The sequence below is a fragment of the Bufo gargarizans genome, chromosome 3 (genome assembly GCF_014858855.1).
Source record: "Bufo gargarizans isolate SCDJY-AF-19 chromosome 3, ASM1485885v1, whole genome shotgun sequence".
Taxonomy (NCBI): domain Eukaryota; kingdom Metazoa; phylum Chordata; class Amphibia; order Anura; family Bufonidae; genus Bufo; species Bufo gargarizans.
The window spans coordinates 163,857,854-164,002,032 of NC_058082.1; the positions used below are offsets into that span (position 1 = coordinate 163,857,854).

The 144,179-nt window shown below is 44.6% G+C and overlaps 1 protein-coding gene across 5 annotated transcripts; it reads left to right on the plus strand.

Moving 5' to 3' along the window:
• Positions 1-9,417: 9,417 nt before the first annotated feature.
• Positions 9,418-93,097, plus strand: NCKAP5L (NCK associated protein 5 like). Of its 5 annotated transcripts, none has more exons than XM_044287129.1 (13): positions 9,418-9,518; positions 64,167-64,228; positions 65,335-65,436; positions 67,143-67,211; positions 70,993-71,031; positions 71,821-71,940; positions 74,333-74,428; positions 74,826-77,329; positions 83,336-83,501; positions 83,580-83,646; positions 84,215-84,517; positions 86,651-86,766; positions 91,858-93,097. In XM_044287129.1, exons 3-13 carry the CDS (start codon positions 65,338-65,340, stop codon positions 92,077-92,079), a joined length of 3,801 nt encoding a protein of 1,266 aa, XP_044143064.1. In that variant the 5' UTR covers positions 9,418-9,518; positions 64,167-64,228; positions 65,335-65,337; the 3' UTR covers positions 92,080-93,097. The 5 variants fall into 5 exon arrangements, with proteins under 5 accessions (XP_044143064.1, XP_044143068.1, XP_044143067.1 ...); XM_044287133.1 differs by having other exon boundaries at positions 84,347-84,517; XM_044287132.1 differs by having other exon boundaries at positions 74,348-74,428.
• The last annotated feature ends 51,082 nt before the right edge of the window (positions 93,098-144,179 follow it).

The following is a 144,179-nucleotide window of genomic DNA, read 5'->3' on the forward strand; positions in this document are numbered from 1 at the left end:
CTCATCCCGCAAAAATCATACCCTACCCAAGATAATCGCCCAAAAACTGAAAAAGCTATGGCTCTTAGACTATGAAAACATTTTTTTTGTTTCAAAAATGAAATCATTATGTAAAACTTACATAAATAAAAAAAAGTGTACATTAGGTATCGCCGCGTCCCTATCGACCGGCTCTATAAAAATATCACATGACCTAACCCCTCAGATGAACACCGTAAAAAAACAAAAATGAAAACGGTGTAAAAAAAGCCATTTTTTGTCATCTTACATCACAAAAAGTGTAATAGCAAGCGATCAAAAAGTCATATGCACCCCAAAATAGTGTCAATCAAACCGTCATTTCATCCCGCAAAAAATGAGACTCTACCTAAGACAATCGCCAAAAAACTGAAAAAACTATGGCTCTCAGACTATGGAGACACTAAAACATGATATTTTTTGTTTCAAAAATTAAATCATTGTGTAAAAGTATACATATAATGTATCACCGCGTCCGTGACAACCTGCTCTATAAAAATACCACATGATCTAGCCTTTCAGATGAATGTTGTAAATAACAAAAAAAAGTGCCAAAACAGCTATTTCTTGTTACCTTGCCTCACAAAAACTGTAATATAGAGCAACCAAAAATCATGAGTACCCTAAACTAGTACCAACAAAACTTCCACCCTATCCCTCAGTTTCTAAAATGGGGTCACTTTTTTGGAGTTTCTACTCTAGGGGTGCATCAGGGGGGCTTCAAATGGGACATGGTGTAAAAAAAACTGTCTAGCAAAATCTGCCTTCCAAAAACCGCATGGCATTCCTTTACTTCAGCTCCCTGCCGTGTGCCCGTACAGCAGTTTACGACCACATATGGTGTGTTTCTCTAAACTACAGAATCAGGGCCATAAATAATGAGTTTTGTTTGCCTTTTAACCCTTGCTTTGTAATTGGGAAAAAAATATTAAAATGGAAAATCTGCCAAAAAAGTGAAATTTTGAAATTGTATCTCTATTTCCCATTAATTTTTGTGGAACACCTAAAGGGTTAACGACGTTTGTAAAATCTGCTTTGAATACCTTAAGGGGTGTAGTTTCTTAGATGGGGTCACTTTTATGGAGTTTCTACTCTAGGGGTGCATCAGGGGGGCTTCAAATGGGACATGGTGTAAAAAAAAAACTGTCTAGCAAAATCTGCCTTCCAAAACCGTATGGCATTCCTTTCCTTCTGCGCCCTGCCGTGTGCCTGTACAGCAGTTAACGACCACATATGGGGTGTTTCTGTAAACTACAGAATCAGGGCCATAAATATTGAGTTTTGTTTGTCTGTTAACCCTTGCTTTGTAACTAGAAAGAAAACATTAAAATGGAAAATCTGCCAAAAAAGTGAAATTTTGAAATTGTATCTCTATTTTCCATGAATTCTTATGGAACACTTAAAGGGTTAACGACATCTGTAAAATTTTTGAATACCTTGAGAGGTGTAGTTTCTAGAATGGGGTCATTTTTGGGTGGTTTCTATTATGTAAGCCTCACAAAGTGACTTCAGACCTGAACTGGTCCTTAAAAAGTTGTTTTTTAAAAATTTTGGAGAAATTTCAAGATTTACTTCTAAACTTCTAAGCCTTGTAACGTCCCCCCCAAAAAAATGTCATTCCCAAAATGATCCTAACATGAAGTAAACATATGGGGAATGTAAAGTAATAACTATTTTTGCAGGTATTAACCACTTCAGCCCCGCTAGGTGAAACCCCCTTCATGACCAGAGCACTTTTTACACTTCGGCACTACACTACTTTCACCGTTTATCGCTCGGTCATGCAACTTACCATACAAATGAATTTTACCTCCTTTTCTTCTCACTAATAGAGATTTCATTTGGTGGTATTTCATTGCTGCTGGCATTTTTACTTTTTTTGTTATTAATCAAAATGTAACGATTTTTTTGCAAAAAAATGACATTTTTCACTTTCAGCTGTAAAATTTTGCAAAAAAAACGACATCCATATATAAATTTTTCGCCAAATTTATTGTTCTACATGTCTTTGATAAAAAAAAATGTTTGGGAAAAAAAAAATGGTTTGGGTAAAAGTTATAGCATTTACAAACTATGGTACAAAAATGTGAATTTCCGCTTTTTGAAACAGCTCTGACTTTCTGAGCACCTGTCATGTTTCCTGAGGTTCTACAATGCCCAGACAGTAGAAAACCCCACAAATGACCCCATTTCGGAAAGTAGACACCCTAAGGTATTCGCTGATGGGCATAGTGAGTTCATAGAACTTTTTATTTTTCTCACAAGTTAGCGGAAAATTATGATGATTAATTTTTTTTATTTTTTCTTACAAAGTCTCATATTCCACTAACTTGCGACAAAAAATAAAAAATTCTAGGAACTCGCCATGCCCCTCACGGAATACCTTGGGGTGTCTTCTTTCCAAAATGGGGTCACTTGTGGCGTAGTTATACTGCCCTGGCAATTTAGGGGACCATATGTGTGAGAAGTACTTTGCAATCAAAATCTGTAAAAAATGACCGGTGAAATCCGAAAGGTGCACTTTGGAATATGTGCCCCTTTGCCCACCTTGGCATCAAATAAGTGTCACACATCTGGTATCGCCGTACTCAGGAGAAGTTGGGGAATGTGTTTTGGGGTGTCATTTTACATATACCCATGCTGGGTGAGAGAAATATCTTGGCAAAAGACAACTTTTCCCATTTTTTTATACAAAGTTGGCATTTGACCAAGATATTTTTCTCACCCAGCATGGGTATATGTAAAATGACACCCCGAAACACATTCCCCAACTTCTCCTGAGTACGGCGATACCAGATGTGTGACACTTTTTTGCAGCCTAGATGCGCAAAGGTGCCCAAATTCCTTTTAGGAGGGCATTTTTAGACATTTGGATCCCAGACTTCTTCTCACGCTTTAGGGCCCCTAAAAAGCCAGGGCAGTATAAATACCCCACATGTGACCCCACTTTGGAAAGAAGACACCCCAAGGTATCCAATGAGGGGCCTGGCAAGTTCATAGAATTTTTTTTTTTTTGCATAAGTTAGCGGAAATTGATTATTATTTTTTTTTCTCACAAAGTCTCACTTTCCGCTAACTTAGGACAAAAATTTAAATCTTTCGTGGACTCAATATGCCCCTCAGCAAATACCTTGGGGTGTCTTCTTTCCAAAATGGGGTCAGTTGTGGGGTGTTTGTACTGCCCTGGCATTTGAGGGTCTCCGCAATCATTACATGTATGGCCAGCATTAGGAGTTTCTGCTATTCTCCTTATATTGAGCATACAGGTAATGAGATTTTTTTTTCCGTTCAGCCTCTGGGCTGAAAGAAAAAAATGAACGGCACAGATTTCTTCATTCGCATCGATCAATGTGGATGAAAAAATCTCTGCCAAAAAAAAAAAATGGAGGGGAAAGGCGTCTGCCAGGACATAGGAGCTCCGCCCTACATCCATACCCACTTAGCTCGTATGCCCTGGCAAACCAGATTTCTCCATTCACATCAATCGATGTGGATGAATAAATCATTGCCGGGATTTTTTTTTTATATATATATATATACAAAGTGCTTGCCAAAGCATAGGAACGCCGCCTCCTCCTCAGCTCGTATGCCTCGGCAAACGTATCTGTCACTGCAGAGGAGAAAATCCCGTCTTGCAGCGCCGCATACACCGACTTGCGTGTAATCTGACAGCAGCGCAATGCTTCTGTCAGAATGCACATCGGTGCTGCAGCTAGTAGATCGGTTGGTCCACCTGGAAGGTAAAAAAAGAAAAAAAAAAAAAAAAAAAAAAAGGCCGCAACGCAATAATTTTATTAACTTTGCAACAGAACATATAAACTTTAACTTTTTTAACTGAACATTAACGTGTTTGCTTACTGGTGTGTTTTTTTTTTTTTTTGTTTTTTTACCTTTATAGAACAAACCTCTCCTTCCCCATGGGTCAATGTGCAAAGCGCAAATCGCCCAAAGATGTGGCGAAGTGCGTTATGCACTTTGTCCCATGTGAAAGGAGACGTTTGCAGCAGCAGTGAGTGAATGGGCCCTAATAGCCCTGTGTGCCTGTCCTGGTGAGATGATCCCTATGCTAATAGTGTACCTGTGAGTGGTACTTCCGGAAACACTCTCCAAAGCATAGGGCAGGGTGGTCCGGACAGTCAGGACAGAAATAGCGGGTGTCACGCCTTATTCCACTCCTGCTACAGACACGACATCTTTTTCGGGGTGACTGTTGGGTTGAGGTACCAGGAACGACATTGGGGAAATGTCGCTCGTGTAGACGGCTAACTACACTGGTGGTTGGGGCCACGGAACCTCCTGGATACAGGAGGTTCTCGATGATCTCTTCCTGAAATTTGAGGAAGGATCCAGTTCTCCCAGCCTTACTGTAGAGAACAAAACTATTGTACAGAGCCAATTGAATTAAATATACAGACACCTTCTTATACCAGCGTCTGGTGCGTCGGGAAACTAAATACGGAGACAACATCTGGTCATTGAAGTCGACCCCTCCCATGTGGAGGTTATAGTCGTGGACTGAGAGGGGCTTTTCAATGACACGGGTTGCTCGCTCAATTTGTATTGTCGTGTCTGCGTGAATGGAGGAGAGCATGTAAACGTCACGCTTGTCTCTCCATTTCACCGCGAGCAGTTCTTCGTTACACAGTGCGGCCCTCTGCCCCCTTGCAAGACGGGTGGTAACGAGCCGTTGGGGGAAGCCCGCGCGACTAGTTCGCGCGGTACCACAGGCGCCAATCCGTTCTAGAAACAAATGCCTAAAGAGGGCCACACTTGTGTAAAAATTGTCCACATAAAGATGGTACCCCTTGCCGAATAAGGGTGACACCAAGTCCCAAACTGTCTTCCCACTGCTCCCCAGGTAGTCAGGGCAACCGACCGGCTCCAGGGTCTGATCTTTTCCCTCATAGACCCGAAATTTGTGGGTATAGCCTGTGGCCCTTTCACAGAGCTTATACAATTTGACCCCATACCGGGCGCGCTTGCTTGGGATGTATTGTTTGAAGCCAAGGCGCCCGGTAAAATGTATCAGGGACTCGTCTATGCAGATGTTTTGCTCTGGGGTATAAATATCTGCAAATTTCTGGTTGAAATGGTCTATGAGGGGCCGAATTTTGTGGAGCCGGTCAAAAGCAGGGTGGCCCCTGGGACGGGAGGCGGTGTTGTCACTAAAGTGCAGGAACCGCAGGATGGCCTCAAAACGTGCCCTGGACATGGCAGCAGAGAACATGGGCATGTGATGAATCGGGTTCGTGGACCAATATGACCGCAATTCATGCTTTTTTGTCAGGCCCATGTTGAGGAGGAGGCCCAGAAAAGTTTTAAGTTCGGAAACTTGGACTGGTTTCCACCGGAAAGGCTGGGCATAAAAGCTTCCCGGGTTAGCGGTGATAAATTGTGTGGCATACCTGTTTGTTTCGGCCACAACTATGTCTAAAAGCTCCGCAGTCAAGAACAGCTCAAAAAATCCCAGGGCCGAACCGATCTGAGCTGTCTCAACCCGAACGCCAGACTGGGCAGTGAAAGGGAAAACTACAGGTGCGGCTGAAGTTGGGGACTGCCAATCAGTGTTTGCCAGCACCTCTGGGATTCTAGGGGCTCTACGGGCACGTCTTTGCGGTGGCTGCGACGGGGTCACTACTGCACGTGCCACCGTACCAGCTTCAACTGCCCTTCTGGTGCTCGCTACTTCACCAGGTTGTACGGCAGTGCTGGTACTAGGTCCAGGGAGGGCTGGGCTGCTGGTGTATGCCTCACCACGTAATCCGACAGCACCAGCCCCACTCTGCTGCTCTTGAAGCGGATCCTGCGCAACCTGTGGTGTAGCAACACGGGGCCGGGTACGCCTGGTGCTATCAGGGACCTCAGCCTCCTCGTCCGAACTTTGGGTCAGAGAGCCACTGCTTTCTACAGGTTCGTATTCTGACCCGCTGGATTCATCAGATGAGGGTTCCCACTCCTCATCCGACTGGGTCAGAAGCCTGTAGGCCTCTTCAGAGGAATACCCCCTGTTAGACATGTGGGCAACTAAATTTAGGGGTATTCCCTGAGACTACCCAAGAAAAAAAAAGCAAGCCTGTCTTACAAAGGGGAGGCTAGCGAAGTACCGGAGGCCGCTGCGGTTGATAAAAAATATCAAAACTGATTTTTTTATCGCCGCAGTGCGTGTAAAGTGAATGTGCAGTGATCAAAAAAAAATTTATTTTTGTCACTGCGGTGGGGCGGGTGTGGGCGAACGCACGTGTGGGCGACCGATCAGGCCTGATCGGGCAAACACTGCGTTTTGGGTGGAGGGCGAACTAAAGTGACACTAATACAATTATAGATCTGACCGTGATCAGTTTTGATCACTTCCAGATACTATAAAAGTACAAATGCTGATTAGCGATACGCTAATCAGCGAATAACGGACTGCGGTGCGGTGGGCTGGGCGCTAACTGATCGCTAACTACCTAACCAAGGGACCTAAACTATACCTAAAACCTAACGGTCAATAACAGTGAAAAAAAAAAGTGACAGTTTGCACTGATCACTTTTTCTTTTCACTTGTGATTGACAGGGGTGATCAAAGGGGTGATCAAAGGGTTAATTGGGGTTCAGGGGGGTGATCAGGGGCTATAGTGTAGTGTTTGGTGTACTCACTGTGAAGCCTGCTCCTCTGCTGGATCCAACCGACGAAAAGAACCAGCAGAGGAGCAGACAGCCATATAACAGATCATATTTACTAATATGATCTGCTATCTGGCACTTTGATTGGATTTTTTAAAAATCAGCAACCTGCCAGCCACGATCATTGGCTGGCAGGTTGCTCACGAAATACTGCTGTGCGAAATGCCGGCGCGAACTGCGCATGCGCGCGCGCATATTCGCGTCATCTCGCGTCTCGCGAGATGACGCGTATATGCGTGACTGTGCGCAGCGCTGCCACCTCCGGAACGCACATGTGCGTTAGGCGGTCCGGAGGTGGTTAATATGTATTATGGAAGTAGAGAAATTGAAACTTGGAAATTTGCAAATTTGTCCAAATTTTTGGCAAATTTGGTATTTTTTTATAAATAAAAATTTATTTTCTTTACTTCATTTTACCAGTGTCATGAAGTACAATATGTGACGAAAAAACTATCTCAGAATGGCCTGGATAAGTCAAAGCGTTTTAAAGTTATCACCACATAAAGTGACACTGGTCAGATTTGCAAAAAAATGGCCTGGTCCTGAAGGTGAAAATGAGCCCGGTCCTTAAAGGGGTTGTCCGGGTTCAGAGCTGAACCCGGACATACCTTTATTTTCACTCCGGCAGCATCCCTGAGCCTAGCATCGGAGCATCTCACGCTAAATCGCGCAGGGCACGGGCTCTTTTGTTTTCAATAACACACTGCCGGGTGGTAACTTCCGCCCGGCAGTGTGTTCGGTGACGTCACCGGCTCTGAGGGGCGGGCTTTAGCTCTGCCCTAGCCGTTTTACCGTCACCGGGGTTCCTGTCAGCCCCATGGAGAGCCCGGTACGTCACCGGAACTACTAAAAATGCCTTTTCCCTGCACGGTTTAGCACAGGGCAAAGGAGAGCATCGGAGCATGAACTGCTCCGATGCTCATGTCAGGGGGGCTGCCTGGGTGAAAATGGAGGGATGTCCGGGTTCAGCTCTGAACCCGGACAACCCCTTTAACGGGTTAAAGGGGTTTTCTGAGATATTAATACTGATGGGTCATCAGTATCTGAATGGTGGGCGTCTGACACCCAGGACTCCCACCGATCAGCTGTTTGAGAAGTCACTGGTGCTCACAGTAGCATTGCGGCTTTCTCTCAGCTTTTCCTAGGCCAGCGACTACACGTTCGTCGGTCATGTGGCCTAGGTGCTGCTCAGCCCCATAGAAGTGAATGGGGCTGAGAACGATAACAAGCAGAGCCGCTATACAATGGGCGGCACTGTGCTTGGTGAGCTGTGAGTAGGCTATGGCACTCACAGGAGCTCCGATGCCTTCTCAAACAGCTGATCGGATGTCGGACCCTCACCGAACAGATACTGATGACCTATCCTGAGGATTGGTCATCAGTATTAAAGGGGTTGTCCGGGTTCAGAGCTGAACCCAGACATACCCATATTTTCACCCCGGCAGCCCCCCTGATGTTAGCATCGGAGTATTTCATGCTCCAATGCGCTCCCTTGCCTTGAGCTGGATTGCGCAGGACAAGGACTCTTTTGTTGACAATAACACACTGCCGGGCAGAAGCTTCTGCCCGGCAGTGTGTTTGCTGACGTCACCGGCTCTGATGGGTGGGCTTTAGCGCTGCCCTAGCTGTTTTACAGGCTAGGGCAGCGCTAAAGCCTGCCCTTCAATACCGGTGACGTCACCGGGCTCACTGCTGGGAGGAAGCCTCCGCCTAGCAGCCATAAAAGGAGCCCGGTTAGTCATCGGAACTCCTGAAAATGCCTTTTCCTGCGCGATTCAGCACGGGGCAAAGGAGAGCATGAACTGCTCCAATGCTCTTGTCAGGGGGCTGCCTGGGTGAAAATGGGGATATGCTCTGAACCCGAACAACCCCTTTTAAAGTCTTGGAAAATCCTTTTAAGTGAGTGTTTATGAGCTGTCAGGGAACTAGAGATAAGGGCTACTGATGTATTTCACGGAGAAAGAAACTAGAAGCTGTAAAACACAAAGGCCGTGATTCATCAAGCCGGGTGTGTGGAACGCTGGGCCCTCCGCTGACGGACGAGGACCCCTTTTAAAACTCCCTCTGTTCCAGCGGCTGCAGCTCCCGAAAGTTCCCACCAGATATGAAGTGACAGGGACCCATTCTTGATCACAAGACTACTGCCGTCACTCACTGGCCTCTGTGGTCACATGTACAAGAACATGTCAGACTGTGATGGACCTGTCGTATGAGGCTGCTGTAGAAGACAGTATTAGAGAACACTGATGAGACACGTGGACCCCGGCGGACCCCATTATGGTGAATGGGATCGGTTGGACCCTGGCGGTGTCTGGCATATGTCAGATATGGCAATTCCGGTATTTTGTTCCTATCTGCGCCAAAACAGAATACAAGTGCAGATTTAGAGGTAGTAGCTAAGTGCCCCCCAGGCTATGATCACCCACTGGGCTGCCTATTAGAAGCCCCCTGTGGACATGGTGTGCACCCCCAGGTACATGTAACATGCTGAGAGCTGGAGGACTGGTTGGGGTGAGATGGGGGTATGTATAAAGCACTGGTGCTATACCCCCAGTCTGCACACACCTCCCCCATTATCACTCCGCGGAAGTTACCTGTGCGGTGACAATACATGTGTGTCCCCGCGCCAGAACTTTGTGTGTGGGAGCGCCCCCTCCCCCCGCCAGGATGGGAAACATCTGGGGAGCGCGGGCCGGGGCCGCCTCTCATTGGCTGCACACAAGGGGCCGGGGCCAGAGCTTTAAACCCGTGACGTCACGGGCCGCGGCTGCTCCGAGCTTCGGGGACCTGGAGGGGATTCCAAACTGCAGCGAGAGCGGGCGGCGGGGACGGAGGTGAGAGGTGTGCGGGGCCGAGCGGCGGGAGAGGCCGCCCGGCGGGTTACGGGAGGCGGGTGAGAGCTGCGGTAAGGGGGGTCACAGACACAATGCCAGACGCGGGCAGAGGATGTGGAGGGGGAGGGGTTATCGGGAGATGGACACTGCGTCCTGCCCATTGTGTACTGACCGCTATAGGCTCCCTGCGCAGGTAACTAGGCCGGTATATATCCGCGCCCGGTCCTGCACGGAACATGGCCGGCCTGCTAGTCCGTGATCCTGCACAGCTGAGCTCAGGAGCCGCGGACCATCTGGTGTGCACAGCGCATGATAGCTGCGGCTTCTCCCCACCGGGATATAGTGATGGATCAATAGCTCTCTCTATATCTATCTCCATCTAATCTCTCTCTCTCTCTCTCTCTCTCTCTCTATAATCTCTCTTTTTTTTTTCTCTCTCTCTCTCTCTACATATCTATATCTCTTTCTCTCTCGCTCTCTATATATCTATATCTATCTCTCGCTCTCTTTCTCTCGCTCTCTTTCTCTCGCTCTCTTTCTCTCGCTCTCTTTCTCTCGCTCTCTTTCTCTCGCTCTCTTTCTCTCGCTCTCTTTCTCTCGCTCTCTTTCTCTCTCTCTCTCTCTCTCTCTCTCTCTCTCTCTCTCTCTCTCTCTATCTCTCTCTCTCTCTCTCTCTCTCTCTATATCTCTCTCTCTATATCTCTCTCTCTCTCTCTATATATCTCTCTCTCTCTCTCTCTCTCTACATATCTCTCTCTCTCTCTCTACATATCTCTCTCTCTCTACATATCTCTCTCTCTCTACATATCTCTCTCTCTCTACATATCTCTCTCTCTCTCTCTCTCTCTACATATCTCTCTCTCTCTACATATCTCTCTCTCTCTACATATCTCTCCTCTCTCTCTCTCTACATATCTCTCTCTCTCTCTCTCTACATATCTCTCTCTCTCTCTCCATATCTCTCTCTCTCTCTCTCTACATATCTCTCTCTCTCTCTCTTTCTCTCTCTCTCTCTCTCTCTCTCTACATATCTCTCTCTCTCTCTCTCTACATATCTCTCTCTCTCTCTCTCTCTCTCTCTCTCTCTCTCTCTCTGTAGCGGTTGTAACCCATCTTTTCTGGGTGACAGACCTGCTTTATTACGTGCACCACCTTCATTACTGGTCGTTAATGCTGTTTAGGGAGGACATTTGGTACCAACCCTTCTGAGCAGCGATCACCCGGGGCTTGCGCCAGTCCTCTCTCTGTATTCTGTAATATGTAGGCATCTTTTCCATTCAGAACACTAGGTGTCTGACCACCTCTACAGTAACTGTAATAGCAGCCAGGTTGGTGGTCACAACTGGTGTAAGATGAGCACAAGCATGGGCGGCCTTGGGGTCTACGGCCCCGGAAGAGGGCACCTCCTGGTCCTGAGGGGCCTGGGCAGTGTTTGGGTGCTGGGGACTGACGGCGCTGTGCTGCGGTATACTGCGCGGTGTCATATGATGTAGGAATTCTCCAGCTATTTGTGTAATCTGCATCTCCTCCACCGCCGGAGGTCAGCCTTTTGGCTACCGAGCCCTTGTGACAGATGTAGGGAAGTTGCACAATAAATGGTTTAAGTTTCACAAGAATGAAAGTTCCCCCTAAAGCAGATGTTGTCGCTGTAACAGGGCCGCCTTGTTGGCCGGTGGAGCCGGAGAACAGCTGGGGGATCATGTAAAGCTCCTTTACTCTCCGACCCGCCTGGAATTTCATTTGGCCAAATGGAAACAGTACATTCTCTGCATGTTTTGTGGAATGGAATTGACCCACGTATTGGAGGAATTTGCCAACTTGCAGCACGGATGTTATTAAAGGGGTTCTCCGGGATTTATATATTGATGACCTGTCCTCAGGAGAAGTCCTCCATATGGGGTTGGTGGGGGTCTGACTCCTGCATCTTCCCCGCTGATTGAAGAGGCCGCTGCAGCCTCTTCCTAGGCCAGTGACATCACCTTCATCCAGGGGCGTAGCTATAGGGGGTGCAGAGGTAGCAGTCGCTACTGGGCCCAGGAGCCTGAGGGGCCCAAAGACCCTTGTGCCACATAAGACACTGGCATTATAGAAAGTGCATACTGGTCAATTTACACCTCTGGCTGGAGGGAAGGGGTTAGGTCAAGAATTTGGCATGAGGGGGTGCCCTCAATGTTTGCCTCAGGCAGCAGGAAGGTTACGTGCTCTCCTGCAGGTCCAGCTAAAGAGTAACCCTTAATAGTAAATAATCTTTATTAATTCATAGAACGCACTAATAAGTCCTATCAGGTCCATGTACAAGAAGTCCACCCATATCTTGAGAAGAGGAGGTGAAGTGACCCTGGTAATGATACTACATCTAGGCCCTGTGCCCAGGGGCGACTCCTGATGGTGGAGACCCCCCGTCCTCGAACCTCACTAACAACTCCTAGTACACCCTATGGTAGGCGGGCCGGCAAGGGCCGTATGGGTGGACTCGGTTGGGCATGGACCGGACAGGATTACCCTAAATGCACAGTGTATACTACCCTATCGGTAGGGATACCAAAAGGTACACGATGCAAATGACTACGGAACAAAACACAACAAAAAAAAAAAAAAATTGACACCTAAGAGGATACCTAGTGAAGGCACAGACGTGTCTGTGCTTAAAACCTCAACGCGTTTCACCCACTGTGTGGGATCATCAGGGGGCGCATTGATAATAATAAATAATATCGTAAATCATGGATGTCTAACAGAGGGAGGACCATGTTTGGACCACCATGATATATCTGTAGGACAAACCCAGGTGTCAAATGACGGTCAGGGGAGGATGCCCACTGACGGTCATAATAATAAAATGATTGGACCAGATGACCTTACTGGGAGGGATGAAACTGAAGGGAGGGAAGAATCACGCATCGACCATGACGATGTTTGAGACACGCTAATTTAAATTTCATGGAAACATCAAGGAAGTTGTGTCTAGAGGCCGTGTATGTTATATATGGATGTGCCCTTTTAGACAAACAGCGTCCGCCTTATTCATACAACACAGCCAAGAGATGTACCACGATGAGCAAACAGCTGAACAACTTGCGACAGATCAGACTATCCATGAGAATAAAAAGACCATTCTTCCTTCTTACGTGCTCTCCTGCCCCTTTCCAACAAGCACTGAGGGACGGGGGCCCAAGCTGAACTCTTGCACCAGGGCCCATGAGCTTTTAGCTACGCCCCTGCCTTCATCAGTCACATGACCTAGGAGCTGCTCAGCCCCATTCAAGTGAATGAGCTTGGGCTGCAGTGCCAAGCACAACCACTATGCAACGTACGGCGCTGTGCTTGGTAAGCTGCCGCAGTGATGCCAGGAGTCGGATCCCCTCCAATCTCATACTGATGACCTATTCTGAGAATAGATAAATCCTGGAAAATCCTTTTAAAGGGGACCTGTCACCATAAAATGCAGTGCAGTGAGCAGGCAGCATGTTCTAGAGCAGTGTTTCCCAACCAGTGTGCCTCCAGCTGTTGCAAAACTACAACTCCCAGCATGCCCGGACAGCATTAGGAGTCTGGTGGGTGGAGTGTGCCTGTCGGGATAGCTGTCGCTCACTGATAGGAGTCCGGTGGGTGGAGTGTTTTCTTTTTTTTATTTCAATTGACCCTTCTGTTCTCCTGCTTTGACGTGCAATGCGTAAATCTGCAGTAAAGGTACAGGGAGGAGGAGCGTTGCCTTCTCCCTCACTTTCCAATGAGCACTGTGTGTGAGCACTTCTGCATTGCTGTGAAGAGGTTTGGACAGGATCACAGCAAGGGAGAAGGTGACGCCCCCGAGGAATCTTTACTGCAGGTTTACATATTGGGCGCCAAAATGGAGTGGGTGCTGTAGCGAGAGGGCCAGTTACAAAAAACAAAAGGTGCACTGGTATCCGGAGAACAACAGGAATAACTAAAGGTATTAATTTAAAGAAAAAAATCCCAGGTTTTCTTTATATGAATAAATCATACGTTGCCCATAAAACAGTCTGCCCTATAGGCGGCCATACATGTTCACTTGGCCGACGGCTATCTCTTCCAACTCTACCATACACACATACGTTGGGTTTGGGGACAGTGTACGGTATGTGTATTCAGTAGGGAGAGCAGGAAAATGTTCACTTTGCCTGATCCTTCTCTCACCTGACTTCAATTGTTGGGGGCGATTCGTGAGCTTCCCATACCCATTAGGCCACATGCACACGACGTATGTATTTTCCGGTCCTCAAAATACATGATTTTTTTTATTAATTTTTTTTGAGGACCAGTTGATGTCAATGGGTCCATGGTTGGCATTTTGTGGCCAAGAAATAGGACATGCTCTGTCTTCTGCGTAATGGACAAACAGATGTGGAAAGCACGCTGATCATCCTTGTGCTTTCCACATCCATATGTCTGTTCCGTAAAAAGACAGAACATGTCCTATATTTGGCCACAAAATCCCAATCGTGGATCCATTGAAAAATAAAAATAAAAAATTGATGCAACACAGAAATCGCACAGACTTCATCCGTGTTTTGCAGAACCTGCTGTTCTCAGTGGTTTGGCTGACAATGCACTAATGTCATGTTGCTGACAGATCAGCAGGTTCCCTTTAAATGTATATACCGGGACCTGAGGAATCAATGAGCCCTAAATAAATGGTGTTTAGTATGCCGAGCAGTGTATTGAAATGCATTGGACTAAATAAGTTATGCGTTCTTTGCACAGGCGGAAATGTAAAGTCTAGGTCACATCTTGCAGCTTTTGTGCAGTTATTGTATTCAAAGAAATATAGTAATATTTGTAAATAAAATAGTACATTTAGTAAAAAATGCTGCCCCAGGAAGCAGGAGCCCTCTTCCTCCATGCCTCACCAGCGCCTTAAGGGTTCGTGCACACCACCGTATGTATTTTGCGGTTTACAAAACGCTGATCTGCAACAAAAAAAAAAAATGGACGACGTTCGTGTTACGTCTTTTTTTTTTTTTGCAGTTCCATTGTAACAATGCCTGTACGTGTCGAAGAATAGGATATGTTCTATTATTTTTGCTGAACTGACTTGCAGACATACAGATATGGAATGCACGCAGAATTTCCGTTTTTTGCGGCTGACTTTTCCGGTTTCCTGGAAAGGTGCAATGATCCCTGAACACGATGGCAGTAATATCCAATTGCAGGAACAGGTCCAGCAGCATCAGCTGTGCCTCCGACAGACCTCCTAAATTACAGCTCTGTGTAGACAATGGGGTCAACAGGGCAGTAGCGTCATTTTGTTACAGTATAGCGTAATGCAGCGTTTACCTAGATGTTCAGCTTCTGGACATCCCCTTTAATTTACCATACATTTACCTGCGGGAAAACAATGGGTGTAAAGCCATTGAATCGGCTCTCAAATCGGCGTCCTTTTTCTGGGACAAAAGCCATAATCCTTTCAGGGCTAATTGTCGTGTGACTTTGTCAGGTGTTTTAGCAGGGAAAAAATAGTTTTCTTTTGACCTCATGTACTGACCTTTTCATATCCTATGTGTCAGTCTTTTAATGCTGGAGACATGCTATGTGAGCTTCTGCCCCGTGCCAGTGTGGTATGCAGGCTAGCGGAGCGGGCACAGGGTGGGAGCTTAAAGAGGACCTTTCATCAGTTTAGCCCTGGTCTAATTATGGTCTTATCTTATAGGACGGCGCCCACTGATGCCATGGCATATTTTTTTTCCCCCCCAAAGACCTACCCGTTCGTCCGCTGTTGGCCCTGTTGATTTCGGCGTCTTATATTATAATGAGCCGACTCAGTTATACTAGGCGGAGACTCGCAGTTTCGCTGTGGGCGGCTCTCTTATCCCTGGCTGTGAGTGCATCCAATCAGAGCGCACCGCTCTTAGCCAGGGAGGAGCTCTCTAAGGCGCCAAAATCAACGGGGTCGACAGCTGACAAATGGGGGGGGGGGGTCTATGGAAAAAAAAAGTGCTGTGGCATCAGTGGGGGCTGCTCTATAGGTAAGACCATAATTAGACTAGGGCTAAACCGAGGAAAGGTCCTCTTTAAGGCTATTTTCACATTTGCGTTGTTGTTTTCCGGTATTGAGATCTAGCAGAGGATCTCAATACAGGAAAAAAAACAATATAAGTCAATGGTGACGGATTCGTTTTTTAGGAGCCTAAAAAAAATGTCTCCGTCACCCATAGACTTTCAATGTATTTAGTGACCTATTCGTTTATTCCATTATGATTTTGCGCAACCGCATCCTAATGTGCAGAATCAAAACAGATCCGTTTAATTCCGGGATTGAGATCTGGCAGAGGGAAAGTAGCCGTACATATCTCATCGCTGAAGTGCCTGCGCGGCTAAGGCTTAAAATACCATCCATTTCACCAGGGAGTTGACCAGACACATCTATGCCAGGCTTGAGCAGCTCTGGCCTATACAGTGCTCAGTATGGCCTTGGGAATACGTACCCCAGTGCACAGCAGGGTGCGCAAAATGTGATCGACAAAGGAACTAAAACAAAGATAAAAATAATTTCCCTCGCATTAGAATAGATTTTAATAACGTATTGAAGGTTTAGTTACATTTTGATCTTTAAAATGTGCCACAATAATGAGGGTTAGAAGAACAAGCCTTGGGTCTGAGGCCAACAATGCGAACTCCTAGCGATATTTTTCTGCGCTTGGACCAGGCTTCAGTACATCCACACCTACAATGAAAACATTAACTCTGGTGTTACCAATGACTTGCAGACGTGTTACCTCCTTCTCTACAGCCCAATTTTAACATCCACAGACATCTTTTTCTTTTTTCCATCCGAGATGTTTCTTGGGAGTATTCCCCAATGTATAGCGCTGACGGAAGGCTGCACTGTACACCCCGTGTGCAGTATCTCTGTAAATAGATTACCATAGGTACCGCAGGTTCTATGGTGATCTTCGTTTAGTTGAGTAGAACCCTTGAGGTCTTCTGCGTTATAATACTAGTGCTAAAGTACAGCCAATAAGGCCTCATTCACATGGCAGAACTCTGATCTAGATCTTGCATCCATATTTATATTAAAGGGGTTGTTCAGCTATATACAGGTCCTTCTAAAAAAATTAGCATATTGTGATAAAGTTCATTATTTTCTGTAATGTACTGATAAACATTAGACTTTCATATATTTTAGATTCATTACACACCAACTGAAGTAGTTCAAGCCTTTTATTGTTTTAATATTGATGATTTTGGCATACAGCTCATGAAAACCCAAATTTCCTATCAAAAAAAATTAGCATATTTCATCCGACCAATAAAAGAAAAGTGTTTTTAATACAAAAAAAGTCAACCTTCAAATAATTATGTTCAGTTATGCACTCAATACTTGGTCGGGAATCCTTCTGCTTCAATGCGGCGTGGCATGGAGGCAATCAGCCTGTGGCACTGCTGAGGTGTTATGGAGGCCCAGGATGCTTCGATAGCGGCCTTAAGCTCATCCAGAGTGTTGGGTCTTGGGTCTCTCAACTTTCTCTTCCCAATATCCCACAGATTCTCTATGGGGTTCAGGTCAGGAGAGTTGGCAGGCCAATTGAGAACAGTAATACCATGGTCAGTAAACCATTTACCAGTGGTTTTGGCACTGTGAGCAGGTGCCAGGTCGTGCTGAAAAATGAAATCTTCATCTCCATAAAGCTTTAAAGCAGATGGAAGCATGAAGTGCTCCAAAATCTCCTGATAGCTAGCTGCATTGACCCTGCCCTTGATAAAACACAGTGGACCAACACCAGCAGCTGACATGGCACCCCAGACCATCGCTGACTGTGGGTACTTGACACTGGACTTCAGGCATTTTGGCATTTCCCTCTCCCCAGTCTTCCTCCAGACTCTGGCACCTTGATTTCCGAATGACATGCAACAGTCCAGTGCTGCTTCTCTGTAGCCCAGGCGCTTCTGCCGCTGTTTCTGGTTCAAAAGTGGCTTGACCTGGGGAATGCGGCACCTGTAGCCCATTTCCTGCACACGCCTGTACACAGTGGCTCTGGATGTTTCTACTCCAGACTCAGTCCACTGCTTCCGCAGGTCCCCCAAGGTCTGGAATCGGTCCTTCTCCACAATCTTCCTCAGGGTCCGGTCACCTCTTCTCGTTGTGCAGCGTTTTCTGCCACACTTTTTCCTTCCCACAGACTTCCCACTGAGGTGCCTTGATACAGCACTCTGGGAACAGCCTATTCCTTCAGAAATTTCTTTCTGTGTCTTACCCTCTTGCTTGAGGGTGTCAATGATGGCCTTCTGGACAGCAGTCAGGTCGGCAGTCTTACCCATGATTGCGGTTTTGAGTAATGAACCAGGCTGGGAGTTTTTAAAAGCCTTAGGAATCTTTTGCAGGTGTTTAGAGTTAATTAGTTGATTCAGATGATTAGGTTAATAGCTCGTTTAGAGAAACTTTTCATGATATGCTAATTTTTTTAGATAGGAATTTGGGGTTTTCATGAGCTGTATGCCAAAATCATCAATATTAAAACAATAAAAGGCTTGAACTACTTCAGTTGGTGTGTAATGAATCTAAAATATAAAAGTCTAATGTTTATCAGTACATTACAGAAAATAATGAACTTTATCACAATATGCTAATTTTTTTAGAAGGACCTGTGTATATATATATATATTAATGACCTGTCATCAATATCTGATCAGCGGGGGTCTGACATCCGGCACCGCCACCGATCGGCTGTTTGAAGAGGAGGCAGTGCTCCATGCGAGCGCCGCTTCCTGGTCGTTACACTAGGCGTCGACACCTTTGGAGCGGCGGCGTAGTGTAGATAAAAGTACTCGCCACTAACAATATGATTTGATTGAGGACAGTTACAAGTACTCGCTCCATTCAAGTGACTGAAGCGAGTACTTGTCATTACACTGCACCGCCGAGACTTCTGAGACGACTGGCAGTGTAATGGAGCACCACCTCCTCTTCAAACAGCTGATCGCCAGGGGTGCGGGGTGTCAGACCCCCGCCGATCTGATATTGATGACCTATCCTGACGATAGATATATATGTATGTAGCAGGACAACCCCTTTAACTATAATGGGGTCCGAAGGAGATCCGGCCGCAATCAAGCAAAAATGCAGAGAATTGACCGAACAGAAACCGCTGCACGCTGTGGTTTGTGTCTGGCCGATTCCCGGCATTCTGTGCCAGAACTGGTGGCCGGATCGCAATGCAGCGGATGAGAAAGTAGCCTAACCCAGATCCAGAAATGCAGACTACAGGAGAGAAAGTATAGTTGAAAGATTTTTTATTTTTTTTTACACCCCCCTCTTAAAAAGCAATGAAAAAGCCCTCTTGCTGCTGGAGTACTGGAGTATAGTTTGTAACAAATGAGCATCAGATTTTGCTGTAGATTGTCCCTGGTTTTCACCCTACGCATTGCAAAGGGTGATATCTGCTATGGAAACCCACAGCATAAATTTACATGCTGTGGATTTAAAATCTGCTTGGAAGTCAGTTTCTGTGCAGATTGCACACAGATTTTATTTTTAACACAAGAGTGGATGACATTTGTTTAAAGGGGTCGGCCCATCTCGCTAGGATAGGACATCAGTGTCCAATGGGTCCAGGTCCCACCTCTGGAACCCGCTCCTATCTTCAGAAAGGAGAGCACACTGTGCATGCGCTGTATGTTGTCCATTCACTGCTATGGGAGTTACAAAAATAGGCAGGCGAGCGAGCGAGCTTGGCTCTTCTCCGAAGGCCCATTGCTGTGGATGAAGAGCTCGTGGTGGCATGTGCGCCCAACTCTCCATTCACCGCTATGAGACTGCCAGGAACAGCGCTTGGCTATTTTCGGAACTTCCCCAGCGGTGAATGGAGGACGGCTGTTCTTGCACGTCATGCTCGCCTTCACTCTGAGGCACCTGTTCTGGAGTTTAAGGCCCTATTATAACCAGCGACAATTGTACGAACGTTCGGAATCAAGCGACAATCGTTATGTCTAATAGTTTTAAACGATCATAGCGTTGTTTGATTCTCGATGATTGTGCTCTTTCAGCATGGTAAAAAAAATTGTGCTCATCGCGCGCATATCTGTACTTCTAATCTGTACTGCTGTCTGGTGATTAAAGAACGTGTTTTTTATTTACTTATTTTGGGAGTGCTGTGTAATTTTTCCTTTTTGTCTTTTTGGTTGGTGAATTGCCTCTTCAGCCGCTGGCACACCGCACTTATTTGACCGCTGTGCTGCTCATACCATTTTTTACGTTTCTTCTGTACTTCTAATAAGTTGATTGACGCTCGGGAGGTGCGGTTTCAAACTTTTGTGTGTAGCACACCTGCATGAGCAATCATCTGACTGCGCAATAGACCTAGAAAGTAAACTATTAATGAGTACACAGCGATTTTATTACGGTTGCATCGAACGACAATTGCGATGTCTATTAAGACTACGACTTGCAAACAATTGGATCCTCTGTCAGCGCAACAAAATCTTGAGGTGTAATACAGGCTTTAGAGTGGGACCCACAGCTATCTGACATTGGTGGCATATCCTAGTAATATGCCATTTGAGATGCGAATACCCCTTTCGCAATCTTGGCTGCAACACCTGGCACACAACCAGGGTGGAAAATCTACTGCATTTTACAGAAGAAAAGTGGTTGAGATTTAGGCTATTTTCACACTGGCGTCTTGGCTTTCCGTTTGTGAGATCCGTTCATGGCTCTTACAAGCGGTCCATTTTTTTTTTAACCCCTCCAGCCCTATTGTACTATGCATTCTGTATTCAGAATGCTATTATTTTCCCTTATAACCATGTTATAAGGGGAAATAATACAGGGATGGTTCTAGATTTGTTAGAAAGAGGTTGTCATATGCTAGACTATGTAAGATTTAAATTTTTTTTGTTACAGCCACTTCATAACCCAAAACTTTACCAACAAAACCACATTGATTCTGCTTAAAGGGAAGTGGTGACCAGGTTTTCCTCCGTTAAACCACCATTATTGCATTGTTCTGCATGCTTCTTGGTACACAGGCATTACATGCCAAATAGTCATCTGGGGCAGTCATAGGCAAACTGCGGCTCTCCAGCTGTTGCAGAACTACAACTCCCAGCATGCAAAGACTGCCTACAGCTTTCAGCCTACAACAGGGCATGGTGGGAGTTGTAGTTTTGCAACAGCTGGAGAGCCGCAGTTTGCCCATCACTGATCTGGGGGATGTAATTCCTGTCATTAGTAATGCAGTTTGGGCTGTAATCACACCGATCATTTCTTGCCCATAGATCGCCCACAGTCATTAGAAGCCATGCTGAAATCTGAGTTCGGGCTCCTGGACCTGCGCAACCAATCATGGTGTCCCTGCCCCGACTATCTGTGTGCTGCATTTGCAGTGCACTGATGAAACCCGGGCGAGCACACGATGATTCACTGCACACACCCAAAAACCCAAGCTCGGCAGAATTCAGCATGTCTTCTAGGATGCCCTATGGCAGGGGTCAGTGACCTCCAGCAACTCCCAGCATTCTCCATTTACTGCTGTGGGAGTTCTAAGAACATCTTGGCAAGTTTCTATGTTGGGAGTTGTAGTTTCACACCTGGAGTGCTGGAGGTTGACGAGCCCTTCTTCTATGGGATGTCAGTCAGGGCACAATAGGCATGATTACAGGAACGGAAGGCATGATGCTAAAGCTATTGACGGGCAGAACAATGCGGCTGTGGTTTCGGGGAGGAACACCTAATCACAGATTCCCTTTAAATCCTCACTGGGGGTAAGACAAGAATTAATGTTCTATACTTCAAAGTGCTGGCCCCGTATTAGCTACAGACGTATACAGCAGAGAGCGGTGGCACTTTCATCAGTTCTAACATGTCTGAAGTCGTCGGAGTGGCTCCTACACAATGCGGAGGAGACAGATTATTTTTGCACTGAAATATTATCTGGATCTGCCTTGTGCTATTATTAACCTTGGGAAGTCGAGCGATGATGGATGTTTTGTGGACTTTTCTGATCTGTATACAGATATACTACCCCGATTTTTGGGAAATAACATCTTTATGCGTCACTCCAGACCTCTGCTGATTGCAACTGGTGGATAATGTTTATGGACTCCTTTAGAAAAATCTGTTTTTTGGAAAGCTCAAACTGGCTCCATCAATGCAAATCCAACCACAGACCTCTGCACGGAGTTCGTGCGTTCTCCTACGCGTTATGATTTCCTACATAGCATAAAGAAAAAAGTGGTGTGCGCCACCAATGTATGCCACAATTACTTACTACATGGGAAAACTGGGTAAAACCAACATGGCAGGGGACTTGGGCCTCCTGCACGCAACCATATTTTATTAATTTTTTTTCAGTTTCTGTTCCTTTTTTTGCATTCAGTTTGCGGTCCGTATGCGGAACTATTCATTTCAATGGGTCCGCAAAAACAACGGAAGGTACTCCGTATGCATTCCGCTTCCGTTCAAAGATAGAACATGTCCTATTATTGCCCGCAATTTACGTTCCGTGGCTCCATTCAAGTCAATGGTTCCGCGAAAAAACGGAATGCATCCGTACGTCTTTCGTATCTGTTCCGCAAAAACGGAACGATCTATAAAGAAATGTATGCCCAGCCCAATTTTTTTGGTACTGACTGTTTAAACATTATTGTATGCTTCCGTTTACCATCCGCAAAAGATGGATCACAAACTGAAACGAAACGGAAACACTGCTGAAACAAAAAAAACTGATCCGTTTAAAGCGGACCGCAAAACCATACGGTCGTGTGCAGGAGGCATTTGGAATATAAACTGATATTAGGCTGCATTCACATCTGTTTTCGAGATCTGGCAGCCTGATCTAGTGCAAATGTCGGCTAGACAAAAAAACGTTGCATGCAATGTTTTTTTTTTTTTTTTTCGAAACCCAGAATTTATGCTGGAAATCAGCTGGATCACCACTGGGACCCTGTTGCAGTCAGCGGGCATCTGGCGATGAAGTTCAGTATCCGGCAGGCTTCTCTCTGCCGGATCTCCAGACGGAGATGTGAACTAGGCCTTAGACTAAGGGCTTATGCACAAGACCTTGATCACCCCTGGTCTGTGTGTCTGCCAGATCTCCTAGCCTAGGGATGCTCAACTTGCGGCCCTCCAGCTGTTGCAAAACTACAATTCCCAGCATGCTTGGACAGCCTACAGCTATCAACCTACAGCAGGGCATGGTGGGAGTTTAGTTTTAAAACAGCTGGAGGGCCGCAGGTTGAGCATCCCTGTCCTAGCCCGACCACGGCTCTCCTGAACTGACTGTATCATGGTGTTTTATGATCGGTTTAGTTGACATCTGACCACAGTTCTCTTGTACTAAACTGTGAGTACAACACTGATGCAGTCAGTTCAGGGAGCTGCGGTCGGTCCAGGAGATCCGGCAGACACACAGACTGTGATCGGCCCGGGAAATGGTCATGTGCGTGAGCCCTTCGCTGTAGGAACCAGCATCAGGCAACTGCTGCCAAGGCAAACAAAATCATGGGGTACCATCAAAAGGTCATCAATAGCTGATAGACCTATTTCTACTGCTTTGAAATCTGCAGACGGAAACCTGTAGATGACATACATTTTGACAGTCAGTCTAAAGATGCACCAAAATAGTCACAGCAGCTCGGGCTGGATGAGAAGTCTGGTGCATGGCTAGATACGTGTGTCTCAGTTTCCATCTATTGGTTTATTGACTTCTAAAGCTAGATTCACCTATTGTTGTTCCATTTTACATCAAGGTCTAGGCTGACATTAGTAACTATGGGCCTTTTGTGTGCGGTTTCTTGGGCACTAGTGTACAAAAAACAAAATACATGGTATATAGAGCTTCAGCAACTAAACAAAAAAATAATAATGCATGGGCACTGGCCGTGTGCACGCTGTTTATGGATGCGGACCCATTGACTTGAATGGGTCCGCGATCTGCAACACACGGCCAAAGATAGAACGTTCTATCTTTTTTGCGGATGGGAAGCCCACAGAAGCGCTTTGTAGTGCTTCCGATCCGGGCCTCCGCTCTGCAAAAGATAGGTGAAGTCCCATATTTGGTCATATGTTGTGGATTGTGGATCCATTCAAGTCAATGCCCGGACTGGTCATTTACGGTCCGTAATACGGGCACTGAGCGCTTATGCTTGTGGGCATGAGTACTAACAAGGGGTGTCCTTTACAGCTGGAGCAAATAAGTTTTTTTTCTACACTAAAGATGCATTTACATGCACCAACTGAGCAGGCAATCATCAGAAAGCGGCCTTCCTGATAATTGCCGCCTTGTCACTGGAGGAAAGAGCAGGATTTACAGGATTTACATGCAGCAATCGCCTCTACTGTATGGGGACAAGCGATGGATACAGCCATCTCTCATCCTCATACAGAGTCATTGTTTCCGGGCAGCAGATTGCTGTGTACACTGCACAACCTGATGCCCGGAGATGATGATTTAGGGGTCCACATGAAATCTCATTTCACAGGATGAACGAGCATTTGTGCTAACTTTCGTTCTTGGTAATCGGCCAAATAATCGTGTTCTTTAGGCCTCATGCACACAAACGTGGTGTGTTTTTTGCGGTCCGCAAAACACGGATGGCGTCTGTGTGTTCCGCAATTTGCCAGCCATTGATATAACTGCCCATTCTTAACCGCAAAACGGACAAGAATAGGACAGGTTATAATTTTTTTTATTTTTTTTTTTGGCGGACCACGGAATGGAGCAACGGATGCGGACAGCACATGGAGTACTGTCCGCATCTTTTGCGGTCCCGTTGAAGTGAATGGGTCTGCATCCAAAACTGCGGCTCGGATGCGGACCATAACAACGGCCGTGTGCGTGAGGCCTTACTGTAAGAGCAGTGAGTCTATGGCCCTCTGCCAGAGTAAGTTGTAATGGTGAACTCCCTAAAAGAGTTCCAGAGGGGCCTGGATGCCTTTGAGGATAATATTACAAGTTATATGTACTTGGTTTCTGGAGGAGGATGTTGATCCTGCAGTTTATTATCATATTTGCAGTTGGGAAGGATTATTTTTTTCCTAAGATGACCTCATTTTTGCATTCCTATGGATCAACATTGCAGAATGTTAGGGTGAACTAGATGTACAATTGTCTTTACAACCTGAAACGCTCATAACAGTCAGCAGGTCAATTATTGGGAAAGAACATATGTACGACCGCCTGTTCCTAATATTTAGCCCCTGTAAATGACATACGAGCTGATCCAATCGGTTATGTGGCACAAAAAAAAAATCGGGGTCTCCAGGCAACTCGTTATCCTATGTAAATGGGGAGGTGCTGCCGACAAACAGTGAAACTGTATGTGAACAATCGTAGTAACGATCGTTCATCCCTCTACAGCAGCCAAGATTGCTGCATGTAAATGGGCAATGATCATAATGAATGTTCATTCCTGATAATTGCCCCCTTTATTGACCCATGTTAAAGGGCCCTTTCTATGTGACTTTCCGAATTCCTTATACACAGGATACGTTGTTACTATTGTGTGTTGTCGCTGCGGCGCAGTAGTGTGACCTCCATACAAAACTATTTTCACATAAAGCAAATGAGCTTCTTTTAAGTTTCCGGCGTAAACTAACAAATGCATTTTCTTAAAATAAACAACCGCCATAGACGTCTTCCGTGGAGGGTTTAACTACAGCGTGGTTTGGAAAAACAATGGCATTGTGTGATTGCAGGCTATCATTTGATCTTCCTGCGCCGAGTTTGTATACTCTGTGGGGTGTCTTTTGTGAATGGATATTCTTACAATGGAAAAGCTTTCAGACATATTCTGTAATGGTAAAACAGATGTCTGCTTGATTCCAGAGATTAGTGAGCGACTATAGAAAACAAACAATGGCCCCTCTAGTGGAAATATCACCCTATAGACAACAGCAGTCACGTAAACGTGACTGCTGTTGGATCATAGTCCTGTCCACCCAACAGGTCATTACATCGACCAGTCCAGACAGCAATCACAGGGATCCCCAGACGGCTGCTGTAGCAGAGTAGAGTGGTCACTACAGGGACAAGGGCTTTAGCAATGGTCAGCAACCTTTGGCGCAAACTACAACTTTGAGTATGCTTGGAGTTGTAGTTTCACAACAGCTGAAGGCCCATGGGTTGCTCACCCCCAAAGGTCCTTTTTTGGCCATATTCACACAGCCCGTGTGTCGACTGGATTTCCTGGACCAACCGTGGCTCCTGACTGCATCATAGTGATTTATGAAAGTCGGTTGTACTGCACTTCCATGACGATGCAGTCAGTTCTGGTCAGGGGAGCTGTGGTTGGTTAGGGTAATGCGGCGGATGCACGGGCCGTCCTTTCCGGACCGAGCATGGTTGTGTGAATCTGATCTTACACTGACCAATGTTGCAGGCAATCATTGGGAACAAACCAAACGTTCCCAATAATTGCCCAATCTGATGAAGTGCTTTGGATTTGAAAATCTGCACTGCAGCAATTCTCTGCTGTGTGGGGATAGAGGATAATTGTTTCTGGGCAGCAGATCCCTCTATACACAGGCCAATCTGCCACCCAAAAGTGATAAATAATAATAATAAAATGTATTTATATAGCGCCACCATATTCCGCAGCGCTTTACAAATTCATAGGGTTCATGTACAAAACAAAAATAACTGGCTAACATGCACCTGAAACACTAGGAGTCAGGGCCCTGCTCGCAAGAGCTTACAATCTATGAGGAATTGGGGGTGACATATAAGGTAGTTGATTGTGATAAGTAGGATTTGAGCCATTATTGAACTGATTGGCCGGCACCACTCCTATCTGCTTTGGGTTTGGGACTACTAGAGGATCCAGTTTAGGCCAGAGGAGTTGGTGGGGGAAAGGTTTAGTCTGGGAAAAGTCATTTTAGGTAGCTTGATAAGCCTGCCTGAAAAGATGTGTTTTTTAAAGAGGACCTTTCACCGATTATGACACTGTGAACTAAGAATACAGACATGGAGAGCGGCGCCCGGGGATCTCACTGCACTTACTATTATCCCTGGGCGCCACTCCGTTCTCCCGCTATTCCCGGGAGTTATAGTAGGCGGAGATTTCAGTCACTAAGTTATGGTAGGCGGAGTCTGCCCTTGTTCTGCTGTAGCGCTGGCCAATCACAGCGCAGAGCTCACAGCCTGGGAGGTTATTTTCTCCCAGGCTGTGAGCTCTGCAATGCGATTTACAGAAGAACAAGGGCAGACTCCGCCTACCATAACTTAGTGACTGAAATCTCCGCCTACTATAAATCCCGGGAATAGCGGGAGAACGGAGCGGCGCCCAGGGATAACAGTAAGTGCAGTGAGATCCCCGGGCGCCGCTCTCCATGTCTGTATTCTTAGTTCACAATGTCAGGATCGGTGAAAGGTCCTCTTTAAGAGTATTCCAGAGAGTAGGTGCAGCTTGAGAAAAGTCTTGAAGACTGGAGTGAGAGGTACGAATTGATGGTTTCTGGTGCTGGTTGAAAGCTGCCTATTCATCGGATGATCTCTGGCACCTTTACATGTGATAATTGGTCCAATGATTATTCCATAAAACGACCCTAAGACTATCTGTACACATTGCACACAAACATGGTTTTCCGTGCAGATCTCAACACTTTGCTTTTTCTTCTGTGCAGAAATTGACCTACTGTGTGGATTATGAAATCTGCAGCATGTCAGTTGTTTGTGTTATTATTATTATTAATTTTTTATTTTTTTGGGGTGGGGATTTCACCCTTTGACAATTCTCAAGTAAAACATGCAGATTGTGGTGCGGAAATTCATTGGGAGTTTCTGTTGGGTAACCTACACAAGTTGAAGATTTTAAAATCTGCACGTGTTGGTTGCGGATTTTCTGTTGGTAACAACCACATTGAAGTCTATGGGGAAAACCACTCCTATATAGGGTGCAGAATTGCACAAATAATTGACATGCTGTGGATTTGCAAATCTGCACGGCAGCTGAATTTCCGCATGGAAGAAAAAATCTAAATGAAGATGAGATTTGTCAAATCTCATTCACTTTGCTGGTACAGCATTGCGGATCGCAAAATGCATACGGTCATGTGCATGAGCCCTTATGCTGTGTTTTTTCCGCACAAAAATCCACGCTGAAAAGCTGCGCGTAATCCACATTGTGCGCAGGCACAGTCTACGGTAACCTCCAGCTCGTGGTGACGAGGCAGAGTAGTTTTGGCACAAGGTGCCCGGTCGCTTACAGGCTCTCATCTCTGCGGGAATTGATGGAATACGTAGTTGTGCATGGAGTTAATTAGTTACCATAGTGATTAAACTTGAGGAAAAGCAGATTTATGGAAGGAGGTTTTAATGTTCACATTCACACATGGACTGTCTCGTCCCTGGCGTATTATGCAAAAAATTTAGCAAGTTGGCGAATTCATATGTAGAATTTAATGATTACATGGAAAGTCTGACAGGTTCAAGTTAACACTCTACAGTGTGCCGGGTGTGTGTATATCTATGTGCATCCATCCACAATGTCCACCTCTGTGTTCTGTCCAAGTCTGGTTTTCCACCCGGACCTTTTGATCTTTGCTCACCCATTGAAGTCAATGGATCCATGAAAAAATTAAATAAAATGGACAGCTCATGAATGCCATCCACACACGGTCCATTTTTCATGGATGGTTGGAAACGCCCAAAGTGAAAATGTGTATCATTTTTATTTTATTTATTTTTTGCCCGTGAACAGAGTACAGAAGGGAAAAACAGACAAGAATGCGTTCGGTGACCATACTGCTTCCACGCGTATTGATGGAAAATAGTTTCTAGCAAGTCTTACAGTGCTTGTCTGAATGTAGCCTTGCGCTTTCCTGATCCTGCATAGTAGTGATTCATGAACAATCCATTGGTTGTAGTAAAATATGGTGGAAGCGTACGGGTTACATCATCTTGACCTCCATAAACCTTCACACAGTACTTCTAATTAAAGAGCAGGAGGATATGGCCTACGTTGCTCCCCTAACTAACCACTTCCTCTGGGAAGCTGAAGTCACGTCCTCTGCATGTGTTCTCAAACGCTCTAACATCATGTTTGGCAGCCATGAATCATAGGACAACATTTTTCTTCTTTTGATGGATCCAGACCTTTAGAAGTACCAGAAAAGGGTGAGTTTAGTCAGTCAGCCCGGTCACATTGCTAATGCCCTTGGGTGCATGGATCTTTGGAATGTGACTGCTGGAGACTCCACAATGTCTTCCCTTGCTTGGTGTTCCCTCTGTATTCGGGATAATGAACAGATAAGGTCTCGTCTTGTATTTTTACCTGGATGATGTTTTATTTTGTTGCTATGTCCAATTATTTCATTTGTCAGTTGATTGCCATTCTCCCTTTGATCATGGAGGCTTGCTTTAGGTGGGGTTTTCACGGGGTGCCTGCAGCCTCAACCACCCATGGCTGACAATAGGCGCATAGATTTGAAGCTAATACCTCTATTAGGCTACTTTCACACTCACGTTTTGGGCGGATCCGTCATGGAACTGCAAAAACGGATCCGTTACAATAATGCAACCGCATGCATCAGTGGAGAGAAGAGGCCTTCGCTTCTTCACCCCCACACCTTTTATCCCTTGTAAAGAAGGTTTCTTTCTTTGTTTGCCAATGTTGAGGTGTCTGGGCATAGGAGGGGGGCACAGCAGTGACAGACGTTACCAACACACAGACCATGCAAATGCTTGGGGCTTTATTGACCCTAGGGGCGGATATGCAATCTGTGCGGCCAGTTCATCTGCAATGGGGGCCCAGGGGGAGAGGGGATGCGTCTGAGGTCAAGAGTATAAGTACCCAGGCTGCACTGCTAATAGCCCAACGGTGGTGGAGCTTAGTGGGGCTACATTCACGGAACTTGGCAGTGTGATGGGGGTTGTCCCCAAAAATAACTTTGCTCTGGGTTCCAGAAATGTCAAATCCGCCTCTTGGAGCACAGCACCAGGTCACATCACCCACAGGGAGGACAACCACCCTTTTTAGGGTCATTGTTAGCTGCCTTTGCCAACTCTTTAAGGTTCTACATATTAAAGCTTTAATAAGCAATGTGAACACGTTGTGTAAACCTATGCTGGACTTTCATCTAGCTTATCCATCCATGCCGCAGACAACTGTACTGCTCGCTTGGCCTTGAAGGCATTCATGCGTAATATGGCACGGGCACAAAGATTGGAAATGGTTTGCGGCATGTGACTATCCTAGAACAGGGCATGCTATGAGAGAGCGCGGTCAGTCTGTGTCCAGTATCCTTTATGCGCTGTAAGTTGGTATGAGGATGAAGCTATGATAATCAATGGGAGTTGACAGGTCTGCTAATGTGGTATTTGGCACTCTCCAGGCCTTCCTGGCAGCGCTGGAGCCAAGTAACATAAGGCTGGACTCTTCTCCAATTAGGACTACAGTGTGACTCATTTGGGGTCTTGTGGTGGCGTTTCTCTTCCATCTGCATCTACATTGTTAGTGATTTGTCACAGTTCAGCCAACCTTGGTAAAGAGCACCCGTCACCTTTCCTGACATGTCTGTAACTACTTTGCATTCCTCATGAAAAATCAGGTCTGGAGCATCTGTTCATATAACTCTCAGTTCTGCCATTGTATTATTCCAACGAGAAATGTATGGATAAGAGGCCAACTTGGGCGTTACCATTCCCTTTGTCAGAGAGGTTTGTCCCTACACAGTCTGCCACTGCAGCAGCGATTGGCCAGTGTCAGGGACCCACCACCAACTGGTAACCCCCCAGTAGGTTATTTATTCTTTAACTTCTATTAAGAATGGTTTAACGTTGTCACAATAGATGCTCGAGAATTGTCATTTCATGTGGATTCATTGGTGTATCTTCAGTAGAGGCAAAGTATGCAACTGCTACAGGACCCAACAGGGTGGGTGGCCCAACGCTAAATTCTTCTTCTCCAGACAAGAAAACACTGCATTTTAATGCAGACACCACGAGGAGGCTATTTCAGCTTCCACCCCAGTAAAGGGCAACTGTAAATATTCCAATGCACTGAGCTCCCCCTAGTGGTGCCTGCAGGCAGCCAGCTTTGTAATAGAAGGGAGCCGGAGATTCATCAATGCATTTGGCCAGTTGTTTGGTGTACATACATTGAGAAATATGTTCATGAAGCACCTGTTCCATTTTTTTCCACTTAAAAATCTGATGAAGTGGGTGAGGTTGAAGGTAACATTTTTATAACTTTTTTTTAAATTAAAATTTATTTTAAAAGAAAGAAAAAAAAATAACATAAATCCATCAAATCTGGGACTTTGTGTTGCCTGGTAGAGATTGCTGCATGTGCAAGTTTTGCTATGGGGCCCTATGACCTCTGTGTACGCCCCTATGTCGAATGCAATAATTTACTAAGAGACATGTCGGTAGTGGTGACATGTTCTGTATATACTTGCTGCAGGCCTCATGGCGAATTGATAAGATGGGACAAAATCCTCTTCAGCCTGGGAAACGACCAGTTATATAGGTATCATTTATTCTAGCCCTTTCTTCCTACTTGGACTTGCTACGTCAAATGCACTAATAATCTGTATATTTCTGAATAATGGTCATCGTTGACAATAGGCTACAAGTCTGGAATTAGTAGTTGACTCAGTATCTGTGGTTTGAGCAGTAGCAGAAATACCAGACGCGTGATTTTTTTATTTTTCGTTTTAACTTCCCCCAAAAATGCAATTTACCGAAACCATGAAAACTCCTTACCATCGTGTTTGTCACAGGCACTGTGGTTTTGCTGTACTTCAGCTTTGTCGGCAGAGAATTGCTGGACGTGTGATTACATTTATGAACTTTTGGCATGACAGTACATCACATGTTAGAAAAGGGCCCTTTCTGCGCTGTGTTGCTGTTCATATGGCATATGTGGGTGTGGAGGAGCCAAGTTTACAGGGGAGATGCGCCTCAGGGGTCCACGCAGTCTGGTGAGTGTGCTGATATGTGGTCAGTATAGGGGAATAGCTGGAAAGTGTTTGCATTAAGTAAATCTAGAGGGATGAGCTCATTTATAAAGGCGCCAAGGGAACGGCCGATATTAGAATGATGCAATTCATTTTTTGTTATATTACGGATTTATTTTATTTTTATTTTTTAACGGTGACATGCACACTGATTAAAGGGGAAATCCAGTCAAAATGATGCAACATAGATGCATATGAGAAGACACATCATTTTAAGGCGCCATTCACACAACCCTATTTTTTGGTCCGCATCCAATCAGAATTTTTGGTGGTCCGCATCCGTATGTCTACCTGAAAAGAAAAATGCAGACAGGAATAGGCATTTTTAACATGGGGCGGCGTGTGCGGAACGGGAAATTGCGGAATGCGCACGGCTGGTATTTGTTTTCTGGACCCACAATTAGAGGGACAGCAAAACGGATGCAGTTGTTTGCATGGGGCCTTATACAGCCTAACCTGAATTAAAGTGGTTTTCCCATTAAGACAACTTATCCCCTAGCTACAGGATAGGGAATAAGGGGGAGATTTATCCTCTTCAGCCTGGGAAACGACGCTACTCGCTACAAATTGTCGCATGTGGTGTTTGTGCTGCCTTTCCTTTTTCCCTTTTCTCTGGCAAATAAAGACAATTCTACGGCAGCTTCGTGCCTATGCACAAATTAATACAGATGTAGCAGAGTTAGCACTCAAACGCTTAACTCAAATTTCTTAACTCATCGCGCTATCTTGAAACAAAAGCTGTTGAAAAGCAATTGAAGGTGTTTGCTTAACGCATTTAGTTTAGATAACACGTCTCATAAAGCATGTGTGCTAACTCTACTACATCTGTACATTTGTCGCTTGTGCTTTATTACGTTTCTTCCTCCTTGGTTAGAATAGTATATTTACATCCAAGGATTTGGGACGTCGTGGCCATGTATGATGACACAGCATCCTTCTTGTGTATCCCTTCGACATGTAAAAAAAAAAAGGTACTTTCTATTTCTAGTAAAAAAAAAAAAAAAAAAAAGTACATTTTATCAGGACAAAAGTTTACAGTAAAACATCAAACTCTTTAACAAAGTATCTTGTTACAGGAAGCAATTTGCCAGGAAACGCACATGTTGAAGTTGTACGGATCTTTCCTACCCGAAACGAGCACTGGACACAATACAGCATGTTGATGGGCTGTAACATTGTTCAGCACGGCGCAACATGCATGGGGACAAATGATCGTTAATATGACCATTCAGACCCATTAAGTCTGGATTTGTCTGCAGCGCCAACCTCATAGGCAATGTCCACCGATAATCAGATTCTCGTTTGTTGTAGCAATTAATAACTATAACATGGGCGGTCTGTCGGACCCTTGCCGATCGGCTGTTTCAGTGTAGCTCTGGTGCCGGAACTACAAAGCTCTGTCCATCGTGCAGTGGACCGCTAAAGTTAATGGGGCAGGTCTGCAGTAACCGCTCTATCCACTACACAATGGACAGAACTGTGCATTTTCAGCACTGAAACAGCTGATCGGTGGACTTAAGACCCCCGCTTATCAGATATTGATGGCCTGTTCTGAGGATAGGCCATCAATAACAAAATTGTGGGCAAACCCTTTAAGCACCGTATGCATGTAACCAAATGGTGAGCGTGCACAGTGACCAAATCTAGGTCTATCCTAGGAAACTATTAGCTACTAATTGCGCACATCACATGTACATTTTGTGCCATGTAATTACACATGATACTGTGACATGGCAGTATGCAGTATATGATATAAAAAAAGGTATTTTAACCCTACAGTACCTGTATTGTGACATTGCTTGACCGCTCATTTCTAATAGCTCTATAAAAAGCAGCTTCTACATCGAGTGTCAATCTCGGTCATGGCGCGGCCTATGATAGCAGGGAATCCTAGAGACGTAATCGCTGCAATTCTCTGTATAACCACTCTGCAAGCAAACTGCATGTTCAACAATTGCACTAAAGGAGTTTCTTCACTCTAATAATACATTTGGAAAACCACAGGCATTCTGTTTGGTTTAGTTCCCCCCCTAAATTATTTTATATACTCCATTCAATTCAGTGAGTAAAATATCACAGACAGTATCTGTTTTGTGTCCGTGGTGCATCCGTTTTTCCCTAAAGACTGATGTAGTGTACGGGAGAGTAATACCCCGTCACTACAGAAGGGTCACTTGGGTGTTGTCGTTCCCCCTTTAAGGGGAGGTTGGTAAAAACATCTTGTAATGTCATGCTATGTATTTTCCTGTTACTGTGAAACGTGCTTATGCAGGCCGGCTAGGGTGTCATTCCAGCTCTGAGTCACTAGAGGGAGCTAGGGAGCCCTAGGTTATATAAGGCCCAGTCAGGAAGTAACAGCAGTGTGTTCAGACAGTGGGAGCAGAGGTCAGAAATGATCCTGTGTCTGAGGGAAAGCCAGGTTATGGGCCTGTGAGAGCATAGCAGGCCTGAAGCCTGTCGGCTAGGAGAGGGTAGTAAAGGCCCTGTAACCGGGTTCCGGATCCAAGGAAAAGGTTCCCCTCCTGAGTCATCATCCGTTTAGCTGAAGCAGCATAAACAAGCCACCACCCAAGACACAGAATACCACAGAAGCCGATCAGATAAAGCAAGAGGTACTCAAGATAACAGAGGAGGTACTAGATAAGGACAGCTTCAAGGGTACGCCAGATAAAGGGCATTAGACCTTGGAGAGAAAGTCACATATGAGTCAGGACCCAGTCAGGAATAGTGAGCAATCCGCCTGTACTGCATCTCCTGCAATCAACACTCTGTATTATACATTGCTAGGACCGGCCATTCTGTGATGTCAAGAACCACCTGTATTCTTCTAAAACCAACCGTCTTTTATGGAACTGTGCTGTACCAGTGTCCGTGTATTATCCTGACTGATATTCAGTAAAAGTTCCAGTTTTTGTTGGCTATCCTATGCTTGCTTCATTCTTCTACAATACCATACACGGCGTGTCACCGTTTAATTGACACTGGCGTCACGAACTGTTAAATACCTGCCTGTTCCAGTATTTGCCCCAATTGAAGACGACAGTGGATCCCAGGTTAGTGGTCAATCTGCACTACAAAGCCCAGCATACACTACTGACCCCCTGGGACACTGCACTGATGGGCTATGTTCCGGAAATTAATTTTCAGCTGGGCAAAATCTGTGCATTATGGATGACGGAGGGTAAAAACACGGACCAAATACTGATCCGTCGCGGATGAAACATGGACGCTTTGAAAATGACACGGAAATGTGGACAAGGCCTTAGAATGACATAAGCAGGTAACTGCTGCAAAGTGATCTGTAGAGACCAAGAAGTGGCGCCAATTATTAGGCTTAGTGACCAGCGTGAAAACTGCAGGATTTTTGGAAAATAAAAATTATTTAAAAAATGTATGACATAAAAATTTGATTTAAACAATAGGTCCTTTTCTGATAACTCCTTCGCTTTAAACAAAAACCATAAAATCCTGCGGTTTTCGCACTGGCCACTAGGCCTAATAATGGGGGCCACTTCTCGTTCTGTACAGATCACTTTACTGTCATTCTAATCCTGCCTGTAGTGATATCACCTCTGTGTATAGATAAGACAGGATCCACCATTCACAATAGGTGATTGTCAGAGCTTATCTATTCTTTCCTTGTACTTGTTCAGGTCACAGAGCATGCCTAGAAAACTCTACCATAGAAGTCAGTAGGGACCCCTCCTGACCATTGTGTCTATGGACCATGGGGCTGCCGTAAAGTATTTTCTAAATTTTAACAGCTCAGGCAAGATGGCCGCCCTCATAATCGTGTTCATAAAAAAACTGTAATCAGAAAATAAAAACAGATTAGAGAAAAAGGATATGTGTCACTATCTGGTTTTAACTGGCAGATAAAGGCATTATCTTGTGCAGACAAAAGTCCAGATACTCTGGAGAATTCTTGGAGAGCAGCTCTGTCTGAAAGACCCAACATGTCTGTTAGTTACATGGGAACTGTGTAATACTGCATTTCTGCTGCGGTGGCGCTGCACAGGAATCTAGCGCTTTCTAGTCAAAGCCTCTTACAGGGGGTCCCAGCACTGGGACATCCTGTGATCGAATTATCAGTGGACCCTTTCACAAGAAGGAATTGACCAAATGGCTACTTCAACCTTAGACATTAATGGCATATCCACAGAATGTCATACGTGTTTCTGTACCGTAACTCCCATAGAAGTGAATGGAGAGAGCTGGACCCATTCATTCTCAACCTGGATGTGATGGCCACCTCACCACGTGGGTCACAGAACCCCTGTTCTCCACATGGGCCTATTGAAATATGTCTGTAGGTGTAAGTACCAAGCAATGCTGCCGGGAAGGGATACAGAAAGTATTTCAGATTTCTTTAGAAAATATACGTATACAACATTGATCTTTTTGGAGGTTTTCAATTTTCCTTTAAGGCCTCATGCACACGGCCGTTGCCAGCCATGACCTGTATTGCGGTGTGGAACGGAGGCACAGTACCCCACGGAAGCACTACGGAATGCTTACACGGTGTTTCTGTCCGTGCCTCCGCACCGCAATTTTTTTTTACTTGTTCTGTTTCTTTTTACGTGCGGACGGATCACGGACCCATTCAAGTTGAATGGGTCTGGATCCATCGTGGCTGCCGTGGAATTGCGGTCCCTAATGCACGGAACGGCCGTGTACGTGAGGCCTAAGACAGCCATCTGATATTGAAATTGGTAAACATTAGAGTGTTTAGTCTAGATAAGGTTAGTACAGGAACCCAGACGTACCATAACCAAGTCACTACTGTACTGGACCCTCTAACAGGAGATTTACAAAGCTCATGTCCATTACATGTCAGCAATACAAGGATGTTAATCAAACCCAACATAAATAAAGTCGTCACACAGTGAAAAACTGTCTACTAGGCTCCTGCCATTAACTGCCTCGTAAACATCAAAGACGTCTCATCCTTTCATCCTTTGAAGTTAAAATTCTCCATGAAATTGTGTTGAAACGTTTTTTTTTTTTTTTGTCTTCATATGGGTGGATGGAAGTACTGCGGGTCACTGCTCATTGAATCTGTGCATTGTGCTATTATATATTGGAGCAATGAGTATTTGCTTATACACCCCTATGTGTTCGGTGTCTTAAATAATTATTCCTACAGTCATGGTGCTTTGAGCAACTGTATCTTTTATGTGCCATTAAAAATTACTTGTTGGCAGCACATTGCCCCATGTAGGCATGCACTTCCACCAATTGTAAACTGTACGGGGACAAAATTGTATTAACGATGGCTTGTCCTGGTACTAATGATACCTGGCACAAGCTATATCCACGATTGGCTTGCACTAACCGGCAAAAAATTGCCCGTGCATTCAAACAGCTGTGTCTTTTGTGGCATGTCTGCAGGGCCCTGGAGGCCCTAAAAGTAGGATGTGTCCTATCTTTGGCCACAACCAGCGGATCGCGGACCCGTTGAAGTCAATGGGTCCACGAAGCCTGGTGCACACGGCTGGTATCCGTTTTGTGGATCCACAGTTTGCGGTCTACAAAATGGATACTGCCATGTGAATGCACCCTAAGGGTCGTGCCCATTTGTTTATTTATTTTGCTGGTGTTTTTAGTTTTGATGTGCTTCTTAGGCAAAAAGCACCAGGTTCAGTTGTTGCATGGCAGTCTGAGAAATATTGAAATCAGGACAGTATGTATTTGTTTTTTGCAGTAGCGTTTTTTCACTATGGCATTTATTTATTTATTTTTGAATCGCAGCATGCTCTGGGTCTGGCACTCCTCATTGCCTGGCCTTTTTTTTGCCATGTGCTTTGTATTTTTTTTTTAAATGTGTGTAGGTGTTTTTTAACATTTTTTTTTTTTTTTTGCAGTGTTTTTTTGGGTTTAAAAAAAAAAAAATCTTTCCTCCAAAAAATGCTAGGCTAGCAGGTATACCAGAATCTGCACCTGTGTGCTGTCCGCATCTGCACGTCTGTTCTGCGGCCCCCCCAAAAATAATTCTAACATGTCCTATTGTCCGTTTTGCGGACAGGGATAGGACATTTTTACATAAAAAAAAAAAAAATGGTGCCTAGCACCTGGTCAAGATCCGTGTTTTGCAGATCTGCGATTTTTGGACTGCAAAAACAGACAGTAGTTGCAGGAGGCTTAACCTGCAGTTTATGCTCCAGTTGTGGAAATTGACAGCGACTGAACATTTTATAAACGAGTTCTGTTACCATTTTACATTGGGTAGCCGTGTCGTGATTATTCTTAGGGGCTCATGCACAGTAACGTGCGCCGGCCGGGCCCATGCTGTGAACCGAAAATTGCGGTCTGCAATGCACGGGCACCGACCGTAGAGCCTCCGTATGAATGGGGTCCGCACCGCAAAAAAGTAGTGCATGCACTACTTATTTGCGTTGCGGAGGCATGGACAGAAAACCCAAGGAAGCTCTCTAGTGCTTCTGTGGGCTTCCGATCCATGCTTATGTTCCGCACCGCTCCGTATCTCCCGTATTGTGGACCAGTTCAAGTGAATCCATGATACAGTGCTCACACGGCCAGTGCCCGTATATTGCGGACCCGCTGTTTGTGGGCTGCAATACGAGCATGACCGGGCAGTGGCCATGTGCATGAGTGCTTACTGTGTCCCAAATGTCAGATACCTCCACTATACAACTGTTAGGCCTCTTACACACGGCCGTTGTGCTCCCGTGGCCGTATTGCTATGCACACGGGGCGGCGGCCGTGTGCATTCCGCATTACGGATGCGGACCCATTCACTTGAATGGGTCCGCAAATCTGGAGATGCGGTGTGGAACGGAACACCACAGAAGCACCACGGAGTGCTTTCGTTCCGCAAGAAAATAGAACTTGCTCTATCTCTTTGCGGAACGAACGAATCACATACCCATTCAAGTTGAATGGGTCTGGATCCATTCCGGCCGCCGCACAGACATTGCCCGTGCGTTCGTTGTGGTTCCAATGCACGGAACGGAACCGCAATGGCTGTGTGCAAGAGGCCTTATAATTAAATTCCTTATTTATATATGAATTTTAAAAAAAAGTAACCAGCTAAAAATTGGTTTCCAGATCTTGGATGTGGGGGATGGGACATATGTCTAATTTCGAACATAAAGGAAGGAGACGATCTAATCTGATGCAGTTAGCTAGGAGCGATATTTCTTAATTGTAGAAATGAAATCAATGAAAGAAGTGAAATTATCTATGTCGGGCTCGCTCTGTTCTGAAAGGAACATTCGTCTCTGTTAATATTCATCTAAAAATACCCTGCGCCATGAGGGGACGGCCGTATAAACCATGGCAGTCGGTCTTTGATCTGGTGCATGGCTTGTCACTTCTAGCCCAAGGCAGTGGATTAGGAGCCCGTGCCTGTATACTGTGACATTCCTAATTGAGGAGGAATTTGCTGGTGCTCCCGTTTCCTTAGTAGACTGCCCCTCACTTCATGTCTGATTACAGCTACTGATGGGGTGGTCTTTCCTGGCCCACTTCCTGTTTCTTTAAGGGGGGGGGGGGGGGGGTGCTGTGGAGATCAGACGTTGTTCTGTCCCCCTGGCTTCCTATGTGCCATCTGTCAGGTTTTTCAGATATACTATTAACCCTAAGAAAATGGGGGATTCTTTGTGTCGTGAAGAATCCATATGGTATACATGCTGGGTCTTGTGGCACATGGGCACGAAGCAAGCCATGTATTATTTTTATTGCTTGCCCTCATTTACATGCGTGCTGCCTTGTACGTTTGGTTTTGGAAGCGGACCGCATTTTTTTTTGTTCATGTTTTTTAATTACACAAGGGGCAGAGCATCAGAGAATCAGTCACAACTTGTGCCTTAAAAAGCCCTTTCGCACATAAGTAAACAATAGTCACGTGGCTTGGAGAGTTCCATACAACACGTTTTACATTGGGGACCTTGAGCTTCAGTTCAAGATGACCACAAACAAGCTGGAGTCCTCTCCTGCATAACGTAAACCGGACGGATCCGCTATGCGGGCCATAGACTTCTATTATGACGTAATGAATAACGGAATGCCTCTATCTAAAGGCATTCCGTTATGCGTTCAGTCATAGAATTGTGTTATGGTTCGTGGTAACGGAATCCATAACACAGTTTAGTAAATACCACAACAAGAGCCCGCACGCAAACTTCAAAATCTGAAATTCGCTCATCCCTAACAGCAACCATTGGGGAAGGGCTTGGAGGCCCTATAGATATTAGACGGTTTGCCGAACACAAAGACCTTGTTGGGTTTGGCTGATGTACATCTAAGACCTCATGCACACAACTTCATTTTTAACCCATGTGCTATCCTATATTTCTATGGGGACATGTACAGATCCATATTTTGGGCGGATCCATGTGGCCGCTCTGCAGATTACAGAACATTAGCACTGGTGTCCTGGGTTCCAATCTGACCAGGGACAACAGCTGCATAGAGTTTGGATATTCTCAGTGTTCGCATGGGTTTCCTCCTACACTCCAAAAATATACAAATGTGGAAATTGGCTTCCTATGAAACTGACCCTAGTGTTCTTCATGTGTTTGAGTCGAATGCCTGTACAGCAGCCACTGACTTCCCGGGGGGTCGTCCCAGACACACAACTATCCCTGAGCTTTGAGTCCCTGTGAGAAACGTGGATTACAAATGTATGTCGTTGTCCTATTAATGGGAGTGAGAAAAATGCAGAGTGCACACGCAAGGTGTCCGAAGTTTGCAGAGCGAAATGCGGTCGCTTGCATCAGGCCGAATGTGTATGGGCAGCTTTACGCCTCTAAAGCGTTTAGCTTTCCGTTCTTCTGATCCGTCAGAAGAGAGGAAAAAAAAAAAAAAAGGATCCAGTAAAAAAAATTGATCCTGTTGCATCAGTTGTCATCCATTTGAGCCATAAAACAACTAAATAATTGATTTTTTTATTTTCTAACGTTCAGAATGATGAAGAAATGGTGCACACATCAACTAGAATGTGAACAAAGAACTAATGCGCGCTGAAAAGTTTAATCCGTACAGATTGTGTATTTATAGGGGCTGCGAGCAGTTTCTTAAAAAGGCGCCCTATGCTGCTAAAAATAGCTTTTGTTGGCACTGGCCCTGGTCTCCTACCCCCTCCTGTCTGTGCCTCACCCTGGCTATGGGAAGTCCCTATTAATTGTAAATGCCTGAGTGAAGAGAACAATACCGTCAATGAAGGCACGCAATGCAGCTGAGCCGTGCTGCTGCCCTGCAGTCCATTGCAGGTTTCAGATCTAGATAGCACATGGAGTTGCATATTCATATATTTAACTGCTGGGATGTGCACAGTAACCTTCTTTTATTTTTTTTTATTTTTTTTTATTGGATTTGTAGACGCAGGAAATACAAAGTGACATTTGTTGAGTTATTCGATAAAATTAGCATATAGAATGGCCATTAAACTGTAGTGGGGGGGGGGTGGTCTCAAACTGGAGCTTCACATAGAAAAAGTTTCCAGCTGATGGGCCATGTTCATTTCAAATATGATACAATTCAGAGTTATTAATAGCATATAGAACCACATACCTATTACATCCAGTGATGTCTCCTCCTCTGATGTAAATGTTCTCTTTCCTTATCTTCTCCATTTGGATCGGACCACCTTGATGGCTACTTTCAGCCGTGTTTTATGTCTGCAGAGTTTGGCACACCGACCTCTTGGTTTCCCAACTTTTCCATCAACTCGTATGTTACCGCGACTAGTGTTGAGTGAACTTGTGTTTTAAGTTCGGCGTCTAAAGTTAGGGTTATCGAAGAATCGCGTTATGGATTCTAAATTCCGTTATGGTCCGTTTTAGCGGAAACCATAACTCTATTCTTCGATAACCCGAACCTGAACTTTAGACGCCGAACTTAAAACACAAGTTCGCTCAACACTAACCAAGACTCCAAAATCTCTAAAAATCCAGCAGAACTGCGATCCTTGGTCACTCGAAACATGTGTCATACCCGAGATCACCACGTAGCCCCAGTGTAAGCGAGCTTTGATGACTTGTATCATGGATCAGTGCTCATTTAGGGCTGTAATAACTCCAAAGATCATCACAACAGAATTTGTGGATATACACATGATACCCGTCGGTCAAACCCTCATTTGGCTAACTGCTATCTCTCCCAATCCTCCCATCCATATGCAGGCTCATCTCGTCTAAGCATGCAAATATAGTGATTGGGAGAGGGGAGCAATCTGCTGCCAAACTTCACTGGCAGCAACCTATTTCCCCACTGGCAAAAGCATTGGGCCGCTGAAATTCAACTTGCTCCATCCTTGTCTCTCCCAACATCTGCCATCGGGGGAGAGTCAGAAGGCCACATACACATTAGACAGTCGGCAGGTTGGACCTATGTACATCTAAAAACTCATGTGCACGACTGATCAGCCCTGGAAACAGTCTGTATGTCTGCCGGATCTCTCAGGCTGACCGCGGCTCCCCTGACCTGAACTGACTGTATTTCGGTTCAGATCTGATTTGCGGAGTTCTTGTACTGAACTCATAGTTTGATACAAAAGATCCACCATCAGATATGAACTGACACTATCCTAAATTACTATGTTAGTTTCCTTGGCCGATCACCGTCGTGTGAGCCCTAATGTGTATGGCCACAGTGGGTTGGAGTGGTGCTGCATGGTGCCACCATATCTTCTACTAGAAACAAGTGCAGCCTTCACCTTGATAGAATTTGGGCTTTGGCTACATTGTTGCAAAGATGTCACAGATTTCAAAGCAACTTTATTACTTTTGAGAGGCGATTTAATGAATTTCCTCCAAAATGAAAGGCTGCAGTGTGATCTGCCTGTAGGAATAACCGTGTCATGATGATATCGCGGCTTATTACAGAGGTGCTCACTCCACAGGGACAGTGATTTTCAGCTTAATTTGTCCCATGTGATTGGCCAAAAACATTGTAATCTGCATAATTGGTATTCTTGAAAGATCAGCAAATTGGCATATTTATACTGCAAATTAATTTTCCACGGGGCTGTAGGTAAATCTTATCTAGTACTTGTTCTTCCTGTAGTGTTTAGCTAATGATTGCAAAGTAATTGCTTTATGTAAAACAGCCCATGCTTGTGTGACAGTGATATTGGGAAAAGTTGAGAACAATTACACGAATATAAAAAAATAAAAAAAATTGTTTTAATAGTTTAAGCTGTCAATTGAAAACTTTTATTTAGGGATGGACCATAAAGACATAAAACGATGCATTGCCAATACCAGCGGAACAGATGCTAGCTGTCATTTTTCCAGTCCAAAAAATGTTTCTATTGGCTAAAGTTAAATGGCTTCTCTGGGGTTTCACATAGTCTTTCTTTCAGCTAACCCGTGGAAGTAAGAGTTTCAGCAGTAATTACCATTCTGTCACGCTGCTGATTCCACACTCTCGGCTGTGATCATAGGACCACCCAACTTTCTGTGGGCTCTTCCTCTGAGATCCTGACTGTATGTGTTCCTGTTCAGAAGACACTGGAGCACATTCGGACAGGACCTCGGCAGAAGATCCTGCAGTCATGTGATCACAGCCAACATCGCAGAATCGGCAGTGCGATGGAATGGTAATTACTACTGAAACTCTTCCTTCCACAGGTTAGCTAAAAGAGAATTTAGGTAAAACCCTGGAGAACCCCCTTAATGTCCGTCTAGGGTTTTATTTCACAGGACGATACAGTAGGGCCTTATAGAAGTCTAAAAAGGCCCATTACAGCTCTGTACAGTGGAGGTTGTTTGGAGCCTTAACACAATCGTGTACGAAATTTTACCTTTTATCAGTATTCCCCTTTAATTTGAGTTTCAGTAGCTTATCGGAGACCACCAACGTTCAGTGTGTGATAACCATATGCACTATGATCTAAGGAGGAAGTATATTATCCAGGTCAAATAATGCTTAAATGAAGGTTGTAAAATTAACCCGTCACATTTTAGCCTGCAGTCACCACTGCTGCTACGCTGTAACACAAAGGATGTCTTCTTCATTGAGCGGATGTAGGCAGACAATGGTATCCCTATTTTGCTTTTAACTTCCGTTTAATGGAAAAATAAAAGGACCACATACATGCATCCTGCACTTCACATTCTGGTTTCACTGAGCTATTGCTCAATGGTTTGTTCATGATTGGTATCTCATGCTTCCTCTTCTACTACAGATATATAGATAGGACTTTTGTGTTAGACAATCATTGCATATGCTGAAAAAGTTAAATTGGTAACTGGTCTAATTTTGTCTCTTTAAAAAAAGTAGACAGTTGACCGTTATTACAGATTGGAATACATAAGTGTATGTACAAACAGCATTTTTAGGGTATGGCCACACAGTCTAGTTTCCTGATGCAGTCTTGCATCATAAAAGGAGAGAAAGTGTAAAGGACAGATACGACTTCTCATTTTTATGTAATTTTTTTTAATTTTAAAGGTATTTCAAGGATATATACTATGGAGTTACATCACTCTAAAATGAATAAATGTAAGCATTTCTTTACATAATGGAAAATAATATAAATATATCCATCTTAAAATAAAGTCATTAATACAAGAACAAATAAAATATGACAAACCTGGAAAGGATAGGGGAGGAAAGAAGGGGGGAAGGAAAGGAAAGGTGAATGGAAGAACGGGTAAAGGAAAAATAAAGGTTACCAGTCAAGATAACAATTTAGAAAACAGTTTAGAAATGGGTCTATGTACAGACCTCTTGGTATGACTATATAAGCTATAACAAATACTTAATTAAACATCAATCACATAAAAACATATTTGCTTTTTCTGGTGTCAAATATGAGAACATTTGGGAAAAATGGACTACATATCTGTGTGTGACGACTTCTCATTTTTATTTTTAATCCACTCCTAGTTTTCACTTCCAAAACTGCATCAGTAGACATGACCATGTAGCCGTACCATCAGATACACCTAAGGTTAGACTTGTCCACGTCAGAGAACCAGAGGATTCTCCCATGGGCCCAGAAGGTCCAGGAAAAAAATGAAAACATTTGGTGCTAACTTTGGGCCCGTCACTTGCCACTAGGTTGTATTTTTTGGATTTTTAAACTTTATTAAACTTTATTGATTTATATATGGGTTGGGTCCCAAAAATAGTTTCCTCTGGTGGACCCAAGGAACTCCAGTCCGACCCTGTGTACATCCAATTACAGTATATTCCTGAAGATATTTTACGAAGGCAGGATGCCATTCTGATGCCAGATGGAGCATTAGAACCATAAAGATAAACTTATCGAAAATGTAAAGAAAAGTGGAAATTTAACAAATTTTACATCTATTGAGTAACAGGAGAACATTTGTAACACTAGTATACAAAACTGTTTTTCAGCCTCCTTCAACATGATTTAAAGATTCACCAGACTGTAGCCTTTTTGCCACGTCTTAGTGGTACAGTTTTTTGGCCTGTTCTTTCTGGAGTCAGAGGGGAATTTATCAATGTGCCAAAATAATTACGATGTTTGCTCCTCTGGTGCATTTTGCCCTACAGCGGACTAGATAAAGATTGGTGTATGAAACTCCAGTCCTGATTAATTTCCCACATAGTTCTTTATTTTTGCTATATAAATGAAAACGGATTAGGTAGTACTCATGATTTTTGTCAATTCCCTGGGCACCATTTTCACCTATAGAGTATAATATACACACATACAATGGGCACCTCCCCCTAGGGCCCTCTATATCGCGTCCCAGGTGTAGGAAATGCAGAGTGGTATGTTGCGGCCTAAAATGTCTGTGTGTCACGGTGCTCCTACCTGTATACAGTTGGACCCCAGGCTTTGGTTCTGAAGCAATAAATAGGGAGGAATAATTTAGGGATTTGGAATAATAACTTGAGTCCAGACCTTGAGATGAAGTTCAATGGCAGCTTTACCTGAATAAACGTTTCTCCAAAACAGTGAATAAAAACTTAGCGGCTTCACCCAGATCCCAGAAAAGAGGACTGGTGCACACCCCACGGCACCCCCCAATGCCGTAGTAATGAAAGGAAATAGTTAATGAAAAAGGCGGGGGGCACTCAATAACTTGCAAAACATGGACCTCAATATATAGGTCAGTGGCATAAAACCCTTTTAATTTCAATAATAAGTGAATAATATATAAAATGCAATAATAAAACTATAGAACAAATAAGAACAATTGAATGCGTGCAGACAATCCCCTATATAGAGGTATGAGTACTGCTCAGTATAGTCCCAATTGTGTAAACGTGCCCGTATTGTAGGGGTATAGTCCTCCTGTAAATCTTTTTTTAGACATTTTAAGGAATATCACAATTGTGATATATATATATCACAATTGTGATATTCCTTAAAATGTCTAAAAAAAGATTTACAGGAGGACTATACCCCTACAATACGGGCACGTTTACACAATTGGGACTATACTGAGCAGTACTCATACCTCTATATAGGGGATTGTCTGCACGCATTCAATTGTTCTTATTTGTTCTATAGTTTTATTATTGCATTTTATATATTATTCACTTATTATTGAAATTAAAAGGGTTTTATGCCACTGACCTATATATTGAGGTCCATGTTTTGCAAGTTATTGAGTGCCCCCCGCCTTTTTCATTAACTATTTCCTTTCATTACTACGGCATTGGGGGGTGCCGTGGGGTGTGCACCAGTCCTCTTTTCTGGGATCTGGGTGAAGCCGCTAAGTTTTTATTCACTGTTTTGGAGAAACGTTTATTCAGGTAAAGCTGCCATTGAACTTCATCTCAAGGTCTGGACTCAAGTTATTATTCCAAATCCCTAAATTGGGACTATACTGTGCAGTACTCATAATACCTCTATATAGGGCATGCAATTGTTTTTTGTTTTGTTGCATTTTATATGTTCTTCTTTTATTGAGAATAAAGGGGTTTTATGCCATTGACATATACACTCACCTAAAGAATTATTAGGAACACCATGCTAATACGGTGTTGGTCCCCCTTTTGCCTTCAGAACTGCCTTAATTCTACGTGGCATTGATTCAACAAGGTGCTGATAGCATTCTTTAGACATGTTGGCCCATATTGATAGGATAGCATCTTGCAGTTGATTGATTTGAGGGATGCACATCCAGGGCACGAAGCTCCCGTTCCACCACATCCCAAATATGCTCTATTGGGTTGAGATCTGGTGACTGTGGGGGCCATTTTAGTACAGTGAACTCATTGTCATGTTCAAGAAACCAATTTGAAATGATTCGAGCTTTGTGACATGGTGCATTATTCTGCTGGAAGTAGCCATCAGAGGATGGGTACATGGTGGTCATGAGGGATGGACATGGTCAGAAACAATGCTCAGGTAGCCCTTGGCATTTAAACGATGGCCAATTGGCACTAAGGGGCCTAAAGTGTGCCCAGAAAAAATCCCCCACACCATTACACCACCACCACCAGCCTGCACAGTGGTAACAAGGCATGATGGATATATGTTCTCATTCGGACTCTACCATTTGAATGTCTCAACAGAAATCGAGACTCATCAGACCAGGCAACATTTTTCCAGTTTTTAACAGTCCAATTTTGGTGAGCTCGTGCAAATTGTAGCCTATTTTTCCTGAGTGGGGTCTTCTGCTGTTGTAGCCCATCCGCCTCAAGGTTGTGCATGTTGTGGCTTCACAAATGCTTTGCTGCATACCTCGCTTGTAACGAGTGGTTATTTCAGTCAACGTTGCTCTTTTATCAGCTTGAATCAGTCGGCCCATTCTCCTCTGACCTCTAGCATCAACAAGGCATTTTCGCCCTCAGGACTGCCACATACTGGATGTTTTTCCCTTTTCACACCATTCTTTGTAAACCCTAGAAATGGTTGTGCGTGAAAATCCCAGTAACTGAGCAGATTGTGAAATACTCAGACCGGCCCGTCTGGCACCAACAACCATGCCACGCTCAAAATTGCTTAAATCACCTTTCTTTCCCATTCTGACATTCAGTTTGGAGTTCAGGAGATTGTCTTGACCAGGACCACAACCCTACATGCATTGAAGCAACTGCCAGGTGTTTGGTTGACTAGATAATCGCATTAATGAGAAATAGAACAGGTGTTCCTAATAATTCTTTAGCTGAGTGTGTGTGTGTGTGTGTGTGTGTATATATATATATATATATATATATATATATATATATATATATATATATATATATATATATGTGTGTGTCCATGTATTGCTAGTTATTGAGTGCCCCCTGCCTTTTTCATTTAAAGTGTAACTGCCATTTAACTACCAAAAATGAAATTCCTAACATATGTGATGCTGAAGGGAAGATATTTATGAAGCTGCATTTTTCAGCTAATTCTACCTTTCTGATATCTGTATTCAGCCCTTTGCAACCTTATTTCTCTGTGCCTCTATTTCATCACTTCCTGTGATTATATTTGCCCTTCCTTGAGGCCATCCTGTATTTCCCTCACTTCCCATAAGCCCTTGCTCTCCTCACATGAACTAGCAGGACCAATCAGAATGCAGATAACTTCCCACAGTACCCAGAGCAGTGTGTATCCTCATATACAGCTAACCAGAGATGAGCCCTGCAATTACATTAAATCAGCATTTCTTTTAACCTCTTAATAGCCAGCTGTCTGACAGCTGGTAGTTCGGTTGGCTTTGCCGAACTCTCTGCATAAGCGCTGTCAGTCACAGCGAAGGGGCAGGGAAGGGGGCGTGGTTGCTGTGACTTAAAGCAAGGAGGCTGCCGCCTCCTTGACTTCAAGCATGTGTGGAGAAGCGCGCTGGGCAGGGGATAAAACAAAGTTTTCAGTACTTTTGCTGCATCTGCCTTTAGGAAGAAAGGCATCATCAGAAACACACTGCTGGCTACACGCATGTACTGCTGGTGGCTTGGGATGGCTTTGGGAGGTGACAGGTTCCCTTTAACTATTTTGTTTCTCCAAAACAGTTTACAGGCTTCATCTTGGTTCCAGCAGGCTTTAGCACGTCCAACAGACGTGCCCCTGCACTCTCTCTTCCCCTAGCTGGGGGGTAAGCTAGACTGAAGCTAACTGGTCCCCACCCTTCTTGCAGGAAGTAGGGCTTGCCCACTTCCATTCTATCTAAATTTAGCTCTGCCGTGTTTGCTGCCACCTGCTGGTGAACCAGGCACATTACATAAACAGTTACATAACATTACAAATGCATAGTGTGGAGGACCTGGAATAAATGCATACGATGACATTCAGGTTAGCCTATTAGAGATAGTAGCAGGGTGCAGGAGTGGTAACGCCACTCTGGGGTGTTACATATACTACAAATCCAATCTGTATAGAGCATGCACTTTGGTCAGGCCCTATGATCAGTAGAACTTCGGGTAGGCCGCTATATTCACAAGCATTGATTAATTTGTTTTCTACCTTCTGACCAATCCACTTTGAGTAAGAACCTGTAAAGACATTACCTCAGCCATGCCTGTTAGATAGTAGTTGTCTATGCCTCAACTTGCAAAGAGATTTGTTAGACCAGATTTGTTGGAAGCTGCTCATTTTTGCCTGTTTTCCCAATTTTTCACAATCGGACGACTACCACTTGAAAATTTAACATGAACATGTTGTTAAACGTTCAAAATGGCTCTGTGGCCAAAAATATACCTGTTTGTCAGGATCAGTCAAATATGGTCAATTTTTTTTTTTTTTTTTTTTACATTTTGTGTAAACCCATTGTGGGTTTTTTTTTTTCTGGTTTAATGTGGTTTTCACAATGTGATTTCCCACCAATCGACCACATTCTGGCCTATGCTTTATCACAAGCCATTATTGGTTCAAAATTATTGAAATAACAGACAGCAGAGTCTGTGTGTAGGTAAACAATGTAAGTTACAACCCTACTAACCCTAACAGTTGCGTAGTGTGGGTTGCCAGCACCCGGGGCAAGCCAAGTATTGCGCCCCCAAACCTGTGGCCACACCTCTTTTTACAGATAATGTAGTAGATATCACCTGCAGTCCTATGTAACACCACAGATGACACAGTGATAACTGAGTACAGATAATGTATTAGATGGGTCATGGGTGTGAGCCCCCAGAATTCAGAACAAGCACAGTGTGACCTGAAGTCTGGCCCAGGCTGCTACAGTGTGGGCAAAATTCTATATCCACCCTCCCATCACTACAGAACATACAGGGTAATACAGCGCCCCATACCTCTTACATCCAGAGATGTCTTCTTTGATGTAGATGTTCTCTTTCCTCATCTTCTCCTTTCAGACCTTCAGACCAGACCATCATTTTTCAGCTATTTCTTGTCTCTGCAGATTGACAAAGAAAATATTAGTTTACTACTTTTCCATCATCCTCCCATCTTCTGGACAAATCACCCTACCACCCCAATACTGTGCCACTGTGCTCCCCAATATTATACTGCAGAAACAGAAAACCCCCCTGAAAATACTAGTGTTACACAGATAATGCCCCCTTCAATAATGATTGGCACACACTGCCCTAGAATAACTGCGCCCAGCAAACGCTAATAATGTAAACATAACGTCCCCCAAAATTAATTGTGGTAAGCTGTTACTGTGCCAAGGTGCCCCCACAGTAATAGTGCTCCCAAAAGTCCCACCAATAGTAATAATTCTCTGCTAGACCACAAATGGTAGTAATAGTGCTCCTACAGTGCCCCCAACATGTCCCCACTGTGCCCCAGAAGTAATAATGCTCCCATAATGCCCATACTAGTAATCATGTTCCCCATAGACTCCCAGTAGTGATAAAGCCCACCATAATGCCCCCCCCCCAGTAGTAATAATTCTCCTTATAATGTGTCAGTACAAAAAATGCTTCCTTATAATGTGTGCTAGTGCAAAAAAATACCCCCTTTTAATGCCTCAGTTGAGCTAATGTCCCCATAGTGCCCCCATAATGTGCCAGTATAAAATATCCCTATATAGTTCCCCCAGTAAATTCCCCATAGTGCTCCTCTTCCTCCTAGTGCCCCCCATAATGTACCAGTATAAAATGCCCCATATATAGTGCCCCAGTAAGATGCCCTCAGTGTTCCCATAATTTGCAAGTATAAAATACCCCTTCCTAGTGCCCCCCATAAATGACCCCATAGTACTCCTCTCCCCCCTTCCCCATAAAACCCACCATAATGTGTCCCAGTATAAAATGCCCCTATACAGAGCCCCCCCATCTAAAATACCCTTTCTTTGTGGCCTCAATAGATGCCCCCATAGTGCAACCCAATAATGTGCCAGTAAGAAGTGCCCCCATAGCGCTCCTTTCCGTATTGTACCATTAAAAAAATAAAATAAACACTTAACTTCATCAGGCTGGCAGCAATGCGATGCAGGCACTAGAGCCGTACAGCGCATCAGAGGAAAGGAGAAGGGAGATGCCTCTCCCCTGCCCCGCCGCAGCACATCTATCTGTATCGCTGTCCTGAGGACGGCAATACAGATAACTATGGAGATGAGCGCTTCCACAATGGAAGCGCTCATCTCCCTGTGCCCTGCTGCCGCCCCCCACTTCGCCCTTCACCTCGCGGCCCCCTGCAGTTTTGCGCCCGGGGCAATGTCTCCCCCCACGCTACGCCACTGAACCCTAAGGCTAGTTGCAAACTAGTGTCAGAGATCTGGCAGGCTGTTCTGGCAGGGAACAGACTGCTGGGCCGCTGCGCACACCGCCATTGCTGGAGGTTTGTAAGGCTCCATCTGGCCCCATTCACCATATTGGGAGAGATCCAGCTACATTCCAGCAGATATTCCAAGAATCGCGCAACTAGCCTAAATCTTTCGCTACATCATTTTGCCCCTGCCCACCCTGGAGCATACCAGTCTTTTTTGGGATGATGCTTATGACCAATAAAACACATTTCCATTTGGTGGAACCCTTCATTTAAGCCGTATTGGTAAAATGTAAAATGTTATGCATGGCTACCTAATAGAGGACCCTTCACCTCTCCTGATATGACTAACTGCTTGCATTCCTTGTGTAATAATTCTGGAACATATATTTTGACTGTTATACTATTACTTTATTGTTACTGCTAGAAATTACGAATGAGTTGCTAATGGTTTGCAATGAAGGTCCAGTTGGGTGTTAACAGTTGAGGGTTTGGACACGATGGTCTGACACTGGCAGAACAGATTGGATAGTGTCGGACTGTGCAGGAACACCCCCCCCCCCCAACTGGTAACACCCAGCTGGACCTTTATTGCAAACTGTTAGTAATTCATTAGCAACTCTAGCAGCAATAATACGGAATGATACACTATAGTCATAAGAATAGATGCTCCAGAATGGTTATTACATGGGAATGGAAGCAGTTACTAAAACAGACCTGTTGGGAGAGGTGACGGGTCCTCTTTAAGAGTGAATAGAAGGAGCAGTGAAGTAACCTAGTGATGATTGTCTCTGATGTAGAAGGTCGGTGGAGTATAATTGGTTCATAATCTAGGTCTTGTGTCTCTTGTTCTTAGACATGAGGTGGTCTTGCCAGTTATAATCCGGGTAAGTATTTGCAGCTCTGTGTGAGCGGAAATAATAATGCCTAACTGTTCACGTGTGTTTGCCTAATATGAGATCTAACTGTGAAGCACATGGATGCCAAGCTAAGGTGCAGAGGGATTGGTAGTCTCCAGATGTACAGCTGAGACCCCACATGTCCATATGTAATAATGAATCCTTCAGGCTCTGTTGGAGGTAAAGTAAGAGGAGGGGTACCTTGCCTTACATAACCCAGGCACAGCTGCTGCCCGAGTGTACAGTCACTCGTATGAGCCATGCCGCAGGGGGATATACAGGAGCTGAAGGCTCTGCCCTTCATATAAAGTGTGAAATGGACATCGCTTTGACCTCTGTGGTGGTAAAGTCTACAGAGTTGTGACAGTGAAAGGTAGGTTACGTTTGGAGACTACATAATATTTGCCATGGTGCCTGGACTTCTGCTGATGTCTTATTAAACATGACAGCCGTTTTCTACCATTAACCCTGTCATTGCTGAGACACTCCTTGGTGTATGAAATGGCCGTACAGTTTTTTTTTTTTTTTTTTTCCACATCTTTAGTGGCAAGAGACGATTTGTAAATAATAATATAAGGGAGTGACTGGTTCATTGTGCTCCATAGCTGTAATGGGTGTGATGATGTCCCTAGGCTGTAATTTGAGTGCCTGCTCTAGGTCTCGGATCCTACGGTGTATAATGAGAGATGGAACAAACACCTTTTATGGACTTAATTACATCTGTCTGTATTAATTACTTGCTGTCAGCAAAGAAAAGAGAATTGATATGAAAATGATTGCCTTTCTGCTTTCAGGTGATACTCCTAAACATGGAGATTGAATTGACATAATCTCACTTTATAGTTCAGCTGAGAACTATACATCATTTGAGACTTGGATGTAATGTCTTCAATCAGCTGTGATAGTAAAGGGGTAGTCCATTCCTGGCCCATACTCAATATAGGCCATCAATATCTGATCATCCGAGGTCCAACGCCACACACCCCTACTGATCGCCCGTTTCAGAATAGCTTCCGAAATCTGTACCAGAACTACACAGCTCCATCCATTGTGTGGTGGATGGAGCTGATTACTGCAGCACTGCTTCCATTGAAGTGAATGGGAGCAGTGCTCCAGTTACAAGCTCCATCCACTGTACAGTGAACAGAGCTGTGCAGTTTGGGTGCCAGAGCTTCTCTGAAACGGCTGATCGTTGAGGGGTGTCCGACCCTGGCTGATCAGATAATTTTTGATTTAATTTAAAATGTATTTTTAAAGGAATATGAAAATGTTTGGGTGGTAGAGATCAGTCTGGAAATGCTGAAATTTCTTCCCCTCCCAAATTATTGATTGTATAAAGATCTCACACCTCCTGAATTTAATGGAAATCTGCTGCCAGTTTTATGCTGCCCCATCTGATTGCACACCGGGGGAGATTTATCAAAACTGGCTTAGTTGCCCATAGCAACCAATCAGATTCCACCTTTCATTTGCTACAGGCAACTAAGCCAGTTTTCCCCCTATAGTCTTCGTGCAGAAGTTCACTTTAATCCCTGCTTGACCCTGACAGTAAGTGGTCAGTTTCCCTGCAGCACCCACCGCAGGGGAAATTAATCATTACACATTGCTGATTCAAATCAGTTGGTTGTCTGTGTAAAAGCTCATTCAAACAGCCGTATGCTGTTTGCAAAAACACTGATCCGTTTTTTTGCGGCCGATTCAGCATGTCCGCAAAAAAGATTGCATTCAGTTTTTTTTGCCTACCCATAGACTTCAATGGGGCCATGTCCTGATTTTCACTGACAAGTATGGCCTCTTGCACATGACCGTATGTATTTTGCGGTCTGCAAAAACGGATCCGCAAAAAATACGGATGACATCCATATGCATTCCGTATTTAAATCTGTAGTACATTCTGTATCTTGCGGAACGAAACAGCTGGCCCTTCCTTCATAGAACAGTACTATCATTGTCCGTAATGTGGACAATAATGGGACATGTTCTATTTTTTTGCAGAAATATGGAAACGGAATGCACACGGAGTAACTTCCGTTTTTATTGTGGACCCATTGAAGTGAATGGTTCCGCATACAGTCCGCAAAAAAAAACTGAACGGACACGGAAAGAAAATACGTTCGTGTGCAAGAGGTCTATAGGACACGTTTCATTTGTTTTGCTGAGCCATAGAATGGAAGGAAAGGGGCCCATAGAAGTGAATACGGCAGCATCTAATCCGCAAAAAAACGGATCCACATTTTTGCAGACAACATACGGCTGTCTGAATGAGCACTAATGCAGGACAGGATAGGTCCTCCAGAGTTGTTAAGAAACGCTCTTTGTAGTTATTCTTGACTTTCGACAATAGATGAAGGTCCTAGACAGAAGACCACTCTCTATCTTCTCAGAATTAACTAATAGGGTGTATGAAAATACATCATCCACCCCCCCCCCCCCAATAAAAAAACAAATATATCAGTTTACATGGGGTATGCTGCCTTGCTGATTGGGTCTTCCTACGTACTTTCGTTCTCGATCATCGGGCTGTGTAAGAGGTCTCTAAGAGTGGACATTCGGCGCCAGTATCTGTTGGCCAAAGGATCTTTCGGACAATAGCTGTTTCTGCCAGCCCAGGCCAATCATGCATATATTCTCAATGGAAGGGCCATACCTCTCCTGAAAAAGAAAGGATCAAGCATGTAAACTTCAACGTGCCCAATCCTGATAGGACTTTCGGAAGTCCAGAAAAATGTCTACTCCCCATCAGAACTACATCTTGGGCTTCAGAACCTCTAGAAATCTTTGCATAGATAGCTCATCACGTCTTGCTTGTTTATGTGGAATAATGTGTAACAACTGTCATCTCTGTTCAACGCTTCGCTCTTGAGAATGGTGAAATGGTTAATGTTTGCTAGTAGAGAGAGGGTAATGGTACCTGGGGGTATTTCTTCTAGTTGGGTGATGAGCAATCGTTGTACACAACCGTTCCTCTTTAGGCGCATATAATCATGTAACAGATAATATTAGAGATTTGGAGGATTATGTTGGAGAACCATGTTAAATGTCTGACCTTGACCAGAGAAACTGTTACTGATGTGGTGTGTCCCCCCCCCCCCCTTCTTTGTTGTGCGACAGAAGGGAAAGCACTTGGTATTATGAGGGTAGGATAAGGATTCTCCCTCAGGGGAGCTTAGGCTGCAGTGCATGTGTGTATGTGACGTGGGCCTCTCTTTACATCATAAAGAGCGAGGGACAGGCTCTACAGGCCGGGATGAGCACACGCTGATACTGGCAGGGATTCAGCCTTGGCCCCCTCCTCCAGTCACCACATCCCTCAGCCCCCTCCCTTCTTCCCTGCTGCGCCTGTGCTAGCTAACAATGCAGCACAATAACCAAGGCAGCCGGCTCTCTAAGAGCTTCCATGAAGTGAGAGCAAAGAAGGCAACCGAGCAGGGGTGAGTTGGCAGTGGCCTTTCTACCCATTTCTTTCCCTATTTAAATTTCTGGATTTAGATGACCTTCACGTTTACATCCCTGCATGCCCCGCAGCTGCATAGACCCCTCTGCCGGAAAGTCTGTTTATACGAATGGTTCCCCTGCCAACTTCTATACGTCTTGCTATACGTTAACGATGGTCCTAAAGCCCGGTATTGTAATGCATCATCAATGAGGCTTTCTAACGCGTAATAAACTTTCTTCGGCGTATGGTGTCACGGCCTTGTTGTCTCACCATGTCAGGCGGTGTAGTACATATGTTGTATGTCGTATGCACAGTCTGAAGACCCCTGTAACCCTGTGCTCCTTGTTATGTTGCCTGTGGCCTGACAACGGTGACTTAGTGGCCGGCTCGGATCTAGTTAGACCTTACTTGCTCAATATTGCTGATGTAAGAAAAGGGAGGAAGAGATCATCTGTGGTCTGAAAATATTGTACTCCTCGATGTTCAGAACCATGTTTTCTTCATTGCCGTAAATATGCCACGTTCAAAAATGTAACCAGTGCTACAATGTATCAGCCATAGTTTGGTGCAAAATGGTGCCAAAGCTCATTAAAGAATTTTAGATGTTGATTATGTCCATTTTAGAAAATAACTGCAAACATCAGTGTTTCTTTACAGTTGTCTCACATGTTATCTATCATATATGGCTGTGCCATCCAGGAGACATACATCATCAAGTCTTCCTTGTTACCAAGTTTTGTTATTGGCACTACCCTTTCATTTTAGGTATAGCCTACATGTTTTTCCTTCATTTTCTGGCTTGCTCACAAGGTCGCTTCATTTGCGTCCTTCGCTGATGCCCTGGCTTCTTTGTGAAGAACACATTCCTGTTTTATTGGCGCACTCTGCTTTTTTTTACTTTTTACTTGGTTCCATTCTCAAATGCAGAGCCTGCAAAATAAATTTGATTCTTTCCTTTTTAATTCTTAAGCCGGTGGCTTTTGGTATACGCAGAGTTAAATTTCTTCATCGTTTCGCCTTCCTTTGCCATTTTGGCCTTGCTGCTCTGACCGTTTTAAAGTTTGCCTGACCAGTCGCAGCTGCAGTGTGTTATGGTCTGAGATGTGGCCGGCTCATCTGTTGCAGTGCTTTGCAATTCGGTGATTTAATGGTTAAGTGCCTAAGCAATACAGTGATTATGCCTACCCTAGCAAAAATGGTGTGTCTCTAATTTCGTACACTTTCAGCCATTAAGCCCGATTCCTGCCTTGCAGATACACAGGGTCACCTCCATAGCTTCTCCTATAACTTTGATGGTTCGGAGCTTGTGCTCAGTGCAGCGCTAATAAGGACGATGCTTGGAATGATTGCAGCAGAGACAGTCTAGTGGTAATGGTTGGTAGGTGTACAGAACGCTTTGAGCGTTACACACTGTACAGTCTCATTATATTTTTTAAAACTGGTTAAAGTGCAGTTGGTTTTGTGTCTCGGTGACAGGTTGGAACTTGTGGTATGCAAGTATGATGTTTTGCGGTGTCTGAGAAGTTTAGTCGGTCCTCTGAGGACACTGCAGTAAGCAGAGTCATCTTTTTTTTTTTATGGCACCCCTAGCTTGCAATCTCCCAAATATATATGCAGATGTGACATCCATCGTTCATACATTCGAGATGCAATTTGCTTTAAAAAGCTAGTGCAGGTGCACTAGGTTTGTTTTTGTTTTTTTAAATTGAGAACAGTGCCACTTTGTCATGGACTATGTCTGGTATTGCAACTGCCTATTCACTTGATTGGTGAAACGGTGCTTTATTTTTTTTCTAATCATGGATAAACCATTTTGGACCAAAAAAACAAAAACGTTTCCTGGATCTATTCATGTAAACCCCTTTTATACCAGAACCCTAGCTGGCCTGGCACATTTAGTATAATCTGTGCCAGGAAACTAATTATACCAGAAAGCTTTACTAGCTCCCTTGCTGGCATACAGTTATCTTATTTGGCACACCAACGCCCCACAATTAAAAGGTGTGCCCCGCTTAAAGAGCCTCTGTCCGCCCTATTAAACCAGACATATTGCTTGGTATGGTTGATCATGCTGAGTAAAAAGATATCTATCTCTTCTCTAAAGGGTGAATGGCTGAGATATATAAACTTTTTTATAATTATGTAAATTACCTAGTTGGAGCACCAGGGGGTTGGCCATAGTGCTAGGAGCCCTGCTAGCGCAAAGCCCACTGTGCTGTCTGTACTCTTCCCCTCCCCTTTGAGTGGCATCTCGTTTAGCCCTGTGTTCTTGTGGCAGTGCTGAGGCTCAGTTACCCAGGACCTGTGCATTGGATCTGATGAGCTCTGGAAGCAGTGTTCATCAGATCCACTGCGCAGACGCAGACACACTGAGCCAACTCGGCACTTGCCTAATAGATCTTCTGCTGTTCCGGAAGCAGCGTCTGATTCACCACGCAAGCGCTGAGTCACTGAGCCTCGGCACTGCCGTGAGAACATGGGGCTAGACATCTCATCGCACAAGGGGGAGGGGGAAGTACAGAGAGCACAGGGGGAGCTGTGTGATAGCAGTGCTCCTAGCACTATGACCAGCTCTATGGTGCTCCATCTAGGTAGTTAATGTATCTTCAGGCATTGTTGACCCTTTTTAGACAAGAAAGTTATCGTCTTACTCAGCATGATTAACCCTACCATGCAATATGCCTGGTTTTTTAGAGTTGATCATGCTGACAGGCTCTTTAATAATTGTGGTGCATCTGACTCCAGTGGGAGATTAAGTTCTGCGGGTTATATGCTGGTCTTAATAAATGGTCCTCTTAGATTTTAATCAACAGCCTACCTTCCCATCCTGCTGTAATACATTTTTTGTTATACATGTAAAGGTTATCTGTCAGTCACTCCATAGTTTTTATAGTATGGCATCAAACAATAGAAAACATGCCATTGTCAAACTGTAAGAGCAACGACAAACCACACTCCTGACACTGAATGCACCACATTACCTGCTATGCAGATATGAGTGATTCTCCTACCTGAATGACTTGCAGCTGTTATGGTGCCCATACCATACATCTTCATCCTACTGTTGGACAAGCGCTTGGTCAACCGACAGCTATCTCTCCCAACTCTCCCATGCACATGTATATTGGACAAACTTGACAATTTTGGGCCTCCTATCCTCCCCCGATGGTAGAGTGTGTATGGTGGTGGCTTTCTCCCCTCTCCCATTCATGAGCTGAACATGCATGTGTATTGTGAGAGATAGCTGCCAACCATTCTGTCATTGAGGTGGCTGGCTATAAATGCTTTTTAAGTAGGGAGAGAGGAGAATGCCACTGTCAAACAGCACTGGAAGCAACCTATCTTGCCTATATGAAATTCAGCATGCCTGATTCTTCTCTCTCCAAACATTGTCTTTAGTGGGAGTGTCGAGAGTGCCCCATGAGAGGCGGATTTGACATTTCTGGCGCCTTAAACAAAGCGATGCCTGTGGCTCCAATCGCATTGCTAAACTCTGCCCCAGTAAGCCTACTAAGCGCCACTCTCAGCTTAGACACCTCCTCTTCTGTGTCTGAACCGGCAGCACACAGAGTATGTCCACTCCCTTTTTTTTATTTTTTCCCCAGACAATAACTTTTGGCCCTGATTCTCTCTGGCCTCAAGCATTTGCCTGGTTTGATGGTAAAGTCCTCCACTGTTCTACAAACGCAGTACGTTTTCAACCAAAGTGAACAGTATTTAGGCCTCTGTTTTCTAGCTGAATATAACTTATACCAAGTACAGTGAAACTCAAAAAATTAAAATATTGTTCAAAAGTTCATTTTTCAGTAATGTAACTTAAAAGGTGACACTAATATGAGATGGACTTATTACATGCAAAGCGAGATATTTCAAGCCTTTATTTGGTATAATTTGGATGATTATGGCTTATAGCTTATGAAAAACCCCAAATTCACAATCTCGGTGACCATATGCAGCAGATTTTTTTTTTTTTCATGGCTTTTGCATCTTATGTCTGTTTTCCTTAGCCTGGAGGTATGTCTCCTTAAGATAAATGTATAGGTAGAAAAGCATGCAATTATTTTGGTATCTCCTATTACAAAGTGAGCATTATCCACCATAGTAAATAATTTGTAGTGTCATCTAGTCGGTGCATGCCCGCTGTTTGAGTGCAGTGGATAGCAATTTGCTAGAGAGGGCGTAGATTATGGTTTTTATGGTAAGTGCTTTCTCGATCATAGTAACGACATCTCTCTAGGTAATGTGATTGTGCTGCCACAGAGTCCTGCGCTGTTTTCCTATCCTTTGGCACATACGGTGGGTGCTCTGATTGGGCTGTGTTGATGATCCTTGTTGCGTGCAGTTTTTAAGGTCAGATAGAAATGCTCTCACATTCCTTTCAGAATGTCCTTATGTCACCGGCACGCAGCATTACTCCAGCATACAGAGCAATAACTCCCTGGAGCTGGGCTCTGATGTGTGCTCTTGCATGGTGTGGAGGAGTGGTACTGGATGTGCCAGGGTGTCTGCAATGCAGTCTTCCGAGATATAGCAGTGGCATTCCTAACAGCACCGAACTGATGGAAGGGCAGAGGCTGACTACGTGATCATTGTCCGCAAGTGACAGCACTGCTTGCTGCAGGAAGGCTCATTGTTTCCCTTACTTGCTTATCATTCTTTTATTCCAAAGTTTCTAAGAACTTGTTCATTTTATAGTATGGATTATATAATCTTCTGTTTTTTGTACTATGTTGCTCTTAGTTTGCCGTCACCTACTCATAATTTACACACACATGTTCGAAGAAGGTATAGCAAGTTATAAAAGTCAAGAAAATGTGCTGTATTCCCCAATCTGCCATAATATGCCTAATATTGTGCAGGCCCCCCTCATCAAGCCAAAAGAGCTCAGACCCATTGAGGCAAAGACTCCAAAAGACCTTGAGATGTCCTGTAGTATTTGACACTAAGACAGCAGATCCTTTGTTCTGCAATTTACAAAGTGGGATCATCATGGATCGCATCCCATAGATGTTTGATTGGATTAATATCTGGGGAATTTGCAGGCCAATCAACAGCTTCAACTCCTCATCATGTTCCTCAAACCATTACTGAACAATTTTTTTGCAGTGTGTCAGGATGTATTATCCCGCCAAAAGAGGCCACTAGCTTTTATAAGCATTCTCACGAAGGAGTGTACTTGGTCTGTACAGTGTTTAGACAGGTGCAATGTGTCAGGGCAACATCCTAATTACTGTCAGGAACCAAGGTTTCTCAGCAGAACATTACCTAAGGCTGGTTTCAGACCTGAGCGTTTTACAGCGCGTTCCTACGCGCTGTAAAACGCTCAACAGGCAAGAACCAACGATTCCCTATGGGAATGGTTCTCACCTGAGCGTTTTACAGCGCGTACGATCGCGCTGTAAAACGCCCGACGCCCCAAAAAGTACAGGAGCTTCTTTGGGGCGTCTTGTCGCTGTTCCCGTACATAGACTTCAGAGGGAACGCGCGACAATGGGCGTTCGCTTGTCTCTGTATGCGCGATTGCAAACGCCCATACAATTGCTCAAGTACGCTCAGGTCTGAACCCAGCGTAAAGCATCACACTGCTTCAGTTGGTGTGGCTTCTTCCCGTAGTGCATCCTGGTCTCTCCACCTTGTTCCATTGTTCTGATGCCCGCATGCTTATGATGGGTGTTTTTTTGCGGTGGACAGGGGTTAGCATGGTCTGTCTGACTGGTCTGTGGCTATGTATTCCCATACACAGCAAGCTGGATTTTATTGTGGGTTCTCACACCTTTCCATCATAACCAGCATTACCTGTGTCAGCAATTTGTGTTTCAGTAGCTTTTCTGTCGATCGGACCATTTAGTCTTCACTCCCCATGTGCATCAATATGCTTAAGTGCTCGTAACCCTGTTTCCAGTTCACTGGTGGTCCTTCCTTGGATCACTTTTGGTAGTTACTAACCAATTTATACTGGGCACACCCCACAAGACCTGTCACCTGTCACTTTGGTGATTGTCTAACTTGGTCCAGCCATCGCAATTCATTCGAGTTGCTAGTTGGTAAGGGGGGGAGAGGAGTGATTGCTGCCTGGTCTTGGTGTCCTGCATATGCCCTTAAAGGGATTCTGTCACCTCCCCTAAGCCAAAAAACGATTTTAAAGCAGCCATGCAGCACAGCTTACCTGGATTAGGCTGTGCTCTTTGATCTTGAAATCCGTCCAGCAGTTACTGCAAAAAACGACTTTGATTGATATGTAAATGTGTCCTGAAGGTGCCCAGAGGGGCGTTTTTTTCTTCTTAGAGAGCCCAGTACCGCCCCTTTTACAGTGCCCAGCCCGCCTTCCTTGTACTGTCTAACCGCCGCCTCCAGCCTGCCACAGCCTCTCCTCCCTCTCCTCCCCCTCCCTCACGCCGAACGAACTCTCGCACAGGCGCAGTACCCACTGAGGGCTGCGCCTGTGCGATCAGCAGGAGACTGAGGGCAGCAGCTTCATCTTCGTCACTGGGCATGCGCTGAGCCCAGTGACGTCCGATGCTCGCTCTTCCCTGCTGACTGAGGGAAGAGCGAGCATCGGACGTCACTGGGCTCGGCGCATGCCCAGTGACGAAGATGAAGCTGCTGCCCTCAGTCTCCTGATGATCGCACAGGCGCAGCCCTCAGTGGGTACTGCGCCTGTGCGAGAGTTCGTTCGGCGTGAGGGAGGGGGAGGAGAGGGAGGAGAGGCTGTGGCAGGCTGGAGGCGGCGGTTAGACAGTGCAAGGAAGGCGGGCTGGGCACTGAAAGAGGGGCGGTACTGGGCTCTCTAAGAAGAAAAAAACGCCCCTCTGGGCACCTTCAGGACACATTTACATATCAATCAAAGTCGTTTTTTGCAGTAACTGCTGGACGGATTTCAAGATAAAAGAGCACAGCCTAATCCAGGTAAGCTGTGCTGCATGGCTGCTTTAAAATCGTTTTTTGGCTTAGGGGAGGTGACAGAATCCCTTTAACATAGAAGATAATGTTCAGGTGTGTAGCACTCAACATCATTGTAAATTTAGCCAAGTAATATAAGTACTGGAAATTGGTGAAAAGTGTTTAAAGGAAGTTCGTGAATAGGACTACCAGTAAACTGTTCCAAGTGAGTTGCTTCTAAGTACAGTGAGCAGGTTGTGGTCATGGGTGGGACTCTGTATCCTGCACATTGCTTTTATGTAGTATGTAGCCTAATGCATAGATGGTAGTATGTGTGTATTGAATTTACTGTTTCACATTTGAACCTATGTATGAATATTCTATTATTCTATATTCTAGTATTTTTTTTTTTTTTTATTAAAAGAAAAGGAGTGGATGTTTTTTTGGATATACCGTAATTTCTTTAAAGGGGTTCTGCAGTTCTTTTAAACTGATCTACAGCATCCGATCGGCCAATCAGCTGTTTGAGAAGGCAGCGGCACTCTAGCAGCGCCACGGCCTTCTCTCTGTTTACCGCAGGCCTAGTGAGGTCACGACTAGTATCACTGCCCTGTGTGGGGCTAAGCTCCGGATCAGATGCTGATGATTTATCCAGAGGATAGATGGTCTGTTTAAAAGAACTGCAGAACCATTTTCTGTCCTGGTTCTTTATCTTCCTCTTTGAAGTTTTAGCACAGTAGACCGTTTCACTTATTCTCATTCAGGCGAGTCAGCCAGACAGAGCCTTGTAGTGACTCAATTAGAGCATCACACATTACACTAACCAATGCAATGTTCTTCTGTGGCCACCTTTATCAAGACCTATTGAGAACAATAGAGCTGTCATACTGTTGTCCCGATTCTACACCTGCTATTATAATGAGGACTACCTTTCAGATAACATCTTCCCCTCACAGCAGCAGTAAACTGACAAATAATTGCATAAATTTAGTTGACTGCTACAGAAAGCTAATTTTCCATTTTATAGTACTGCTGAAATTAAAAAAATCTGTAAATTAGGCTACTTTTACACTAGCGATTTGGCTTTCCGTTTCTGACATCCATCACGGATCAGTTTTGCCATAATGTATTCTGAATGGAAAAGTCCGCTCAGAATACATCAGTTTGCCTCCGTTCAGTCGCTCTTCCACTCTGGAGGCGGACACCAAAACACTGCCTGCAGCATTTTTCTGTCCGCCATGTGGTGCAGCGCAAGACGGATCCGTCCTGACACACAATGTAAGTCAATGGGAAAGGATCCGTTTTCTGACACAATAGAAAACTGATCTGTCCCCATTGACATTTAACGGTGGTCATGACTGATCAGTTATGGCTATAGTAGACATACTACAACCGGATCAGTTTATGACTAATGCATGCGGTTGTATTATTGTAACGGAAGCGTTTTTGCAGATCCATGATTGATCCAGAAAAAACGCTCATGTGAAAGTAGCCTTAAAAAAAATTGCTATCTCTGACTATTGAGTTAAACAATTCCCCTTTCTGATGGAAGTGCCCCAATAATGAGATGGGATTCCGTCTGCTTTGTAGATGGATTAGCTATCTTCAGAGTGCTTCTTCGATTGCACCAGTCTTTAGCTGCAGTGCCCTTTCTAGGGGTAGTGTGAGGTAACTGGTACAGGTTTTTGTACATTATACAGAGTCAAGCACTTAATTACAGATGGCCCAGAGCTGTAATGCTGTGCACTGGACCGTGCAGCGGGCTGAAAGAACACACATCATTAAGGAGGTCACAAACAGATGTGATTAAAGTCTCCAGGGAATAATGGTCTAGGGTTAACCCCTGGCTCTAATGGTATGGTACTGTGTGAGCGAGCTATGGCAGATAATCTAATGTTTACCTTACACAAGAAGTGTCTATAATTGATCCCTGAACTAATGCTCGCCTTTGATTTGTGTGCAGGTGTAGTGACATGCTGTGGACCGCGCACACATCCAGTTTCCGGGTATGACATCACATAGAAGGTGAGAGCGCTACGGGTCCCCTGTGTGATTGCCTATGTATGCCCAGATGTTTGTAAAAATCCACCGGATGATCTGTCTCTGAGGATCCAAATAAAGCCTTCCCACATGTACTTACCATACAGGAGGTTGGGCATACTGAGAATGACCTAATCTCCATAATCCTCCCCGCCAGATGGGAATGTCTAGTCACTTATTTGTCACTAAAGTGGGAAGGTAACCTCTTCATGTCAGAACCATATTTCGCAGGCCTGTTCACTGTTGACGGTTTATCAATTAGAGAGAAAAAGACCCTGCATGGTTAAGTTCAGCTTATTATCTAAAAAGGGAGTTAATGCAGGCCTTCGTGTTCATGTGATCCTTGCCATTCAGAATTTATATTCAGATTTTTTTTTTCTTTTTACATCTGGTACACACAGATTCAGGTTCACATGGCTTTCTAAGCGCCTGGAATGGTGAACAGATAATTCTTACAGGAATATCAGATGAGATCATATGACTTAGAAATCTAGAACTCTAGTGGCATGCAACCTATATGTTGCATGAAGACTTTAAAAAGCTATATACATTTTTTTTAAATGCATTCTCTGTATTATGGGTTAAAAAATGCATTTTAGAATTGGAACTTGTTTAAAAATCTTCTCCTGTAGCTTGCATGCATTACAATATATAGCAAGCTACTCATTCTCCTTCTGTGCTTATTCCTTCAGATAGGCTTCATGTCCAGCTTCTCCATCTTCTCCTGAACCAATCAAGTTCAATTCTAAATAATTTGATCAGATTTTAACTTGGATGTTCTGCCATCAGATGATCTGCAATACTATCGGCTGTTAGGCAGAAAGAAAGAAAACCAAAATAGTACATTTTTTGTGGTTCAGGTTACAGATGGCAGGGAATTCTTGTCTCATGCAAGCGCAAGACCAGAGGTGCTATTTGGTATTCTTAGATGTCTTTTAAAAGTCTGAACGGATATGTGATATAGTAGCTTTCTATTCCTGACCGTATCAAATGTCATATTTTCTGTTCCTTTTGTTCTGATGTTAGATATTATTTTGGCTACATGCCAAAATTCTATCACTACTTGGCTTTAGTGTTCCTTATGTTTTCAGAGAATGACGTCTGAGGTGGAGGAAGAGATCCGGCTCCTTGGTGGAGGGGTGTCTGAACCATTGGTCATTCAGAACCTTCTGGAACGATTGCGGGAACTTGAGGTGAGGGTTATTCTGGGAACATGTTTTTGCCTACTATCTGCTTAAAATAATGAATAATGCCTGTTATCCCATCTGCAGGTTGCTCTAGTTATCTGTGACAGTTGTTGGAGTGCAAGGCTGTATATTAGAAGTGAATAAAATGTTTAAGAGCCATAGCAAATAATTCCAAATCTGATTTGTATTATATTTTCACCTGGGCTGGACAGATTGCCGCTTTATGCTCTATATTAATATAAGCAGATAAATCAACTATCAGCAAATGTATTGAGGCTTCACAGCTGAACCCCTTTGGACAGGTTTTGGGGGATTCCAGGATGCTTGATCCATTTGTTCTGGCAGGTTATAAGTCACTGTCAGACATGCAGCTTGTCTCCTCCCAAGTGAATGCTTGCAACCTGATTAGGGTCTCCCCGGAACCAGGATTGGTAAGACCTGTAGCTTTTGGGGGGTAGGTTGAATTGTGTCACCACAACATTAAAGAGGCACTGTACTTTGGGAAAACATTTGATATGTCATAGAGACATAACAAAATATTTTATTGGTGGGGGTCTGAGAGCAGTGCCCTTCTCCAATTGCTAGTACTTGGAGAGAGAAGCTCCTACATAGTGCCCTCTGTCTCCTTACTCCACAGACTTTCTATTGAGTCTCTCGCTTCCATTTCCTGCTGTGAGAAGAGAGAGAACACTGTGTTTGTATTTCTTTCTCCTAGTTGTAGTGATCAATGGGGTTCTCTGCGCTCGGATCCCCGCCAATCAAAAGTTTTGATATGTTGCTATAACATATCAATATTTGTCCTAAAGTACAGGGACACCTTGAGGGAATCTCCAGGATTTTCAAATTGTTGGCCTATCGTCAGGATAGGTCATCAGCATGAGATAGGTAGGGTCCAACTCTTGACACCTACACCAGTCGGCTTTTTGTGGAAGACGCAGCGCTCATCTGAGCTCTGGTGAGCATTGTGGCCGCCTCACAGCTCATCAAGCACAGCACTGTCCATTACTTGGTATTGCAGCTCACCCCTATTTACTTGAATGGGACTGAGCTGTGCCTTGGCCAGGTGACCGATGAATAGGACATCACTGGCCTATGAAGAGGCTGGGAATCAGACCTCCACCAATCGGATATTGATGACCTATACGAAGGATAGGCCATCAATATCAAATTCTTGGAGAACTCCTTTAAGGTTTTGAGAACTGGATTAAATATATTGGGTTCCATGAGGACCACCTTATGACTATAATTTGTCCTAGTAACAGGTTCATGTTAATATGTATTCACGTAGTGAGCACTGATTGCCCTAATGTAAATTGTCCCCCAAATCTCCTGATCTAGAACCCTTCTGTTCTGAGAAGTAGAGGGAATCCGAGCTTATCCATATCTGACTTTTGTGTAATTATTTAGCTGAGGCTAGTTTGCTTTTGCTGATCGTTTTCCATACAACTTTATGCACATTTCAGTGGGAGTTGCTGAACATAACTTGTATGGACGATCAAGCAATTGATCCCATAGATCAAGGGTGGCCAATCTGCGGCTCTCCAGCTGTTGTAAAACTACAATTCCCACCATGCCCTGCTGTAGGCTGATAGTCTATGCATGCTGGTTGTTGTAGTTTTGCAACAGCTGGAGAGCCGCAGGTTGGCCAGCCCTGCCATAGGTTCTTTATACCTGACTTGTAAATTCCTTGCTCTCATTGTTGTCTATTGCAGACTGAAAACACTGCTCTTGCTCAAGCCAATGAAACCCAACGGGAAACTTATGAACGTTGCCTTGATGAGGTGAGTCTTGAGTTAAGGCTAGATGTAGTATAATAATTTTCTTATTACTGATTCAACAAGAATCCACTGTTTAATTTAATAAAGCCATTGTAATGTGCCAGCCGTTCATGTGCTCTGATCATGTCTTGCACGCCTGAACTGATGTTTTATGCGAGTCGCGTTTATTCAGTTTTACAAGTCTGTCCATCGATAATGTAAAGACCCGATAAGACGCTGTATTAAGTAAGTGCAGCCAGAGGACATTCCTCAGGGTGTATTCAGATGGTGCACTTCGATGCTTTAAAAAAAAAATAATTTTTAATTAGTTTTGTTGTGCAGTTTTTACAGGTGAAACTCTATTATCGAACATGTTTCACCTTTAAATTCCACAAAGCACTGAAAACAGCAGCAAAAACCCCATTAATTTTATTTTTCATTGCACCCAATGGCACCATCAGAATACACTCCAACAATGCGCTGCTTGTGAAATGTTAGGGCTGCATTTAAATGACATGGCTAGATAATAAGCTGTATGCTACAAACAGCTGCGGGAATGCAAATGTTTTACAGCCCACGGCTGGCTTCAATTATTGTGTCACCCATAAGGAATGCCAGAAATCTCATCCGGCATTCAATCCTGTAGATAAGAGTTAATATATATAAATATATATATATTCTAAATCCTTACAGCTGAGCTCAAAGTTGTCCCATGGCAGAATCTTAAAAAAGCAACTTAGAAACCAACTTTCAACAAAGGCTTTTCACATTTGCCATCAGTTTCTATTGTGTTATGGGCATAAAGGTGGCACTTTAGAATTAGACTATTATGGGATTAGTGGCAAGCTTATTAAAAGCCTGGGGATACAACTGTGTGTCTTAGATTTATTTCTGGTCAATTATCTCTGCACGCGGCGATATTTGTCCTGCTGAAAGCCGATATTTATGCCAGAAAGGGCCTGAATCCCAATTGGATTCCATTATAAGCAATTGGGATCTGGCAGGGTGCAGAGGTATATGGATATTTCAGCGGGGCTTCACAGGGTACGGGGCCCCTACTGTCCTGATCGGTGGGGGTCGGGTAGGGGATAACTTGTTTTAACCAGAATACCTTAAAGGGCTATTCCAGCCACACACATTTATCGCCTATCCCTGGGTAGGTCATAAGTGTTAAATTGGTGGGGGTCCCATCACCTGGTTGCCTGTCCCTAAAGTCCACCAAACACATTAGTGTACTGTTGACGGGTTCGGCTGACCGTTTGATGTGTATGGGGAAGTGAACAATCGGGTAAAATGGTTGTCTTCCCTTGATCCCTACCTCCAGAAGTGTTTGGTAGTGGCTTTCTTCCCATTGAATTGACATACACTTTCGGCAACATGTATGAGGGAGTTGTCAGAGTCAGAAGAGAGAGCTGCTCGGCCAACAGCTATTGAAGGTGCCTTCAGAGACACATTACTGACGCAAGGAGTTTTCATGCAGCATTGTTCAAGCATGGGCACTGCCCCCTCTATATAAACTCTGTAGGAGTGTTAAGGCGGGTTCATACGTCGCAATGTTACAGTCAGTTGTTGAGAAGGAAACGTTCCTTCCCGATAGTGCGCTGCTCGTTCAGTGAAGGAGACCTGAGCGTTTACATGCAGCGATCTCCTTCACCGTATGAGGATGAGGGATGGCTATTGCGATTCTTCATCCCCGTACAAAATCATTGCTTATCGGGTGATCCTGTCATTCGTGCAGGCAGATAAATGATCATTTCTGGGCAGCAGATCGTGTGGTCTAAACAGCAATCTGCTGCCCAGAAATGATCATTTATCTGCCTGCACGAATGACAGGACCACCCGATGAACGAGTGTTTCGCTTGTTCATCAGATGATCGGCTGCACATTTAAATGGGCAGATTTCAGGAACGAGCATTCGCAGGAACGGTTTGTTCCCGATAATCTGCCCGAAAATCGGACCGTGTAAAGCCTCATTTAGAAACAGCCAAGCATTCATCTACCAAGTAGATAGGTGATTAGGTGCGTGGCAAGAATTTAAGTAAATGCCACGTGGCGTAAAATGTTGGGCCAGAATATGATAATCTTTGACCAGTTTTATGGAGTGCGCCAACCTCTTTATTTTGTAAATTAGTGGCAGTCCATGCTCAGACCTCACTGATGTAATCTTGAGATATATAGACATGACATTTTAATGCCAGAAGGTCATTTTGGCTGGAATTACTATTTGTTTTACTGTATTTTATTTTTTTCCGGGACTTAATCTGTAACTGCCGTTTTATTTTTATTTGTGTAATGTATAGAGGCACTGATACTCACCAGTTTTGTAATATACGTTAATGACTGAAATCATACTTTTTCCAGTAGAACAATAGCTCTAAAGAGGCCCATTTTGAGCCTTCGCAATGTTTCTGTCTTCTGTTTACATAACCCAGTCCTTAGCAGGTCTCCACTGTTCTGTAAACAGAAGACAGAGGAGCGTTGCGAAGGCTCAAATGGGCCACTTTAGAGCTATTTTTCTACTGGAAATGTTTGATCTCAGTAATTAAAGTATATTACAAAAATGGTCAGTATCACTGCCTCTGTACATTATAAAAATAGAACGACAGTTACCCTTTAATTCTTGATGACCTATCCTTAGAAAAGGTCATCAATATCAGTTGTGTCATTGGAACTACACAGCTCCATACGTGTAGGGGCTGTACCTGGTTACTGCAGTGCTACTACTCCCTAACCCCATAGCCTATATTTAAAGGGGTATTCCAGTTATAGCAAGGTATGCCATAACTATTAATATTAATGGGGGCCATACCTCTGGGATGACCCACCGATCATGGGAATAGGACCCTGTACCCCGCTGCCTCCCCTGAATGAATGTGTGTGAGTGTCAGTGTCCATGCCAAACTCAATGCTCAGTTGACTTTGGGGTGCTGCGCTGAGTACGGTGTCCCTGTTCTTGTGAACGGTGGGTGGTCCCAAAGGTAGGGTCCCCATTGATTTAATAGTTATCCCATATACTGTGGATACGGGATAACGTGCTACAGTCTGAATACCCTTATAAAGAGAACCTGTCACCATGAAATGCAGTGCAATCTGCAGGTAGCATGTTATAGAGCAGAAAGAGCGGAGCAGATTGATATGTAGTCCTGTGGGGAAAGGTTTGGTAAAACCTGTAATTTTATAAATGTATCTCTTGGGCGATGGAGCTTAGAAAAAGCAGAAAGAGTAGAGATATAAATGTATAAACTACAAGTTTTACTGCATCTTTTCCCACAGAAATATATATCCGTCTGCTCAGCTCCTCCTGCTCTATAACAAGCTGACTGCATTTCATGGGGAGAGGGTCTCTCTAGGATACATGCACACAGCAGTGTAATTTATGTGGTTTTTCTGAGTGGATTTCGCTTTGTTTCCTTAGTAAATCCACTTCAAAATCTGCAGGTGTTACTTGCATTACAAAAGGTAAAATCTGCACAAGCAATTGTCATGCTGCAGGTTTCAAAATCCGCACTCCAGGTCAATTTCTTTGCTGAAAATTTCTGCACCATGTAGATGAGATTTTGAAAATGTCATCTGCTAAACTAGAGCTGCAGATTTTCCACCCAAAAATCCATGTGGAAAATGTGTGCACAATACATACAGTGTGCATGTGGCCTTTAAAGTGCCACTTTCAAGAGGCAGACTTTCAATACAGGCACAAAGATGTAGAATTGTTACTCCAGATTATTTTATTCTATTATGTATGCAATTTCTATATTTATTTATTTATTTTTAAATCTATGTAATGTCTTATTGTTTCCTATTATAGGTTGCAAACCATGTTGTTCAGGCACTTTTAAATCAAAAGGTAAGTACGGTAGTGTCCCCCTCTTGTGATTTTTGGCTACTGTCTGTGGCCCTGTAGGGCAGCGAGCTCCATTTGGTACACATGAAGCATTGCTTTTTATGCATATTGTAGTTCTCTTGGATTTCTGGAATAGTCATTCATGCACAGATCTACGAAACATGGCTCATTTACCTTGTTTTTTCCCCACTTTTCCACAAGCTTCTGTATTAATGGTGCTCCCATTCCATTTCTTTCCTGTTGTCATACAATGTATGGCTTTATGCAGTGTACTAGGCACATGTTCACATGACGCCAACTGCCGTTGCAGCCTAGTCATCCATTCCATCTGCTTTTTTTTTTTTGGGCCAAATCGATTATTGGTCCCCTTAAAAGTATTTCACACTTGCGTTGTTGTTTTTTGCAGTACTGAGATCCAGTCATAAAAACTGCAAAAACGGATCAGACACTAAAAACCATATAAGTCAATGTGGACCGACTCCTTTTTTTATTTTATTTTTATTAGGAGCCTAAAAAAACATATCAGTCACCCATTGTATTTAATGATGGATCCGTTTTTTTTCTGTTTTTGATTTCACACAACCGCATCCTAACAGAATGGATGCATCCTGATAGGCAAAATCAAAATAAATCCGTTTAATTCCGGTATTGAGATCCTCTGCCTGATCTCATTAGCAGAATTACCAACGCAAGTGTGAAACGGCCTTACACGGTAGCTATTGTTTTTCAGTTTGGGTTTAATACACTCTTCCGTCCCTTGGTTTCATTTTGTTTATTTTATTCTTTCTTCAGGATCTTCGGGAGGAATGTATTAAACTGAAAAAAAGGGTGTTTGACCTTGAGCGTCAGAACAGAGCATTGAGTGACCTCTTTCACCAGAAGTTGCAGCGCTCCTCGGGATCATCCCCTGAGGTAAGAGCCGTTACCATGGAGAACAGGTTGCATGTGAGGCACACGCTTGACTTGTCATTTGTGGTACCTGTAACCACCGCATTTTCCTCACTTTTATAGTTTTTTTCTTTGGTTGCACTGAAATGATACGTTCTCTGATTTGGAAGTCCTAATTTGTCATCCGAAGGTTTTTTTTCTTACTGAACACACATTGAGTGATTCAGAGGAATCCTTTATAGGAATGCTGCAGTTCATTTAGGCCGGATTGTATCCGAGCAGTTTGTTTAAGGCCTCGTTCAGATTGGAAGATTGGTAGCAGCTTCTTACTTTACAATCTGCTGAGATAAAGCACAGTACGGCACTTGTCAAGGAGGTTTTCAACTGCCATTCACTTGAGGGCACTCGTATTTTAAGGGCATGCTGTGCGCCTCTTACTTTTCTAAGAAAATGTCAGTGAACCTTTTGGAATTACCTGGATTTCTGCAGAGATTACTAATCGGATGTGGTCTCATTGTTCTCTAGGTCATAATCACAGGCAAACACAAAAACTGAGGAGGAACTTTGGACCAATCCTCCCTGCAAATGTGTTTTTAGCTATATTTTTTTTATCTATTGCTTCCGAACATTTCTTTGGGATAAGACAAGCTTTCACTGGATTAAAACCCAAGGGAAATGGGAACATTCCTGAGAAAATGTAAGGGAAGGTTTCCCCTTGTGCCAATGTACTATACTTCCTTTGATCTAAAAAGATGTATGAATGAACAGATCTCCTGACCTTAAAGAGGATATGTCACTAGGATCAACCCTATTAAATCAGATATACTGGCTGGTAGGGCTCATTATGCTGATTTAAAACAATACCGTACCTTTCTTTTGTCTGTATGTAAAATAGCTGCAGTGATGTCTTATTTATTAATATGCAAATGAGCACATTCAAGCACCAGGAGGCTGGGCTGAATCATTTGAGCACTACTTTGTCCCGCCCTGTGCACTCTGCACCCCCCCTCCTCCCCCACTTGATTGACAGTGCTAGATATCAGCATGCTGAGGGCAGAGCTGTGTCCTAGCATCTACATATCATATACTCTATGTACTATAGCTTAGCACATGCTCAGAAAGGTAATATACATCTTGCTGCTTTATTCACAAGCGCAATGTATGATTATTTTGCCACACCTGACAGGTATAGGTGGTAAAACATGGACTAGACTGTCTAAAGCTGCGCCTAATGGATCATCCAGCATAAGCCTCTGTGATAACTCTGGCACCTTTTTTAGCCTGTCTAGTCTAAGTGTGCAGTATTAGTAAATCTGCCCTTGTGTATTGGTTTAGTAAAGCTATATTATAGCGGCATCTATATAAGCCATCTTAATTACTTAAAGGGTTTCTCAAAGACCAATAACCCCTTTTCATATTTGCAAGCAGTATGCATGGGTTTAAAAAAAAAAATCACCTGTAAGGCTGGTTTCACATCATTTATTTTTCCCTTCTTCTGATCCGTCAGAAGAACAGAAAAATAAAGAAAAGAAAAAAAAAAATGATGCCAAACGTGCATAAATGAGCATAACGGATGCTTAAAATACAGGATCTGTTTTTTCCTTTATTCTTCTGTTTTTGTTTTTTTTCTGCTGGCCAATCAGTGGCCTCAGCAGTGACTTGTGCAGGAACAGTATATTACCGCTGCCACCGCTGAGACCATTCATTGGCTAGTGGCAATAATATGCGTGTTGCGCGTCCGGTCCAGGAACCCCTTTTAAAGACCTATGTGGTTTAACAAACCTTGTGTGTAGTCTGATCTGCAGTTACGTAATTACTCTGCTTGCTTTGTGTACATGACTGCAGTAACTGACTACACAGGGTTTATAGCCAAGTTGCTTTAGTTTTTATATTGAATTACTGGAGCACTACAACAAATTTGTTACTTGGGTATTTGTCCACCAGCTTTGCCATTGGTTCTTAAACTGACCCATTGAATCCTAAAGGTGTTTCCAGGAAATGGTTCTGATGACTTATTCTCAAGATAGGTCATCAGTATTCGATCGGTGAAGGTCCAACTCCCAGCACCCTTCCAATCAGATGTTTCAAGGGGCTGCAGCACTCGGATGAGTGCTTTAGTCTCTTCATTGTATACCAGGTACATACCCTACATTGTATACCAGCTGTGCTTGGTATTGCAGCTGTCCTATTCATCTGAATGGGGCTGAACTGCAGAAAGGCCATATGACTGATGGATGTGATGTCAAAAGCTGCAGCGTGGCCCATTCCAACAGCCGAATTGATGACCTTTCCTTAGGGCAGGTCATTAGTAACCCCATTTAAACTTGTTAAACTTTTTTTCTTAATTTGATGCAGTTTGTCATGCTTTATTTTCCTTTTTAAATTACATTCCTCACGTGTTTGTTTTCTAATATAGTTGCACCCATTGCAGGTTCTATCTGACTCCCAGGGAGCTGACCTTGACAGGATATCCGTCTCCCTTCCACTGGGACAATGTGGAGTGCAGAGAGAGGTAACTAAACCTAAATGTACAACTACTGGTAGACTGCACCTTTCTGAAAGGTAAGGGAACTCCCAATATCTCTTAAAGCTGGCCATACACATAAAAGTTGGTCAGACTCCCTGATTTCTGTGGGATTAGCCAACAGTCTTTAACAGTCTTTGAAGACATGATCCCCAGGAGATATGCCACCACCAGAGGTGTCTACTACCAATTTCATTCCCCTTCATGACACATTTACACACATAATTTATATTTCTAAAAACCTATTTCTATTACTCTTTTTGTGAGAGAAGTTTCTCAGTTTGTGTGAATATCATGTGTTCTCATTAAAAAATGATTAAGTTACCAATACAAAATCGCTTTCTGCACTTCTAAAGTGATATAAATGTTTTTTCTTCTCGCATAGGAAAAACAACGTTCTGGTCGGTCCCAACCATCATGTCGCTCAGTAGATGCTATGTCACCATTCCTCAGGAAAAAGGCTCAAATCTTAGAAGTCCTACGGAGGCTAGAGGCCACAGGATCTCGGAGTGGATCATCCTGCACTACACCGCCAATGTATCTTGGGGGGATATCATCAGCTAATGGGAATGGATTGCGTGTAAGACCAGACCAAGGCTTGGATTATGTGAATGGTGAAGGCTTAACTTCTTCAGAACATGGAGGAGATGAACCTTGGGCGTCTTGTTTGCTTTTGGCTCAGAACGGTTGGGAGGAATTGCTTAAGTGGAAGCCTGTACAACGGGAGCCACCAGCAGGCAGCCCTGGAGAAGGAGGAGGGGAACACCTTGGTTTGGCATCAGGAGAAGATGCACAGCAATCATTGCGGCAAGCTGAGGGAAGTTCTTCATCTTCAGATGATGACATTGGAGATCCACCTCCTCCTTGCAATGAAATTAGGCAAAGACTGCCATTAACAGACTTGACTAAGGGTTTAGCGCCATGTATGTGCTCCCGTGGAGCAGTAGATAAAAGGGGCCCTATTGAGGGCTATTCAGATGGAACTGGCTATTCTAGGGGCCACACTGGGCATCTTCATTCGTTAACTTGTTACAGCAGAAGCCTTCGTGACATGGCAGAAAGTCAGCATGTGCCAGTGACACCACCAGCAGTTACAGAGAGAGGGGATTCCTTGTCGTCTTCACCAGGAAAGCAATCCATTTCTGAGAATGCTTCTGATGGACCTTCCTCTTCTTGTCCTCCTTCTCCTGAGGCCGCTGTCAGTTTGCCAAGGGATGGAACTATTTTTTCCCACAAAAATGCAGTCCAGGAGCAACAAGATGATTGTCCTCAGCCCTCGATGGTGGTTTCTAATCCCACTTGTCCTGACCCAGAAGATGCACTTATTCCTTCCTCTGAGCCCCAGACCCCTCATATTCCTTCTCCAGCTAAGTTTCTCAAGTTTTTGAAACTGCCAGGCTCAGGGGATAAACTACAGAATCCAAACTCTCTGAGGCTTAGTCCTCAACTTACTCAAACCTCCAAAATTCCTTGTAGGAGCAATAATTATGAGGCATTTCCCTCACCACGCCTTAGTCGAAAGGCAAATGAAGAATTAGCTGGTCCAGAAACTGATAATAATCCACCTTCTCCATCTGAGTTTAATAATTCTGATGCCAATAGGCAAGGACAAACAGAAAGGTCAAACAATTTAATAAATAGGCCTGGAATACAGTGTTACACCAAAAAGTCACATGATTATGAAAATGTTCCTGCTAAAAATACTGTGCTTCCCACTGCGAACCAAACTGAGGATTTGGATCTGTCTCCCAAACTAATTGGGGAAGTATGCTCCTCTAATTGTTCCCCTGGGCCTTGTGTTCATTCCCAAGCAAATTCTTCCGATGACCATAATGGTCAGATAAACACACCATTTATAAGAAAGCATGTAACTTCCAGGAAACCAACCGAATCTGCTGGACCTCTCCCATTTAAAGAAAGAATTGGAAAGCCAAGAAGCTCTGACAGCCAACAGTCAGAACTTACTGTTGCAGTGACTGATGAAAACAGGGTTATACCAGATGGCCCTGATATTCGTCCTATGAAAAGATCCTTGGGTGTGAGCAGTTTAAGGACTCCTGAGCCTGGATCTACTGAGAGTTATCCACCAAGGTACCATGGGCAAAAATCTGATTCTGCTCGGAGTCGACAAACGGTTTCTAATTGTCAACCAGGCTCACCTCATGGTCCACGTAATCAATCTCGTGCACCACCTGTCCCAAGCAAGTCTCCACGTAGCCCTCATGGAAGCCCAACAAAGCTACCCGCTAAGTCCCCAAGTAAGGCAACAGCCAAGCCTCTTGTATCTCGACCCCTAAGTGAAGAGTTGAGACCAAGTCCCAGACAACCCACTCTTCCAAATGATGAGAAACAAAGGATGCAATCCCCTGGTGCAGGCAAAAAAAGTAGCACCTGCCCAGACTATGCATGTCCCCGAAGTCCAGGCTCGCAGGGCACAGAAAATCTTCCACTGAGTGTTCTGCACTCTGCCATTGAAGAAAAGGTTATGAAGGGCATTAAAGAAAACATGTTAAGGTTGCAGGAACAGCACCGTGCACCTGTTCCTGATCCTAAGCAACGTAATTCCAGTGGTATTGCAAGCTGGTTTGGCTTAAAGAAAAGCAAACTACCTGCTCTTAGTCGTAGGCCTGAGGCAACCCGTGTCAAAGATGAGAAGAGGGAGAGAGCTGCGAGCGGCTCTCCTCGTACAAGGGATACAAAGGGTGAGAGTCTGAATATTTCCATGTTGATGGAAAAAGCTGAGGATCTACGAAAAGCACTTCAGGAGGAGAGAGCTTACATCAATGGTCTATCTCTTGACAAGAATCGCACAGCTATATCTATAGATCAGACACTAGAAACTTCAAGATCCTTGACAGCTGACCATTTTATGCAACAGCTCTTGAATCGGTGAGTGTGGCCTACTCATAGCAATTAAGGGTACTTTCACACTAGTGTTATTCTTTTCCGGTATTGAGAGAGTCCCGTCCTAGGGACTCAATACTGGAAAAAAACTGACCAGTTTTATCCTAATACATTTTGAATGGAGAGCAATCCATTCAGTATGCATCAGGATGTCTTCAGTTCAGCCACTCTTACGGTATCTGGCCGGAGCAAATACCGCAGCATGGTGTGGTATCTTCTCTGTCCAAAATTCCGGAATGCCGGATCTGGCATTATTTTCCATTTGAAATGCATTAATGCCGGATCGGCAGAAAGTGTTCAGGCAAAGCGGATCCGGTTTTCCAGTCTGCGCATGCGCAGACCTTTTTAAGAATATAAAAAATAAATAAATACCGGATCTGTTTTTTCAGATGACACCCGAGACACGGATCCAGTGTTTCAATGCATTTGTTAGGGTACTTTCACACTAGCGGCAGGATGAATCTGACGGGGTGATTTCGCCATGCCGCCGGACTGCTGCTCCGTCCCAATTGACTATAATGGGGGCGGGGGCGAAGCTCCAGTGCAGCACAGCGAAAAGGCCGCCGGACTAAAAGTACTGCATGTCCGACTTTTTAGTCCGGCCGCCTCTTGCTGTGCACTGCCGTGCTGCCCCGGAGCTCCACCCCCGTCCCCATTTTAGTCGATGGGGACGGAGCGGCAGCACCGCGAAATAGCGGCAGGACGCATCCGCCAGGCTGTTCACCTGCCGCTAGTGTGAACGTAGCCTTAGACGGATCCATCTACAAATGCTATCAGTTTGCACACTGATTTCCGGATCCGGCAGGCAGTTCAGTCGCCGGAACTGCCTGCCGGATCTTCACAACGCAAGTGTGAAATTACCCTTAGGATGCCTTCTAAAAATTATTTCAATGAATCCGGTAGCTTTCATTTTTTAAATGATTCAGGCTTCATTAAATAGTTATTGTATAGGTACAATGAATCATACACCTACTATAATGACAAAAATGTGGCCTAGATATTAAGGGATTGTATTAAAAGGGGCATTTATCATGTAGAGAATTAATGCAAGGCACTTACTAATGTATTGTGATTGTCCATATTGCCCCCTTTGCAAAAAGACTCTGTGGTGGCTGGGACCGTGTGGGTATACATGGGCACGCATGCGCAGCAGCTCCTGTCTCGGCCATCTTGTGTCTGTGCTGCAGTGGTGGCCGTGACGCCTGGAAACGAGCAGTGTGTAATGGGATGGAAAAATGAATCCAGTGAGGAAAGAAGGCAATATGGACAATCACAATACATTAGTAAGTGCATGGTATTAACTTTCTCTATATGATAAATGCCATTTGCTGAAGCGAGACAACCTTATTAAAGCCTGCACATTAAATTTCATTGTTGAGCCCTTGGGACTAACTCATAAGACCAGGTGTTTTTGTTGTGTGTGTTATTTTTTATTTTTTTTTGGCACCTATTTTTGAGCAAAAAAAGCCTCCAGTTGTTCTCTCTGAGCCTATGGGAATTATGAAATGAGAACAATGTTTGTTTTTGTTTTTAGTAATGTTTTTTCACATTCTTATTACTCACGCAGTGCATTTTTGGGTCTGTATTATTTTGAAAATGGCAGCATGGTCTAAGGCTACATGCACACGACAGTGAAAAACGGACATGTGATGTACATTTTTTTTTAACGGCCATCACACATCCGTTTTAAGACCAATGATAGTCTATGGGGTTATTCACGTGGCAGTTTTTTTGACTGTCAGTCAAAAACGGACGTAAAAAAATAGAACATACTCTATCTTGTCTGTGTTTCACTGACAGACTGCCCCCATACAATTGAATGGGTCCATTTTTAACGTCCGTTTCTCAGAAATGCATCAGCGAAAAAAAAGTCTGTTTAAAAATGTCCGTCGTGTGCATGTAGCCTGACTGTGGAGTTTTTGGGCTCATGTTCTGGCTTTTGTGTACCTTTTTTTTTTTTTTAATATACTTTTTTTCCCCCCTCTACTTAAATAAAAAAATTTCAGTGTGTGGCTTTTTTTTTTTTTTTATAGAGGAAGTGACATCAGAGGGGATTATATACTTCACTGTTTAAAACACATGCCTTAAAAAAATAAAGCTACAAAATATGCATTTTGCCATTGTCAACCTTTTTATGGGTATGTCCATCAAACAAGAATCGCTCTAAGGGCTCATGCACACAAACATTTATTTATTTTTTTGGGATATGTGCTTTGCGGACCACATACCACATAATACATACAGTCATGTGCATGAGCCCTAAGGCTACCTGCCCATGATGCAGATTACCCTTGTTTTTTTTCGCACAGATTTACTTGCAGCGTAATACAGTACCAGCACAGTGTATGAGATTAGACAAATCTCATGTACACGTTGCTTTTTTTTCTTAGATGCGGAAATTGACCTGCAGTGCAGAGAAATCTGCACCATGTAAATTGTTGCTTTTTTTTTTCTTGTGTGGATTTCACTCTTTTAAATAGAAGGATGAGATCTGCGGAAAATCTGCATCAAATCCACACCGAAAAACAGACAAAAGGAACCAAAAGCATGATAAGAGTTTTTTCCTTATTTTCATGACTATGAAAATTGTAGATTTACACTGAAGGCATCAAAACTATGAATTAACACATGTGGAATTATATACATAACAAAAAAGTGTGAAACATCTGAAAATAGGTCATATTCTAGGTTCTTCAAAGTAGCCATCTTTTGCTTTGACTACTGCTTTGCACACTCTTGGCATTCTCTTTGAGCTTCAAGACGTAGTCACCTGAAATGGTCTTCCAACAGTCTTGAAGGAGTTCCCAGAGATGCTTAGCACTTGTTGGCCCTTTTGCCTTCACTCTGCAGTCCAGCTCACCCCAAACCATCTTGATTGGGTTCAGGTCCGGTGACTGTGGAAGCCAGGTCATCTGGCGCAGCACCCCATCACTCTCCTTCATGGTTAAATAGCCCTTACACAGCCTGGAGGTGTGTTTTGGGGTCATTGTCCTGTTGAAAAATAAATGATGGTCCAACTAAACGCAAACCCAATGGAATAGCATGCTGCTGCAAGATGCTATGGTAGCCATGCTGGTTCAGTATGCCTTCAATTTTGAATAAATCCCCAACAGTGTCACCAGCAAAGCACCCCCACACCATCACACCTCCTCCTCCATGCTTCACGGTGGGAACCAGGCATGTAGAGTCCATCCGTTCACCTTTTCTGCGTCGCACAAAGACACGGTGGTTGGAACCAAAGATCTCAAATTTGGACTCGTCAGACCAAAGCACAGATATCCACTAGTCTAATGTCCATTACTTGTGTTCTTTAGCCCAAACAAGTCTCTTCTGCTTGTTGCCTGTCCTTGGCAGTGGTTTCCTAGCAGATATTCTACCATGAAGGCCTGATTCACACAGTCTCCTCTTAACAGTTGTTCTAGAGATGTGTCTGCTGCTAGAACTCTGTGTGACATTGACCTGGTCTCTAATCTGAGCTGCTGTTAACCTGCGATTTCTGAGGCTGGTGACTCGGATGAACTTATCCTCCGCAGCAGAGGTGACTCTTGGTCTTCCTTTCCTGGGGCGGTCCGCATGTGAGCCAGTTTCTTTGTAGTGCTTGATGGTTTTTGTGACTGCACTTCGGGACACTTTCAAAGTTTTCCCAATTTTTCGGACTGACTGACCTTCATTTCTTAAAGTAATGATGGCCACTCGTTTTTCTTTACTTAGCTGCTTTTTTCTTGCCATAATACAAATTCTAACAGTCTATTCAGTAGGACTATCAGCTGTGTATCCACCTGACTTCTCCACAACGCAACTGATGGTCCCAACCCCATTTATAAGGCAAGAAATCCCACTTAATAAACCTGACAGGGCACACCTGTGAAGTGAAAACCATTTCAGGTGACTACCTCTTGAAGCTCATCAAGAGAATGCCAAGAGTGTGCAAAGCAGTAATCAAAGCAAAAGGTGGCTACTTTGAAGAACCTAGAATATGACATATTTTCAGTTGTTTCACACTTTTTTGTTATGTATATAATTCCACATATGTTAATTCATAGTTTTGATGCCTTCAGTGTGAATCTACGATTTTCATAGTCATGAAAATAAAGAAAACTCTTTGAATGAGAAGGTGTCCAAACTTTTGGTCTGTATTGGTATGTGAATTTTTATGCAGTTTTGGTGTGGATTTCATGGGGATTTCAACACAGTTGTGATGCAGTTGACTGCATGCGGTTACTGCATCAGCAGATATGCATTCACAATTATACACAGTTATAGAATTTAGCCAGTTTACCACCTAATTAAACATTGTATAGCAGAATTATCTAAATAATTTCATTAATTGCAGCTGGCTACAGTCAAATGTGGGTATCGGCATTTTCATTCGTCACCATTTCTGTTCAACGCGTGAAAATATTGGGTTTGAGTATTTTGATAAATTTCAATTGCAGACACAGCATTCATAATCTATCAAAACTGGTATAAAGGAAAACTGCCCATAGCAACCAATCAGATTCCGCTTTAAGTCTTCCAAAGGAACTCTGAAAAATGAAAGGTGTAATTGGTTGCTATGGGCTACTAAGCCAGTTTTCCTTTATACCACATTATCTTTTGGAGTGAGATTTAAAGTACAAGTACACCATTTATACAGAAGATTCTGTCTCCTGGCATGTCATATTGCCAAGACCACTGTCTGTCTGTTCTTTATGCGCGACCAAATGACTGGACCGATTTTCACCAAATTTGGCAAACAGGTACATCAGGTGTCCGGGAAGGTTTTAGATCGGGTCTCAGCTCTCTAGGACGTACCGTTCCTGAGAGATTCCCAAAAAATGACCCACATTAGCCGATACAAGCCTGCAAGTCTTTCTTTTCAAATCCCAACTGCCATAAACTGTGCCCAGCCTTTTTTCTTTACTGCTTAAAATGGCGGGCACTGTGGAGGTCACGGTTATTAAATGGGCAGGCACTGTGGCAGTCACTGTTAAAGGGGCGGGCACTGTGAAAGTCACTGTGAAAGGGGTGGCCCTTGTGGAGGTAATTGTTAAAGGGGCGGGTACTGTAGAGGGCACTGTTATGGGGGAAACTGTCTATCTTTTTACGACACACGGAAACATAAAATTAAATGGAGGAAATATACCCGTGCGAAGCTGGGTCCAGTGAAGGAGCGGTTTCTCTTTGTGCAGTTCATATTCTGAAACAAGCCAAAAGAGGTCAAAAGGAACTGGAAATCATTAGGGATAAGCGAATAGACTTAGATCAACATTCGAAGTCGATTTGCATAAATCTTTGTTTCGATACTGTACAGAGCGAAGGACTGGGGAACAGTACTACAAGAACTGCAAGTCAATAAGCCAACATTCAAGTAAAAACTACTATAAAATTGCTTAAAGGGCATCTGTAGCAGATTTGTACTTATGTGCGCTTGGCAGCTGAAGGCATCTGTATTGGTCCCATGTTCATATGTGCCTGCATTGCTGATAACAAAAAATCATATAGGCAAATGAGCCTCTAGGAGCAACGGGGGCATTGTCATTACACCTGGAGGCTCTGCTGTATCTACATCTGCTGCGCCCTCTCCAGTTTGACAAGGCCAGGCAGGCGTGATCACACCTAGCCCTGACTTCTCCTAAAGTTAAAGTAAAGAGGGAGCAGCTGTTGCAGAGTGCCCTGAGCCTTTAGGTGTAACTGCAATGCCCCCATTGCTCTTAAAGGCTTGTTTGCATATATTAAAACCTCATGTTTCTCAGTAATGCGGGCACATATGAACACGGGACCAACACAGATAGATGCCTTTAGCTGCCAAGTGCACATGTAACAGGTCAGCCAGTTTCATAGATACAAATCTGCTGACAGATGCCCTTTAAAAATGGAAAAAATCCACTTGCTTGTAAAACTCAGCTGCCGACTATACACACCTCCATTGTCAATCAGCACTACAAAGAACCCATGCCAGTCTGTAGGTAGCAGATGGCTCTAACAAGAAAATATTGATCTCCTGTTTAGGGTGGATGGAAAGGAAGTTCCTGCTGAAGGACGTGTAGAAGGGAAGGCACCACTCCGAGACTTTCCCAGATTGTCACCAGAGAACAAGGAACAGCGTCCATTTCGTTCACCAAGAAATGGGATGGTGGCACATGTGCAGCGATGTGAGCAGAAGAGTATGGATCAGGTAAAGGCCTGGAATGGAAATTCAATTATTGTATTTATGTGTGAACAGCAAAATATGATTGTGGTCTTCTCCCACCAGAAACGAGAGATTGTTCTGCCTCCAGATGAGCGGATTTCCGAATCTATTACTTCAGAGCACTTTGCAGGTATCTATCTATATTATTTATAAAAGTTTACACTGCAAAGGATGAATCCAAAAATTACACCCTATAACCATTCAGCCATATATTCAATTTATACATAAAACTTTGGTAGTAGATCTAAAGTATGACATTTTGTAAAAAATAGAATTATTATGCCTAATTCATCAGTGTGGCTCAGAAGGCGAAGGAATTGTCGAGATCCATGTTGGGAACCCTACAGCATCTTCAGTGCCAAGATGTATTTGGCAATCAATATTGGACCACATTGGTGGCCAGGGCCGGCATTCATCTTGATGTCACTGATGCGGGCGGCCTTTGGTTACTGCAGTTCCATGTATAATAAATACATCATCACACTGAAGATGTAGACAAGTTGTTTTTTGTGCCTTTTGGGGGATATTTTAGGGGTTTGAAACCCCCTTTGAAGTCATTCCTTCATTATTTCTTCGAATTTTCCTTCCACTATTTTTGCTTTATTTTTCCTATTTCATATCACGTTTTTCTTTTCAAATCTAATTTTTGACTCAACATTATTCTTGTTTAACTAATTTTCATTTCCCCCACTCCATAGCTTGTGATTCACTCACTCGGACTCTGGACAGTGGTATTGGGACATTTCCTCCCCCGGACTACTGTGGAGGGACTCCTAACAAAAATACTCCAAAGTTAAAACCTAGGCTAGACTCTCCTTCTGTCCTTCCAGTGGGAAGGTTTTCTGCCTTCCCCAAGGCACCCAGAAGAGCTAGGACCTTGGAAAGAGACTTGCGAGGTGTGGAGGAGATGTTTCCAAGTGGACAGCACCAGAGTGTCCCAGCATTCCATGCACTGTTGGCAGAACCAGAACCGGCCATAAGTCATAGGATGTTTGGAGAAGGTTTGTATTCTTTGCTTTCCGGTCCAATGTGACTGTTAATTGTTGTGGTAGTAGTAGCTGTATATTTCTGTTGTACTTGAGCAAATGGTGAATATTATTCTGGATTACATCCCACATGACTTCTATTTATTTTAGAATTGAAGGGAAACGGTCCTTTTAATAATTAAGCTTGCCATACACATGAAATCTTTGTTGGCCGCCACCAATTTCAGCAGATTAAGTTGACCTTGGGGAGCCTCCTGGCTCTCCCCTGATGTTGGTGGATTTGAGGATTTGTCATGCTGGATTTCAGGGTCTGATCCTTTTGTTCTCGGGGAGATAAGCTGCTTGCTGTCAGAGGTATCTAGAAGCATCTTTCTTCCCGTTCTTTACGTATGCATGCTTGTCCAAGCTGCGCATGCATATTTTTGGGAGGATCAGGAGAGATATTTGTTGTCTGAACGAGCGTTTGTCCAAAAGTTATCTTCTGTAAGGCAATGGTATTAGAAGTCATACCTAATATAATTTGAAATACTAATTAAAAAAAATACAACACTAATTGACCACATCATTTTATTAGTTAACCTTTACCATTAACAAAAGTCAGAACAATATCTTTAAATGATAATCAACAACTTATTAAATTTATCAAACCAAGAATAAGCTTAACCAGATACCCTCATAAAGAAACTTTATCCTAGTTAATAAAAATAAATAAAAAGGCTGTGACAGAATAAACCATAAGGGAAAAAAATGGATGGCGGGAGGGGGCGATCAATCGACACTCTTCAGATCTTTAACAAGTGAGTTGCTCAACCCCCTGGATGGCCCTATTTTTATATAGCTTATGCTAGTTTCACATCTGCGGCTGTCCTCTACAGCAGGCAGTTTCGGCAGTCAACCAACCAAAACCTTGGCGTGCAGCTGTTTTTGTCCAATTCCTGACGTATTTGCTGGTTAGTGGCCAGATCTCTGCCGGACCCCATTATAATCAATGGAGTCCGACAGGTAGGCGGCAGTATCTGGCAATGCCGGATCCGGTGAACTGTGGTAAGGCTGTTCTATGTCGGAACAGCCTGCCAGAGAGGACAACTGCAGATGTGACACTGGCCTAACCCCTGGTCACATGAGGAATCTTATCTCCAATAAAATACCTGTCCCTGGGGCTAATTGTCCCCAGATTTGTTGAATTAGTGGTCCAATGAAACCCCTAGGTAATTCTACCCAGCCACGGCAGCTACTTTTTGGCAGGAAAATCTGTAAGGGTTCCACAGTGGACGACTAAATCTCATGTGGATTCCTCCTTATATTCCGGGATCCTGCCAGCTTTAGAGTTTTACAAGTTTAGACCTCATGCGCACAACTGTAGTTTGTCTGCATCCGATCTGCACCCATTCATTTCGATGAGGCTCCAAAAGATGTGGACAGCACACAGTATGCTGTCTGCATCAGTATGTCAGTGCCGCGGCCCCTCAAAAAAGATAGAACATGTCTGATCCTTTGTCAGTTTTTCAGACAAAAATAGGCGTACAAAACATTCTGTGGGACCTGCGGAAGGGAAAACGTTGGATGCACTCAGGGTGCTTCCGTGTTTTGCGGATCCGAGATTTTCAGACTGCAGAAAGTGATACGGCCGTGTGCATGAGGCCTTAAAGGGAACCTGTCACCAGTTTTATGGTGTCCTAACTAAGAGCAACATAAATAAGTGACTGATTCTCTTAGCAAAATGCTGGGTCACTTTCTTTAATTGACCCAGTCAATCTGACAACATCTTGTGTTGAAAAGTTCCAGCTGATAATGATGAGTCCTGAATATTCATGAGCTCCTGACTCTCCCCGCCTACCTGCTGCTGATTGACAGTTATTTTCCATATGAATCAGCGGCAGGTGGGCAGGGGAGTGGCTATAGCTCTGAATTAAATATACGCTGGACTCGATGACGTCACGCTGGACTCAAATCAGCTCATTAGCATGCAGCATCTTTGTGTGTATATTATAAGGTAAACCATCTCACACCAGTAAGTGAATACATCTAAGGCACTTTTTAATAGTTAATGATTTGTATATAATTAGTTAGATTATGATCAAATATCCACATGACAGGTTCCCTTTAAATATTACCATTTGGTTAACCGCTTTTTAAAATATCTTGCAGATTCCAATAGAGAGCGTAGTCTGCCCCAACAAGGAAAGAACTGGACCTTTCCCAATTCCAAGGTCAGTGCTGGCTCTACAGAGAACTTCAGGAGTAGAGCACATGAGCTGGAGGAGGTAAGTGAACAGTGACAGATCTGTTGAAGAGTCGTACCTAAACTTTATTTCCAACTGGAATCAGTGCCTTCTTAATATGTTGCTTTAAATAAGCTGTTCACATAGATTAGTGGAACCTGTCACCATGAAAATGCAGGGCAGTCTGCAGGCAGCATGTTATAGAGCAGGAAGAGCTGCGCAGACTGATGTATAGTTTTATTGGAACAGATTCAGTAAAACTTGATGTGTATTCCTTTTAAATCCCTGTTCTTTCTATGCTTAGGAATATTACTCAGTGATTGACGTCATTCACTGAGACCGCCCACATGACTCCTAAGCATAGGAAGAGCTAGGATTTAAAGGAATAAATTACGTTATACTGAATCTTTTCTCATAAACTGTATTCAGTCTGCTCAGCTCCTCCTGCTCTATAAAATTCTGTCTGCCGATTTTGTTGCATTTTTAGCTTGCCGGGTTCCCTCATTTCTGTCACTAGAATTTTCACTATTAAACTGGCTGACATTAGCGATGTGCTAATGTCAGCTGCACCTAACTATGCTATTCTTGTGATTTATTCATGCCCCCGTTACTGCAAAATTTACTTTTATAATATATAAATTATCCTCTGGGGGGGTGGGGGCTTGCTCCTGTTCATAGAGGCTCTGTTCTCCCACCTCATTATACGCCCTCCAAGTCTTGAATGAGAGGGCCAGGCAGCTGTTCGCATCCTCCTGCCACCCCTGTATTCGGCGCAGGCGCAGTAGGCAGCTGGCGAGTGTCTTTCCCTCACCATGCCTGAGCCGAATACTGACAGGTGCGAGATTTGCCGAGCTCACAGGGGCGGCAGGAGGATGAGAACGCTGCCTGGTACTGTCAATCAAGACTTGGAGGGCGTGTAATGAGGTGGGAGAACGGAGCCTCTAGGAGCAGGAGCAACCCCCCCCCCCCCCCCCCCCGCTCCTAGAGGCTAATTAGCATATTATAAAAATAATTCTGCAGTAACGGGGGGCATTAAAAATCAGAAGAATAGCATAGTTAGGCACATCGCTAATGTCAGCCAGTTTAATAGTGAAAATTCTAGTGACCGAAACCCTTTAAGCTGCATCTGTGACCTGTACATTATGGAAAAGGCTGACTGTGAGCTGAAATAATGTTTGTTAGAATTATGCCGACCAATCATTAATAGTCCGTTAAGGCCTTATTAGGTGTGTGATTGGTACGGACTTTAAATGAACACAGTGGGTGGACCATATACACCATGCTCAACCTGCGGCCCTCCAGCTGTTGTCAAACTACAACTCCCACCATGCCCTGCTGTAGGCTGTCCAGGCATGCTGGGAGTTGTCGTTTTTCAACAGCTGGAGGGCCGCAGGTTGGGCATCCCTGATATACACTGTGCTATGCCTAGTCAAGAGTCCGAGAGATCAGTGCAAAACTTTCTTTTGCCAAAACTAATAGACCATGTTATGCTTGTATTATTTAGAGGGTTTCTTTAAGGCAGTTGTCCAAAATTTGAAAATAGAGGGCCTGTATACACCCCTGGAAACTGTGCCACTATTATCCGTCGTCTTTGATCTTGAAGCCAAGCCCCATTGAAATGGCTTGAGCTGAGCTGCAGGAGCCAGGCCCAGTCCATGGACAAGGGTACTGCTGTTTATGGGCAAAAAAGTTGAATTATTTGTTTTTTCTTGAGGACCAGTCACCTTTCCTCTTTTTAGCAACTACTAGCCTTCCCTTTGTAACATTTCTTGAGCGTCTATTATAATTCTGTTATGCCATTCCTTTATTATTACTTCTGAAAGTTATGACTGAATTACTAGCCGTTTGTAATGAAGGTCAGTCTGGGTGTTGCCAGTTGGGGGTGTGTCACTGCATAGTCTGACACTGGCAGCACTGATTGGATAATGCGACTCTGCAGGGACACACCCCCAACTAGTGACCCCCAGATGGACCTTCACTGCAAACTAGCAATTTAGGACTTCTAGAGGCAATAATAAATGAAAGGCACAACATAGTCATAAGAATAGAGGCTCCAGAATTTTTATTACACGGGGAATGCAAGTGGTTGCTAAAACAAATTTCAGGAGAGGTTAAAGGTCCTCTTTAAATCTGGACAACCCCGTTAAGGGAACAAATGATCCTCATTATGCCATGTGAAAATCTGTGGTTCATTGTTCTATACAACTTTGAACCATAATACTTTTGTGTTTGCATCTATGAGAAGCTATGCAATTCTAAATTAAAGGGGAGGCATAATGTAAAAATGCTGCTACACACCACACGTTATGTGCTGTCGTTTTGAATTTTCTGTTTGGTCACCACTTGGATGCAGGAATAATATATTCACTCTGCTCTAGCGACTCATCCGACCGTTTTTTACCAAACCACTTTATCTCTTCGTTTCCATCACCGTCTACACATATAAGCCTTAATTGGCTGGAGCAGCAATCTGCACATCCAAATGAGCAAGACGGTGTCGGAGCGAAGATACAGATATAATCACAGCTGCACTTTACCTTGAGGAAATAAGGGAGTGCGCTGCCACCAGAGAGGAGAACCCAGGGCCTCTTGTCTTCTGCATTCAGGGAAAACAGCTTAATTAGAAAGTAATTAGTTCTTATTTTGTTTCCCTGGCACAGGATCTTTCTCAGAATAAGTGGGCTGCCCCTGGTATATCAATATATTACACAACATCTAAAATGGGTGAGGGGGTATACATATGTTATCATTTTCAGACAGGGTTATAAAATGTACAGGTGAAACTCAAAAAATTAGAATATCGTGCAAAAGTCCATTTATTTCAGTAATGCAAATTGAAAGGAATTGCATTAATGGTAAAATTAGAATTTTGTGAAAAGGTTCAATATTCTAGGCTCAAAGTGTCACACTCCAGTCAGCTAATTAATCCATACCCCCTGAGCAAAGTGGACCTGAGATTGTGACTTTGGGGTTTCATAAGCTATAAACCATAATCATCCAAATTATAACAAATAATGGCTAGAAATATCTCGCTTTGCATGTAATGAGTCTCATATGTTAGTTTCACCTTTCAAGTTGCATTACTGAAATAAATGACCTTTACACAATATTCAAATTTTTCCAGTTTCACCTGTGTATATATAGAGCTGAAAATTATCATTGCATGAAACAAACGTGAAGTCTTGATAGAGTAAAGATGGCAATACACATTAGAGTAACTTCAACATGCACGTCACATGTGAATATGTATGGTGGGGGGGAATATTTTGTCGGCCTACAGCTATCTAAGGTATATTGCACAATTAACCTCCCTTTTTGGTGTCACAGCTGTCCTGTAATAGAAGTGTATGTCTACTTACAATTGCTCACAGTGTCATGTCGGGTTTTGGGTAGTCTAGGTGGTGTCCGCAAAGAACTATAGACCTTAAGATGTAATTTTTCAGATCTGGCCATCTACAGGGGATCAAATTTCTAGGGCTCTTTGTGGATTTTAGATTTTCAATAGAACTGTGCATCAGAACTCGGTATTCATAGAAAACTTTTTTTTTTTTTTTTAATCTTTGGTGGGTTGGTCTTTTATATCTCGACAGTACTGTGCCATTGAAAATTACGTAAATAACAATGTCCTCCTGTAGCAGACAACATAGAAATAAAACTCATATATAGATGGGTAATCCATTGTCAGTTTACCGCTGCTGTGATTGCAGATGTTATCTGAAGAGTAATCCTATTGATAATAGTCAGTACGATAGCTTTATTGTTCTCATAATAGGCCTAGATAAAGATGGCCACAGAAAAGCATTGCATTGATTAATGTAATGTGTGTTGCTCTAATCGAGTCACTCCTGCTTTCTTTGGCCACAGAGATGGCTTGAGAGTGTTAAAGGGGTATTCCCATCTTAGACGATGGGGGCATATCGCTAGGATATGCCCCCACTGTCTTTTAGGTCTGGGTCCCGCCGCTGGGACCCGCACCTATATCGAGAACAGAGCTCCGTAAGTGAAGGAAGGCGCACTACGCATGCGCAGCCGCCCTCTATTCATTTCTATGGGGCAGCCGAGCACTAGCTCGGCTATTGCTGCCTGCCCCATAGAAATGAATGGGAGCCCGGGCTGCGCAAGCGCGGTACGCTCCCATTCATTTCTATGGGAGAGCTGGGCGAGAAGCACTTGGTGGTGGACGGGGTCCTCCAGCCACAGCTCTCCCGACTCCGTTCTCTATATAGGTGCGGGTCCCACCGCTGGGACCCGCACCTATAAGACAATGGGGGCATATCCTAGCGATATGCCCCATTGTCTAAGATGGGAATACCCCTTTAAGGCTGTATTACACTGGCTGATATTATCATATAAACACTTATTAGCAATCATCTTGCAGTGCAATCCTGCTGCCCACTGCGCGTTCATCTGGCAGTTCTGATTTTTAAGGATGCTTCAAAATCAGCCTTTGCTGGCGGCAGATCATGCTAATAGCGATCTGCCACCAGGAAACCACTAGACAGTATGGGGACGAGTGATTGCATAGCTATCGCTCCTCCCCCATGCATGTAATAGCAGTGGTCTCCTCCACTAGCGATTGCAGGGAGGGAACACTTCCCTCCAAAGAACTGCTTGCTGATCTGCCTGTCCAATACAGGCTTTAAGTGAGTGTCCAGACAAAGAGGAAGTTAAAGAACTAGGACAGGAATAGAAAACTTAAAAAAATTGTATCTACAATCAACCCATTTTAATATAAAAAAGGACATTGAATATTCACATGCTTTAGGAATTTGATATAAGTATCCCTTTAAATTCTGTCTACTGCACAAGATTCTGGTGTAGACAGTACTCGGCAACCATCCTGCACAACAGTGAGCATCAGAGACATCTTACCTAGGCAGGTTACTTCATCATGCCAGTATCATCACAGAAGGTTGCACTTGGGGTGGTAGGCTGTGTGCCCTCATTTACATTACATCATGCAAAATCTGAAATATCTGTGTGGCCAGAATGAGGTGGAACTACAAAGCCAATGTATATAGTTATTAGTAGGGAAGTGGACTACACGTGTCGTCTGATCTTTGAAAATAATTAGAATGAATTAGAGGGGCAACAAAATAGATTTTCAACAATTTCCCGCTTCTTGTTTTACAGATCCCATCTGAAGGTGACAGAGACTGTGACATGTCAGGGTACCCACATTCCTCACTTTGCTTTCCGAGCAGTCGTACGCCCAGCACTTCTGAAGTTGGAGATGAGGGTACAAGTGAAGCCAAATCTCGAGATAACGAACAGGGTCAGACTGGGCTGGAGAACTCTGAATCCCTGAGCGATTCATTATATGACAGCCTGTCATCCTGTGGTAGCCAAGGCTAATAGAACATTACTCCATCCTTTATCCATCATGCTGCCTGACATCTTTACAAGCTCTCCAAAAGTAGATGGACAGTGTCGGCCGCTATGTGGGTGCTATTCCATGTGGAGTCTTTGTCCTTTTTATGACTTTGTTGGTTGCTCCCGTAGAATGACCTTGTACTTCCCACACGAGTCTCAAAAATTCCAAGTATTAGAAAAGTCTTGCTGCCTCTGGCCTTACAGGTAAAGGTCATGAAATACCGCAGAACTGTTGCCTCGTTCTCTGCCTCATTCTCTCCCAGGCTGTGGAGGGTGCTGAACTTGCTCTTTCTTTGAGTTGCTACCCCTCTTTGTAGATCGCCATTGTTCTTGTGTTCTTTATTTTTTTTTGTGTCTTGTATGGGCTGCCCCTTTACTATGCATCTATACCACCAGCGGATATTATGTCATTCACTGCAGGAAGACTGGTGAAGGGGAATTCACGGGTTACCAGAATACCTCACATCTGTGTCTCTCTGATCAATATCCCAGCAATGCATTAATGCACTGATCCAGAAGCAGAATACCAACTTTACTATCTTTTAGCTTTTTATCAGGGAGTAAGTTTGGAAAAAGTCCATTTTATTTTAGCTGCATATCTGGAAGTCTTTGTGATAATTAGGGAGTATTGACTAGTTTGACTTGATGTGACCTTTTCATCCGTGGCCCCTGGTGTTATCTTTTTTTTTTTTTTTTTTTCCCCTTTGTTTAAATTTGTGCTGTTTTATATAAATATATATATATATTTTTATTTGTGTAAAATGTTTAGTTTTTATTTTAAATTTTCCAATGCGTTGTGTTTTCTTTCTTTGCTGTTCCTCTTAAGATGGTGCTAACCAGGAAAATATTCTTTTGTCAGGTTTCTCCTCTGACTCCTATTTCCTTTTTTTAATTATTTTATACCAGTCTTATTTTTTTTTTCTTTTATTTATATAAGTTATTGTGACAGTTTCTTTTTTTCTGCCTCACTTTCTTTTAAGCTAAAAATAAAAAAAATCTAAAATGATTCAACTGTTGTACAAAAATGTTGACTTTATCTACAATTTTGGGATTTACATGCAGTTTTTGAAACTGACACTTTTTGTATACACTTCTGTGTTTGGACTGTATTAGACCAACAGATTATCTGGCAGATTTTCCCATATCATCACCATGACGGCCACAAGGAGATTGACCCATGACCTCTGTGGGGGCAGGAAACAGAGAAGAGGTTAAATTGCCCCCTCCCACCACCGCACCTCAGTGTTCCTGTCCCCACTGTGGCCAGGGTCAGAGAAGAGTCTCCCTGCGGCGGCAGGGAGATGAAGATAGGATTTTGTTTTATTATTTTTTCGTTGTCTCCAGGGGCCTCCTGGTTACCTGAGGCTCGTCGGAGCTCCTCCAGTCCGCCGGCGGCCGCGTGCTCATGCTGGGCTGGGGGGTATCGGGAGGACTCGCTCCGGCTGGTCTGGAGCCTGCTCCCGGGCCGCAATTCTCCTCCTCCTCCTCCTCCCCTGTGGGTCTGGCTGGTAGCGGCCGGCGTGTGCGCACGCCGACGTCGGTGACGTCACTTCCGGGTTCGGCCGCAACCCGGAAGTAAAGCGCAGGAGCAGAGCAGTTTGAATAAAAGGCGGGAGCTGCCATAGGACGCTGATCTGAGGTCTGTGAGTACTGCAGCTGCATTTTACCTTACAGAATGTCAGGTCCTGAGGTACAAACTGTTATGGAGCTGGATGCTCCCCCTCTGCCTCCTGTAAGTATCCCTCTGGGGATCCGCTTGTCTTATGGCACGATATTCTTTTTTTGCCAAAGCCTTATTTTCTGATACCGCTATTTCCATATCTGTTTCAGGCTAAAGAGGCGCAAAAAAAGTTTAAAAAACCTCCTCGCTGCATCTCTTGTGCAAGGAAACTGCCTGACGATTATGGAAAGAAGCTTTGTAAAGCATGTATTTCTGATGTAATCCAGCAGGAACAGTCGTCCCTTATGGAAAATATCAGATCGGTGGTTCAGGAAGAAATTCGGGCCGCTAGAGTTGCTCCGTCTGATCCCCAGGACGAGCCTTCTCGCAAGCGTCCGCGTTCCAGGATTTTTTCTTCCGGATCCGAGGACGCAGGCGATAAAGCTTCTACTTCCACGCAGTGGGAGGATGATCCATCTCTCTCTGAGGGGGAGGTATACGAAAATAATAGGAAGTTTTATTTTTCCTCGGAGGAGATGAATGACTTGCTAAAGGCAGTCAGAGCAACAATGGGGATTGAAGAGACCCCTAGGTCCGTTTCTATTCAGGACGAAATGTTTGGGGGACTCGAGGTGAAAAAATCCAGGGTCTTCCCCATAAACGAACACATTAGACAAATGATTCTGGAGGAATGGTCAGAACCTGAGAAACGATTGGGGATTTCCAAAGAGTTTAAAAATCGATTATTATTCGACCCCTCTCAGTCTAAGCTGTTTGACGGGACCCCTAAAGTTGACGTGCAGGTGGCAAAGGTTAACAAAAAAACTGCCCTGCCGTTTGAGGATGCTGCCCAATTGAAGGACGCCATGGAGCGGAAGGCAGATGCCCTTTTAAGGAAAGCTTGGGAGGCCTCCATGTTTAACATCAAGACCAACATTGCGGCAACGGCGGTAGCCAGGTCTATGTACCTGTGGTTAGGGGAACTTGAGAACCACCTAAGCAGGAAGACCTCCAGGGAAGAGATCCTGCAGTCCATACCGCTACTCAAATCAGCTACAGGGTTCCTGGCAGATGCATCTGCTGAGTCTATCAGATTCTGTGCTAGGGAGGCCGGGTTGTCCAATGCGGCTTGTCGGACTTTGTGGATGAAGTCCTGGTCGGGCGATAGAATCTCTAAGCTAAAGCTGATATCCATCCCCTTTTCAGGAGAATATGTATTCGGGCCGGTCCTAGACGAGATACTTGAGAAGGCGGCCGACAAGAAAAAGGGATTCCCAGAGGAAAGGTCCTTTAGGAAGAACCAGTCCTTTCGGTCCTACGGCGGACAGAATAAGTCTGTTAGAGGGAAAGGCAAGTCAGGCCGCTGGTCTTATCCCAAAGGGGGTAGAGGAAAGGGCTTCCTTCTCAAGCCCCAGTCCAAATCTGAGGACAAACAATGACGCCGTTGTAGGGGGGAGACTGAAGGATTTCCTGGGTCCATGGTCATTAACATCAAGAAATCCCTGGGCCCTGGACATCATTCAGCAAGGTACAGGATCGAGTTCACCTCTCTCCCCCCTGCAAGATTCGTCATCACTAGGTTGCCTACCAGACTCTCCAACCTAAACATCTTTCAAGGAGTCCAGGACTTGGTGAAGAAGGGTGCTGTAATCCCGGTCCCCGCATCTCAGAGGGGTCAAGGGTACTATTCAACCCTATTCTTAGTAAGGAAAAAGGAAGGAGACTTCCGGACCATCATAAACTTAAAACAACTGAACAAGTTTATTCTTTACAGGAAGTTCAAGATGGAGTCTCTCAAATCCTTAGTGCCGTTGATAAAGCTAGGGGCATTTATGTGCTCGATCGACCTGAAAGATGCCTATCTGCACGTCCCCATTCACCCAGATCACCAGAGGTTTCTAAGATTTGCTATCCTAGACCCTTCCAATCGGATTCTTCATTTCCAGTTTATAGCACTGCCCTTCGGGATTTCAGCCGCTCCAAGGCTCTTCACCAAACTTGTGGTAGAGATGATAGCCCCTCTCAGACAGGAGGGATTAAATATAGTGCCATATCTGGACGATTTCCTAGTCATAGCGGACTCAAAAGATCTCCTGCTGTCGGACCTGGAAGTATTTCTGTCCCGCCTATCTCAACTAGGTTGGATAGTGAACGAACCCAAGTCAATGTTGGTTCCATCCCAGAAGGTGAGATTTCTGGGAGTTACTCTAGACTCCGTAACTCAGTCAACCTTTCTTCCACAGAGCAAAATCCAGTCCCTGATAAACAAGGTGAGGCACTTCCAACGTGGGAAAAAATGCTCAGTGAGGGAAGCAATGAGCCTAATCGGCCTCCTAACCTCCTGTATACCCTCGGTCGAGTGGGCACAGGCTCACTGCCGTGTGATTCAGACCTGGCTATTGTCCCACTGGAACAAGAAGAAGGGTTCTCTGGACTCCAAGCTCCCAATCCCAGGATTAGTAAAGAGGTCCCTCTCATGGTGGACGAAGGAGAGGAATCTGTCCCAGGGAGTCCCATGGATCAGATCACCGTCGATTACCGTCTTCACGGACGCCAGCCAATCCGGTTGGGGAGCAAAAATCGACAGAGCCTATTTCCAAGGAACGTGGAAGCGTCTGATATCTGCTCAGTCTTCAAATTTCAGGGAGCTGTATGCAGTAAAAGAAGCCCTTCTCGCCGCCAAGCAATTGATACGAAATCAGCACGTGAAAGTCCTATCGGACAACGTGACTGTGGTCTCCTACCTAAAACACCAAGGGGGTACTCGATCAAGGAGACTCCAGAGTATCTCAGAGGAGATCTTCTCCTTTGCAGAAAAGGAACTAAAGTCCATCTCAGCAATGCACCTGAAGGGATCCCTGAATCTAGAAGCGGACTTTTTGAGCAGACAGGTAATAGATCATACAGAGTGGGCACTGAACCCAGAGGTCTTCAATATGCTAACCCAAAGATGGGGGCTTCCTACAATAGACCTGTTCGCATCAAGGAGAAATACGAAGGTGCAAACATTCTGCTCCCTAAATGCTGGGGACCATCCCTGGAGAGTAGACGCCTTCTCCCTAAAATGGTGCTGGGATCTAGGGTACGCATTCCCTCCATTGCCGCTCATCCCGAGGGTCATTCAGAAGATTCAGGAGGGGAGAACCACGGTAATATTGATCGCTCCGTTCTGGCCCAAGAGGAGTTGGTTCGCCCCTCTATTAAAGCTAGCAATAGACGAACCAGTGAGACTCCCACTCAGGGGGGACATCCTATACCAGGGTCCTTTGCTACATCCTCATCCGGAGTTCCTGAAGCTCACGGCTTGGATCCTGAGGTCTCCCTCTTAAGGTCTCAGGGCCTGTCAGACCAGGTTATAGCCACCCTGAGATGTTCTAGGAAAAAAGTCACTTCCGCGATATACCTGAAGATCTGGAAGAGATTCTGCTCATGGTCGGGCGAAGAAAATCCAAATTCCGTGGGGCCCAGTATCCAGAAAATTCTGGAATTTCTACAAAGGGGCCTGGACATGGGCCTTTCTCCATCCACCTTAAAGGTTCAAGTTTCGGCATTGAGCGCCTTCTTTGATTCCGACCTGGCAGACCATAGATGGATCAAACGATTCATTAGAGCTGCACGTAGACTGAGACCCACGCTTAGGTCCCGCAGCCCAACCTGGGACTTAAATTTAGTTCTCAACAATCTTATGTGTTCCCCATTTGAGCCGTTGGAGGATTGTTCAATTAAGTTGCTTTCATTCAAGACTGCCTTTCTTATAGCAATTACCTCTGCCAAGAGACTGGGAGAGATTCAGGCTCTCTCCATTAGGGAACCATACCTTACCATCACTGAGGATAAGATTGTGCTTAAACTAGACCCAGGTTTCCTGCCAAAGGTGGCCTCAGACCGCAACAGAGGCCAGGAGATCCTACTTCCATCCTTCTTCAACAATCCCAAGGATCAGGAGGAAGAGCAATTTCATTTCCTTGACGTTAGGCGTACAGTCATTAGATACTTGGAAGCCACTAGGGACTTCAGGAAGTCTGACAGTCTGCTTGTCCAATTTGCTGGAAGGAATAAGGGATCCAGGGCCTCAAAATCCTCCATTGCAAGATGGATTAAGGACACTATTACCTTATGTTATAAGAACCAGAATCTGGATCCTCCTTCCAATATTAGAGCTCACTCTACCAGAGCTGTATCTACTACCTTTGCTGAAAGAGCAGGGGCCTCCCTGGATGATATATGCAGGGCCGCCTCCTGGTCTAGTATTCACACATTTGTGAAACATTACCGTTTGGACTTGTCTGGAACCTCTGGCCTCTCCTTTGGTCAGAAGGTTCTCCAGGCGGTTGCCCCCACCCATAAAAAATAATTTTATAACTCTCCTTGTGGCCGTCATGGTGATGATATGGGAAAACCGGAATTAGACTTACCGGTAATTCAGTTTCCATGAAATCACCATGACGGCCCATACATTCCCTCCCCTTCTTTTGTTGAAATTTTGTTTTTCACCGGTATTTTTCTGGTATGGTGTAATACTGGGAAATACTAGGACACTTCTGGCACTTGATATCTTTGGAACACTGAGGTGCGGTGGTGGGAGGGGGCAATTTAACCTCTTCTCTGTTTCCTGCCCCCACAGAGGTCATGGGTCAATCTCCTTGTGGCCGTCATGGTGATTTCATGGAAACTGAATTACCAGTAAGTCTAATTCCGGTTTTCTGACCAATCATTGGTCAGATGGCCATTTACACACACAGATCTTTTGTTATACACACCAACTATTGGTCTGATTAGACAGATATTGGTCAGATAATCTGTTGGTGTAATATAGCCCTTTGCCACCAAATATGGCACTGTTATTCTGGCATAAGGCTACATTGACACAACCGTATGTATTTTGTGTCCTACAAATCCACAAAATACAGATACCGGCCGTGTGCATCCTGCACTTACCCCTGTCTCTATTATAGAAATGCTTATTCTTGCCCACAACACGGACAAGAATAGGACCTGTTCTATAATTTGTGGAAAGGCTGCATGGATGCAGACAGCACACGGATGAGATCCATGTGCTGTCCGCATTTTTTTTGCGGCCCCATACAAATTAATGGGTCTGCGTGCAATTTGCGAAAAATGCAGATCAGATGCTAACGCAAAATATGGTTGTGTGAATGTAGCCTAATAAAGATAAAGATGTTGCCAGCACTCTCAGTAAGGGCTGTTCACATGACCGTGTGCAGCCCATGCTGTGGAACGCAAATTGCGGTCCGCAATGCATGTGCACCGACCGTGGGCCAGCTGCATGTGGATCAAGGACCCATTTACTGGAATGGGTCCGCGATTCGTCCGTTCCGCAAAAAGAGCTAGTTCTATCTTTTTGCGGTGCGGAGGCACGAAACGGAACCCCGGGAAGCACTCCGTAGTGTTCTGTGCCGTGCTTCCGTTCTGAACCCAGCCCCCTGGACAGGAAACAACACTGGAGCTCCAGATTAAAAAGGCTTCCTCTCCTTACCTAAACCAGTGTTGTTTCCTGTCCACGGACAGCGTGGATGCTTTTGCCAGTACTATGAAGATTCCGCACAACCTTGCTATTTCCCCTGCATTGGGAGGGCCGCTGCAAAGGTCGGAGGCTCCAGAGATGTGGTGCCTCCCTTCTCCGATCTTTGGAATAGGCCTTTCTGTGGAAGGCAGTCCCGGGCTTCTTACCCCTTCTTTAGGGTTGTGGATCCGACGCGACGGGCGGCGATGCAGACGTGACGTGTATCGTCTTGTGCACGCACACAGACATCACTGCGTTCAGGGCGTGCTGGTGGTGGGTATTTTATATATTTTTGGCCACTGCCTTGTTGGTGGTGAGTTTCCCTGCACCAGCATGTCGACCCCTCAGGAGGATGCAGCCCGCAAGCCTGTAGAGCCTGGTTCCAGTGCCCTCAGCCTGGTACGACTCCTCTCCTGTAAGCTTGTGCAGATATCTTGGCTGTGGGGCTCTCCTCTTTTTACAAAATGCACTTATAGGTGTCTGATGGTGGAGGTTAATATATATAAAATTACTAGCCCTTTATTAAATCTGATTGTTTTAGAGCAGAGAAACCTTCACTACCAGGGCACAAGGAGAAAACTCGGGATGCAAAAAGTGTGCTATATGCGAGAATTCTTTTGTCTCAAAATCCAAGAAGTCACTATGTAAAATGCACAAAAAAATAGTAGTATCAGATGAGTCTCCCTCTTTTCTGGACTCCATGAGGAATATGATTAGAGAGGAAGTAAATACGGTAGTGGAATCAAGGCTACCTCCCTTATCTCCACCTCTCAGAAATCCCATAGTTCCCATTTATGTGAATTTGAGGCTGGTGAAGGGGAGAGCCTTGATGACAGCTCTGTCTCCTCGGAAGACTGTTATGGAAGATCGTTATTCCTTCCAGAAGAATCGCAGAGTCTTCTAAAAATAAACAGGGCTACTATGGATATAGAAGACCCTGAAGAGAGCCAGTCAATACAGAATCAAGTGTTTCAGGGTCTGGGAGAGAGAAGAAAACGCGTCTTCCCAGTACATAATAGTATTAAAGATCTAATCTCTAAGGAATGGAGAGATCCGGAAAAAGCTTCAGTTACAAGCTCTTTTACAAGGGAGTATCCTTTGCGGATTCTGATGCGACTCTTTGGAATAAAACTCCTAAGATTGATGCACAAGTAGCCCATATATCAAGGAAATCCTCCCTTTCATTTCAGGATATGGGCTTACTACATGACCCCATGGACAAAAAATGCGAAAGCCTGCTTAATAAAGCATGGGAGATCAATACTGTGACGTTTAGACCCAGTATTTCTTCCACCTGCACCGCTAGGTCCGTGTCGGTATGGCTAGGTAAATTAGAACAGGGATGCTCAACTCCCACCATGCCCTTCTGTAGGCTTATAGCTGTAGGCTGTCCGGTAATGATGGGAGTTGTAGTTTTGCAATAGCTGGAGGGCCGCAGGTTGAGCATGCCTGAATTAGAAGATCCCCTGGGAGCTGGAACTCCTAGAGAGGAGATGGCATCTCTGCCGAAGTTGAAACAAGCAACAAACTTTTTAGCCGATGCTTCAGCTGATTTTGTGAGATTGTCTGCTTGATTAGCCGCCGTCTCCAATGCAACAAGAAGGGCCATCTGGCTCTGTTCCTGGTCAGGGGATACGGCATAAAAAAATCTCCTATGTTCTATCCCCTGTGAAGGAGACCATCTTTTTGGGCCAGTCCTTTACGATATCCTTGAAAAATCCTCTGATGGGAAGAAAGGATTCCCTAAAGAGAAGATTTTTTTTTTTTTTCAGCAGAGACAGTCCTTTCGGAACCAGAGGAACAGACAGAAGACGGATAAGAGAGAGGATTACTTAGGGAATTGCCAGTCCTTAAGAGGGAGAGGATTCCTCTTTAATCCAGACAAGGTTGCAAAATCCACTCAATGACGGCAGATGCCCGGTTGGAGCAAGATTAAAAACTTTTGCTCCAGAGTGGGAAAAAATAGAAACCTCCCCTTGGATTCTAAATTCCATCCAAAGAGGGTTCAGCCTAAAGTTCGATACCTGTCCAGAAGATTACTATGTAATCAACAAACCACTGCCTCAGAGGAAGAAACAACTATCCCTCGAGGCAGAAATATCAGTTCTTCTCCAGAAGCATGTATTGATTCGGGTTCCAGACCACCAACAAAAAAGGGGATTCTACTCCAGTATTTCTGATAAAAAATTGAGGATTCATTCAGACAATATAAATCTAAGGAAGTTGAACAAATATTTAACGTACAAAAAATTCTAAATGGAAACCATCAAGTCGACAATAAACCTCCTCCCTCAGAGCTGCCATATGGTAACTATGAATTTACAAGACACATATTATCATGTGCCAATCCTCAGAAATCACCAGAAATACCTGAGAATTGCTGTTCACATAGGAACCCGCCTGTTTCATTTTCCCTTCCAGGCTCTTCCCTTTGGGCTATCCTCTGCTCCGAGGATCTTCTCAAAGATAATATCCGAGAATATGAAGTTACCTCCATCTACAGGGTATTGCTCATAATACCCTACTAGACGACTTCCAAATTGCAGCCAAAACAGGACAAGAGCTGCTACTTTTTACTTGGTCTAGAGGAAGCAAGTCTTCCTTTCTTTAGAATGGATTATAAATCACAAAAAAATCTGATTTCATCCCAAATCAACAAAACATCTTAGGAGTTCTACTGGATTCATGCCTTCAGATGTCCTTCCTCCCAGAAGAAAATAAGTTGACCATATATCAAAAGATCTCTCAATTTAGCAAGTTAAAAGCTTCCACCATCATGACAGTTTTAGGTTACGGAACATCCTCTATACCCGCAGTCAGATGGGCGGAGAGCCATACGAGGGTTCTACAATCCTTTCTTCTAGATTCCTGGGACGGTACTCAAACCTCCTTAAAAAAAAAGGTAAGCCTTCCATCAAGAGTATTACAGTCCCTAGCCTGGTGGAAAATAAGAAGAAATTTGCAGACCGGAGTCTGCTGGCATCAGAAAAATCTGCTAGTAGTCACTACAGGTGCCAGCAACAGGCTGGGGTGGTCATGTGGCAGACCTAATGGTTCAAGGAGTTTGGAACAACTCCATGGCAACTCCCTCGTCAAATCAGAAGGAACTTTCGGCAGTTTTCAAGGTTCTTCTAGCACTCCATTCAAAGATGCCTCTACACCATATAAAAATCTTATCCAACAACAAAACCACAGTTGCATACATAAACAGACAGGGGGGCACTCAGAACAAGTTTCTAGCTGCAATCGCAAAGGGTATTTTTCTATGGGAAGAAAACTGACTGCCTTATCAGTGGTCCATTTAAAGGGAAGCAAAAATCTCGTTGCTGATTTCTTAAGCAGGCAAAGGAAGGAGATGGGGTCCTGAGTCCCGATGTATTCCAACTGATCACAGCAAAATGGGGTATTCCAATGCTGGACTTATTTGCAGATCGGGGCAACAGGAAGGTACAGAGATTTTGTTCTCTGTTCCCACAGGACCAGCCACAGATTCTAGATGCCCTATCTCGTCCATGGCCAAAGGGGCTGCTATATTCGTTCCCATCCCCCCCCTTTCAGCTTAATTCAGAGAACCCTAATGAAAGTGGCGGAAGAACAGGAGCAGGTGATTATGATCGCTCCTTATTGGTCAAGAGGAGTCTGGTTTTCCCTGCTTCTCAATCTGTCAGGAGGGGAATACTGGACTCTCCCAGCACTTCCAGTTCTTTTATTTCAGGGTCTGATTCACCACCCCAGAGTGTCTCAACTCAAATTGATGGCTTGGAGATTGAACGCCTAGCTTTAACTGGAAAAGGCCTCTCAGATCCAGTAATCTCCACTATACTAAAAGGTAGGAAAGCCGTGACATCAAAAATGTATCTTAGGACCTGGAAGGCCCTTCTTGCCTTTACAACTGTCAAAATTCCCTTCCGAATGTTCCCATTATTTTGGATTTCCTACAGTCGGGGTTAAACAAGGGTCTCAAACCCTCTACCCTCAAAGTGCAGATATCTGCCTTTTTCTGGATGCAAAATTAGCAGAGCAACCTTTTAGTCAAGCAATTTTTTTTTAATGGTGCTGTCAGAATCTCACCAACCGTACGCTCTACCATTCCAACATGGGACTAGAATTTAGTTCTTACAGTCTTAAAGGAGTCACCATTCAAACCCATTGATAGTATCTCCATGAAGCTTTTATCACTTAAGACCGCCTTTCTTCTAGCTATAACAACTGCTAAAAGGGTGGGTGAGATCCAGGCATTCTCTTGTCGTGCACTATATCTTAAAATTTTAGATGACCGTTGTAGGAAGGCGCAAGGGTCTGTCGTTGATGGAAGGTATGTGTCACCGAGGTTCCTGGCCTTGGTGGAGTAAGAGCCAGTTTTCATGTGTCAGCAGCAGTTGCTATTTGACACATAGCACTTTATTATAGCTGTATAGCTGATCGGGGATGGCTCTTACTGGGGGTAGTCAAAGTGCTGGGTGGGTGACTACTCCTCTAGTTCCAGGTCGGGTCTTGGCAGGCTTATAAAAAAAACAGCCAGCACTATCAGGTAGTGTGGATTACCTCCCTCTGACAGTAGAGCTCTGCTGAGGTCTGAAGACAGTGTGCCAGCCGAGCAGGCCGCCTTAAAACCTGAAAGTGGACTTTCTGAGGCTGAGCATTCAGCTGGTGGGAACTGACACCCAGGATACCAGGTGAACTTTATTTTGTTTTTCTGTGTGTGAACAAGCGCAAAGCCTGAAAAGTGACTGTTGTGTTATAAGTGTGAATAAACACTGAAGAGTGATTTACAACCTGGTCCTGCCTCTATACTGCGTCCGCTAACCTGCCAACCAGAGCGAATCCCTACACCGTATAATCGTTAAGCATTGCCCAGCGTTTCTTCCAAAAGTAGATTTAAAATTCCACTGTAATCTGGAAGTTGTTCTGCCGTCCTTCTGTGATTCTCCTACCACAGACAAAGAGAGGAAGTTCCACAATCTGTATGTAAGACGTTCCCTTCTATGTTATCTGGAGAGAACAAAGCAGATAAGACATTCTATTAACCAATGTGTCTATCTATAAACAGAACAGATTAAGTATTAATGGTGCAGCAAGTAAACTAAACGCGCCTATATATTAGGTCGCTTGTTGACAAGGAGTCTGATGCACAGTAAGTCTATGTATAACAGAACAGAATATGAATGAATGGCACAGTAGTGGAGGAAGATACAAAAGGGAGATTACACAGAGCCTGCACTGTCCCTGCAATCTCTCTATGCTCTCCATACAGCAGGGGTGGGCAACCTGTGGCACTTCAGCTGTTGTAAAACTGTTCCGGTGCAGCTGCTGGGAAAAAAACTCAGCTGCTCCATTGGTGCTCCCCAGCCACTTGTGGGGTGTACCATCTTTAAGGGACCATTGATGTCCCGGTTTTGTATCCTATGGATCCACTGATCTAAGGACAGTTGCTTTTTCCTATTTGGATTACTTCCCCTGATGATAGATAGGTATCTGGACAGGGTCGCCCCTTGCGGGGCAGGTACTCTGTATAGACAGGCAGGGCTGTACCAGCAATGTCCCTAATTCCCCCACTCATGGATAACTAGGGATACCAGTTCCCTACGTTGTCTACACTCTGAATCAACCAACCAACAACCATACCAAGTTACTTGCCTAGACGTAGTGTATCTCCTTTACCATGCTTGGCCTGTCTCTATCGGGGTTACGTCGGAATGGTAAGACTGTTCCATATTTCTAAGCCATATATATTATCCTTTCACTGTGGTGCTAGGTTTTAATAATTATCAGTAAAAAAGTTATATTTTAGCTCCCTTTCTTGCTCCCTTAGGGGAATCCATGTTTTCTAATTGACATTGGGAGCACCACTTTCTATCATTAGGTGTTGTATTTATTGATTTCTATAAGAGCTCTCAGAAGAGCAGAACAAGTATGCATGTTGGGAGTCATAGTCTCACAACTGCTGGAGTGCCGCAGGTTGCACTGTACCTAGCGCTTACCACATCTCTCCCTAAGTTCAGTTCACAGTGAAATGGCAGCGACCACATGGGCGGATGCTTTTATAGGGTTGTGACATCACAGAGGATGGCTCTCTACTGAATGGCGGGCTGCATGGCATTATGGGACATATCGCATTCTTACTTTCACTTAACAGGAGTAGGCACCATTTTAATTACCAGCAATTAGATTTTCCATTAGCCTCCCCAACGGCACTGACAGGAGGGTATCCCCGCCCCCTGGACAGGAAACAACACTGGAGCTCCAGATTAAAAAGGCCTCTTCTCTTTACCTAAGCCAGTTAATAACCAAGGACACAGAAAATGATGCAAGAAAATTATTATTATTAATTCAACATAATACAATACACCAAGGTAATTATACTGTTACCAAAAACAACAAACAAGGGTGGTAAAACTCCCAGTGCAGTTGGGAAGGCTAATGGAAAATCCAATTACTGGTAAGAGTAATTCACCCTTTTCTCCGACGCCTCCCCAACGGCACTGACAGGCGGATTAACAGAGAATGAACATATTTCCGGGAGGGACTACTGTAGAAAGAATACTACGCACAAAGGACAAGTCCTGATTATGGGTCACATCCAGCCTGTAGTGCTTAAAAAAAGGTCATAGGATTAGCCCAGGCAGCTGCTTTGCAGATCTGTTGAATTGATATAGCGGTGTTTTCTGCCCAGGAGGCTGACCTAGCCCGAGTCGAGTGGGCCTTGAGTCCTGCTGGGGAAACAAGATTCTTGTTGGTATAAAAAAAAAAAGAGCTAGCGTCTCTTATCCACCGAGCGATCGTAGGCTTCCTGGCTGCTAGACCCTTATTAGGACCCTGGAACTGGATAAAGAGGTGGTCTGACAGGCAATTCTATTAGGCCGTGATTCACAAATTGGGATGATACACCTGTCTCATTCTACTATTTGTGGCATGTCCACATTGATATGTAACTGCTTCTTTACGCCAAACAGTTACTGTGATTTAGTGTTGGAGTGGGCAGTGCAAACAAAGTGGTTATTCACACAACAAAGTTGCCCACTGGTTAATTGTTGTGTTTTGTCGGAAAAATTTATTCTTTTATCTGAAAGATTTTTATTTTAATGACATTAGTCTTGAAGCAAATAAATTAGTCTTTTACCAAATAAGTTTGCTACAGTATTACAATCCCCGATACCAATGACGAAAGATGTTGAATGGGTAACCGGCACCTGTCAGCAAAGGGTAGACACAGTACAGTGCCTGTGCAGCCCTACACATGTAAGGACATCACAGAACAGTTGGCCCTCCAGGAAGTTGGATGTGGAACCCCTCGGGTCAAATAACTCCTTTTATTAGGGTTAAAACCAGATGGGCCGAACTTGCTGGATGGATCAAACCTGGCAGCTGAATTATTGCCATACGGGAAAAGTATTGTTGGTTATCGGAATGAACCACAGAAATCACTCCACCCACTAGACCCAAATTTATCGTAGCTAAATATGTCCTTTTAGAGACAAAATTAGTCTGCGTTATTGCAATCGTTTATGGCCGGAACTACGACCATATTACCAGACAAAAGAACTTGTAAGCCAAAAGGAGGAGTGGATCCAAAACACAGATGAGATGCAAATATTTCCATTACATTTCATCTCTGTTTTGGACCCACTCCTGTTTTTTGCTTACAATTAGTGATCAAATACTGATGCAAAACACTGGCCAAATACTGACCGTCTGAAACAGGCTTTATGGATGCTCAAAATACAGGATTGTTGTTGTTTTTTGTAAATTAACGTTTTATTAGGGTTTTTCCAGAATAATCAAATCAACATTGAACAGTGGTGCAGTACAGAAAATAAGCATAAGAGAGAATTTTCAAATACATAAACTGAACAAAAGCAAATGTATAATCGTATAACTACAGGCATCCAAACGAACACAAAGAAAAAAGACAATAGACATAGGAGACAAACAAACGAGACAGCGGGAGAGGGGGGGAAAGGAGGGGGGGCTACAGAATAGCGAGGAGGGGTTAAACCCTGGTGTCTCGAAACAAGGATGTGGAGCGAAAGTCATCCCAGGGGCCCCAGGTCTTCATCAACCGGGACACATCTGAGGGCGTTACACTGATAAGGTCTATCAACCTCAGGTAGAGAACAATTTCCTCAAACCACTCCTCAGGGGAGGGGGGAGAGGTGGATTTCCAGTGTCGCCGCCTGCATCATGTATTTCAATAGAGATTTCTTATAAGCTGGGGCATTCAGAATAATATCAAACAGCAAAAAGGTCTCTGGGAGTTCTGCATGGGGACCCCCGGTGACCTCAGTGATTGTTTTGTGGACAAAGTCCCAGAAAGGGCGCAGCACAATACACTGGCACCAGACATAGAGCATTGTGCCCTCCTCCGTAAGACATCTCCAGCAACGATCCAATACTGTCGGGAACCATCGGTGAAGCAGCACCGGCACTCTGTACCTCCTAGAGGCAATTTTATAACTCGTTTCTTGAGCTTTGGTAGAAATCGTGGATTTGTGAGACAACAAGAAACATTTGTTCCATTGAGCAGGGGTATACTGCCTCCCTAAGTCACGTTCCCATGCCTGGAAAAACGGGGGAGGGCACCAGGACCGCCAGTGTATAAGCAGCTTGTAAACAGAAAATACAGGACGTAGGACTGCAGAGGGGGAAAGACACATCTTTTCAAAGTCCGTTAGGTTGCGGGATAAATTTTGAGTCTTGGCCAAAGAGGACGAAGCTGTAAAAACTCGAGAGCCACGGACGGAGGGGGTCGGAGTGTCCAGTATATGAGATAGGGGCTTCAATGCAGAACCTGAAAGGACATGACAGAACCAGAGTGGGCGGCTCCGCGTGCCCATAAGGAAGGGTCCAGTCGACCGGCCCGGGGGAAAGTTGGGATGGTCAGTTATCGGCAATAAAGGGCCTTTAGGGTCGATTAATGACGCAGTTTGGTTTATGGAAAACAGAATCAAAATGTTCTGGTGCGCCGTAAAAGATAGATGTGAATGCGAGGGGCATGGTAGTCCCGCAAACCATGGGAGGGCAGTTATTGAGCCCGGGCAGAGTCCTGGGCAGTATGAACCCAAGCCTTAGACGTGTCCGTGCGAATCATGTCCAGTAACCGGGCATACGCAGTAGCGTGGTAGTACAATCGACAATCAGGTAGGCCCACCCCCCCATTTTCCCTAGGACGTGTCAAAACTTCCCATTTTAACCGTGGTGTGCCGGGTGCCCAAACAAACTGCGTGAAACACTGACTCAGTTGTGACCAGAATGTGGAGGCAATACGGAGGGGAATCGTCTGCAATAAGTAAAGCAGTTTAGGCAACAGGTTTATTTTCAGAATACTAATCCTACCAAACCAGGAAAAATCACGTCCACGCCACTTATCTAGATCTTTTTGAAAACGCTGAATGAGGGGTGTAAAATTCAACGAAAAAGAGCCGCGAGAGGTCAGAGGTGGTTCTCGTGCTGAGATAAGTTATCCCACCGGAGGGCCAAACAAAAGGGAAGGAGCCCTTAAGGGAGGAGGCCAGGGCTTCCGGCAAAGTGACAATCAAAGCCTCAGACTTGGACATGTTAATTTTAAAATTTGTCCTAACACCAAAGTCAGAGATCTCTTTGAGCAAGGAGGGCAAGGAAACACCGGGGTTAGTAATATAAAGGAGGAGATCATCGGCATATGCCGCACATTTGTGTTCCTGTGAGCCTATCCTAATCCCTGAGATGTCTGGGTTGGCTCTGATGGAGGCAAGAAGTTGTTCCATAAGTAGAACGTACAGGAGGGGAGACAGAGGGCACCCCTGCCGCGTCCCGTTGTGAATTGGGAAGGAGGAGGAAAGGGTTCCATTATTCTTAACCAAGGCTGTAGGGCGCTGATATAGAGACAGAACCTTAGACAGAAACATCGGGCCTACACCAATATGGGATAAGGCAGCCTGGATGGCTGGCCACGATATCCTGTCAAAAGCCTTCTCGGCATCTAAAGACAGGATCATAAGGGGAGTCTTTTTCAATTTGGCATAATATCAAGGGTCCTAAGGGTGTTATCCTGGGCTCCCTCCCCGGCACAAATCAGACCTGATCATTGCAAATTATAGAAGGCAAATAAACATTCAATCTATTCGCCAGCAATTTGGCAAAGATCTTAAGATCTACGTTTAAAAGAGAGGACGATAACTGGCACATAGGTTCGGGTCCTTACCCGGTTTCGGGATGACAGTAATATGGGCCTCTGTGGACTGCGCCGGGAAGGGAAGCCCAGGAGACGCCACGTTGAAGACCGACAACAGGACTGGGGACAGATCTGTGGAAAAGGTTTTATAAAAACGGGCAGTAAACCAGTCAGGGCCAGGGCTCTTGCCACCAGGTAGGGTCTAGAGCACTAACTGAAGTTCAGCGTCCGTAAATGAGGCCTCTAGACTGGATGAGTCAGTGTCTGACAGTTTAGGGAGCAAATCAGAGGAGTTAGAAGGGATGCCCGTGTGCTGTACTGGGGTGTGGGGGAGATTATAGAGTTTCGAATTAAAGGTGTGGAAAGTGGCAGCTATGTCCGGGGTGGTGTGCACCATGCGATGTTGAGCCGTTTTGATGGCGGGGAATATGGGAAGCAGTCACCTTCCCCCAGAGAGCTCTCGCCAACATACGACCGCTCTTGTTCCCAAACTCGTAGAATTTACTCCTGCAAATTTGCAGCATACGTCTATAAGAGGATTCCAAGAGGCGCTTAGCCTCCATGTGTGCATTCTGGTGGTCGCGCAGGGTTTGCAGAGAGAGTGCTCGCTTGTGGGCAAGTTCCAGCGAGGAGACCTTTTGCAATGCAAGTTTAAGGGAATGGTCCTTCTCTTTTTTGAGGCGGGAACCGTGTCTGATAAGAACACCCCGAAGGACACATTTCATAGCCTCCCACTGCACAGGAAGCGGGGTGGGATAGTCTCTATGGTCCGCTAAGAAATGTTTTATGCTATCGGTGAGGTCAGCAACACAGACTGCGTCGAGAAGAAGGGACTCATTAAGGCGCCAAGTCCACTCCTGTTTGACCAAAAAGGGGAGGGTCAGGGAGCAATACACCGGAGCATTGTCGGGCCACAAAATGTTACCAACATGCGTGGCGGTCAGCCAGGACAATGCCGGTTGTGGGAGAAGGATATAATCAATACGACTAAGAGTCGTGAGGAGCAGAATAAAAGGTATAGTCCCTGTCTGCCGGATGCTGAAGACGCCAGGGGTCTCTCAGCTGCAACTGAAGCAGGGCACATTTGACTTTTTTTTTTATGGTGGAATAAGGGAGTGATGCGCGGCCTGTAGAATTATCAATGGGTAGGATCAAGGGTCAGATTAAGGTCCCCACACAGAACTAAAGTCCCACGGATCACTGAAGCTATTTTGTCCAGCAGATCCTCCACAATAGAGGCCTAATTCTGATTGGGGCATATACATTAACCCCTTAAGGACATAGGACGTACCGGTACGCCCTATTTCCCGAGTCCTTAAGGACCAAGGACGTACCGGTACGTCCTGACTTTAAAATCGGCATTCCGGCGCCGCAGGGGTTAATTTGAACAGGATGCCGGCTGAAATCATTCAGCCGGCATCCTGTTAAAACGCCAGGGGGGGTCATGTGACCCCCCCGTGTCGGCGATCGCAGCAAACCGCAGGTCAATTCAGACCTGCGGTTTGCTGCGCTTTTTGCAGTTTCTGATCCCCGCGGTCCCTGACCGCGGGGATCAGAAACTTTAGAGTGCCTAAAATCAATATAGTACACCCCCCCTGCACTCCTGCATGATTTGATGGCGGCGGGTGGTGCAGGGGGGGTGTCGCAGGCGGTGGGGGCGTTGCGGGAGGCGGGCGGTGCGGCAGGCGGGATCGCGATCCCCCGCCCGCCTCCTATTGCGTAATCGTTGGTGTACAGTGGGTATACCAGGGTGCCAGCACATTGCTGGCACCCTGGTATAAACGGCTGACATCGTTGATGCGATGTCAGCCGTTTAACCCTTTCCATACAGCGGTCCGTACGGACCGCTGTATGGAAAAGGTTAACAGTAAGAGGGCGCTCCCTCCCTCTCCGATCGGAGGGCTGCTGTGCCTTTGCAGCCCCCCGATGGGAGAGGGAGAGAGCCCCCAGACAGCCCCCCCAGAGCCCCGTCCTTACCCTTCCCCGTCTGCGCAGTTCTGACCATAACTGAGCAGACGGGGAAGGTTCCCATGGCAACAGGACGCCTCTCAGGCGTCCTGCTGTCCATGGTGCTGAACAGATCTGTGCTGAAAGCATAGATCTGTTCAGTGTAAGTAAAATACAGTACAGAAACCTATATAGGTTCTGTACTGTATTTTACAGACATCAGACCCACTGGATCTTCAAGAACCAAGTGGGTCTGGGTCAAAAAATAAAAAAAAATTGTGAAAAAAGTTAAGATAAAAAAAAAAACATTTATCACTGAATAAAAATTAAAAAAATAAAATAAACTACACATATTAGGTATCGCCGCGTCCGTAACGACCTGATCTATAAAACGGTCATGTTACTTTCCCCGCACAGTGAACGCCATAAAAATAAAAAAATAAAAACTATGAGAAAATAGACATTTTGCCCACCTTACTTCCCAAAAAAGGTAATAAAAGTGATCAAAAAAGTCGCATGTACGCCAAAATAGTACCAATCAAACAGTCATCTCATCCCGCAAAAAATGAGACCCTACTCAAGATAATCGCCCAAAAACTGAAAAAACTATGGCTCTTAGACTATGGAAACACTAAAACATCATTTTTTTTGTTTCAAAAATAAAATCATTGTGTAAAACCTACATAAATAAAAATAAAGTATACATATTAGGTATTGCCGCGTCCGTATCGACCGGCTCTATATAAATATCACATGACCTAACCCCTCAGGTGACCACCGTAAAAAAAAAAAAAAAAAAACTGTGTAAAAAAAGCAATTTTTTGCCATCTTACGTCACAAAAAGTGTAATAGCAAGCGATCAAAAAGTCATATGCACCCCAAAATAGTGCCAATCAAACTGTCATCTCATCCCGCAAAAAATTAGACCCTACTCAAGATAATCGCCCAAAAACTGAAAAAACTATGGCTCTCAGACTATGGAGACACTAAACAATTTTATGGTTTTAAAAATGAAGTTATTGTATAAAACTTACATAAATAAAAAAAATTGTATACATATTAGGTATCGCTGCGTCCGTGACAACCTGCTCTATAAAATTACCACGTGATCTAACCTGTCAGATGAATGTTGTAAATAACAAAACAAAAAAACATGCCAAAAAAGCTATTTCTTGTTACCTTGCCGCACAAAAAGTGTAATATAGAGCAACCAAAAATCATATCTACCCTGAACTAGTACCAACAATACTGCCACCCTATTCCGTACTTTCTAAAATGGGGTCACTTTTTTGGAGTTTCTAATCTAGGGGTGCATCAGGGGGGCTTCAAATGGGACATGGTGTCAAAAAACCAGTCCAGCAAAATCTGCCTTCCAAAAACCATGTGGCATTCCTTTCCTTCTGCGCCCTGCCGTTTGCCCGTACAGCGGTCTACAACCACATATGAGGTGTTTCTGTAAACTACAGAATCAGGGCCATAAATGAGTTTTGTTTGGCTGTTAACCCTTGCTTTGTAACTGGAAAAAAAATATTAAAATGGAAAATCTGCCAAAAAAGTGAAATTTTGAAATTGTATCTCTATTTTCCATTAAATCTTGTGCAACACCTAAAGGGTTAACAAAGTTTGTAAAATCTGTTTTGAATACCTTGAGGGGTGTAGTTTCTTAGATGGGGTCACTTTTATGGAGTTTCTACTCTAGGGGTGCATCAGGGGGCTTCAAATGGGACATGGTGTCAAAAAAACTGTCCAGCAAAATCTGGCTTCCAAAAACCATACGGCGCACCTTTCCCTCTACGCGCCGCTGTGTGGCCATACAGTAGTTTACGGCCACATATGGGGTGTTTCTGTAAACGGCAGAGTCAGGGCAATAAAGATACAGTCTTGTTTGGCTGTTAACCCTTGCTTTGTTAGTGGAAAAAATGGGTTAAAATGGAAAATTAGGCAAAAAAATGAAATTCTCAAATTTCATCCCCATTTGCCAATAACTCTTGTGCAACACCTAAAGGGTTAACAGAGTTTGTAAAATCAGTTTTGAATACCTTGAGGGGTAGAGAATACCTACAGAAGTATTGGAATGCATTGCAAAAGGGGTTAGACCCCCAAAAGTTAAAGTCCCAAAGTGGGACAAAAAAGAAAGTAAAAATAAAGTTTTTCCCCAATAAAAATCTAAAGTTTTAAGTAAAAATAAACAAAAACGTCATTTTCCCCAAATAAGTTAAAAAAATTGGTAAAAAATAGGGGGGGGAAGTAGATATATTGGGTATCGCCGCGTCCATATCGACCGGCTCTATAAACATATCACATGACCTAACCCCTCAGATGAACACCGTAAAAAATAAAAACTGTGCTAAATAAACAATTTTTTTTGTCACCTTACATCACAAAAAGTACAACAGTAAGCGATAATAAAGGCGTATGCCCACCAAAATAGTACTAATCTAACCTCATCACCTCATCCCGCAAAAAATAAGCCCCTATATAGGACAATCGCTAAAAAAATAAAAAAAAACTATGGCTCAGAATATGGAGACACTAAAACATCATTTTTTTTTTGTTAAAAAAAAGTTATTGTGTAAAACTTAAGTAAATTAAACAAAAGTATACATATTGGGTATCGCCGCATCCGTATCGACCGGCTCTATAAAAAATATCACATGACCTAACCCCTCAGATGAACACTGTAAAAAAACATTTTTTGTCATCTTACATCACAAAAAGTGTAATAGCAAGCGATCAAAAAGTCATATGCACCCCAAAATAGTGCAAACAGTCAAACAGACCCTACCTAAGATAATCACCCAAAAACTGAAAAAACTATGGCTCTCAGACTATGGACACACTAAAACATGATTTATTTTGTTTGAAAAATTAAATTATTGTGTAAAACTTGCATAAATAAGAAAAATATACATATTAGGTATCGCCGCGTCCATAATAACCTGCTCTATAACAATATCACATGAACTAACCCCTCAGGTGAACACCTTAAAAAATATATATATTAACCACTTGCCATCTGGGCCATTTGCCCCCTTCCTGACCAGGCCTAATTTTGCAAAACTGACATATCTCACTTTATGTGGTAATAACTTTGGAACGCCTTTACTTATCCAAGTCATTCAGAGATTGTTTTCTCGTGACACATTGTACTTCATGATAGTCATAAATTTGAGTCAATATATTTCACCTTTATTTATGAAAAAATCCCAAATTTACCCAAATTTTTTTAAAATTCACAATTTTCTAAATTTCAATTTCTCTGCTTTTAAAACAGAAAGTGATACCTCATAAAATATTTATTACTTAACATTCCCCATATGTCTACTTTATGTTGGCATCATTTTGGAAATGTCATTTTATTTTTTTTAGGACGTTAGAAGGCTTAGAAGTTTAGAAGCAATTCTTAAAATTTTTAAGAAAATTGCCAAAACCCACTTTTTAAGGACCAGTTCAGGTCTGAAGTCACTTTGTGGGGCCTACATAGTGGATACCCCCATAAATGACCCCATTGTAGAAACTACACCCCTCAAGTTACTTAAAACCGATTTTACAAACTTTGTTAACCCTTTAGGCATTCCATAAGAATTAAAGGAAAATGGAGATCAAATTTTTTAATTTCACTTTTTCGGCAGATTTTCCATTTTAATCAAATTTTTTTCTTTAACCTCTTAAGGACATAGGGCGTACAGGTACGCCCTTGTGCCCTGGTACTTAAGGACACAGGGCGTACATGTACGCCCTGTGTATTTCTGATCACTGCCGTGCGGCTGGCAGTGATCGGAACCCGGTGCCTGCTCAAATCATTGAGCAGGCACCTAGGCTAATTGCGCGGGGGGGTCCCGTGACCCCCCCCCCCCATGTCGGCGATCGCGGCAAACCGCAGGTCAATTCAGACCTGCGGTTTGCTGCGATTTCTGCAGTTTCTGATCCCCGCGGTCCCTGACCGCGGGGATCAGAAACTTTAGGATTCCAAAAATGTTCCTGCATCCCTCCCCCCTGCACCCCTGAGTTATTTGAGCACGGTGGGAGGTGCAGGGGGAGGGTTGCGGGCGGTGCGGGAGGCGGGCGGTGCGGCAGGCGGGATCGCGATCCCCCGCCCGCCTCCCCTTGAATAATCGTTGGTTTCTAGTGGGTATACCAGGGTGCCAGCACATTGCTGGCACCCTGGTATAAACGGCTGACATCTGTGCTGCGATGTCAGCCGTTTAACCCTTTGCATACCGCGGTCCGTACGGACCGCTGTATGGAAAAGGTTAACAGCGCAGGGAGCTCCCTCCCTCTCCCATCGGGGGGCTGCTGTGCCTTTGCAGCCCCCCGAATGGAGAGGGAGAGAGCTCCCAGACAGCCCCCCCAGAGCCCCGTCCTCACCCTTCCCCGTCTGCGCAGTTCTGAACATAACTGAGCAGACGGGGAAGGTTCCCATGGCAACAGGACGCCTTCTCAGGCGTCCTGCTGTCCATGGTGCTGAACAGATCTGTGCTGAAAGGCATAGATCTGTTCAGACAAAGTGTAAAATACAGTACAGTACTATATATTGTACTGTACTGTATTATACAGACATCAGACCCACTGGATCTTCAAGAACCAAGTGGGTCTGGGTCAAAAAGAAAGTGAAAAAAAGTAAATAAAGTAAAAATCAAAAAACACATTTATCACTGATTAAAAATAAAAAAAAAATGAAATTCCCTACACATGTTTGGTATCGCCGCGTCCGTAACGACCTGATCTATAAAACGGTCATATTACTTTACCCAAACGGTGAACGCCATAAAAATAAAAAATTTAAAACTATGATGAAATTGAAATTTTGCCCACCTTACTTCCCAAAAAAGTTAATAAAAGTGATCAAAAAAGTTGTATGTACTCCAAAATTGTAACAATCAAACCGTCATCTCATCCCGCAAAAATCATACCCTACCCAAGATAATCGCCCCAAAACTGAAAAAACTATGTCTCTCTCAGACTATGGAAACACTAAAACATGATTTTTTTTTTTGTTTCAAAAATGAAATCATTGTGTAAAACTTACATAAATAAAAAAAAGTATACATATTAGGTATCGCCGCGTCCGTATCGACCGGCTCTATAAAAATATCTCATGACCTAACCCCTCAGGTGACCACCGTAAAAAACAAACAAAAAAAAAACGGTGTAAAAAAAGCAATTTTTTGTCATCTTCACAAAAAGTGTAGCAGCAAGCGATCAAAAAGTCATATGCACCCCAAAATAGTGCCAATAAAACCGTAATCTCATCCCGCAAAAAATGAGACCCTACTTGAGATAATCGCCCAAAAACTGAAAAAACTATGGCTCTTAGACTATGGAGACACTAAAACTTTTTTTGTTTTAAAAATTAATTCATTGTGTAAAACTTACATAAATAAAAAAAATTGTATACATATTAGGTATCGCCGCGTCCGTGACAACCTGCTCTATAAAATTACCACATGATCTAACCGGTCAGATGAATGTTGTAAATAACAAAAAAAAAAAAAACGGTGCCAAAAAAGCTATTTCTTGTTACCTTGCCGCACAAAAAGTGTAATATAGAGCAACCAAAAATCATATGTACCCTAAACTAGTACCAACAAAACTGCCACCTTATCCCGTAGTTTCTAAAATGGGGTCACTTTTTTGGAGTTTCTACTCTAGGGGTGCATCAGGGGGGCTTCAAATGGGACATGGTGTCAATAAAACCAGTCCAGCAAAATACATAGTACATAACATAAGGCCGAAAAAAGACATTTGTCCATCCAGTTCGACCTGTCATCCTGCAAGTTGATCCAGAGGAAGGCAAAAAAACCCTGTGAGGTAGAAGCCAATTTTCCTCACTTTAGGGGAATAAAAATTCCTTCCCGACTCCAATCAGGCAATCAGAATAAATCCCTGGATCAACGATATCTCTCTAGTAGCTATAGCCTGTAATATTATTACGCTCCAGAAATACATCCAGGCCCCTCTTGAATTCCTTTATTGTACTCACCATCACCACCTCCTCAGGCAGAGAGTTCCATAGTCTCACTGCTCTTACCGTAAAGAATCATCTTCTATGTTTGTGTACAAACCTTCTTTCCTCCAGACGCATAGGATGTCCCCTCGTCACAGTCACTGTCCTGGGAATAAATAGATGACGGGATAGATCTCTGTACTGACCCCTGATATATTTATACATATTAATTAGATCTCCTCTCAGTCGTCTTTTTTCTAAAGTGAATAACCCTAATTTTGATAATCTTTCAGGGTACTGTAGTTGCCCCATTCCAGTTATTACTTTAGTTGCCCTCCTCTGGACCCTCTCCAGCTCTGCTATGTCTGCTTTGTTCACTGGAGCCCAGAACTGTACACAGTACTCCATGTGTGGTCTGACTAATGATTTGTAAAGTGGTAGGACTATGTTCTCATCACGGGCATCTATGCCCCTTTTGATGCAACCCATTATCTTATTTGCCTTGGCAGCAGCTGCCTGACACTGTTTTTTGCAGCTTAGTTTGCTGTTTATTAAAATTCCTAGATCTTTTTCCATGTCAGTGTTACCGAGTGTTTTACCATTTAATAAGTACGGGTGACTTGCATTATTCCTTCCCATGTGCATAACTTTACATTTGTCAGTGTTAAACCTCATCTGCCACTTATCTGCCCAAGCCTCCAATCTATCCAGATCACTCTGTAGCAGTATACTGTCCTCTTCAGTGTTAATTACTTTACACAGTTTAGTGTCATCTGCAAAAATTGATATTTTACTATGCAAGCCTTCTACAAGATCATTAATAAATATATTGAAGAGAATAGGGCCCAATACTGACCCCTGAGGTACTCCACTAGTGACAGTGACCCAATCTGAGTATTTACCATTAATAACCACCCTCTGTTTTCTATCACTGAGCCAGTTACTTACCCACTTACAGACGTTTTCTCTTTTTATATACTAACCTTTTATGTGGTACAGTGTCAAATGCTTTGGAGAAGTCAAGATACACGACATCCATTGATTCGCCACTGTCAAGTCTAGAACTTACCTCCTCATAGAAACTGATTAAATTAGTCTGACATGACCGATCCCTCACGAAGCCATGCTGATATGGCGTTATTTGCTTATTTCCGTTAAGATGCTCTAACATAGCATCTCTCAGAAAACCTTCAAACAGTTTACCCACAACAGATGTTAAACTTACCGGCCTATAGTTTCCAGGCTCTGTTTTTGGACCCTTTTTGAATATTGGCACCACATTTGCCATGCGCCAATCCTGTGGGACATTCCCTGTCAATATAGAATCTGCAAATATCAGAAATAAGGGTCTGGCTATGACATTACTTAATTCCCTTAGGATACGAGGGTGTATGCCATCCGGTCCTGGCGATTTGTCTATTTTAATCTTTTTAAGTCGCTGATGTACTTCTTCCTGGGTCAGACAGGACACTTTTAATGGGGAATTTATTTCAACATTCGGCATGTCATCTGACAGTTTATTTTCCTCAGTGAATACATTGGAGAAAAAAATATTTAACAGCATTACTCTTTAACGGGCCGACACCTTCAGATTTATACTTTTTAACATTTATATAATTGTTTTTTTACAGTGTTCACCCGAGGGGTTAGGTCATGTGATATTTTTATAGAGCTGGATTTTACGGATGCGGCAATACCAAATATGTCTATTTTATTTTTTCTATTTTTAATTATTATTTTTTATTCCTTACTTGGGGAATCTTTTTTTTTTTTTTTACATGTGAAACCTTTTTTTTATTTTATTTTTTCAACACTTTATTTTTTTATTTTACACTTTTCGTCCCCCATAAGGTCATACAAGACCTCTGGGGGACATTTACTTCACTTTTTCATTTTTTTTTCACTGTTGATTTCTCCTGTAACTGGGGCTGACATAGTAGCCCCAGTTACAGGAAAAATACACCCCCCAGAGAGGCTGTACAGCGCAATACAGCGCTGTACAGCCTCAGTGCAGGGCTGATCGAGGTCTGTGAAAGACCTCACACAGCTCCTACAGTCTCCGGTCCCGAACAGGAAGCGCATAGCGCTTCCTGCTCTGCAAACACAGTGCTCGGTGAGCGCTGTGTATGCAGCGATCTAGAAGGCAGGGACACCTGGGCACTGTCCCTGCCTTTTCTTAGGGTTGCCCTGCTGTCACTGACAGCGGGCGACCCGATCAGCAGCTGCACGATTAGTGTGCAGCTGCAGTTTCTGAACGGATGTTTCAAAACGTCCATTCAGAAATAGAGATCCACCTCCCGGACGTTTATATCCTATGGGCGGACGGGAGGTGTTAAAACGGTGTAAAAAAAGCCATTTTTTTGTTATCTTAAATCACAAAAAGTGTAATAGCAAGTGATCAAAAAGTCATATGCACCCCAAAATAGTACCAATTAAACTATCATCTCATCCCGCAAAAAAATAAGACCCTACCCAAAATAATCGCCCAAAAACTGAAAAAACAATGGCTCTCAGACTATGAATTATAATTTTTTTTCAACAATGAAATCATTGTGTAAAACTTACATAAATAAAAATGTTTTACACATAATAGGTATCGCTGCGTCAGTGACAACCTGCTCTATAAAAATACCACATGATCTAACCTGTCAGATGAATGTTGTAAATAACAAAATAAGAAAACTGTGCCAAAACAGCTGTTTCTTGTTACCTTGCCTCACAAAAAGTGTAATATAGAGCAACCAAAAATCATATGTACCCTAAACTAGCACCAACAAAACTTCCACCCTATCCCGTAGTTTTTAAAATGGGGTCACTTTTTGGGAGTTTCTACTCTAGGGGTGCATCAGGGGGGTTTCAAATGGGACATGGTGTCAAAAAACCAGTCCAGCAAAATCTGCCTTCCAAAAACCGTATGGCATTCCTTTCCTTCTGCTGCCCTGCCGTGTGCCCGTACAGCAGTTTACGACCACATATGGGGTGTTTCTGTAAACTACAGAATCAGGGCCATAAACATTGAGTTTTGTTTGGCTGTTAACCCTTGCTTTGTAACTGGAAAAAAAATTAAAATGGAAAATCTGCCAAAAAAGTGAAATTTTGAAATTGTCTCTCTATTTTCCATTAATTCTTGTGGAACACCTAAAGGGTTATATTTGAAGGAGAGATGAGAAGAAACAGCAGCACTCACCAATTCCAAAGTAAAACATCCAGTTTATTAAACTTGTTAAAATCGGGTACAAGCAGGTCTGTGCACATAGATCAATAAAGGTACAGCCGTTTCACGCTAAACGCGCTTCATCATGCCTTTCATGCTGTGGAGGTGAGTGACTGACCTATAAAGATCAGGTCAAGCCACTCCCCCTACCACATCACATAGAGCACGGGTGTCAAACACAAGGCCCGCGGGCCGAATCCGGCCCACCCGACCTCGTCATGTGGCCCGCGTAGCCGCCGCCGGCCTTCACCTTTTATTATCACTTCCTGGAGGCGGCCCCCGCTCCTCCCAGCTCCTGTATCGGGTGTATCAGCTGTGAGGGAGGAGGGGCTGGGGGCCGGCATCTGCTTTTATAATGACAGCGGGGCCCATGCAGTGACTATTCTACTACACGGGCCCCGCTCACTGTATAATCGTATCTCTAATAGTTAATGGTTACCGTATTAGGAGCGCTGTGTATTACCGGTACTTACAACTACAAGCGCTCGCCGAGAGGAGGGAGGAGGCAGGCTGGGAGGATGGGCGCTGGCAGTGTGAGTCATACGTCACGCGCCTGCGCCGCCCACTTTATGAATGAAGCAGGCGGCGTGGGCGCATGACGTATGACTCACGCTGCCAGCGCCTGTCCCCCCGGCCTGCCTCCTGAATGCTCCCTCCTCTCGGCGAGCGCTTGTAGTTGTAAGTACCGGTAATACACAGCGCTCCTTATGCGATTATATACATATGGTAACCATTAACTATTAGAGATACGATTATACAGTGAGCGGGGCCCGTGTAGTAGAATAGTCACTGCACGGGCCCCGTTGTCATTATAAAAGCAGATGCCGGCCCCTAGCCTGTGTATTTAGGGTCATTCACTACTACAGGGACACTTATGGAGGGGATCTGTGGATGACACATAGCATAAGATGCTATATATGTGTCATCCACAGATCCCCCCCATAACTGTCATACACAGATCCCCCATAAGAGCCACCCACAGATCCCCCATAAGTGTCACCCACAGATCCCCCATAAGTGTGCGTCACCCACAGATCCCCCATAAGTGTGCGTCACCCACAGATCCCCCATAAGTGTGCGTCACCCACAGATCCCCCATAAGTGTGCGTCACCCACAGATCCCCCATAAGTGTGCGTCACCCACAGATCCCCCATAAGTGTGCGTCACCCACAGATCCCCCATAAGTGTGCGTCACCCACAGATCCCCCATAAGTGTGCGTCACCCACAGATCCCCCATAAGTGTGCGTCACCCACAGATCCCCCATAAGTGTGCGTCACCCACAGATCCCCCATAAGTGTGCGTCACCCACAGATCCCCCATAAGTGTGCGTCACCCACAGATCCCCCATAAGTGTGCGTCACCCACAGATCCCCCATAAGTGTGCGTCACCCACAGATCCCCCATAAGTGTGCGTCACCCACAGATCCCCCATAAGTGTGCGTCACCCACAGATCCCCATAAGTGTGCGTCACCCACAGATCCCCCATAAGTGTGCGTCACCCACAGATCCCCCATAAGTGTGCGTCACCCACAGATCCCCCATAAGTGTGCGTCACCCACAGATCCCCCATAAGTGTGCGTCACCCACAGATCCCCCATAAGTGTGCGTCACCCACAGATCCCCCATAAGTGTGCGTCACCCACAGATCCCCCATAAGTGTGCGTCACCCACAGATCCCCCATAAGTGTGCGTCACCCACAGATCCCCCATAAGTGTGCGTCACCCACAGATCCCCCATAAGAGTGCCACCCACAGACCACAATTAGTTCAAAACCCACCAAAAGCACACCTTTTGGTTCAAAATATTTTTTTTCTTATTTTCCTCCTCAAAAACCTAGGTGCGTCTTATAGGGCGAAAAATACGGTAACCCTTACAGTTCTGGAATGTGTTGGATAACACTGGCAGCATTATGTCAGTGTTATCCAACACATTCCAGAACTGTAAGGGTTACATAGCATCATAAATCAGTATAATGCTATGTGACCCCAGTCAGCGCTTGCAGGTCAAGCTTTCAGAGCTAGTTATTACTTACATTATTACAAAAAACAGTAATAATTGAATGCAGTGACAATAATTTATGATAATAAAGAGTGGACACATAGTCCTACAGATACAACCGGCCCTTTGAGGGTGACCAAACTGCTGATGCGGCCCCCGATGAATTTGAGTTTGACACCCCTGACATAGAGGAACAAGGTATTAACTCATTCAATACTCTATAAGATGAAAAAAATCACAGTGTATCAAACAAAAACAAATTAATCATTCCTATCATTAAAACCTAATGGTCCCATCGCTTCTGTCTTAATAATCCATAAAGCTTCTCTCTGTAGGAGAAGCTTTTTTCTGTCTCCGCCGCGAGGCGGTAATTTCACTATTTCTAGACCTGCAACCTGTAAAAGGTCCTCGCGGTTTTGATGCGTTTCTTTCATATGCTGAATTAATCTGGTAGCTCCAATTTCTGTTTTAAGGTTATACTTGTGCTCTCTAAAACAAACAAAGAGAGGTCTGAAGGTTTTTCCAATGTAAAATTGGCCGCAGGGGCAGAAAAGGGCATAAACTACAAATGTGGACCTACAATTAATGAAGTCTCTCACTCTGTGTTTTATAGCTCCAATTTTCAGGTGTGCCCCTCTCCGCATCTGTTCACACATAGAGGGTTAACAACGTTTGTAAAATCAGTTTGAGGGGTGTAGTTTCTAGAATGGGGTCATTCCCCATTCCCAAAATGATCCTAACATGAAGTAGACATATGGGGAATATAAAGTAATAACTATTTTTGTAGGTATTACTATGTATTATAGAAGTAGAGAAATTGAAACTTGGAAATTAGCAAATTTTTCAAAATTTTGGGCAAATTTGGTATTTTTTTTTTACAAATAAAAATGATATATTTTTTTTTTTACTCCATTTTACCAGTGTCAAGAAGTACACTATGTGACAAAAAATGTCTCAGAATGGCGTGGATAAGTCAAAACGTTTTAAAGTTATCACCACATAAAGTGACACTGTTCAGATTTGCAAAAAATGGCCTGGTCCTTAAGGTGAAAATGAGCCCGGTCCTTAAGGAGTTAAGGCCCTGTTCACACAGAATTTTTTGCCAGCAGAATTTGGCACGTATTCTGTTCCCAAAAGCTACCAACAGCCACTTTGAATCTGCCTCCCGTAGCTGCACTTTATGTAGCTGTGCTTTAATGCTGCGACTGCACCAAGAATCACGGCAAGATGTCTGCATGGACACCGCTGGACCTGTCTGTGCCATTTAGACTGAAACTGGTAGACACCACAGAGCAAGTCCAGCATGTGAACTAGACCTTATTGTGAGGACATAGCGACGTGTGATATGTACCGTGACAGCTGCTGAAGTGCGGCGTGTAGTTCACTCCTTTGTTACTAGTGAAGAGGAGCTGTCCCCTCTCCTGACATGTCCGTTTTAGTAACTACTTGCATTCTACAAGTAGTAACAATTCTGGAGCCTCTGTTCTTATTGCTCTATGTTGCATTGCTCTTCTGTTATTCCTACTCTAAAGTTTGAACAGTATTTGTGGATCCCCAGCGACTGGATAAATGTCTTTGGCATCACCAATGGCTGGCTATAAAAACATAATACTATAATTCCATGGTGCCCACAATTGCTGATAGGAGCAAGTGCACTAATCAGAATTATATGGCATGATAGATTACTATCTAGTAATCTGATGAACACCCACATGCCCTGTATACTGTATGTATATGGATACAAAATAATAACAAAAAAGATTGGCTCCCTCCCATCGTGAATCCTTCCATTTGGATAGACGCTTGTCCAAGCTATGTACTGGTATGCCTCCAGGTCTATACAGTCAGTTGTTGCTGTGTGCGCTCATGAGCCTTCTGACCGGGATCGCTCTCCAGTGTGAGTCTTGTGACAACAGTTTCGCATGCAGATGAAATCCTCATTCTGGGGAAACCCTGGGCTTTGCCAGCTCCTGGCATGTGCAGATCTGAACAGCTGCTGTACAATTTGCTGTGACAAAGACAGTGCCAACCTTTTCAGCCCTTTATCCAAAAGCTTATTAATCACAGTTCATTGTGGTTATGTGAAACTATTGTGACGTACGGCCGGAAACTGGTAGTGGGGACATCCTAAAACATTTAGGCTACTTTCACACTAGCGTTGTTTGAATCCGGTGTTCAATTCCATCAACGGAACTTCCCACCGGATCCGGAAAAAATGTGTTTTCGATCACAATGAAAAAATGCAATGGAAAAAACGGATCCGCCATTTATGGACTTTAACTTAAAAAAAAAAATATTCGGGTTTAACATGCAAAAGCCGGATCCGTTTTGACGGAACACACGGTACCGGATCCGGTGTTAATGCAAGTCAATGGGAAAATGGCCTGATCAGGCCTTCAGTCAAAGTGTTCAGGATTTTTGGCCGGAGGTAAAAATACAACATGCTATGGTTTTCTGAAAAGCCTGATCAGTCAAAAAGACTGAACTGAAAACATCCTGATGCATCCTGAACGGATTGCTCTCCATTCAGAATGCATGGGATAAAACTGATCAGTTCTTTTCCGGTATTGAGCCCCTAGGACGGAACTCAGCGCCGGAAAAGAAAAACGCTAGTGTGACTGTACCCTTAATGTGAAAATGGCTTAATGTAGCTTAATGTACCATAATGTGCCTTGAAACTTTGGACAACCTAAGATCTCAGCTTTCCAAACCTATCCTGTAAGTTTCACAGATTTTGGCTACCCACAAGGCAAATGAGTGACATTAGGCTTGTTTTTTGGGGAGCTTAATGTGGCTTAACGTACAAAAAACAACTCAGATGTTAACCGATTTCCCCGAACTTCCCATTCTACTAGATTCTCTCTATGCCAACATACTCTGAAGATTTTGAGTCATTTGGTAAAACATACCAAAAGTTGTGTGACTGGATGTGGTCACACATTTTAATGTAATCCCTCCCCAGTTTTTTGGCGGTGGAATGTGCGACCGCCACTAGGTCAAGCATTCTAACGCTTTGTCAGCTGTTCCAGGGCAGATTGCTATCCCAAATCGTATGTGCAGGAGAGCTGATCTGCCCGGCAACAGCTGTTCGGTTCTGAAATGTCACTTCTATCCCACTTTGTTAGTAGGGTGGAAGGTGAGATCGCACTCAGAGTAAAATAGAGGTGACATTTCACGACCGATCAAGTAAGAGTATATTGGTTTTGGCCACAATTTTTTTTGATGCCATAGATAAGAATGTGCATGCTTATTACCCTCACTACCTTCTCTGTAATGGATTTCTCATGTATTCTTCATTCCAGATGGTGCTTTCTATCATCTATAGGGACATACCGAAAGGTTATGGATACAGGCTGAAGTTTTCCTCCAAAATTACTATTAGGTTTTGGTTTATATAGTTTAATAAATAAATCGTCTTCTTGCAAACTGAGTTATTGCAATATGAAGGTAACGTTGACCGAAAACAAGGGATATGAAGTCATCTCCCCAATGTCATATTTAAAAATAATAATAATAAAGTGTGCTATGTTTTTACTAAAAGCACAGATTTTTTTCAGGATTTATTTGAATAGATAAGAGTTTTATATTATGTGAATTTTGGGGAAAATCGGTTAACATCTAAATTGTTTTATGTAAGTTAAGCCACATTAAGCTCCCCAATAAACAAGCTTAATATCACTCATTTGCCTTGCAGGTAGCCAAAATCCATGAAACTTCCAGGATAGGTTTGGGAAGCTGGGAACTTAGGTTGTGCAAAGTTTCAAGGCAATTGATTGAGGTTTAGGCACATTATGGTCAGTGGCGGATCCAGAGCCTGGTCTCGGGAGGGGCACTTCCAGATTTTGTGGCGGCGGACAGATGCCAGATGCCTGTCCCACCAAACTGAGGGACGAACTGAAATATCCCAGTCCCCATAGCTAGTTAATCCCACTACATATAATCTAATAGACTGTCTGAAGTACTGGTACGGTCTTCTATAAAGATGGCGGTGCGCTGGGCCCTTGTGGATACAGAGTCCCTGGTAATAGTCTTTGACCACACGGGGCAGTAAATGATTTGTTTCCATTGGGGCCCTCAGATCTGATCAGTTACACACACTGGTCTTCTGCAGGTCTTCCTGCGGGTCGGGCGGCTCAGGGCCAGTCTGATCACACTCTGCACTGAGGAGACAGATCGCAGCACTCCCCCCGCACCGCAGAGACAACACAGGACCCCCACACCTTACCGCAGACGCGCACACAACACCCTGCTGCAGGCGCTCACACACACACAGGCTCCCGAGGCACAGAGAGAGAGAGACAGGCAGCGATGTCCCCATCAGGCTGTCAGTGACAGTGTGAGCAGAAGAAATGCGCGGTCTATAACTAAGGACTACATTATACTGGGGTAATATAACTGAGGAGGGCTATCCGGGTACATTATACAGGGGTAATATAACTGAGGAGGGCTATCCGGGTACATTATACAGGGGTAATATAACTGAGGAGGGCTATCCGGGTACATTATACAGGGGTAATATAACTGAGGAGGGCTATCCGGGTACATTATACAGGGGTAATATAACTGAGGAGGGCTATCCGGGTACATTATACAGGGGTAATATAACTGAGGAGGGCTATCCGGGTACATTATACAGGGGTAATATAACTGAGGAGGGGTATATTTCCCCCCTGTATAATGTACCCTGATAGCCCTCTTCAGTTATATTACCCCTGTATAATGTACCCGAATAGCCCTCCTCAGTTATATTACCCCAGTATAATATACCCTGATATATAAATGAGGGGTATCAGGCAGGGTAAATTATATACAGGGGGTTATATCACTGAGAAGGGGTAGCAGGGTAGGGTACATATACATTATATACTGTTACTGTGTATATATATCACTTAATTATACAGAGGTAGGGTCACAGACTCACGGCTCTCAGCCAGGGCAGCAGTGTTCTTGTATCCTGTAAGGCAGCAGCAGCAGCTGGGCACGAACACTATCATGCCGCCGCCCTTACCTCACTAGCACTGGGTGTGCGGGCCAGGCAAGCAACTCGGGCTCTTCCTTCCAACTTTGCCGCCGCCGGCCGCCCAGACGGGACCACTCCCTCTCCTGGCTGTGTGCACGGCTCTTCTGCTTCTGCCCCCCTATGTGAACTTAGCCGCAGCCCGCAGAAGTGTAGGACAGGTATTGTAATTGTGGTGCAGCGGCGGCGGCTTAAAGGGGAAATGAAAATCAGCAGGAAAATCCTGGGGGGATCCGCCACTGATTATGGTACATTAAGCTTTTTACATTAAGCTAAATGTTTTCAAAAAGGAATAAAATTGTTTTAATGTGAATAACTTTTGGTATGTGTTATCAAATGACCCCAAATCTTCAGAATATGTTGGCATAGAGAGGGTCTAATAGGATGGGAAGTTTGGGGGAAATCGGTTAACATCTGAGTTGTTTTTTGTACATTAATCCACATTATTCTCCCCAATAAACAAGCTTAATATCACTCATTTGCCTTGTGGGTAGCCAAAATCCATGAAACTTCCAGGATAGGTTTGGGAAGCTGGGAACTTAGGTTGTGCAAAGTTTCAAGGCAATTAATTGAGGTTTAGGCACATTATGGTACATTAAGCTACGTTAAGCCATTTTCACATTAAATGTTTTAGGATGTCCCCTGGTAGCGAACATGTGAGAAAGTTCATAGAGGTGTCCTATATCGTCCCTACGCGTTTCGCCTGCTTGGTGTCAGGCTCATCAGGGGACATATCTGACTAGAAAGTACCTATCACTAATAATAATCACCTGAGCACTTCAAGATATACTATATACAAGTTAATTTATTTAATTAATTTTCTTTTTACTTTTTACTCTCTCTTTTCTGATAGTGAGATGATCACTATTATAGGTGATCAATATTTGTTACCAGCTACTGATTGGCTCGTCAGGCTATGATAAAGTCACTGTTATAGAGGCTGACTAGGACTGAAGCCAATGTCTAATGTTCATAGCTGGAGCCAAATGGGGTATGCCCGTTTTTATCCAGCGCCTGCACTCCCCTAGGAATTCCTATATGTTTATCTCCCAACCGTTATTAATTATATGAAGGCCTGTATCATGTAAAATTGTCTTGGGTTTAACCAGATATTGTAGTACCCATAGATACAAATGAGAAGCAGAATAAAACAATGATGTCTTATTGAAGTCGCTCCAAAAACGGCTACAGGTCCATGTGATTGATAGATAATTCAAATGTCAATATATAATATGGACCAAGTACTGATATGGTTATTGGTACTTGCGTGCCCATGAGAAGTAGTCGAATGGGCCTTCAGTGATCTCCGGTGTCAGGGGGCCATTTCTGGTGGGAGCATTGGGGTGACTCAAAGGCGCAATGGCAAAGATGTCTGGCAGATGTAGCAGAGACAGAATCAATTACCCATATCGTGCCTCCTCCGTGATGGCGCCAACCCCAACGTGTGTTTTGTCGGGGCCTGGTATTTTCTTATATTGGTTTGTGCAGTTTTTTTTTATGATGGCACACTGACCCATTCATTTCTATGGGGCCGTGCACACATCAGTGTATTTTGCCAATCCATTTTTCCGTTCCGCAGATTATACAACATGTCCTAGTGTTGTTCGTATTGCAAAAACATAAGAAATGTGCACCTTACCTCAGGGTGTGATCCTCTTATTTATATGTAGTTCTTGTGTATCTTGACCATGACAAGAGTGACATACGTCCAATTTTCTGGTAAAACAACCTATATAGTTTACTTTTCGGGTGGATGGCATCTGCAGCATGGTAGGACTGGCATGCGGTGGGTGCTATATGACAGGACTGACATTAGGTGGGACGATTAGCTGTAACGCACCAGCAGAAAATATATGGGAATCCTGGCTGTAGTTGTTGCTTCCTCTGATGGAAGCTATTTGTAGCTATAAACACCAAAGTCATGACTAGTCTTAAAGTCGATAGTTCGCCAGTTGTATGGTATGTAGCTAAGGGCAGCATAAACTAGTGACCTGTCCAGACGTTCTGCCAAAACTGTACTGAACAGGTTCAAACGGATGCCGTGAAGTCCTCATATTCATGAGCTCACGGCTCTCTCCGCCTGTCACTGAGCAATAGGGGCGGGAAGAGCTGTGAGGACTCCTCAGCATGCACTGGAGCTGTTAGGACTTAGGGCAGCAGAAAACCGGTGACAGATTCCCTTTAAAGTGATAGCCACTTTCATTTTACTGCATGTATAACTTTTTTTAGTTAATTACTGTAGTTTTAACTGTAAAAACTTCATGATAAAAGCAAAATTGAGAATCCTTTCTAATTTGTAATAAACACCTGTGAGTTTCACCACACAGCACTACTGCTACATGTGCTCATGCAGACGACCATGACATTTTTTGCGGTCTGCAAATTGCGGATCTGCAAAAAACGGGTGTCGCGAATGTGCCTTCCGCAATTTGCGGAACGGAACAGGAGGCCCATTATAGAAATGCCTATTCTTGTCCGCAAAACGGACAAGAATAGGACATGCCTCAAAATTTTAGCGGGGCCACGGAACAGAGCAACGGATTCGGACAGCACACAGAGTGCTGTCCGCATCTTTTGCGGACCCATTGAAATGAATGTTTCCGTATACGGACCGTATACGGAATCAAAATACGGCCCTTATACTGAAAGCAAAAAACATTAGTGTGCATGAGCCATTAGACTTGTTTGTATATGGCCTCATGCACACGACCGTTGTGTGCATCCGTGGCCGTTGTGCCGTTTTCCGTTTTTTTTTCGCGGACCCATTGACTTTCAATGGGTCCGTGGAAAAATCGGAAAGGCCGTGATCCGTGTATCCTGTCCGTCAAAAAAATATGACCTGTCCTATTTTTTTGACGGACAACGGTTCACGGCCCCATTCAAGTCAATGGGTCCGTGAAAGAACACGGATGCACACAAGATTGGCATCCGTGTCCGTGATCCGTGGCCGTAGGTTGCTTTCATACAGACGGATCCGAAGATCCGTCTGCATAAAAGCTTTTTCGTGAAAACTCAGATCCGACAGTATATTCTAACACAGAAGCGTTCCCATGGTGATGGGGACGCTTCTAGTTAGAATACACTGCAAACTTTGTACAAGACTGCCCCCTGCTGCCTGGCAGCAACCGATCTCTTACAGGGGAATATGATAGTACAATTAACCCCTTTAGGTGCCGCACCTGAAGGGGTTAATTGTGCTATCATATCCCCCTGTAAGAGATCGGGTGCTGCCAGGCAGCAGGGGGCAGACCCCCCCCCCCTCCCCAGTTTGAATATCGTTGGTGGCACAGTGTGCGCCCCCCATCGGGACCCCCCTTCCTCCCTCTGTTAGAAATCATTGGTGGCACAGTGTGCGCCCACCATCGCCCCCCCTCCCTCCCTCTATTGTATTAAATCGTTGGTGGCACAGTGTGCCACCACCATCGCCCCCCCTCCCTCCCTCTATTGTAATAAATCGTTGGTGGCACAGTGTGCCAACCACCATCGGCCCCCACTCCCTCTATAGCAGTAACAACATTGGTGGCAGTATGCGGCCTCCCATTCCCCCCCCCCCCATCATTGGTGGCAGCGGAGTTCCGATCGGAGTCCCAGTTTAATCGCTGGGGCTCCGATCGGTAACCATGGCAACCAGGAAGCTACTGCAGCCCTGGTTGCCATGGTTGCTTAGCAATAGTACAACAGTAGAAGATTCATACTTACCTGCTTGCTGCTGCGATGTCTGTGAACGGCCGGGAGCTCCTCCTACTGGTAAGTGACAGTTCTTTAGCAATGCGCCGCACAGACCTTTCACTTACCAGTAGGAGGAGCTCCCGGCCGTTCACAGACATCGCAGCAGCAAGCAGGTAAGTATGAATCTTATACTGTTGTACTATTGCTAAGTAACCATGGCAACCAGGACTGCAGTAGCGTCCTGGTTGCCATGGTTACCGATCGGAGCCCCAGCGATTAAACTGGGACTCCGATCGGAACTCCGCTGCCACCAATGATGGGGGGGGGGGGGATGGGAGGCCGCACACTGCCACCAATGTTGTTACTGCTATAGAGGGAGGGGGGGCCGATGGTGGTTGGCACACTGTGCCACCAACGATTTAATACAATAGAGGGAGGGAGGGGGGGCGATGGTGGGCGCACACTGTGCCACCAACGATTTCTAACATTAGAGGGAAGAAGGGGGGGCCCGATGGGGGGCGCACACTGTGCCACCAACGATATTCAAACTGGGGAGGGGGGGGGGTCTGCCCCCTGCTGCCTGGCAGCCCTGATCTCTTACAGGGGAATATGATAGTACAATTAACCCCTTTAGGTGCCGCACCTGAAGGGGTTAATTGTGCTATCATATCCCCCTGTAAGAGATCGGGTGCTGCCAGGCAGCAGGGGGCAGTCTTGTACAAAGTTTGTAGTGTATTCTAACCTGAAGCGTCCCCATCACCATGGGAACGCCTCTGTGTTAGAATATACTGTCGGATCTGAGGTTCACGAAGTAGCTCATATCCGACAGTATATTCTAACATAGAGGCGTTCCCATGGTGATGGGGACGCTTCAAGTTAAAATATACCATCGGATTGGAGAAAACTCCAATCCGATGGTATAAAAGAACTCCAGACTTTACATTGAAAGTCAATGGGGACGGATCCGTTTGAAATGGCACCATATTGTGTCAACATCAAACGGATCCGTCCCCATTGACTTGCATTGTAATTCAGGACGGATCCGTTTGGCTCCGCACGGCCAGGCGGACACCAAAACGACTTTTTTTTCATGTCCGTGGATCCTCCAAAAATCAAGGAAGACCCACGGACGAAAAAACGGTCACGGATCACGGACTCACGGACCCCGTTTTTGCGGACCGTGAAAAAAAACTGTCGTGTGCATGAGGCCTATGGCCGAATGCACACGGCCGTGTTCCGCGGCCGAGAGCGGTCCATGGTATGCCGGGCTGGATTCCTGTTCAGAGCAGGAGCGCACGGCGTCATTGGTTGCTATGACGCTGTGTGCTTCATGCCGCCGCTGCTGTACAGCAATACACTCGTATAGTGTACCAACCAATGACGCTCCTGCTCTGAACAGGAATCCAGCCCGGCATACCACGGACCGCTCTCGGCCGCAGAACACGGCCGTGTGCATTCAGCCTATGTGTGTGTTATTTCCTGATATTCTTTTTCTTTCAAGAGGCATTTCTCAAAATCTGTGCTTACACTAGAATTCTTCTGTCCTTGCTGTATTTGAAATCTGCTTTCCCTGCACTAGTTTCCCGATGGGCCTGTGAGAGACTTGTGTTCAGGAGTGGACTGGCCATAGGCCCTACTAGGAATTTTCCTAGGGAAGGACTGATGCCCAGTTGGCCGTCTGACCCTCCTCCATCACCTTACGTTGCTGTCATATGTTTTTAATTTTTCCATGAATGTATATCAGGAGTTGACGTTCTCAGCCTAACACACAATGGCTGATGGCAGCTGGCCCTGCAACATGCGTGCACACTGGAGGAAGCTCACTGTCATGACATGAGGTATAGCGCTGAGCTATGTGTGATGCGGCCAAGTTCAGGCTGAGCACAAGAGCAGGGAGGGGGCCTGACAGTCCCAGATGATAAGTCCTGATGCTGGGAGCATCCGTCATAGGCACAGACCAGCAATGCAGCTGAGCTCTAATGGCTGACACCCATATAGGATTAGCTCCACCTTCAGAGGTTCACACATGTGCCGCAGCCAGGAGTTTTGGGGAGACCATTCCACTTGAGAATAGTCCCAAGATCTACCGCCAGGCTGCTTCCTTAACTCAGTGGCTCGGCCTGAACGCTTCCTGCATCTGCTGAAGGCTAAGCCTGTCTGTCTGCCTCCCTGCCTCAGGCCCAGCCTGGCTGCATGTGCAACACGCCAGACCTGCAGGGTATGACGAAGTGAGGTCACGGTTATGGGCAATCGAGGGTACTCACTATATTTGAAGAACCCTGGGCAGGCGCGTGGCAGTGAAGGAGAGGTAGACACGGTTCCTCTGGGGCACGCTCTGTAGATAGGGACCAGGCCTGATGGTGGATGAGGTGCCCTGGATGTTACAGGTATTTTGTGTGCCTGGGGGCAAGGTCCCTGTGGTATTCGTGACGCCAGTGCCTTTGGACGGTGGCACGCCGGTTGGTGGTTGGAATGATGGAGGTACACAAGTATATAGTGAACCAAACGTAACTTTACTGAACAATTCCAACTTTGTACAGCAGGTAGTCGTACAGTCTTTCATACACAGTTCCACAAGGAGGCTTATTCACAAAATGGCAGGCAATATATATATGCAAGATACGCAGAGGGTAAACTTCACAAGCACTCAGCAGCAGGTTGTACCTTTCCTCAGAATCAATGTACAGTGTCCTTTCTAGAACTCCTGCTCTGGCTTTTATCTCCCAAGGCCCGGATGCCTAAAACGGTGGCTTAAATCCTTGGTTACTTTCTTCCTCAGGTATTAGATTCTTGCTACACTTTCTAATGTCCTCTGCCCATCAGGGTTACTTAGCTTACCCTGGATCGCCTTCTCTTGTAAGGTGGATAACTGTGGGTTTTCTCCCAGGAGGTTGGATCCTGCAACTGGGGTATCTTCAGAGCTAACTTAGGCTCTCTTGTTCGCAGGCAGGCTGGAGCTTCTCACTAGCCTCCTGGACATCACTAGCAGCCAGGGCTATCCAGCTGCATGTCAGGAGCAGGCTTTCTAACCTCTGTCTTCTCAGACTCCTGACTCTGCACTAACTCTCCCTGTCTGAGCCTGGACATTTATACTAGGGGCTCCCTATCTCCCTCTAGTGTCTGGGATGTCTAACTACACCCAACTAGGCCTGCTGTTGCATCATACAGGGGAACATTGCATGTAAAACACATCAGAACATACATTAAATGCAGAATTAAATATGACATTTCTGTTCCTTGTGAGTAGGAGTAACGCGCACACCAATTGACCCTTGTGTAGTGCCCACCCCTACCTAGTGGGACACTACATACCCCCACGCTATAACGTTGCCCGTCCTCGGCGCAACATGGAGGGTCCCTGCACAGCTGGATACTGCACCTGTAATAGGGAAAAAAAAAGAAAAGCAGGAAAACACATCTACATTTGCAAGAATACATTATATGTATGCATCAGGCAGTTCCACTGGATTAGGAGCAAGTAATGGTGAAAAGGGGCGTCGTTCTCTTCTCTCAGGATAACACAATGGGAACAGGGGCGCTGACCTGGCACAGCGTAACAATAAATACCAGGATAGTCCATAATAATATTTTAAGTGCAAATTGTCCATGATAGAAGAGTTGTAGTCCATGGAAAATGTAAAACATTAAATAACAATTCTTGGAGGCTCAAAGCATATAAAATGAGTCCGTACCCAGGTTCTTTTCTTTTATAATTGTTCAGTTCCAGTGAGAAAGCTAAGTAAGGGCAGAAGTACAAGGATCACAGAGGCTCGCACGAGGTGGAGTCCATCTCTGGGTACATTTTTTTTTAAAATAGTAGCAAAATCTCAGAGGCTCATGTGCATTTGAGTCTATCCCTGGGCCCAATTCTTGAAATTCAAGTTGCATAATAAAATAGCAGCACATAAAATAGTCCACATTATTCAAATGGCATATATAAAACAAGTGCTGTAATATCCGTAATCAACCTGAAAAGGGGGTTAAAGGGTTAAAAGGTGCAACTTATGAAAACAGGCACAACTGGGTTTTCAATTGAAAATATACGGTAAGTGATCAGTTTAAAACTTAACATTTAATACACATAATATAGAAAATTTGGTCCCATGATGATTGGATACAATTGTAGAAAATAAAAGGAGCAGCGCGGTGGTACACCTACGGAGAACAGGTGCAATCAACCAGAACCCAAAAACAGACAATGGTGCTCGGCGGCACTCAAATTAAACCCGGTGGTCCTACCGCTTAGATGAGAAGCTCCTTGGATTCACGACCGCCCGTCCAGTGCTGATAGATATACACACCGTTTGGTGACGGCAGACGTGTGCATCAGGGTGTAGGAATGCTAGGATTGCTGGCCCTAATATCACCCTCGGGCCCTACAATGGCCTAAATGGCGTGACCACGGTATTCCGCGATCAGCCAATGCAGGAACCTACCCCTGGAATTGGTGCGCCCTAATAAGCCCTCAGCTGCCTAGTCCCTACACGCATGTTTCGCAAACATAGAAGAGTGAATGACTCATCAGGGGAAACACGGAGCCTGGGCTGAGACTGTGCAAGGAGCGCTGACAGATGTCATCAGCGGACACTGCACAGAGGCAAAGTTCAGACCACAGTCCAGATAAAAGGAAAATGTGGCCAAACCTAATAACCAGTGAGAAGGACAAACTGATACTCGTCCTAGCCACTGCTAAACACTAATGGCGCATGGGCTGATGTAGCCAACAACTGGGTTTTCACTCTGAGAAAGCAGGCAGGAGGTCCTGTAAACAAGATGGCCTTGCTGCACGTGGTATTTCAGTGGCTTGCCGCCTCTACTGAGCCGTGGGTAACTGGCAGCAGCAACAGAGGGCCAAAACAACGAAGGACTCCTGTCCTGGAAGGGTTAACTCTTCTTTAGGATCCCTTGGCAAAATAAAGCAAACATCAAGGGCCTAGCAGGCCAATTCACAGGGGCATGTCATATCCACTTTGCATTTCAGTGGTGCTCCCTGGCTCCATTTGTATATTGGGCCTGTATTGAGATTCAACAGATGGATGTGCCCACAACACAGTATTGGGGGGCAACTGTAGCATAAACGGACCCCTAATAGGTATAGGCCCCATAGGCCTAGGGGTAATCAAAGTCGCTGACCTCACCGGAGCAGGCATAACAATCGTAGGCTGCTGCACTGGCCTGGGTACCGCTGCTGCAAGCGGTCCGGTGGGTTCTGGAACGACTGGCTCTGTGCGCCGGTGCACAGCGTATGAGGATCCCACCGCAGGTGCCGGTACTAAGGAGGGACGACTGGCAGGGACAGGTACTCTCACCTTAGACCCGGAGACGTCCGAGTCCTTACGTCCACTTTCTTGTAGGTCAGGTGGAGTCCGGATCCTGGCGGAGGCAATCTGGCGCAGCTCCCGCAGTTTCAGCTCCAGCCGCACGATCTGGTCGTCCAGGCTTTCGGAGTCGGGATCGCTGGTCTCCGCTGTCGCCGTCAGCACTTGGAAGGTGGGTAGTTCGTCCTGCGCAGCCGCTGCAGGCTCAGGTGAGGCGTCCGCTTTCCTCCCTCTGCGGATATTTTCCAGGGTAGCTCGGAATCTCTCGGCATCCTGAAGCTCACGGACAGTTTTCTCCCTGCGAGGCAACTCAGGTGAGGGCCATGGGCTAACCCTCTTTTCCACCACTGTTGGCTGCCAGAATACATTTGGGCCAATGAAAGAGCCCCGTTCCTGGAAGGCATGATGGGCCGGTCCTGGAGAGCACACAGGTTCGCGCTCGCAGCCAGGGTTGTCCTCATCAAGGTCCCAGTCCTCCGATTTCTTTTTCGGACGGGACACGGCAGTGGCGTAGGGGCCTTGCAGGCCCTCAGCAGGGGTAAATTCAACCTCCTCTCCCTCGCGGAGGTTATGTAAACGTTCTGGGAGGTAGCTCCGCTTGACGGACCTCCTATTGACATATAAGTCTCTTCCAGTCAGGTAGTCTTTTATGAAACCGAAGCCTCGGTCCTTGTCAAAAGCCACAACCAACCCCATTCTCCTTTCCAGGCGGGGTTGTGTGTCTGTGTGGCACTCGTGAACGGTCTTTGCCAGTTCTTCATAGTATATCTTGGTTTTAGTTGTTTTCTTTAAGGCGGCCTCCCGGATCTCTGCCATTAGAGCTGACCACTTGAACGAGGGCTGGAAGAAGTCTCTCCAGGAGCCATAGTAGGTCTCCGGTTGCGTCCTCGGTGGTGGGCAGGCGGGTCTCTCCGGTCCCGGAGAGTAGGCCGGTGGAGCATCTTCTTGCTCTACACCAGTCACATTCACGGTTAATAAATCAGGCGCGGACATATCAGCAGGAAAGTCCTCACTCCTCAACATGCTCGATCCTTCTCTGGAGAGCGACAGGGTGGCGCCAACAAGTTCAGACAGATCCTCCCATTGCACTGGGAGGCCGCCCCCCAGGTACTCCAGTATGGGGGAGGCGGAGTCCATTACAGCAGACATGCAAATGTCCAGACAGGGCGGTGGCGCCAGCATACAGCCTTCCCGCACTTTTAGCAGAAGGCGCCAATTTTTACCGCCAATTTAGGATGAAGATGACGCAGCAAACAATTTCAATCAAGCTAAGCGGCCATCTTTGAGCAAAATAGCTGTCTATTCATTGACAGCAAGAGGTGGCTTAAATAAGTAGAAAACAGTCCACACAATGCTATTTTCACACTGCAATTTTTACAGTTCACTTTGGCACAGCAATAAAACAATTGGGGCATGTCACTTTAAGACAATTTTCAGCACACAGTTTTTAAATCCGCTATGGCGCAGGAATATTCGGATCCTGTTCGTGACGCCAATTTATGCAACACGCCAGACCTGCAGGGGATGACGAAGTGAGGTCACGGTTATGGGCAATCGAGGGTACTCACTATATTTGAAGAACCCTGGGCAGGCGCGTGGCAGTGAAGGAGAGGTAGACACGGTTCCTCTGGGGCACGCTCTGTAGATAGGGACCAGGCCTGATGGTGGATGAGGTGCCCTGGATGTTACAGGTATTTTGTGTGCCTGGGGGCAAGGTCCCTGTGGTATTCGTGACGCCAGTGCCTTTGGACGGTGGCACGCCGGTTGGTGGTTGGAATGATGGAGGTACACAAGTATATAGTGAACCAAACGTAACTTTACTGAACAATTCCAACTTTGTACAGCAGGTAGTCGTACAGTCTTTCATACACAGTTCCACAAGGAGGCTTATTCACAAAATGGCAGGCAATATATATATGCAAGATACGCAGAGGGTAAACTTCACAAGCACTCAGCAGCAGGTTGTACCTTTCCTCAGAATCAATGTACAGTGTCCTTTCTAGAACTCCTGCTCTGGCTTTTATCTCCCAAGGCCCGGATGCCTAAAACGGTGGCTTAAATCCTTGGTTACTTTCTTCCTCAGGTATTAGATTCTTGCTACACTTTCTAATGTCCTCTGCCCATCAGGGTCACTTAGCTTACCCTGGATCGCCTTCTCTTGTAAGGTGGATAACTGTGGGTTTTCTCCCAGGAGGTTGGATCCTGCAACTGGGGTATCTTCAGAGCTAACTTAGGCTCTCTTGTTCTCAGGCAGGCTGGAGCTTCTCACTAGCCTCCTGGACATCACTAGCAGCCAGGGCTATCCAGCTGCATGTCAGGAGCAGGCTTTCTAACCTCTGTCTTCTCAGACTCCTGACTCTGCACTAACTCTCCCTGTCTGAGCCTGGACATTTATACTAGGGGCTCCCTATCTCCCTCTAGTGTCTGGGATGTCTAACTACACCCAACTAGGCCTGCTGTTGCATCATACAGGGGAACATTGCATGTAAAACACATCAGAACATACATTAAATGCAGAATTAAATATGACATTTCTGTTCCTTGTGAGTAGGAGTAACGCGCACACCAATTGACCCTTGTGTAGTGCCCACCCCTACCTAGTGGGACACTACACATGTCCCAGTCTTCTTGACCTACCTGGTGTTATGATGAGTGCTTGCTAGCCACAGTATAATAACACTATACTGGTGTGCTGTCTCCGCCATCTTTTGTGGAAAATTGTATACAAGACTCCTGGGGTGGAAGGAATTGTTTGGAGACGTGCACCCACAAAAGCCCCATACACGAGTGCTGTGGTTACTTTTGATTGGAATATGTATACTGTACGAATGTCAGGCTGGGTTCACACTACTTTTTAGCCACAGTTGGTATACATCGGAATACCTGAAAACGGCATTCAAACATATTCTGCAAAGGGTGCATTGACTTTAAAGAGTAACTAAACTTTTCATGTTATCCCCAATCCCCTAAAAAAAAAAAAATGATAATATACTTTGTTAATTTAGTATTTTTACTATACTTTTACATCCCTAAAGCGCACCATTCAGTGTGCGCTTAAAACTCAGATCTCCGTACACTGCTGACAGCTCAGCGGTGTACGGAGTACTCATTTTATGAATGGGCAGCAACAGTGCAGGGAGTACGGGCAGGAGCACATATTGCTGCTCCTGCCTGTGCTCTCTGGACTATTACTAACTCCTGGCATGGCACATGGGTACCCTGTACCCATCTACTATGCCAGGATTAGCTGAGCAGAGTGGTCTCCTGCTCTGCTAAGCTAAGAGAACTGCATGACAGTATATTAGAAACATTTTTTGGGGAGTTTAGAGACAACATATTAAAAATAATGAAAGTTTAGTTAGGGGTTCTGCCTCTGGATAGATCATCAGCATCTGACCGGCGGGGGTCCAACACCCGGGACCCCCGCCGATTAGCTTTTTGAGAAGGCAGCGGTGCTCCAGCAGCGCCGCGGCCTTCTCACTGTTTACTGCAGGCCCAGTGATGCCACGACTAGTATCAACTGGCCGGGGCGGGGCTAAGCTCCAGTCAGAGGCTGATGATCTATCCTCTGGATAGATCATCAGTTTAAACAAACTGCAGAACCCCTTTAATCTTTAAAGGGAGTCTGTCACCTACTTTGGACATTTTAAACTCTTATTACTGTCCTGTGGGTGACAAACAGTTAACAGATCGTACCTTTTCTTTCATATTTCTGTATATTTGATGTTGAATAAACAAAGTGTTAAGATATATGCAAATGAGCTGCAGGTGCCCAGGGGCGTTCCTCTCTGAATACAAGTGCCCAAGTTCTCCTGTGAATGCCGTTATCGCCCCTCCCATGTTTCAGTGTAAGCCGGCCCAGTGCCCTGACATCATGGACTTTGCTCTCTGAATTCCTGCGGTAGCTCACGCCAGTGCCAGGCTTGGGCATGCGCTGTACACTGCCCACTGTGCATGCCCGGGCCCAGCACCGATGTGAACTGTCGCAGGATTTCACAGAGCAGAGTCCATGGCACTAGGCCGGCTTACACTGAAACATGGGAGGGGCGATAACGGCATTCACAGGAGAACTTGGGCACTTGTGTTCAGAGAGGAACGCCCCTGGGCACCTGCAGCTCATTTGCATATATCTTAACAATTTGTTTATTCAACATCAAATATACAGAAATAAGAAAGAAAGGTACGATCTCCCTTTAATGGGTCAAGCACATTTCAATGTAATAATTTTTTGACTCTTTGACCTCTTTTCTGCATTTTTTTTTGTTGCCTTTCAGCAGTAATGGTTTGCTGACTCCGCCTACCTGCGTTGACCCTGCCTTCTGCCCTACAACATAGGGCCACTTTTTTCTTCCAGGGCCACTTTAAATTCCCAGTCCGCCCTGCTTGTGTTTATACACAGCGGACAATCTGAGGAGGCAGAGATGCAGAGGAAGGACTGGGCATCTACATGAACTAATGGTGGCACAGGAGGTGTGGCTCAGACTACCTGTAGGTACTGTTTCTAAACTGTAGTCACAGTTCTGACAAAAATAAACAGCAGTTAAAGGGCAGTCAGTACCTATTGATGACCTATTCTCAGAATAGCTCATTAATATCTGACCGGTGGAGGTCTGAAACCCAAAAACCTCTGCCTATCAGCTGTTTGAAGAGGCGGCGGTGCTTGTACGAGCGCTGCTTTCTCTTAACGATTATATCTGATTATCATATGACTTGTATTCGCTACTTTTTGTGGATTTCTCCTGTGCAGGCTCCATCTCGAATTCTCAGCTATCCCCGAGTTAGGCCTCATGCACATGGCCGTTGTGCGGCCATTCGGTGCATTAGGGACCACAATTTGAATGGGTCCATGATCCGTCCGCACCGTAAAAAAAAATAGAACTCCGTAGTGCTTCCGTGGGGATCCGCACTGCAGCTCTGAATTGCGGACCCATTCAATTGAATGGGTCCTCATCCGTGATGCGGGGAGCACATGGCCGGTGCTCGCATACCAATATATAGTATATCTTCCACGTACTTTATCATTTAGCTATAATAGCCTGCCTACATTCAGTGTGCTGCCTGTGCTGTTCATAGTGCGCCCTGTGCTGATGAATGGGAGGAAGTCTAAGGAATATTGGTACACCGTAGACTTTTTCCAGAGTGCAGGTGCCCACAGAGACGGCTCTGAGTGCCGCCTCTGGTACCCCTGCATATAGGTTCGCCATCACAGCTCTGTAAGAATCTTACTTGCTTGATATTGCTGGACTAAAATATATTTCCAGTGTTTCCAAATTCATGCTGAGCTGTGACTTTTCTATTACTGCCTACTAGTAAATGGCCTCTTTGCAGTAGTCCTTCCAATAACTGCTGCTATAGGGATTATTACATGGTGAAGAGATCTGCTGTTACCCAACATGAAGCAGAATTCTAGTAATAAGAGTTACAGAAGGTCACTGTTATGGTATTGTGGTAGACCTATAAGAATTATGGAGACGTGGGTGTGGGAGAGATGCAGAGAGAGCAGGAGGGAGTAGGTAGACTTACAATGGCGTACAGAAATTTTCCTAGTCACATGCAAATGCTAGGCGCCCATCAAATACACAGGACACCAATTGTGTAATGGCAGCTGGGAAATGAGGGCAATGCTATTTCTGCTAACGGTTGCGATTGAATTACTAACAATGTGCAGCAAAGGTACAGAGGGGTGGTAACAGGTTGGGGGTTGTGACGATACCACAACTCGCAGCCCTGCTTGACGTCACTCTATGTCTGGATCACATGGTATGGTTTAGTCACTGGTTACTAAGATGTGACGTTACTCCCTCCCTGGGTGTACGTAAGGTCAGCTTGGCATAGTTTACACAGACACCTCGTGTCGGCACGAGGAGTGAGAGAGGATGGACCACGCTACAACAAACGGTGTGGCCCAACACTCGCGGCCCAACACTCGCTCACAACCCTGACAAGCTGAGAGAGCTCCTGCACTGCCCCAGTGAAACAGAGCCCTGCCAGACTGCCACCAGTTCTTCATTAGATATAAGCCAGATCCATTAACAGGATTATATCCGGTCAGAAACCAACCCGGATTGTGTATAATGTGGTGTTGCCCGTGCATTGGACACCGCAAATTGCGGTCCCCGATGCACGGAACGGCCGCGCAACGGCCGTGTGCATGAGGCCTTAAAGGGGTTATCCGCCTTTGCCTTTTTATACTTACCTGCTGCCACTGCGCCGTTCACTTCCTGAATTCTGGCTGGGGACGGGCTTCATCTTGATTGACGTCTTCTCCTAGCCGGGCCGCGCGCTGGACTGAACGCGCATGCCGCCGCACATGCGCCATGGTAACTTATTTCTGGCCAGTATAGTACAGAGCCAGCGTACGCGTTTGCAGCTCTGTACTATCCTGGCCGGAAAGAAGTCACCGTCGAGCATGCGCGGCAGTGTGAGCGTTCAGGACAGCGAGCGGCCCGGCCAGGAGAAAAGGAGTCTTCTGCGCAAGCACGGCCAGGGGAGACCGGTGGCCGTAACCAGGGGAGACCAAGTCGCAACAATAAGGTAAGTGGGGATGAATTTTATCCTAAACGGTGGGAATTTGTTAATCAAGTATATTTACAAAAATGATCACTGTCAAATCATTAACAGATTTAACAGTGATCTTTATGATGGGATAACCCCTTTAAGTATAACCCCTTGCTGTATAGCCATGTTTTATCATGCTTAAATTTTGTTATATCAAAAGCATAGTAATGAGGATGTGCGATCCAGATTCTCTCTCCCATATTGAAAAACCCCTTCAGGGTTGAGATTAGATTTAGTTATTTAGTCATTTTTTTTTTCCCCATAAGTAAAGTGTGAACTGAGTCTAAGGCCTCCTGCACACGACCGTTGTGTGCACCCGTGGCCGTTGTGCTGTTTTCCGTTTTTTTTCGCGGACCCATTGACTTTCAATGGGTCAGTGGAAAAATCGGAAAATGCACCGTTTTGCAGCCGAGGCCGTGATCCGTGTATCCTGTCCGTCAAAAAAATATGACCTGTCCTATTTTTTTGACGGACAACGGTTCACGGACCCATTCAAGTCAATGGGTCCGTGAAAGAACACGGATGCACACAAGATTGGCATCCGTGTCCGTGATCCGTGGCCGTAGGTTGCTTTCATACAGACGGATCCGAAGATCCGTCTGCATAAAAGCTTTTTCTGATCTAAGTTTTCACTTCGTGAAAACTCATTTCCGACAGTATATTCTAACACAGAAGCGTTCCCATGGTGATGGGGACGCTTCTAGTTAGAATACACTGCAAACTTGGTACAAGACTGCCCCCTGCTGCCTGGCACCACCCGATCTCTTACAGGGGGATATGATAGCACAATTAACCTCTTCAGGTGCGGCACCTAAAGGGGTTAATTGTACTATCATATTCTCCTGTAAGAGATCAGGGCTGCCAGGCAGCAGGGGGCCGACCCCCCCCTCCCCAGTTTGAATATCGTTGGTGGCACAGTGTGTGCCCATCGCCCCCCCCCTTCCTCCCTCTATAGTTAAAAATCGTTGGTGGCACAGTGTGTGCCCATCGCCCCCCCCCTTCCTCCCTCTATAGTTAAAAATCGTTGGTGGCACAGTGTGTGCCCATCGCCCCCCCCTTCCTCCCTCTATAGTTA

Bases quoted from the DNA above. Each gene is read 5' to 3' on its own strand.
- NCKAP5L (XM_044287129.1), top strand. From the start codon at position 65,338: ATGACGTCTGAGGTGGAGGAAGAGATCCGGCTCCTTGGTGGAGGGGTG. The intron at 83,502-83,579 runs GTAAAGGCCTGG...TTCTCCCACCAG, and splicing joins AGCAGAAGAGTATGGATCAG to AAACGAGAGATTGTTCTGCC. The intron at 86,767-91,857 runs GTAAGTGAACAG...CTTGTTTTACAG, and splicing joins GAGCACATGAGCTGGAGGAG to ATCCCATCTGAAGGTGACAG.